Below are 144,179 nucleotides of genomic sequence, written 5' to 3'. Positions count from 1 at the left end.
TTTCAGCTCAGGTCATGACCTTACGGTTTGTGAGTTTGAGCCCTGCATTGGGCTCTGTGCTGACAGTATGGAGTCTGCTTGGGATTCTCTATCTCTCTCTCTCTCCCTCTCTCTCCCCCTCCCTTGCTCATTCTCTCTCTCTCTCTCTTTCTGCCTCTCAAAATAAACAAATCAACTTTAAAATAAAATAAAATATAACAAATTAAAATATAACATATATAATATATAAAATATAATATAGAGAGAGAGGTAGAGAAAGACGAAGGAAGGGAGAGAGTGAGAGATTTATTTTAAGGAATTGGCACATGCAAGAGCGGAGGCTTGCAAGTCAGAATTCTGCAGACGAGGCCCTCAGCTGAGAGACCCCAGTGAGAACTGATGTTGCAATTCAACTCTGAGGCAGAATTCCTTCTTCCTAGGGAGATTTCACTCTTTTTCTTAAGATATTCAACTGTCTTGATGTGGACCACTCACGTTATGAAGGTCACTTTGCTTTATTCAGTCTATAGATTTAAATGTCAATAAGATCTAAAAATATACCTTCATAGCAACATCTACACTGGTGTTTAACCAAATATCTGGGTACCGTAGCCTAGCCAAGTGGACACATAACGTTAACCACCACGTTAACCACACTCCTTTAATAATGAACCACACCTCCCTTTCCTAGCCTTCTCCAAATAGGAAGACAGAGGTGTCTGTGTCTGTCTGAGTTTCCAAGTACTTTTTGCTACTTCGATCAGACAAATTAAGATTTTCCTCAAAAGGAAATTCTTTGAATTTAAGAGTTTTTTTTTTTTAAGGAACTTGGAAATAATGAATTTAAAAGCACTGCTTAAAATATTTCAGACTGCGATTCTAATCATCTTGCATTTGTAGGTTGTATTGAAATAGCTGGCACCTATTTTTTTCTACTTGAAATTCCCAGAACTTCTGGCACAAAGAACAAGCTATGGGAGAAAATAAAAGTTTCATCTTTGCATGCATGTAGATTTCAATCTCCTTATCTGCAAATTAAAGGGATTGGACTAAATTATCTCTAAAATATTTTTAAAATGCTGTCCATAACCATGATGAGTCTATGACCATAATGACTGTAGTAGGAAAAGGAAAGTGCAGGTATATGAAATGGGGCAGCATACCACATATCACATATGGCAATGACACCAGAATCTGGGTTCTGTTCTTTTGCTTTCATCGTCATCACTCCCCAGCCCCACCCTGCCATTCCATCATGACTGCCAAGAACAAAGAGAATAGATTGCCCATAGCCAGGTTCGGTGGGGAATTTGCCAGGTGTTAGATGAAACTGATTTGAGCAAACCAGACCTGATTTGTGACCTTTGCCACGAGGAGATATTAAAAAGGCTGGGGGAAGTGAGACTGGCTCTTTTTGGAGAAGTGAGAGTTTGTGGAACCTTCCAGTGCTATGGAAGAAGACGGTCAGAGAATCCACCCAGTGACTCTTGAAAGAATCACTCTGAAAGATAGGGCTGATGTCTCATCTGGAGCCCTCTGGAGGGTCAGCAATGCACAGAGGTGCTCCACAACAGCCAGTACAGGTGAGAGACAAGGAGAAGGTGTCTGGGGATAGCCTAAGTCACCATTCTGTAGTGTGAGTTGTCCATGGGCTCAGCAGGAGTTCTGGAAGTTTGTGAGCACAGAAGTTGACTTGCCATCCAGATCTATGTAGCCTGAAGAAGGATCAGTGTCATGGGAGACTAGAGATGGGCCTCTGGGTGAAAGGAAGAAAGCACATCCTTGTGGGAATATCTACACTTAGAGCTACGCGGAAGGTCATATCGAATGCACCATACGTGAGGACTCTCAGTAGACAATGATACAAATGGCTGGAGCCAACTAAGGAGTCCCCACAAACCAAATGCAGAGCCTTCCATCACCAACACTCAGCCAGGTGCCCTGAGGCCTCTTCCTTCTCTTTGCGAGGCTGTGACTGCCAGGAATAGTCTGACAGGAAGAAGGGACGAGCAGAAGCTTGGAGAGAGTATTGAACTAGATGAAAACCGATCATGATAATAGAGATAATGATTGTATTTGATGGAATACATACTGAAGGGAGATTATGTTTCAGTTAAAAGAGGCTAAAAAACTTAGAGGATTGGTCTGACTTCTCTAAATTGTCCTCAATTTAGTTCTCCAGTTGCCAGGGAAATATGGGGGCTAGTCAAAGGAATATGGCTAGTCAAAGGTATAAAAATAGAATGAGATCCATATTTGCACATCACTGTTTTGTGATTTTCCAATTCGTACCTGACACATGGAAAGTTTTAGAACGAGTAGTCACTTAAATTCAGTGCTGTCTTTCAAGGCTCATATGTAAGTATGGCAAGTGTTTGCCATGTCTGTTTTTGCCACGTGGTTCTACATGCGTTGATTTAATCCTGCCTGAATTCAGCCTTGCTCTACTCATTTTGATAATCTTCCCAATGGAGAGACAAGTTGAGATGATTGGAGGGGATTTAGGAAGAAAAGAAGAAGATGCAGTGCTGATCAGTAACTTTGTCTTAACACTATTGGCTTCTACTTCCTGGAGGGACGGTTTGACCAAAGCTGTATCAAACATATTATTTTTTTCAGGAGAGGCAATATTTATAAATACAGTGTCCAACACCCAGGAAATGGTTATTAACTTTGTTATTTGCAGATGCATCATCTTTCATTACTTCATCCCGACTAAGATATTGTCTCTTCAAATGCCTCAGTGGACTTCATAACTGAGTTTCTGGAAGAAATTAGGTAGCAAGGAAGAAATTAGGTAGCACCCTTGCTAGGAGAATTGCCCTGGGCATCTGGGTAAACACCTCATGCTTCTGACTCATTGTCTGTGTTTGGGGGTGCCCAGTAGCACTGCCTACATGTTACCCCTAGGGAATTCTCTAGGGGTAACATACCATATACTATATGCAAGTGTATACTAGTAACAAAGCAGCTTACTTTTCAGCATTTTTATTCACGAGGGTTTTTTCTTCCTCACTGGTTTTTGTTTCCTCATTTCAGAACTCCTGAAACAAGTTAATGGCTGGTTTTATGTGCTTCTCATCACCGATAATCAACTTCCAGCCCATGACTTTCCTTAAGGCCAGCAAATACATCAAAAGCCCAGGTAAAAAGAGTTCAGGGAATTTTGAATTCAAATTTTGCTTACAGAGCTGTATACTCTGAGCCGGTTTAGCAGGGGAGATAGAGTATAAATGAAAGATAACTCACCCTTCAGATAAAAATATACCAACAACTACCATTTACTGAACACATGTATGTAGTCTCCCATGTCCCAAACAGTCCTCTGGGACAAGGTATTTTCCCAATTTTACCTTAAAGTTTGAGGAGATGAGGTAATTTATTCATGGTCACACAGCTAGTAATTGGATTTGAAATGCAGCCCCTACTGCCTTCAGAGCCCACATTCTTTCCTCTGTGCCAAACTGTCTGAGAGGTGTCCTTGGCCAAAGAAATAACGCACACTGGTTGAAAGAAGGATATCTGTTCACTCAAGCAGTCTACCTTCGTTAAGTTATCCAAAACAACAAAGGAGTAGAGTTGGTTGAGGATGATAGAGGAAGGATCCTTGAGAAAAGTAGGAGTCAACAAAGTGAAGAATAGCTAAGAACATCACCCCAGGCAGAGAAACTGCATGGGCAAAGGCCCTGGGGTAGTATGAGGAAACACAGTATACAAAGGATTAAAAGAAAGCCGCTATGATTGGAATGAAATGGCAAAAAGCATCTGGATAGCACCACTCACTTGTGACATTAAGGACTTTCAAATTACTACTAAAGTAAGAATCAAGTAATTCGGGTTACCCGAGGTGAAGTTTTTACCCAATGACTGACATGTATGACCTAGATGCCATTTCTGAAAACCATATAACAATAACTACTTAACAGTTATTCATGCATACTTTGTACTAGATACTGTATTAAGTACTTTCTGTTGATTATCCCATTTGTATCCCACAACATTGCAAGGCATTAGACCCCCTACGTAACAACACTATTCACTGAATTTTTAGAGGCGAGGAAACTAAGGCATAGGTAGGTTAAGTAACTTGTATGGAACCGTGCAACTGACAATGATAGAACTCAGATGGAACAGTGTTTTCTCTGTTCTTCAGCCTGAGCTTTGTCACTATGTTATATGTAAATATTCTCCCGAGACTGTGGTTTTCCATTCACCACTTAGGGGGGACACAAAGAAACTAAAATTTTCCTAGAGTAGATGTCCAAAGTGAGCAAGATGATTCATGAGGTGTGGGGAGAAAATATTTCAAATTCTATTTTTTAATGTATCACTGTTTAGTTTCTTTTTGTCTGTTTTATAATATATATGATGTGTTGGTACAGAAGTACATACACATGATATAAAATAAAGAAGTTAATAGGGGCGCCTGGGTGACTCGGTTGAGTGTCGGACTTTGGCTCAGGTCACCATGTCGCGGTCTGTGAGTTTGAGCCCCGCGTCGGGCTCTGTGCTGACAGCTCAGAGCCTGGAGCCTGCTTCCGATTCTGTGTCTCCCTCTCATTCTGCATCTCCCTCTCATTCTGCCCCTCCCCCGCTCATGCTCTGTCTCTCTCTCTCTGTCAAAAATAAATAAACATTAAAAAAAAAATAAAGAATTTAATATATATGGGAAATAAATGTCCATCTTTCTTTTTTTTTTTTTTTTTTCTGATAAGAATGAGTAATGAAAATGTTTAGAAAGCAGTGGTCTGGAGAAGAACATCAAAGCTGGCCAGGAATAGAAGACAGTTGAAAGGAAGAAGACAGAAGACAAATATGTCATGGCTGAGAGATGGGGGAGGGGGCTTGTGTTGCTCCAAAGGGTAGCAGTGGAATCACAAGGTAAAGCCACAGGGAGGCAGATTTCAGCTCAACAAAGACAAGACTTCCTAACCATTGGAAGTGGCTAAAAAAATGGCACAAGCTGCTTTGTGACCCAGTAAGATCTTGGATCGGAGAGATTTGTTTGGAGCATGGATAACCGTAGATCTGGTCCACTGTGCTGAACATTCCTGCATGGCTAGGAGGTCAGACTGCACAATTTTTCAGTCTCTCCCAACTCTGAAAGTCTATAGGTTCCATGATTTTTAGAGGACATGATGCAGATGGTTAACAGAGGACTTGAATTCCTCAAGCGTGGCAGGAGCATCTTAGAAACTATTCTGTGCCCACTCTTCCCTGCTGAAATGCTCTCTCCCAGACAATTGCCTCCGTGGCTAATTTCCTTGTCTTCTCCCAGTGTTTTCAATGAGGCCTCCCTAACCACACTATTTAAAATTGCTGTCACCTCTGCTAGCACTCCTAACTCTGCTTCCCTTGCTGTACTTTCTTTTTTTATTGCACTCATCACGCATAATGCACTATGTAATTCACTTTGTTAATTCATTAGTTGTTTATTATCTCTGTCCCTCTGCCAGCTCTATGGGGTCAAGGACTCTTGCCTCCTTTGCATCCAAGCACCCGGAACAGCTCCTGACATATTGTAGACAGTCAATAAATATTTGTTAACTAAATAAAGAATGGAACAGGGTGGGCAGTCTGAGCTCAGGTTCTCCTGGGACTGACTGAACAATTTTGGGCAAATCAGTTAATCAGTCTGGGTGCCTATTTCCTCCTTGGGTCCATACATCTCTAAGAATAATTGTGTGATTTTAAAATTCAGTTGGGTGGTTTATTGTTTGCCTCTTAAGAATATACTAAGTAATTCCAAATGGCTACCAATACAAATGTAAGAAAATATGCAAATTATCTCTTTTGAGCCACAGTTTGTTCTTTATTTAGCTCGGCTGCTAACCTGAGCCTTTCACACTCGGATTCTTTCTTGTTCAGAGAGCCATTTATTATTGGAAATACCATGAAAGATAAATCTAGTGACCAGCACATGTTTACCACACTTCCTCTAACCTTCGTGCTGGGGATTTTCCACTGCTAGGTTACTGCTTAGGGGAAAATTTTAGAGCAGCAGGAAAAAACATTGATGGTCTGCTCCTTTTACTGGTATAATTTATCTTGATTGGCCTCTCTAAGCACACCAGGGGATATATCAGCTAGTACTGATTGTTTGATGGCTTTTTTTTTTTTAAACTGACACACATTTTGTGAATTTTGCTATTGTTTTCCGATGTACCTTGGTGGCACCGCATGAACATGAAGGAAGCATGTTATATATGCTCTATGAAAGTAACAGCTACTAAATAGTCATATCTAACAAATATACTGTATTAGTGAACCAGAAACATATACGATAAACTGAAGTAGAATTTTCCCGTAGAATAAAAAGCCTCAAGAATCTAGAAAACTAAGGGCAAAATTATTTCAAGCAAGCAGAAGGAAGGCAATAGTAAAGTTAAGAGCAGAAATCACTAAAACTGAAATCAGAAAATCAATGAATCCAAAAGTTGGTGCTTTGAAAAGATCAATAAAACTGAACAATGCTGGCAAGACTGACAAAGAAAAAGCAAAGACAAATTACCAATATAAAAAATGCAGTAGGTTTTGTCACTACAGACCCTGCAGACATCAAAAGGGTAATCAGGGAATACTGTGAACAAATCTACACACAAATTTGACAACTTAGATGAAATACACCAATTTCTTGAAAAGCACAAATTACTATAGCTCATTCAACATGAAAGGTATAATTTGAATGGTCCTGTAACTATTAAGGAAATTGAATTCATAATTTCAAAAATCCAACAACAAAAAATCTCTAGGTCCAGATGGTTTCACTGGAGAATTCTACCAAATATATAATAAATAATTAACAACAATACAATCCTACATAATCTCTTCTAGAAAAATAGTAGAAGAAAAAGAAATGCCTCCCTAATGTTCAGAGTTAATTAAGGTCTGAAATTGGCTGCTATTTGGATATTTAGGTGTTCACATCCTGTCTTTCCTTAGAAACTGGCAATAAGATTTTTCTCCTTAGGTTGTCTGACATTCATAGGAGGTTCTTGATAAATATCTGTTGAGGAATTTTCCCAACACTTTGCCCAACTAGATGTGGAATCAAGTGGAATCAAGGCTGCACTACACTCTAGTTTACTTATTTGTAAGCATTCTAGGATTGTTTTAGTTGATGTCACCCTAAGATGCAGTTTTTGAAAATTGCTAATACAAAATAGGAAGTTTAATGGAACTTCTACCTAAGATTCTCTATCTGAAAATTCTTTGGCATAACTAAATGCCCCAATTGTATCTCACAATGGTGTCAATTAGTTATTTCTCTAAAACAAACCTTCCCAAAGTTAATGGTTTAAAATGATAATGATCTATTATTTTTCATGATTTGTGGGTTAAAGAACAGTTTTTCTTTTAGTCTTATGTTGGGTCAGTCCTATAACAACATTCAGATGGCAGCCAGGCTGGAGCTATGAACTGTCATGCCTTAATTCTCCTCCATGTGTTCCCTCCATAGGGGAGCTTGAGCTTCCTCACAGCATGGTAGTCTTAAGGCAGCATTCCAAGATGACTTTATGACATGTCTGGCACTTTGGTTGAGATGGCTGGACTAGCTGGGGGCTGGACATGTGGTCTCTTCAGCAAGGTAGCTGGACTTTTTGACATGATGTCTCAAGACACTAATAAAGCAAAGCCTCCCAATTTTTAAAGTGTAGCCTAGACTAGACTAGCATCACTTCTGCCACATTACATTGAATAAAGCAACACACAATGCCAACCCAGATTTGGCGGGACGGAAAATAAATTCCATCTCTTGATGGAAGGAAAGCAGAGAATCTGTGGCTATCCTTAATAATCTCTAAATTATTTATTTTCCTCCCATATGCAAAATATACTAATCCTTTCCAAAAACCTACAAAATTCTCATTCCATTATGGGATCAGGCCCAGACTTGAGATCCAGGATTTTGTCATCTAAATCAGGTACAGATATGAATGAGCCTCCTAAGTTACAGTCCCCTGAATATAGACAATCAGTATGGCTCCTAGCTATGCAAAGATCTGTTAATTAAACAGACAAGTTATCTGCCTCCCTAAACACCCAACACACAAAAGTGAGACAAGGAAAGAATAACAATATTGGACACTCCCATTCAAAAGGGGAGAAAACAGGAGTACATAGCTTCCCTGATTCATAGTAATTTTGAAATCCACCTGGGCAGTAGGGTCTCCTACTACAGTGCAGGGAATGTTCCTTGATTAGGGTCCAGTTCTGCCCTCTCAGAGTCTTCATCCAGCCTACTGTCCTTGGTGGCTCTTGTTTCTACCCTCTGCATCCTGGCTCTCTCACCTGAGATCTCCTTTCTTTTCTGTAAGATAAGTGTCCAGTTTACAACTGAGTTGTTTGGGGTTTTTTTCAACGTTTATTTAATTTTGAGAGTCAGAGACGGAGTGCGAGCAAAGGAGGGGCAGAGGGGAGACACAGAATCCGAAGCAGGCTCCAGGCTCTGAGCTGTCAGCACAGAGCCTGACACAGGGCTCCAACCCACGAACTGTGAGATCATGACCTGAGCTGAAATCGGACACTTAACCAACCACCCAGGTGCCCCCAATGAGTTTCTTTCTTTGCTTAGTTTCTGTCTATATAAATTTGGGAGCCCAGAATCTCATTTTATTTTGTATTACCCTATCTTTTTTAGTCCAATCTGGTGATACTTTTGCCAATGCAATTCTCTTTAAATTTTTTATGCTTTCTATGCATCACATTACAAATTCAGTTCATTAAATAAAATTCACACCCATAAAATTCTTCAAGGCAGGCCCCTCTTTCCTTTAGACTGCAAGTCAGGATGCTGCAGAGCAATACTCTTAAGACTCTTGCATCTTTCTGAGGTCAACAAAAGGTCTCACAAGCACAAATCAAGATCATACAACCTTGATTTGCCCTTAACTTGGGTCCAGGTTTTACCAGCAGCATTCTGGATTTGACCTTTACCGTGAGTCCATTTCTAACTCGGAAAGTCTTTTGACACGTGGAAAGGCTAGAAATTTCCCAACCTAGCAAGTCCAGAGCTTATCAAACATTATATCTTCCACAGAAGACTTACAGTTCTTTGAGAGTAAGGTCTGGAGAAGAATAATTTAAATATCTCTCTAAGCCTCTTACATAGAGTCTACCACATAATAGGCACTCAAGAAATGATTTCTGGTTAAATGTTGGTATATGGGCTACTCAGTCTGACTTTTGTAATGTGTGCATCCTTTTATTCTACTTTCACGTAAAATTGATTTCTATTGGTAAACTGGTTGACACTCACCAACTAAGATATCTGATTAATAACCAACAGCAGAGTATTCCCTAACTATTGCTTTGATAGCAGTTTTCCCATAAATACTATCTTCTGTGGTAGAATGGAGCCTCCCATTACCCCTTCAGGGTACCAGTTCTTAGCCCTCACTGCATAATAGAATCATCTGGAGTGCTTTAAAAAATACCATGCCAGAGGTCTTCCCCCTAGATTAATTACATCAGGATTTCTAAATGCATTAGGATTTGTCCATAGGTGATTCTAATAGGCAGCCAGTGTCATGAGCCACTTTTCTAGGGCTAATGCTTTCAACCTGTGTCTTGAATTCCAAGGAGGTAGCTCTGCCCTATGTCACTCAGCTTCAACCATAGTAGTCCAGCATTTTTATCTGATATATATAGTGAACAATTTAGTTCATGAAAAGGACTTGATGTTGAGTTAAAGTTTGAAAACACTAGTATGTTGTGATAACCTAGGACTCTTGGCTTTGTGAAGTAGAACAAATAATCATTGAAATATTTTTCTTGGCATTTTTATGGCTGATCTATATGAACAACTTTGAGGCTATGATTGTTAGTAAGAGGCAGGGTCTGCCTTCCAACACTTCTAGGGAATTTCTCTATGCAAAGTGTACTGACCACATGGTGGATATGAATCACATAAATCATCTCTGTTTACCCAAAGGCTACATAGACCTATGTCTGTGCATAGCACACCAGGAGACCCTTTCTTTGCCTCTATGGTGAGTGCTTTGCAGGGCTCAGTGTGACTAACCCCCACAGCTCACTTTTCAAAAGAAGGGATGCCAATGGATTTTTCTTGAACTCCACAGACTTAAATCTTATAGGCAATCTCTATACTATAGAGAAGGGCAAGAAAAATTGCTGGGGAGAAAATGTTCAAAAGCATTATTTCTCTAAGGGCTAAATAATGTTTACAATAATCAGAGAAGAATCAGGTTTAGAATGCTCTGTTATGTGGATTCTTCCTCCGATCAAAAGTTCAGATATGATTGTTTCCCATCCTTGTAGCCAGGCAGGTCAGTTCTGGAGATTAAACCTCAGCAATTTAGCAAGCCAGACTCTTCAGGAATAAAAGCTTATGAGCAATGTCTACGTGGGTCTTCATGTTAGGATCCTTCAAAATAATGGCTGGTCCCATCCACATTTCCTCTCCTCCCTGTCACTTCTCAGTCTCTTACAACCTGTGTTATGCTCACCCCATTCCACTCAGACTTCTCTGGCAAATCTTGCTAAATCAATGGACAGTTTACAATCCTTAGCTGGCTGTACTTCCAACTGTGTGTAAGCAGGCATCTCTTCTCTGAATTCTTTACTTCCTTGACTTCTCTGGCAACAATCTGCTGGTTCCCTTTGACCATTCATTTTCTATCCCTTTAATAGATTCCTTATCTCTTGTCCTGACCTTAAACTTTGGGGATACCCAAGTGTTCATTCTTGGCCCCCACTCTCCTCATGTTACATTGTCCAGTATTTTCATTCATGCTCTTTAACAATCAACAACTACTGATGATTCCTACATGTTTTTGGGCTCAAATGTTATGCACTTTTGTACTCAACAAATATTTTCCAAAACACAACCACAGTGCTAATGTGGACTGGTCTGAAAAGGCATCTAGCAACACCCACATGTTATGCTATAATTCTCCACCACAATTCCTTATGTTGATTTCCGACCATCACTCTAAGTTTTCTTTCCTCAGATAATTTTATTTCAGGAGCATGGAGGCCTTTGCATGCCCTTCCCTTCTTCTCCTACCCTTGAACTTCAATCAGATATGTTTACAACATCTTAGTGTGAGATCTAGAAGTTTGTGCCATGAGAGAAGAGAGATTTACAGTAAGATTTACTAGTGTACCCTTTCTGGGCAATTAGGCATGCTCTGCAGGGGTGTCAGCTGAGTGCCTCTTTCTTAGGATTATATCCAAATCTTTCTTTCCTTTTTTTTTCTTGCAAAAAGACACTTTAAGAAGACATTTTCCCTTTTTATTCTGTACTTCTGTTTCCACATTGCCACACATGCTCCACATCTTAGTTATTTAAGGCAATGACCTTTTATCATGGACTTTAACCAACATTTTGGTAGATCTTCCTTTTTCCATGTTAACCTGGGGTGCTTAGAGAAAGGCCAGTGAACTACATTACAGGTCTTGGCAGTTACTACCTAGCACTGTTTCCTATGGTGATTAATGTCTCCTGTAGGACCCGATTACAGAAACATTTTGTCTCTTTCCTCTTGCACAGCTAAATGACATTTAAGGGGTCTCTTGAGAAGCTAATTGATATAAAACACACTCCTACATTCGGTATCTTTCCTGATTTACACACGTAGCTAGAGTTTTACCTTTACTGCACATTGGAGACACTCCTGACTCTTTGGTGTCAGCTCATTTCTGGTTATTTAAGATTATCCTTGACTTTAATAAGGTTGGTGTTATAATAATTTGAAGTGGTACTCTGTAAGGCAGTATCCAGGTCTGCCTTAATTACTGTTCTATTCTCAGTGTGTAGCACATGGTAGATGCTCACTGAAGGTTTTAAAAAAAAATCTATGAATGACTACATCCTTACACCTCTCAGCTAGTAACCTAGGTCTTTCTTGCTAATGGTGGCTGAGTAAGACATGACACATTGCTTAGGCCACCAGGAGTGTGAGTTTGGGAATTCATCTTGGCACCAGACAAATTTTGGCAATTACAGAGAAAGATTAGCTGCTCACATCTTGCGCTGTTGTGTCAAAGGTCACTTAGTCCCTGCCCTTTCAAGGAAGAGCCTGGCCACTTGCTGAGCATGACTTCCTGGGCTGGTTCCATAATAAATTTACCTCAGCATTAGGTTGCTTTATAGTTCATTAAAGAGGAGTCAGTCAAGAAAAGATACTAAAGGCCTTTTAATGGAAATAGAAATTAGGGAGATAAGGCATCTGATCTCAAGTACGCTTATGAAAATTTACCATAAGAAGGTGGTTTCTAGGAACAGCCTCAGAGACTGAAACATCATGGTGGGCATTTTGTCCAGCCTTTTCAGATTACCTTGGAAAAATTCTCAGATGGCTAAACTCAGCTGGCTTCCGCAGCTATAAAAGTTGAAGGACCCTGGTGAACAAACCAGGGTGTTTTCTCAGAGAAGAATCAATACTACTGCATTTGGATCACAAGGAACCCAGACGGTCAATCTTTTCAAACTTTTGTGTGCATCAACAATACTCTTCAACACCTGTAAGACTCTTTTTATATTCAAACATTTAAGACCTACATACTCTATACCAGTATTTTCCAAATGAACTTTCTGTGATAATGGAAATGTTCTATAGCTGGGCTGTGCTATTCGAAACAACAGCCACTAGCTACATGTGACTACTAAGCTCTTGAAATATGGCTAGTGAGGAACTGAGTTTTTAATCAACTTTAATTTTGATTAATTTAAATTTGAATATTCACATGACATTAATGGCTACCATATTAGACAGCATAGCTCTATACAACTGAGATACTATATATATGAACCCAGAGTAGAGCACATGAAATACGTATTCTAAAATTATAGAAGTAACAAAATGCCAATAAATAAAAAGTGTTAGGGATGCCTAGGTGGCTCAGTCAGTTAAACGTCTGACTCTTGGTTTCAGCTCAGGTCAGGATCTCATGGTTCATGAGTTCAAGCCCCACATCAGGCTCCATGCTGTCAGTGCAGAGCCTGCTTGGGATTCTCTCTCTCTCCCTCTCTCTCTGGCCCTCCCCTACTTGTACTCTCTCTCTCTCTCTCTCTCTCTCAAAATAAATAAATAAACTTAAAAAAATTGTTAAATGGACAAACATGGGGAAAAACCCTAAAAATACTCATATTGCAATATCTAAATATAAGTATTGTTAACATTGTGGTGTATGATACTCTTTCTATGATTTCTCTTCAGTTTTATGTAAAGACAGAAAATAATGCAAGGTAGCCAATATGTAATTAGAATGATCAAAAGAATAGCATGAAAATCCCAGATGAACCTGGTTTTAACTGATTATGATAGCTATGTCAAGATCTGTCTGCATAGACAACGGGCCAGCTGGCTGCCTCTGTGGAGTGAAAGGCCCTCCTGTCCTCGCATAAATTTCCTCCCCGTAAGCTGTCTATGTCCTAAACTCCCATAATATTTAGAATGGAATGCATTTCTGTTAACAACTAAATATTATGCACAGCACATCATGACATTCCAGCTTTTAACTTCCTAGTGGAGTATTGTTTAGACTGTCAGACCTGAGTTTCAGGTATATAAGGCAGCCTGGGCAGCTAACAGGCTATATTTAGCCACTGGGACAAGCAAAGAGAGCACCGAAAGGGAAAAGAGCAGACAAAAGAGAGATGGAGAACATCATTTTTATATTTTGTTCTAGGACAGGGTCATATATATTAAAGACATTCATTCGTTCATTCAACAAGTAATTTGTAAGTACCTATTCTATGTCTTTCAGAGGAATATGGATATATTGGAACAGAGTCATATTCAGTCCCTTATGGATTTTGAAGTCTAATATAGAAACAGACAATAAGCAGTGGAATACATTTTTTAAAAATATTTAATTACCAGTTGAGAAAAGCGCTATGAGGAAAACATGACATGGAGATGAGTGTGCAGAAGAAGGTTCTCCATGGATAAGAACAGAGAAAGACCTTGAGAATAGTTGAAGAAAGAACCTTTCTACTGAGATAATATGAAGGTTGGGAAGGAGTTGTTTCTGGGATGTGTGTGTATGTGTGTGTGTGCGTGTGTGTGTGTGTGTTCACCATGCTGAAGAAAACATTTGCAAAGGCCTGGTAGGGCAGATCTTGGAGCATAGTGAATGAAGAAAAGGTGGCTTGACCTGAAATTAAGGAGGTAATCAGGGGGCGGATCAAGTAGGCCACATAAGGGCTTCCTTCAGTGTTTATTCTAACAGAAATAGAGAGATTGAAGAACTGTAATCAAGAGGATGACGTGATCATCAGCACTTATTTAGGTAAAGCACCATTCTAATTGCCGAGGATATAGCATGGAACAAACCCTACACCAACCCTTGTCTTTATGGAGCTTCTGTTCTGATGGGAATTGATATAAGAGTAAAGTTGAGTTTGGAGAAACTGTTGAGATTTCAGTGCTGTCCCTTAAGATGACTGCAGACTTCCCAGAGGCAGATGCAGCCAGACAGGTAAGACTACCTGTGAGCAGCAGTCTCTGCCTACCATCTCAGGAAAAGACTTTTCACCTGGATCTCCGGCTCCACCTTGTCTAAATGTTTCCTTTGCAAACCATTCACGTGTCTCCTGACCTGATAAGCACAGAGCTCCCTCCAGGCAAATCAACTATCTTTTGGTCTAATGGTATCTGAGGGCATAGTTCAGGTCTTGTCACTCGTTTATTACCTAAATCAGATTAGTATGGGCTGAAAATGTCAAGCTAGCCAAAGTCAAAAGCTTAACTATAAGCTAGGGGCATGTTAAATAATGTATACTCCTTCCTGGAGGAATTTCATCTGCTGCTTAGGCTGCAAAAGAGACACAGCCAAAATCTAACCAGTCTTTTGTTGTTGTTAATGTTCATTTATATTTGAGAGAGAGAGAGAGAGAGAGAGAGTGAGCCAGGGAGGGGCAGAGAGAGAGGGAGACACACAATCCAAAGCAGGCTCCAGGTTCTGAGCTGTCAGCACAGAGCCTGACGCTGGGCTTGAACCCACCAGCTGTGAGATCATGACCTGAGCCGAAGTCGGACATTTAACCAACTGAGCCACCCAGGTGCCCCCAAATTCTAACCAGTCTTAAAATGACTTTCAACTGATTTCTTGTACAGAAGACTCAGAAATTCACCGGCCTCTGTCCAGCTCTGCCACAGACCAGCAGCTCATCCCTATCCTCGTGACTGACTGTCACAACTCCTGGAAACACAGCGCAAAACCATAGCTGAGCATGACCTTGCAAGGAAAAAGGACAGGATTCCCAGTTCATGTTCCTTTATAGATGCAATTTCTCGACCCAGGGAAGTGATATGAGGTTTTCTTAAACGCTCCCCATCATTTGGCTATGGCCTCGAGTACAAAATTTAAGAGGGTGTTAAAAAAAAAAAAGCCACCCCTCAGTAATCAAGATACTATTTTAATACAATATTTTAAAACTTAAAATTATTGAAAACAATTCGTGATGGACAGAATATCATAATTTTAACTAAAGACAGTATCTATTGGGGTGATTGCCCTTGGCCAGGCTTCAGCAGACCTGGGGCCTTCTCTAGCTATGCAACACCCAGTGAATTACTCCACTTCCCTGCCTCTCAATTTGCAGAGGAACAAACCAAAACCAGAGAGGTGCTCATTCTTTCAAGGAGCAATTAATTAAGACAGAATCTCTTGGGGGAGGAAACTCATGCTTGACATCAATAAATTTTACAATGCTGCCCAGCAATTCTCGTGCGCCCTGGGGCTGAAGAGAACTGGCCTAGGGAGTGGCTTAGCTTGTCTGATAAACAAATTGCAACTAAAGTATAGGGTGCTAAGAGTGGATTCCTATATTCGTCCGTCCCGCCACATGTCCTCAGCTCTCTGTCAGTCGTACTCTCAGTTTAGGACAGTATGAGGGCAGGGTGGGGTCATGGAGGAGGGTGGAGCAATCTTTCTGGAGTTCCTACTTCCTCCTGTTATCATGCTAGGTGCTTGTCATTTGGTTTAATTCCCCCCACCATTACATGAGGTCAGGACAACTACCTCCATTGAAGAGATGAGGAAATGAACGTCTTTACACGGGGAAGGCTTTCATGAAAACCCTTATCTAGCCTCACAAAGCAGAATCGTCCAATGGACTATCAGAACCTACTCATTTCGCAGACTCACCAAAATGCAGCTTTCATTTAAATAATTGGAAAGCCCCCCCTCCACCCCCCCAGTCCCCAGCAGCTTGAAGGTGATTGGAGCAGAATTCTGCAGCATAGGGTTGACCTGGCTCTGGGGTCTGATGAGGATGGGCTGTGTCTGGACAGAGATCCTCTCTCCCCTTCCCAAATCTCATTTCCCCTATAGTTACCATGTGTTGAGCTCTAACTCAGTGCCAAGCACTCTCCAACCTTTGTATGTTATTTTTAATCTTCATGACAACCCTAAGTGGCAGGAATTATTGACTCAGTGATGTCAAGTAACTACGTGGATACTCACCAGCTGGTAAGGAGCAGTTGGGATTCAAAGTCGGGTGCTCTTACCCCAGAACCTGCATTCTGATGCATGGTTTATACTGCATACCCTAACACCTGTCTGGTTAGGAGCAGCTAAAAACGAAAAATGGTGGGCTGGTACAGCCATTCAGCTGGTCAGAGTGTGGAGCAGGGGTTATCACTGAAGACCCAATGGTTTCCCATTTGTAAATAACATAAAATTTCCACCATCTGGGTATTTTCCATTTAAGGAGATAGCATATCTTACCTGGGTGGTAGTTTACTCACAGCCCAAGGAAATGCTTGAAATTAAGGACTCTCTATATTTTGTCTGACCTCAGCCCATAATTATGGAAGCTTACTTCTGAGCATACCAGTAACTTTCCACTTCAAGCTGGATTGGAATATCCCCCACCTCCCAAAACCCAGTGTGCATTATTCTTGTAGCATCGGTCAGAGGATACAAAATGATAACAACATCAGTATTCAGAGCTTTCTCTTCCCTCATATTTAGCCCAAACATACTGTTCATCTTTGGCCCCATTTTTCTAAAAAAAAAAAAAAAAATTGGTAACCAGAGAAGATCCTTGAGATGTTGGAGTCCAAGGATTGTATCTTACTCGCTTCTGTACCTCCAGGACTGAATACAGTGCCTGACACAATGTAAGCTCCCAGGAAGAATGTGGCAAATGAATGAATGCTACTCTAAATGTGAAGAAGGTGCTATTGAACCACCATTGATAACACATAAGCAGATAAATTCTTTCTAGAAATGCAGATGGACTTTCAGTAATCTGCCTACTACGTCTGGAGTTAATCAAGTTGGGGACAGGAAGTATATCAGTGGCTTAGGTGTCCACCACTTACAGGGGCTTAAGAATAGGACAAGGTCCCAAAGTTGGATTCCAAACGCTCAGCTCTATCCACTGGGTTCACCTTAACCCTCAGAATCTCCTGAGGCGTCTCATCTCATCCTCCCAGCCACCCAGGAAGGCAGATACGTGTGCCTGTTAGGACTGGGTCTGTGTGCACAAAGCAGAGCCCAACAACAGCTGATGAGGCAAACAAGAGCTGATTTTTCTCACATGACAAGAGGCCGCAGTACCATTCAGGGATCTCTGGGGGCTCCCCATGCTGTCAGCTCTGAGGCTTCCTTCAGCTTCCAGTCCCACCCAGCTTCGCCTGTGGCTTTGTGCTTACTGGTCACCAGAGGGCTGTTTCTCTTCCAGAGTCCTGTCTGAGTTTCAGGCAGAAAAAGGGGAAAAGGGTGACGGGCAAATGCCATGTGCCAGCTGAAGTGACCCCTTGCACAGGCTCTCCCACAGCTCCTCCCAGCGATTTCTGCTGATATCTCACCAAAACACAACTGGGACCCTGGGATATTAGTATTTCTAGGTGATCGTGCTGTTTCTGAAACAAAACTTGGGGCCCCCTTCCTAATGATAAAATGAAAAATGATAAACGGAATAATGTCTGGCTGCAGTTAACAGTGTCTTGCTGCAGAGTGACAGCATATGGTGCTCCAGGGAAGAGCCCTGAGGGTTATGGCGTGTCACCTCCACCCTTGGGTGGCCCAGTCCACAGCACCAGGCTTCCATTATCACCCATCCTCCCTCCTCCCTCAGTCTCCTTCCGGCACTAGAGTCTTGACCTGAAGCCTCACCACTTCCCAACATCACTTTCCCGCTTCTCCATCAGCCTCTCTCACCGCTAGCAGAGTCCTTCTGTCTATTGACCAGTGCTGGTCACTGTGCTGCTCGGCCTCTGGCATCAGTCAATGGATGGCAACCTTGTGTGCAGTCCCCTCGCTACCAGGCTGGACCTCCTTGAACTTGAGACTGTCCAATTCATCTCTACCCTTGTCCAGATGAGCCAGAGCCCGTTCCTACAGTCAGGTTAATTTCAGTGCCCAGAAAGCTGGAAAGTGAGGATCTAGTTTCCTTGGTCACAAAGTTTGCAAACGCTTTGCGTTTGGCCCTTCTTGAGGTTGGATGTACTTGGAGCTGGAGGGAAGCAGCCTTTATTCCCCCTCTGACATCACCTGACTACCGAAAGACTGTGGAGGATGTGGTTCCCCCGCGTGCAGAGATAACAGCTCTAGGGCAGCATCACAGGAGGTAGGATTCAGGGGAGCTATGAGGCTTGTAGCTTTCATTTAGGCTGACTGTTGCGCTTTACCCATGAGAAACTCAAGTCCAGAAAGGTGGAAGTAAATTTTCCAAAAGGGGAGGAGCTGCATACACCCAAATAGGATCCCAGCCACACAGCCCCCGGGAAGGATGTCAGGGTGAGCTAGGGGTCTGAACCAGTGGGATGCTTCCCAGAACCCTCTCCCAGCCTCCTTCACCTGCAAGCAGACCATCCTACCAATTACCGAGAAGGCAGAGGGAGAGGACATCAGGTGGCTACAGGGAGAGCTTTCTGTCCTAAATGAGGAGAGCATTTGGGCAGAGAGCTGGGAAGACAGGAGCTTCAGGAAAGGCAAGTGCTGAGTGTTTGAATGGAAATAATTTTAGACATTAGTAGTTACAGGCACAAATAGGGAAACAGGTCTAGAGCAATGGTGGAAATTGTTCAAGGATGTTGAGGACTGCAGTAACAGAGGGAAGAGCAACGGAAGCTAACATTTGCTGAGCGCCTACTGTGGACCAGGCACTGTGCTTAGAACTTTACCTGAATCTGTTTACTTAATCATCACGGCAGCCCCATGAGTTTGGTACCAACCTTGAGGCCAAATGTGTTTCCAGTTCAGAATTTTCCATATTTTAGAAAACATAGCACAGTGGATGTACTGCATGCTATGTAATGATTCCCGCACCCAGTAAACAAGCACATTGAGTTTTCTGCAGCAAATAGGCTGGACAAAGACCATCAAAACCCTCAGGTCAATCTTGCCACCCAGTAAGGGCAGGTGCCTCGCTCATAAGAAATTTTAGGTTTCCGAGCTTCGGAGATTTCAGAGCTTTGGGCTGCATCATTATCCTCATTTTCCAGAGGAAAAAACTGGCTTTAAAGAAAGTCTGGCTCCAGAGTTGCTGCCGTTAGCTATTTTGTCCTGCTGTAGGGTGATAGTGCACACCTATCATACTTTATACTTCCTATATCACTATAACGTATATAACCAGATCCAGTCCTCACAGAAGTGCTAAGGAGAGGGAGCAAACTCTGTTGCGCCCCTTCAACAAATAGGGAAAATGAGGCTTGAAAAAGTGATGTCTTGCTCAAGGGTATAGAATGGATAGATAGAGGCTCAATTCAACCCAAAAGTTAGGTCTACAGACTGCTGGTTCTCCTGACTCCTGCTCCTGTGCCATTTGGACACATTCCTTAGAAATTATTTGAAGGAAGAGTAATATGACGACAATGTTCATATTTGTGATGCTTTGAAATATAGGTTTGAAGTGGCCGCAGAATTAGAGTAGAAACATGGAAGTCTTTGCTAACATTTTGGACAAGCTGTGGAAGACTCCTTATCTTCCCAAAATGCCACAGAGTGAGGTCCCAACTGGTCAAGCAAGGGGACATGACAGGGAGTGCATCTGTAGACAACCCACCCCTCCCAGAACTAGAGCATTTGCTTTCTGAGACTGCAATGATCCCTCCTGATATTAGGGTTATCTGAGGTCTCCTGCCTATCTCCAAGGGCATCAGAGGAAAAGAAAACAAAAAACAAACAAGCAAGCAAATAATGTCCTGAACACTGGAAGGTTTGAGCAGGAGGTCTCTGCTGTCATGCCCCAGGGGTTACAGGCCAAATATCAGAAAGCCACAGCCACAGCATGTTATGAGAAGGATGGTCTGCAATATTCAGAAAGGGAGCAGAGGAGGAGGGTGTAAAATCAGCTCCAAGAGCAAATCGCTGAGGGACGTAGAGGATGCTGTCTAGCTCCCTGTGTTCAGAATATGTATAGTCTCTAGCATGGACAGGAGAACAAATAGGGGTGGGGATCAGGGGGAGAGGCCGGTGGCCCTGGAGAATCCAGGAATGGTGGAGAGATGAACACATGGAAGACCTTCAATACTTTCCCACCTTTTTCCATCACCACATCATGGAGCATTACTTCCAGCAGAAATCTCTGGAGGTGTTTCCACTACTGGCTATAGCTATAGTTTTCCTAAGATGCTAAATTGGCAGTTAACTACATGGTATTATTTAAGGGCCCCCAAAGCCCCCCCTGCCCTGGCCTGCAAATATCTCACTCGAATATCTCAGAGAAACTCCTTGGTACTAATGAATTCTCCAGAAGACACCGCAGACACAGATTTTGCCAAAAGTATGCCTATGTACATACCATCCGTCTGGAATGTTCTCCACGGACTTTTTCTGTTAAATTTCCATGCATCTTTCTAGACATTCCTTGGGTCCATGCCTCTTTCCTGGATACCCAATAGCTTTCTTATATATACTTCTATTAGAACAATTGTTACTCTGTAAAATCATTACATGTTTACAGATTGGGTCCCCCCACTGGGTGGAGAGTACAATAATATAACTCACAATGACTAAATGGGGCAGTGTATGTGAAGTGTTTGGCATGGAGTAGGCACCAAGCAAATGTTAGCACTTTTTTTTCTCTTGCCTTCCATCAGTTCTTCAACCAAACTGTTTCTAGGATTCACTTTTCCCCTTCCTTATCACCATTGTAATTTATCCCTCAATTACCATAAGAGCTTCCTAACTGCCTTTCTATGTCACCAATGTCTTTCTCTTAATAGGTCCTACAGGCTGCTGACTAATGAACTTCCCTATGATATTTCTTCCTTGTGTTCCTCCACTGCTCAAGGACTGCTCTGGTCCCTAGTGACCTACTGCCCCAGCCCCAAACACCTACCAATATACCTAGAGGTAGCATTTGTTCCTCCTAGTCATAAAACTCTTATTAATCTGGGGCGCCTGGGTGGCTCAGTTGGTTAAACATCTGACTCTTGATTTTGGCTCAGGTCATAATTTCACGGTTTGTGAGTTCGAACCCCACATTGGGTTCTGTGCACTGACAATGTGGAGCCTGCTTGGGATTCTCTCTTCCTCTCTCTGTCTCTCTCTCCCCCTCCCCCACTCTCTCACTCTCAAAATAAATAAATAAACTTAAAAAAAAAAACTCTTACTAATCCTTTTTGGGGGAATCTAATCCTTAGGTACCAAAAATGCTATTCTAACGACTTATTCCAGGACCTCTGTTCTTATATCTCCTAACCCTCAATACTCTTTCTCCACACCATCTTTCAAATACTCCCTTCCAGGTTTAGATTAAGTTAGAAATCCTCCATAAATCAGTTAAATACTTTATTTTTTTATTTTTTTTTAAGTTTTTTTTTAACGTTTATTTATTTTTGAGACAGAGAGAGACAGAGCGTGAACAGGGGAGGGGCAGAGAGAGAGAGGGAGACACAGAATCTGAAACAGGCTCCAGGCTCTGAGCTGTCAGCACAGAGCCCGACACGGGGCTCGAACTCACAGACCGTGAGATCATGACCTGAGCCGAAGTCAGACGCTTAACCGACCGAGCCACCCAGGCGCCCCCAGTTAAATACTTTAATTAGTCAATTAATACATGTGTATTGAGTCATGCAGTTGAGGAATGGGAATATAAAGGAAAGTCTCTGGGCTCTCAAGAGTTGAAGTCCACATGGAGGCTTTATGCTCACTCATAGCCAATACCAACTTTCCAATAGAGATGCTAAATGTAACCCATGTTTGGTTACATGACCTGATAATTTAGGACTCCACTTTCCTGGAAAGCTTCCCCTAAATATTTTTGGAAGTTGGTAAAGGATGATTCACATGTGCTCACGAATAAGAACACGTCAGCTTTTCTAACGATTAGGGATGCTTCTGTCCAGAACACCTGACAGTGTCTTAGGCAACAAAAACAATGAATGTTTCACAACGCTGAGAAATCTAGAGGTAGGCAGTCAGATGTGAAGCTTAGTATGAGTTCAGAGAATGATAAATGGCAAAGTTTGCTACACTTGTGTTTTTGAGTTATGGTTCCTTAAATTCTCCATGAGTACTGAAAAGATATTTTCTAGTGACTGAGGTAGGGATGTACATGTAAGAGGATATGGGAGTAATGGTGGTAAGGGATTGAGTGGCCCCATGTGGATGAAAGAAGACTACATGTGAAGGGATCTCATAGGGAATAAGCTAGTCATATAATTTTTTTTAATTTTATTTTTTTTAAATTTACATCCGAATTAGTTAGCATATAGGTGCAACAATGATTTCAGGAGTAGATTCCCTAATGCCCCTTACCAATTTAACCCATCCTCCCTCCCACAACCCCTCCAGTAACCCTCTGTTTGTTCTCCATATTTAAGAGTCTCTAATGTTTTGTTCCCCCTCCTTGTTTTTATATTATTTTTGTTTCCCTTCCCTTATGTTCATCTGTTCTGTGTCTTAAAGTCCTCATATGAATGAAGTCATATGATATTTGTCTTTCTCTGACTGCCTAATTTTCCTTAGCATAATACCCTCCAATTCCATCCACATAGTTGCAAATGGCAAGAGTTCGTTCTTTTTGATTGCTGAATAATACTCCATTGTATATTTATACCACATCTTCTTTTTTTTTTTTTTCCAACGTTTATTTATTTTTGGGACAGAGAGAGACAGAGCATGAACGGGGGAGGGGCAGAGAGAGAGGGAGACACAGAATCGGAAACAGGCTCCAGGCTCCGAGCCATCAGCCCAGAGCCTGACGCGGGGCTCGAACCCACGGACCGCGAGATCGTGACCTGGCTGAAGTCGGACGCTTAACCGACTGCGCCACCCAGGCGCCCCCATACCACATCTTCTTTATGCATTCATCCATCAATGGACATTTGGGCTCTTTCCATACTTTGGCTATTGTTGATAGTGATGCTATAAACGTTGGGGTGCATGTGCCCCTTTGAAACAGCATACCTGTATCCCTTGGATAAATACCTAGTAGTGCAATTGCTGGGTCGTAGGGTAGTTCTATTTTTATTTTTTTGAGGAACCTCCAGACCGTTTTCCAGAGTGGCTATACCAGCTTGCGTTACCAAGTCATATAATTTTTTTAAACATGTCAACTATGCTTGACATTCAACCATGCAGGTAGTCTATTGAACACACACACACACACACACACACACACACACACACAGCAAAGGGAGATACCAGCACACTTACTGCAGTATACTTTCTATCTTCATTTTATTCCTAGACTTTTTAAAAGAATTTTTTTAATGTTTATTTATTTTTGAGAGAGACAGAGAGACAGGGCATGAGCAGGGGAAGGGCAGAGAGAGAGGGAGCTGCAGAACCTGAAACAGTTCCAGGTTCTGAGCTGTTAGCACAGAGCCAAAAGCAGGACTCAAACTCACGAACCATGAGACCTGAGCTGAAGTCAGACACTCAACCGACGCCCAGGTGCCCCCTAGACTTCTAATTTCTGTACCTATATTCAGAATCCTAGTATGCTGGGGACAGTAATGGAGGCCTAAAATAACAATGTCTATAGATGGACTACTAGCCATGCAGTTGCTGGAAACATTGTTAGTGACAGTGTTGGTGGCCTACCCAGCATCCATTTCCTCCTTCTTCCATCCTAACATAACTCGAATGTTATTCAAGTACTGAACCAACCCAGATTTGTCTCAGGGAAGGTTACCCCTCCCTGGATGGACCTCAACAGTGTCTTAAAAGACATATGCTCTTTGCAACCTTTTGCTTCACTCTTCATGGTACCTTGGCTTTTCATCCTTCTGCCTATAGCTCATGACCTCTAGATGGCTGTCACCACTCCAGGCCTCATGAGTCATTCAAAGACATGAAACAAGTGGAAGGGTTCAAAAGGCTTTCTCTTCTCAACGCTTTGTCTTTTTATTCAGAAAGGGAAGCCTGCCAACCGCCTAGTTATCATATCTGAACTCCCTTCTGTAGGCTCTATTGAACCCCAGTGGACGTTTTACCCTCTTTCAGGCACCATTGTCCCTCATAGTAGGGCTGCTACCTTTGCCAAGGAAAATATAGGACACCCCATTAAAATTGAATTTGATAAATGACAAATAATTTTTAGTACAAATATGTTCCAAATGTTATATGAGATATGCTAAAAAGTTATTTTCTATTTATCTGAAATTTACATTTACCTGGGCATCCAACCCTTCTTTATGGGCACTGCCACAGCTTTCACCAGGTACTAATATCTCCCTAAGGAATTCATAATTAATGGCCTCGAGTCCTCAAAGTGCCAAAACATCACCGGGATGTTAAATGAGATACTTTGCCTGAATGCCTGTCTTCACCTTTCATTTACACTCTATTAATGGAATCTCAAAGAAAGTGGCACTGTGGGTAGAAGAAGATAATGTGAATGACAGACACTATGATGCAACCAGCATTGCCCCTTCCCTCTGAAGCCAAAGTTTGGCCAACTTTGTCTGCCCACCTTGACTCTAGTTTGGATGTGTCTTTACCAGGAGGCTCCAGCCCTATTGTCACGGGCAACAGCTTTTCAGTTCATGCAAATAGATCTATTCACTTGTCTACACAGATGTGTCAGAATTCCAGAAGTAGACATGACTTAGTCCCATAAGTGCCACACAAGCCATGTGCTATTCAGAGGAGATATCAATAAAGGCTTCACCACTTAAGGAAGTCTTCATAGAAATTAGAATTTGGCTTGGTTCTTGTTTTTCTTTTTAATTTTTTTAATGTTTATTTATTTTTGAGACAGAGGGAGACAGAGTGCGAGTGGTGGGGGAGGGGCACAGAGAGAGGGAGACACAGAATCTGAAACAGGCTCTGGGATCTGAGCTGTCAGCACAGAGCCCGATGCGGGGGCTCGAACTCACGGACTGTGAGATCATGACCTGACCTAAGTCGGACGCCTAACTGACTAAGCCACCCAGGTGTCCCTGGCTTGGTTCTTGAAGGAAGGAAGTGAATAGGTCAGAAGGCAAGAGGAGATGGGAGAAAGTATGTTTTCTGGAGACTGTGAGGAGACCAAGCCCAAATAAAGCAGGGGTGGCTTGCTGTGGAGTCATGAGAATGAGGCTGAGTAAATTCAGGACCCTATTGCAGAAGACACTGCCAGCAAGGAAGGGCAGTAAATCTGATTTAGGTAGGAATGAGAGCATCTTTCAAGCTTCCTGCTCAGGATGAGTGACCAGATGAAAGCCACATTTTCATACTGCTGATTGCTTCAGCCATAGAGAGAGAAATCACAAAACCAGGCATATGCACAAAACTGAAGTTAAAACTGTTTTTAGAGCTATTAAACTTTGCAATCCAGAAACAAAACATGTCAGATCACTCAACCTAGGCTTGTTTTTTACATTTCCCTTTATCATTCCCTTGTGTAAAATTAAGTCACTTAAAGAGAAACCCAGCATATTTTGTTGAAGGCGTGTACCCCTCTGCCCGCTAGGAAGTCCAAGCCTTTAGAATAATTCACTCTTCCTAGTTAAATTCTTTAGTTCCTGGACTAAAGAATGAGACCATCTAGTATTTGAGAAAAACGTACGTTCTTAGATACTCAAGGCTATGTCAACTTCATCTCAGGCACAACTGTGATCCCGGTCAACTGTGATCATTACTAATTCTCCGACAGCCACTTCTTCCCTCCCCGGCCAGGGGCTTGTTAACAGCAGCAGTCTCTACCGGCCAGTAAGCACAGCACCCCCTGCACCCCGCTGCCCTCCCACTGCCCCCAACACACACAGGCTTTTCCTGTATTACTGGCCCAAAGAAGGGAGTGTACTTGTTCTCTAGTTACAGTGTTCTCAGAACAGCACAATTGATCTGCCCCAAGGTAACCCCCTCCCCCTTTCTTATTTTGTGTCTCCAGAGGGCCCCTTCCCCACCCAGGAGCCCGGTGGCCTCTGTTCTTTCCCTACTGCTTTAAACCCTATCCCGAAAAGGATCTAATAAACTATTTCATGTCAATGCTTGCAGCTGTTTACCTGGGAGGAGGGAGAAAGCCGGGAAACTGAATACAATGTAACCCCTTCCTAAGACCTTTTCTTTTCTTCTTCTCCCTAATTTTTTTTCAAAAGGATGGGGGGCAGGGGTGGGGGTGGGGGTGGAGGGATTTCTTGTTGTTACTTCTATTTTCCTTGGATTTTCTCACTATGACATTTACATGTTTGCTAGGCTGGGAATGGTCCCCAAAGCTGTGATCCTTCCTAGAAAAACAGGGAGAAAACCATTTCTAAAATAAGCGAAACTCAAATTCTGAGGGTTTTAGGCTTAGCCATTCAGAGGGGACACTGTTGCTCTAGGCCAAGAGGTCTTTGCAGTGTGAGGAGTAGGCTTTGGCAAGGTCCAGGTCACTCCTTGCTGGGCTTTCTGCTCTGAATCCTTCACGTGGGTCATCGGAAGGGTCATTCTAGTTTCGGGCTATTTGTTCATAAACAGATCATCTTTATACACAGCACAGAATTCAAAGTATTCACGTGTGAGGCAGTAAAGTAAGCCTCCTTCCTTTTCCTGCCCCTGGCCACTCTGTCCTCCCTGGAGGTGACTTTTGTGATCAGTTTCTTCAGTGTCCTCCTTCCAGAGACAGTCTATGCATTTTCAAAAATACACGGTTATTTGAAGTCCTTTTATCGATTTATTTGCTTATTTTTGTCAGAGATGTCACATTCACATGGGTCAAAAAATAACAATCATAAAAGATAATCGGTGAAAAGTCACACATCCAACCCTTTTCTCTGCCATCTCCATGGATTTTCCCCCTCTACATCACCCCTTCCCCAAACCCCATCAACTAACTGCCTTTTGTTATGTTCTTATGAATTATTCCAGACCTTTAAAGGAACATATAATACAATTCCTATTCTTCCCCCGCAAGGGATTCTTTAACTTGGGACTCTATGAAGACAACAAGAAGAACTATTTCAAAAAGCAAAATATGCATTAATGGAATTAACTACAAGCAGTTTAAGAGCAGTAAACTCAGCATAAATATGTATACAAAAGCCACAAATAATAAACAAATTTAATTACATGAGATTCCTTTGCTTCAAGATATTGTGACCCCTTAAAAGGGACCTCTCCTTTTTAAAAGTATTTAAAACTCAGTATCTCCAGGGCTGGACCAATCAAAATAGCGCCAGCAGTATAACTGAAGCAGGTGTACCTGGCCTATCGGACAGGTGTGTCGTGACAAGTAGCAGCCTGTTTGCCCCTGAGTTGGCCTGTGTGACGCTGGGGACCAAGGTGATTTACCACCTTGGCGGGCTCTGTGGCTTTGCCCACCACACACAGGGGTAGTATTCATAGATCACTGTGGCTCTTTTTTTTTTTTTAATGTTAATATTTTTATTTATTTTTGAGAGAGAGAGAGAGAGCAAGCGGGAGAGAGGGGCAGAGAGAGAGGGAGACAGAGACTCTGAAGCAGGCTCCAGGCTCTGAGCTGTCGTGGCAGAGCCCCACATGGGACTGGAACTCATGAATCTTGAGATAAAGACCTGAGCTGAAGTTGGATGCTTAGCCGACTGAGCCACCCAGGCTCCCCTACATCGCCGTGGCTCTTGATGGGAAGAGGGAACTGTGCTCTGAGCCCCACCCTTCTGAGGATACCTTTATGTGAGAATTTCATAGATCCTCCTGACTCCATCCGTCTGGCATTTTGCTGCATAATCATTGCATCTTCTCTCTCGTGGGGGGGCTATGCCAGTCCACCATATAGTTTTGTAGGTTCCTGCCTCGTTTACCTACTCAGGAGACCAACCCAGGCAAGGATAGCCCAGCTGTAGGTTCAGGGACCTAGCTGTGTCCCACCACGTTTGTCCCTGCTGTTTCTTGTCCTTGGAATATCCTCTCTATGCGATCCTAATTTTTTGTAAAGTTTATTTATTTATTTTGAGAGAGAGAGAAAGCACGCAAATTGGGGAGAGGCAGAGAGAGAGAGAGAGAGAGAGAGAGAGAGAGAATCCCAAGCAGGCTCTGCACTGTCAGTACAGAACCCAATGTGGGGCTTGAACTCATTGAACCGTGAGATCATGGCCTGAGCTGAACTTGGACGCTTAACCAACTGAACCACCAGGGTGCCCCATATGCAATCCTAATTTTTAAAGTCCCACCCATTCTTTAAAATCCAGTTCAAGAATCCCCTGAAAACAACACAGACTTTCCATTTAAATGTATTTCTTGCTCTCCTTGATCCCTTATTGGTGTTTCTATCATATAATCACATTCAGCTTAGAGCTGTCATTCCAGCTATAATTATAAATACATTTTCCTCATAAATTTTGTGACCTCGGTTATTTATCTCTGTCATCCCCATGGCATAGCTTAGCATGGTGCCCCCAAAATTGTAGGATCTCCATAAATATTTATTAAACAGAACTGAATTGTTTGTTTGGTTTAACCCTCATTCATAGCCCAATTGAATGGTATTATGGGGTGTAGGAGGAGAGGGGGTAGTGCTGAAAATCTCTTACTGATAGGTTAAAAAAAAAAAAAAAGCTTTCCAAGTAGGTAATATAACAGAATGGTTAAGAATTCAATCTCTGGGGGCGCCTGGGTGGCTCAGTCGGTTGAGCGTCCGACTTCAACTCAGGTCACGATCTCGCAGTCTGTGAGTTCGAGCCCCGCGTCGGGCTCTGGGCTGATGGCTCAGAGCCTGGAGCCTGCTTCGAATTCTGTGTCTTCCTCTCTCTCTGCCCCTCCCCTGTTCATGCTCTGTCTCTCTCTGTCTCAAAAATAAATAAACATTAAAAAAAATTATAAACAAAAAAGAATTCAATCTCTGGGGACTCCTGGGTGGCTCAGTCAGTTAGGCGTTTGACTCTTGGTTTCAGCTCAGATCATGATCTCACAGTTTGTGGGTTCACGCCCCGTGCTGGGCTCCATGCTGACAGTGCAGAGCCTGCTTGGGATTGTCATGCATACACTCTGTCTCTCTGCCCCTTCCCCACTTGCGCGTGCTCTCTCTCTCTCACACAAAAATATATAAACTTAAAAAAAAAAAGAAATTTTTTAAAAACAGAGTTCAGACTCTGGCGTTAGCATCACCTGAATGCAATCCAGATTCTGTGCTTGTTAGCCACGAGACCTCAAGCGAGCTACTTGACCTTTCTAAACTGGTTTCCTCAAATGTAGAACAAGGATGAGAATAATAGTATTTCCTTTATGAGGGACTTAGCACAGCACCTGGCAGACAGGAAGTATTCAGTCATTGCCATTTTTAATAGTTTGTATTGGGGCAACTGTCACTAGCATCTATTTCTTGTCATGAGGCTTTGACAGTATCAGCTGAAGTCAGAAGCTCTTTGAACCAAGGCTCAGACCACTTCTACTCCCAAGCTGCTATCTGCTTGGAAAGAGGGAAATAAAAAAAGCCATCAGCGAAACCTCAGGGAGCCTTCATTTCCCACTGGGGAAGCAGGCTGAATGATAATTGTGCATGTTTTATCCAAGTCTATTCATTGGTTCAAAAGTAAACATTCTCATTTCTAAACTGACAGCAATATGGGGAGCCACAGGGCACATGTTTTTATTTGCTATTTGGTACCGTCCATTAGTATTCTCAAAATGTTATTTTTGAGAAATCTGTCCAATTAGCTCATCATGGTCTCAAAAAGAAATGAACAATTGAACTTAAATATTGGGAAGTTTTCCATCATTTAACAAAGAGAAAGAACACTCAGCTGAGAAAGGGTCATGGAAAATTTACAATTTCTAAAGCAAAGGTCAGAGGTAGCCTACAAATACCATGAAGCCTTGCAAAAGTTCAGGAAGCAGAGAGTTAATGACTGGAACCTGCTTGTCTGTTGTGCTGGAAATTTCCACTGCCTGTTTTGTTGGCCGTGGAAAGGGCTATACATGGAGAAGAGCTGTCTCCACGTGTGTGTGTGTGTGTGTGTGTGTGTGTGTGTGTGTGTTGCTCTTCATAAATCCTTTGCAGTGCTATGTCATGTTCTGTTTTCCTTCCAGCTTTCTTTGTCTTCCAGCATTCTGGAGTCACCAGAGGGCCCTCTCCTGGTTTGTTCATTGTATAACCAGTGTCCTGCTGTACGTGGCCTTGCCCCCACTATCTGACCTATTAACATTCCCGTTGCAAAGACATTATCAGTGATCCTTGTTAATGAAATAGTTATTCAGAAGAGCACAATAAAAGTGGGGCGCCTGGGTGGCTCAGTCGGTTAAGCATCCAACTTCAGGTCAGGTTATGATCTCGCAGTTCATGACTTCGAGCCCTGCATCGGGCTCTGTGCTGACAGCTCAGAGCCTGGAGCCTGTCTGTGTCTCCCTCTCTCTCTGCCCCTCCCCTGCTCGTGCTTTGTCTCTCAAAAACTGAATAAACGTTAAAAATTTTTAATTAAAAAAAAAAGAAAGACACAATAAAATATATACTGATGCATGTAAACAAAGGAAATATTAACCCAGGACATTTGAGAGGTTATGAAGAATGACAGAAGCTCCCTTAGAGCAGAAAGGGATTTAAAACAACATCTAAGTCGGAGCGCCTGGGTGATTCAGTCGGCTGAGTGTCCGACTTTGGCTCAGGTCATGATCTCACGGTTGGGGAGTTTGAACCCCACAAATGGCTCACTGCTGTCAGCAGTGCAGAGCCCGCTTTGGATCCTCTGTCCCCCTCTCTCTCTGCCCCTCCCTCGGTTACACTTCCTCTCTCAAAAATTAAAAAAAACCTTTAAGTCAACCTCCCCCATTTTTGGGGTTAAAGATGACATAATTGAGGCACAGAGAAAAGAAGCAATGCTCCCAAAGCCTCAAAACTAATTACAAAGCCTGGCTTTAGGACTAACAATGTATGGTCAACCACATAAAGGATAGAAATAGAGTGGTCATGGCCTGCAATTAAGAAACAGCATGACCCCTCTCCTTGGAGAGTCATGTTTGGGAAGTAGGAATACCAATATGGCACATTTAAATTCTCTTCGTGAAGCAGCATCACTAAAACAAACATTGCAGAACTTAAATATCAAAGTAAGTGTGGGTGAGAAGAATTGGGACGCCTCGCTGAGTGTCCGCCCTTCTTCTACAGGCCAGGGGAGGCTGAACAGCTAAATTGCAGGTGTGTGGGCACGGCAGAGAGTGGACAGATGGCACATCCTGAAACTACAAGGGCTGGTCTGTCGAGGGCTAACCCAGGGATCAATCTGGGGTGGAGAGATTTGGCTAACGGGAGAAAGAGAGACAAGGGAGGGGCAGGAAGACGCCTGCTTGCCCTGCTGGTGTGACTGTCTTGATCTCTGCGGGAATTCCTTGTAGTGTCCAGAGACTTTCTGCTTTTCTCTCTGGGCAAGTGTTACCTGAAACATCTTCTGGACCCTTTCACTTTTTATTTACGACACCACACACGATTATGTCAGGCAGTCGCTGGGCTCCTTCCGCCTCTCAAAGCTTCACTGTGCTTGTGACAAGACTCCCTGCAGTTCAAGGGGAGGCCAGAAGCCTTCCTGGTGGAGGGGGCCTTCCCGAGGCCAACTTTGCAGGGTCACAACAAGGGCGCCTCCCTGGAAGCACATTCAGGATGTGAGCACGTCCCAGGGTGAGAGGCAGTAGCTAGAGAAGTTGACTGAACAAGAAGGGCCCTGGGGGAGTGCTCCAGATTCTGTCACCACTGGGCTTCACGCTTTCCTCAAAATCGAATCAGACATCTGCTGGATGACAGGAAATGCCTGTGTTCTGGAATTGTCAGTGGGCCAGCATATTAACCTTTCCGAGATGACCCCAGACCTCCCTTCACCACCAAAGGAAAAAACTACTCACCCACCACCACCACTGCCACCACCCAGGTAAACCTAAATCCTTCCCCTTCCAGACCCATTTCCAGGAGTTAACTTGATCTCAGTTTTTCACAGGGGGAAAAAAAAAAATGAATGTCAGAGAGGTTAAGTGACTCGGTAAAAAAAGCAGAACTCGAATGTGGATTTTCAACCTGGGTGTTAGCGTTTTGTTCCTGTTGTGTTTTGTTTCTTTTTTTCCTGCTCCCCAGGGCAGCTCTCATCACTCTCATCATACCCATCAGGTCAGCTGTTGTGTCTCGGGTGGATTGTGGATAAGCAGGGAGGAGACACTTTTTGGTCATGGGGCATTCGAAGCATTATGTCAGCCTAAGCTACCGTCACTAGGCTTCTGGGACACAGAGAAGGATAGGTAGAGAGAGGATCTGAAGAGATAACTAGAATATAGCCAGTAGAGTACTGTAACTGGAATCCCTGCCAGGATCACACAGAAGGGGAGCAGAGCAGTTTTGCAAAGGAAAAGCAGAAGGCTCTACCATGAGAAAGGAGAAGAGGGGTGCTTAGTAGTCCAACATAACCAACGTCTTTTACCAACTCCTAGGGAAGGAACATGTGCCCAGGGGCTGTGCAGAGATCATTTTACAACCTTACAGGGTGAGGACTGTAATGTCCCAAACCCGTCACATCCGGGTGGAAGTCTGTAGGGCTGGAAGGCCTGGCTCTGTCACCCACACTGCCACCACAGTCCACTGTGATGTCCCTTCCCCATCTCCACCCACGTGTTGCAGGGGCCCCTCTTGGGTTCTGCCATGTGCTCCGTTGCATTGCTTGGCCTCTCTTTTTACATATGTCCTAATTCCCTACCTAGATTTAAAACTGGCATCCAGCCTAGGGATTTACAGCAAATAGCTGTTCAATAAAAGTTTGTGATAAGACATTGTTGACTCTAGGTAGAAAAAGGGTGTGCCTCTTTTGCTAGTGTTTCACACTCCATGTCTCCCTTTTTATTCTCCCAATAAATAGATATGGAAGACAGAGGATAAGATGGATCTGGTTTTTGGGGTGGTGAAATGGTATAGTTACAATTAAAAATAAAAAAGCAATGAGCGGAGCATCAGAACTAGGCAACTGCCTTAGCCCAATTACAAACTTGTGTGGTGCCAACCTGTGCCTTAGATTCTCTTCACTGCTAAGTGCTTTGTGGATTATCAACCTCAGCACATTGATATTTTGGCTGCATAATACTTTCTTGCGCATTGTACGGTGTTTAGCAGCATCCCTGGCCTCTACTTATTAGATATCAGCAGCAACCTCCTCCCCACACCCACAAATGTGACAGCCAAAAAATGTGTGCAGACGTTGCCAACTGCTTCCCAGGTGGGGGAAGAATCCCAACGCTTCTTTGGAGAACCCCTGGGATAGACAGCCTCTGCCACTGTTGAGATACAGGCTTGGCTTCACGTTTCAGAGTGAAAATAACAAGGCTGATAGAAGATAGGCATGTCTTGTTCTCATATGAAAGTCAGAGCTGCTAAGGTATTTCTGCCAAGTTAGCAAACACCTGGCCTCCTCTTAACTTGCTGTCCATAGGATGTTCCCTATGTCAGAGACAAGCTGGTCTGCCATCGCACCTAACATTCCAGTCAGCAGGATGGAAGAAAGAGGATAGAAATGAGAAGTTGCATTTGTACTGCGCTCATCCTATTGGCCAGAATTTAGTCACAAGGCCATAACTAACTGCAAGGGAGACTGGCAAATATAGTTTTTCTTATGGGCTGTCATGGGCCCAAGTTGAAGTCATTTAAAATCAAGGTCTGACAGTTCTTTTCCTTTTTTTTTTTTTTTTCTTTTCTTTTTCTTTTTTAACTTTTGGTTGGTGGGGAGCAGAGTTTGGGAAATGTATCTTGAGCTGTCTTCGGGAGGTGGGAAGCAGAATTCAGTTCCCTCGATGGTCTTTATTTTCATCCTCTCCTCTGATCTTAGAGCCCCCAAGGCCGAGCTCTCTGGGTCAGAGAATTCCAGAAGCCTTGCAGATCTGGCCATAAAGTCAAGAGGTGGTTGAGGTCATATCAAGGGAGACACCAATCTGAGGATCAGCTCTCAGTTTCTTAGTTGTAGAGAGGAGTATGTCACTGTTGAAGGCTCTAGGAATGTGTCTGAAGCTGTGTTTAAAGAGGCTTGTGTGAAAAGATAGATACAAGAGGATCAAAGATCAAAGGGAGCCCTGAAGAGTCAGATATGCTGCCTGGAACTGGATGACTTCTGATAACAATGGTGGGAGCAGCTGGAGGCAAGTGAAGTATCTACTTTTGCACACTCTTATTGCGCATCACTGGCTTTGTCTCTGAAATTGTTACCTGCTGAGCTAATTTATTATCACTTGCTTTCCTCTTCTAGATTGGAGAGTTGTATCTGATACAGTATTTCCTCTCTTGGCTGATAACAGCATGGCAGAGATAAAGTTTAATATTCCTAGCATCCTGTACTTTTTAATAGTATTTATGGCAATGTAGTTTATTACTTATATAATTACTTAATTATATAATTACTGTTGTAATATATAATTACCTATTGTACAATTACTTAATTAATGTCATTTTCCCCTGATAGCTATAAAAAAATATGTCAAACACACACACACACACACACACACACGCACAAGAACACTCAAAAGAGAAAAAAAAAGTGCTAAATTGAACTGCCCTTGGTTCCTAGCCCAGGAAAGCCAGAATGAATGGGGAGAGTGTTTTTTCTTAGTTACACAACAAAGTGGGTCTTCTAAGTTTGTTAATTTTTAAGCTTTTAATGTCATATGTGTTTTGAATAGGCTATGGCTACAGCAATAGGATTTTTTAAACCGTTCTATCGTGAAGTGCCATATATAGAGAAAAATATACAAATCTTAAACAAATAATCATAAAGTGAATACTCATCTGTGTATCAAGGACAAGAGACTATGACCTCAAAGAAGCCCCACTTATGCCTCTACCTAACTGCCACTCCATTTTTCCCCCAAGAGATAAACACTGTCCTGACTTAACAATGTAGTTTGGTTTTGTCTATTTAGAACTTTATACAAATAAAATCACACATTCTCTTAAGATAACTATTTTTAGAAGCAGAATTTGGGTACTTTTGCATACCACTGAGTTAATGAGAGTAGATATTTGAAATAGGGACTACCTCAAAATCCATGACATATGGTCAATGTAACGTTGTCTCTTTATGGACAAAGTTTATCTTTGGATTCCATACTTTCTCCATCAGAAGAAAGAGCAAAGCCGTGATTGACCAGCCCAAGAGACCCAGAAGCTTTTCCTGGGAACTAGCAACTTGTCCTCAAATACAGTAGTTGTGTTTTCTTGGCAAGAATCTAGAAAGGTTCCGTAGCCAGCAGATACTGATAAATGAGATTTAGTTGAAGACAAAAAGAAGAAGGGGAAGAAGGAAGAAGAAGATGAAGAGGAGGAAGTGGAGGAGGAATAGATTAAAGATAGAACAGATAAGGTTTTGTCTCCTTTCTCAATTATTTTAGGAGTGGTCATTAAATAGAAGCATCCATGGTAAACTTATTTTAGTTTGCTTATAGATCAATAACTACTTAAGCCAGCAGGGAAAAAGAAAATTGAAAACTTAAAGACCTAGAATTTGGGTTGGTCAGCTTTCACTGAGTTTTGCTATGTGACAAGCAACCTCCAAATAGCAGTAGCTTGCAGCAATAAAGACTTTTTCCTTACTTCTGTTACTTCAGCCACAGTAGGCTGACACCCTTTTCCACATGTCTTTTTCTTCTGCAATACAAGCTTTAGGAAGAGTTCTGATCTAGGACATATCATTCTTGAGGCAAACGAAAGAGAAAAAGATGTGGAACCACTCAGTGGCTATTAAAATTTCTGTTTGGACCCGATATATACCATGTCTGCTAATATTTCATTAATACAAGTAAGTCACTTGGCCAAATTTGACAATAGTCCTTTCTAGGGAGGACAAACAATGGGGGAAAATAATGCAGACTATTACAGGGGGTTATTTTCTAATGGTGATCAATGAGAAATTATATGAAAATCAGAGGGGAAGAGAAGTAATTCCCCAAAATTCAATGAATACAAGTTGAATCGATCCATTAATGAAATATTCACATAAGAAAATCTACTAAATAATTACACACTTATGTGTTAGATGTGGAGAAGCCCATATAGTCCCTATGTGAACAATGACTTCTCTAGGAAACATCTTTTATTCAGTGCACTAGATTTCCAACAAATTCTTTGTTTTCTTGGAGACTTTGAAGAATTCTAAGGGTACAACTCAGATGAAAGGAAGAATTATAGTCTAATCCTTGCTTTGTACCCAGAAGACTCTGTTTATAGGCTGAATTTTCAGTATCTCTTCTGTTCTATAATCCTCCTCTTTATGGAATCCTCTGTGAGGATATAAATTATCCAACTTCAACCAAGCGTCTACTGTGATGTATTTTCAAAAATTTCAGTGTCTGATCCTTGCTGACAACATAAATCTTGTCTTCATACTGAAAAGACAGGAAAGCAATTCGCTTTCTTCATTTTTTTTTTTTTGCCATAAAATTTCTTAATTCAGACAGCACTTTGTTAGTCCTTGTAGAATTTGTTCCCTTGAAGCTCTTTGTTTCTTTTGAAATCAGCACTTTTGGTGGATTATCTGCCGTAAAAGTTGAGTCAGGAGACTGGTTTGGGGAGAGGATAGCAGCAACCAGATTTCAGTCTTCAGAAATGCAAGCCTGACACCTTCTGGACAGCATGTGACCATTACACCCACAGGTATTTCCCTTATCAGAGGTAGTAGGGTGGGTCCCAGGATAGGATCCCTGGATAGGATTCAGAGCTGCATTAAATTTGATGGGGGAAACCTTGCACCTCTACTTCCATTAATTGATATTTTCAATTTAGCACTTTCTTCGGATATGAATATATGTAATGAGCTCTATTAGTGTTACTAGTAAGTTGTCAACAGGAGAAATTACAGGTATTTTTTGAATCACATTCGAGTTATTACAGATGCCTCAAAGTATTGTTTACACTCATCATTACTTTGAAATCACAATAGACTTGCCACCAGATCTTGTTATTCAATGTGTTAGTAAATAAACACATGTGTTACTATCTCATACATTCGCTTTTTAAATTTTGATTTTTGAATATGATTGGTTTCCCATGAAATTCCATGTATTTTATTTTATACCTTTATAGACTATTTTGAGAAAATTGTTTATAGTTTGCACCAAACAGCTAACAGTTTATGGCATAAAAGATATTAAGAATGCCTCTTTTGGGGCATCTGGGTGGCTTAGTTGGTTGAGGGTCTCATTCTTGATTTCAGCTCAGGTCATGACCCCAGGTTCATGGGATCAAGTCCCACCTCAGGCTCTGCACTGAATGTGGAGCCTGCTTAAGATTCTCTCTCTCTCTCTCTCTCTCTCTCTCTCTCTCCCTCTGCCCCTCTCCCCTACTCATTCTCTCTCTCTAAAATAAAAAAAAAATGTTTTAAATTTTTTTAATGTTTATTCATTTTTAACATATGGAGAGAGACAGAGCATGAGTGAGGGAGTGGCAGAGAAAGAGGGAGACACAGATTCCGAAGCAGGCTCCAGGCTCTGAGCTGTCAGCACAGAGCCGACCCAAGTCTCGAACTCACAAACTGCAAGATAATGACCTGAGCCGAAGTCGGACGCTTAACCGACTGACCCACCCAGGTGCCCCCCCCAAATTTTTTTAATTAAAAAAAAGAATGCCTGTTCTAAGAACAACTGTTGGCAAGGATGTGGAGAAAAGGGAACCCTCATGCACCGTTGGTGGGAATGTAAAGTGGTGCAGCCATTATGAAAACAGTATGAAGATTCCTCAAAAAATTAAAAATAGAAATATCATAGGATCCAGTTATTTATGGATATTTACTCAAACAAAACAAAAACACTAATTAAAAAAGACATATGCACCCCTATGTTTATTGCAGCATTATTTATAACAACCAAGATATGGAAGTAACCTAAGTGCCCATCAATAAATTAATGGGTAAATAAGAGGTGGTGTATATACACAATGGAATGTTAGCCATAAAAGAAGAGTGAAATCTTGTCGTTTATGACAACATGGATGGACCTACAGGTTCATAACACCATACGAGGTGTTATGATAAGTGAAATAAGTCAAGACGGAAAGAGAAAATGCCATATGATGTCACTTATATGTAGAATCTAAAAAACAAAACAAACAAGAAACAAACTCATAAATACAGAGAACAAATTAGTTAGTGGCTGCCAGGTTTGGGGGGAGGGTGTTGGAGAAATAGGTAAAGAGGAACAAAATTCTAGTTATAAAATAAATAAATCATGGATATGAAAAGTACAGCAGAGGGAATATTGTCAATAACACTGTATAATGTTGGATGGTGACAGATGGTGATGACACTTATCGTGGTGAGCACTCTGTAATGTGTAGAATCATTGAATCACTATGTTGTACCCTTGAAACTAATATAACACTGTCAACTATATTAAAAAAGAGAATGTTCTAGATGCATTCTAGAAGGGATAGAGAAGGATTAAAACATGAGAACGACTCCTCTCTTTCACTAAAATAATGATTTTTGGTTTCTTATGCATAGAATTAAATGACAAGAGTTTCTTTTTTAACAAAAGACCATTTTGACATCGTATTAATCATCAGTGTAAAAAACTTGTGTTTTCTTTTTCTTCTCATGAGACTGGACTCTAAGACTGTGGTGAAAAAAACCCTGCTTCTCCCTTTATTTTCCTCCCTCAAACCACACACACACACACACACACACACACACAGTGGTGTGTGTGTTTAGTTCTCTAAAACTATAAAATTTGTTTTAATTTTTATATCAGGCCATGTGTTCTGAACACTGAATTGCAACTAAAAAGAGAGTAAGTAGAACATACTGTAGCAAATTTTCAATTGTTCATTGAAATGCTTCTATATCAAGAGCCTTAAGAACACCCCTGGATCAAGGAAAGGAGTCACGGTCCAGTACTGCAGGCTGTGTGGGGCCATTCACTGGAACAGAGTGGACTGGAGCCCTGGTTGTCAAGTCTGCATGGCTTCCAAGTGCATGGTATACACTTCAAAGGAACACGAAGTGATCCAGTGGAAAGCAGAAAGTTGAAAAGAGATGAACTTCACCAATATTTCCCAGGCACTGCCATTCTGTCTGTATGTCAGAAGGTCAGTTTCACATGAAGGACAGGAGGTGTCCTCAGAGAGGTGAGGAAGTTCCACAAAGCAGTGGGGCCCATCTCCCTCTGTTTAGGGCAGGGACATTTACAGTTTTTGGGTGCCCAGTTAAATGGCTTCATGAATGACATTATCTAGTTTTAACTAAACTTGCCCTCACAAAATGGACTTCCACATGAGCTGTGTGTTGAAGATAATATTTGCAATAATACAAACATAAAAATCTATACAAACACAATGGCAGTTATCCAATATGACCCTTCAAGAATAATACAAGGGGGAAAAATTACTGTCTCATCACATCTGATAATGAATTGGATCCCCCCAAATTGAAATTACCAAGATGACTTAATGTATGGGTTTGTAAACACTGTTATTAATGATAGCCTTGTCCATAAGGTAGATTGTGCCTTGAGAAATTAGTTAATAATAGTGGTAACTGTACATAATTTATATACATATAAGTTCAAAAATGATTTACTAATAAAAATATGTGATCAAAAGAGTTTGAATATCACTATTTTGAAGTTCTAAAAATTAAACTTTTGAATTGAAATTTGAAAAAAATTCTATTGTGAGTTCAGTCACTACAGAATGGAGGGCCATGTTGGCCACAGTAAGTTTTACTGGCCCAAAATAAACATAACTGTAATATATAAAAATGAGAAAAAAAGACATTGTTGGTTGAAATGGATATTGGGTATTGTGAAGTGTATTTATTCATCTCTGCCTGTCTCCACAGACTGTGAACCTCGTGTGGACAAGGACCACTCCTATTAGCTCTATATCCCCAGCTGACAGCCCCCTACCTAGAATTGGTAGGAGCTCAAAAAATGTTTTCTGGATTAATGGATCCAAAGAAATCAAAGCACTAAGGGGAATTTTGACCTTTGGTTCATAGCATAATTTCTCATTGCCCCTTAGCATTTCCCAGGAATGAGTACTTATTTCAAGATGGAAGACCACTCTCTGTGTCCAATAGAACTCAAAGGACAACATCCAGAACCTGAGATCATAGGAAGTATCAACTCCTGTAGAGAGATGGAAGTCTCTCTCCCATCTGGGCCTCCATTAGCCTTCACTTGTCACTATTACAGCGGGCATCATGTTTATGATTCTCGTTGTCTCCCACTATTAGTTAGGGAGCTCCTGCAGGGAAGACACAGGCTCTTGTCTGCTTTTCTGATATCTAGAACAACGGCAGACACAGAAGAAGGGGACAGGGAGAAAATACATGTGAACACCTACTCTGTGCCAGGCACTTGCTCTATCTTACTCATACATCACGTTAATCCTGTGAAAGTTAAATTATATTCCCAAGGTCACACAGCAAATGAGGGATTTGGCATTTCAATCTAGGCTTGATTCCAAATCCAGGACTCTTTCCAGTACTTTAAATTATGTTAAAAAATGTAGAACACATAAATTTGTTGATTAATTAACCTAGCCTCTTCATCATGACTCTCAAATGGTAGAGCTCTCACTGCCACGCAACAGAACCCACTTTATTTTCCAGATCCCTAATTATTAACTTCCTTTTATTGAACTAAACTCGGCCTCCTACACTTCCACGTACTACTCCTGGTTCTTTTCTGGAGCCATGTGGGAAAACTGTAATCTCCTTTCCACAAAATCAAATCCTTAACTTACGAAGACAATCACGGTGTCTCCCCCTTCAACAAATAGTTCTCTTCCCATGCTTTAATGACCCAATACTGCAAGAAGCAGAAAGCAAGCCCTATTTTAATCTTTCAGTTATGGATCCTTTCCTGAGAAGCGTTTGGCCTTATCTAGCCAGAAGACTTTTGGGCTCCTGACCATCTAGACCCGACACTCTTTTATGTATCAAGACATGGCAGTGAAATTCCCTGGCTCTTGCATATTCTCTGCAAATGCTCACTTAGGCTAGCAACCACAGGGTACAGGCCTAGGGGAGGCTGGTGACTCACTAGATGCCTCTGAATGGGCTCTGTGGAAAGTACATTTATCAGCTTCTCTCAAAGTGCAGTCAGGACCCATCTACAACAGAATCACTGGAAGTCCGTGTTAAAATGCAGACTCCTGGGCCTACTCCAGAGCCCCTAGATCAGAATTCCTAGGATAAGACCCAGAATCCCTACTTCTTAATGAGCCTTCCCTCCCTCAGGTGATTCTAATACATACCCAAGCCTGAAGCCTCGGACCAAAGTAACACCATGTCTAAGTGACATGGAAGTTGCCTTTTAGTGCAGTCCCTGTTGGTGGATGGCAGCCACATAGATAAGGAATATTTTTTAAGTGAGGCTGTCAATATTTATATAATATGAGAAAAGCAAAGGCATCTGCCAAGGGAGTTTAGCAGCGACCACATATAAAATCATGATAAAAAAAGGTAGGGCCCTCTAGTTAACAGGGCTGGCCTAGATAATATAGGTGGTCACCTGTACCAGCAGATGGAATCCAGGGAAGATAGGATTCTGTTTAAAATCACTTTTCTAATTGTTCTTTCCCTCATGCTTCTTAGCTGCCCAAAGTCTCTTTTTCCTCACCCTGATTCTCACTTCTCTCTCCAGAGAGCCTCTGTGTTTCTGGGGCTGAAAGGTCAAGTGCAGGAGAAGGGAGTCCGCAAGACAAAAGCCTTTGAAAAACTCATGTCCTGAATTCCTGGGAATTCTGCTCTGAGAGCTGTTGTGTGACCTCTCTGAGGTATTTCCAAGTTCTCTAGAATGGGTCTTATTCTTTGTGAGGTAATTTTCACCATTTTCTTCCTTTTCAGCATGTAGTGGCTTGCATGTATTTGAATAGATAGAAGTCGCGTGACTGGCCAAGGGGGCAGAAGTTCATAAATAGAACAGTTTGTGTATTTGATTTGGAAGGTGTGATGGTTAATTTTATATGTCAACTTGACTGGGCTAGGAGATGCCCAGACACCTGGTAAAACATTATTTCCAGGTATGTCTGTGGGAGTGTTTCTGGAAGAGATTAGTATTTGAATTGGCACCCTAAATAAAGATTTCCCTCAACAATGAAGGTAGTCATCACCCAATCTGTGGAGGACCTGAATAGAACAAAAGGTAGGGGAAAAGAAAATTTGCTGTCTTTGCTTGAGCTGGGACATCTATCTTCTCCTGCCCTTGGACGTCAGCACTCTGGCTTCTTGGGTCTTCTTGGGTCCAAAGACCATTGGCTTTGGTCTTATACCAGACTTATACCATTGGCTTTCCTCAACTTTGGACGCAGACTGAATTACACCACTGGCTTTCCTGGTTCTCCAGTTTGCAAATGGCAGATTTGAGACTTCTCAGCCTCCACAATTGTGTGAGCCAATTCTTGTAATAAATTTCCTCTACATATCTATTCTTTTTCTCAGGAGAACATGGACTAATACACATGATAAGCAAACATCTTAGTCTCTCACTTTCAACTGCTTCATTGAAACTCAGAGTACCCTTTTTGGGTGAACTACTGATCCTACCCCACAGGTGAAAAGACCACAGGAGATAGCAAACAGTCAATAGGTGTCAGCAAGTGGTCTCATTCCCAAATGAGATCAAACAGCCTGGACTCTGAGCTCAAACTAAAATATTTACATGATATCTTGCTGAGAACATCAGCATTTTTGAGAAGGACAGTAATGTATAGGAGACAAGAAAAATCATTCATTGAATTATGTTAGAAACAACCTGCGATAGGAAAGGATGAGCTGAAATGTTGGACTAACTTTGATTTCTTATGGAGGCATTGGTATCAGAGGCTGGGCGAACTTCCAGCAGGGCGGACCAGGTCCCAGGATCTCCGGCTACGAGGAAGAGGGTCTAACTCTGTTTCTTGCTTGCCATTCACAGCAACAATGTGCAAAAATACAGATTATGTCCCAGTGCTCTAGAATTTCTTCATTAGGATGACCCCGGGTAGATTCTACACTAAGAAATCCAGATATACAAAATGGCAAATTATTTGTGAAAAACTCCTTCACTTTAGAGAGTCGTCACAGGATTTTTAATGAGCGCCTTTGAAAAGCACGATTCCAGGTACAAAACTGTGATCTGCTCACAGCTCTTCAAGAAAACAGCTCCTGCATTACGAGAAACACTTCACAAGGCCCAGCCACTTACGGCAGCTGCGCGGCCCATCTGGGAAATAACTCCGGAACCCCTTCAGACAAACTCGCCGTGGTGACTGGGCAGTCACCGAGCCCCTGCCAGCTCATTTGTGGTCAGTATTTTTCACAGATGCTCCCTGGTGAGTAGCAATTTCCGGATATTTTTCAAATGATTTTCATCCTGCCAGCTGGGCACAGTTCAGGGAATAACAGCTTGAAGGACTCAGCCGGATGGACCAATCAAAGACAGCTTGCCAGCCTGATTTGGATCGGACTGGATTGTTTGAGCCTTGCCCTGAGGTTGGCATACCCCCTGTTTTCCCGTCCTGTTGATTTCCATCCTTCCCCTTCCCCAATCTTTTTTTGCCCCTGCTCTGATAGCTCACTATGCATTCATCTCTCCCGCTCCAATACCTTCTTCCAAGGTGACACCATTAATGGTCGGGCAAGGGGACGGAGTGAGAACAACATCCTAAGAATAGGAAAATGTAAATCTTGTCCCAATTCTGCCACTAACTAGCTACATGGCGTTGGTCAAGTTGCTTAATGTCTCTGGGCCTGTTTCTTTTCTAGTAAAATGAGAGAGCCCATCACTAATTTCATGTAAGCCCTTTACCGGATCATCCAAGTCCTTCTGTTGAGCTGCACATCTGATGACACATCTCCTCACCTCTACATGTGCTTTCTGAGCTATTTCAAGACATTCCAGATTTCAGAAGGAAAGTAGTGTTCATTGCATGAGCCTGCTTCAGTGACAGACTAGGGCTGAACATTAAATTTGGAAGAAGACATGAAATCCATTATTAATACTGCTTAGGGCAAGAAGAGGCTGAAAGAAACACAGCAGCTGTAAAAATCAATGGTGAAATGGAATTTATCACTTCTGTGCAAGTCTCACCTCCCAAGCCTTTTCCTCCATGTCCCCAGGATCCTGAATAATGAATAATGAATCAAAACATGCTCTCCGTGACCTTTAGGACACGCAAAGACGAAGGACGATTAAAGAAAAGAAGAGAAAATTCTGTACAGTTTAACTTTGTTATTATATTCTAAATTGAAAATAATGTTTCCTCAGATTTTAAAATAAATACAGAAATTTGGAGACTACTGAAAAATGTCAGAAAATAAAATCACTCATAATAGAGATAACCACTGTCAATGTTTTGACTATTTCCTTTCACACTTTCTGATCCTGACACTAAGGAAACAGTTTCCTCCATCATTTTGAAATGTCAGTCCTATCCTGAATCATCCTGGCTCATGAAAATCTCTGAATCATCCTAGCTCACGAAAACCTCTGCATCCTAGAGAACCTAAAGTACCAGCACTATCCTTCATTTTCTTTCCCATATTTCACCCTCACCCAAAATGAAAAATAATGCTAACAGGTGACTATTTGAATAGGTAGCCGAGTTGGGGGTAAATTTTGAGGGTTCCTGTTGCTTAGTGTTTATAAAAAGCCTTTGTCTGAACCTCTGTATTTCAGTAGGGGGTACGAGGCACATTTTTTTTTCATATGCACTCTTTGCTCCTCTGCTTTAAGTTCTTTATTGGTTTCCCATGCACTTTTCATAAAATCCAGACTCCTGAAGAGGACTTCCAGAAATCATCACAGTCAGACCCCTGCCTCTGCCTCTGGTCTCAGTATGTACCATTCTCCCCTCCAGTACCACCAGCCCTTGCCAGGCTGTCACTCCTCCTGAAACACTCTTCCTCTTCCCGGTGCCCGGCTAATTTCTAATTTATCAACTTGGTTAGGTTCTATTGCTATATGCTCCCGTGTATGCTTCTCCTGTGAGCATTCAATGCATTTCATTGCTATCGTTTACTCTTTGCCTTTCCTACAAGACTCTAAATACCCTAAGAGCAATGACTAGCTGTTTTGTTCACCACCGTATCCCTATCCCCAAGCATGGGCATTTTGCAAAGTGAGTGTTCAATAAACACTTGCTGAATATATTAATGGATGACAGCCGTATTCCACATTAACCAACAAAGCTCTTCAAGAGAAAATAGACATACACCACTGTCTTTCAGAGTGGGGGATTTAATAAGTGGTTGATACTCTGAAGAGAAAAAGAGAAATTCACTGTGCCCTTTTTTTTGAAACTCATAATACCTGGCTTTGGAAAGTTGACATTGAAATCTTATATGGCTTTTGTAATTGCTGCCGTGACTCTTACGCTTCTTGAGGGTAGGATAGGAACTAGGAAGATGATCCATACCCCTGTGACCTATGCCCCCAAAGAGCAACATTAATATTTGCAACCTACCACCTTTCTCCTCAGAGGGGTAGCGGAGGCAATCTCTAGCCTTAATACCACAAGGCTCTACAGTGCAGGCTCCCTCTAGCCATATGCACAGGAAATCTGTGATTAGGGAAATGGAGAACTGGGGCTCAAATGAAAGCAACAGGAAATCCAAAGCTATTCATGCTAGGCATACTAGACATTTTTTTCTATGGTTGCAGCAACCAATAGATCACTGCAAAAGATCACTGTCTTTATAGCGACAGTAAAGGGGTTTCATTCTCTGGGTGAATAGCCCCTTACTTTGGGGGAGAGGGGTCCAGGACAGAGAGTCAAATAATGGAAGCCAGCCATTATTAATGGGCTCTAAGATCAGCCCCCATCCTACCTACAATGTAACAGCCCATGGCTCCAGCCAGCCGGCTAGTTCCTACACTGCCTCCCAAAAATGTAGGGGTGGGGAAGGGAAGGGCATGCTGTATCCCAACATCGGTGGGAGTGGGGAGGTGGATTTTAATCATTCTATCATATTTCTGAAAGTTACAATTATGTGAGCAACATAAACTGTGAAACTGAATCACTGCTTTGTTTGCTCTGTGGAGTGTTAAAATCTTCCTCCTTTGTCATTATAGAAAATAACATTGTGAACAATCACACCTCAAGGAGATTAAGCCCCAACACCATTCTTTTCATGGTCTGCTTACACTATGCTTACTCATACCACGCTCATTACCAATTCCAAGCCATTGCTCAAGCTGACCAGATTCCTGGAAGAAATGCCTTGCCTGTTCCCTTTCACATTGCAAATCCAACCTACCCACTCAGGCCTAACCTGTTATTGCCTTCTCTGTAAAATCTTCCACAGCAACCAATCTGCAATAGTCTGCCATATCCCTGGCTCCTTTTATACTTATAGCCAACATCACTCATTTTGTTGAATAAGTACACTTGGCTTTGTATTGTATCTCGGCTGTTTCTAATATCTATTTTGACTCCCTAATGGATTCCTAAATCCCCGGAAGGAAGAAACTGTGACTTAAACTTCTTTGTGTTTTTGTTACAGTACTAGCCATCCAACAGATGTTGAAGATGTAATAAATGATTGAAACCATCATGAAGGGTGCCTGGGTGGCTCAGTCAGTTAAGTATCCAACTCTTGGTTTCAGCTCAGATCATGATCCCACAGTTCATGAGGTTGAGCCCTGCATCAGGCTCTGCACTGACAGCATGGAGCTTGCTTGGGAGTCCCTCTCTCTCTTTGCCCCTCCCCTGCTCTCGTGTGTGTGTGTGTGTGTGTGTGTGTGTGTGTGTCTCAAAATAAATAAATAAACCTAAAAAGAAAGAAAAAAGAAAGAAACCATCATGAAACTAACAGCAAAATGTAGACCATAGTGGTAGAATACATAATATTTAATTGTGGCCAATTAGGAAAGAATTCATTTACCAATACATAGCCTAAAGATAAATTGACACATTAGCTTTGATTTTCAGATAGATTTCTTTACAATACAAGAGACATGATTAGATATTAAATGACCAGCCAGTGGAACACAAGTTTTCTGGATTTTAATGTGAAACTAGTTATGAACAATTTTCTTTGGCTAACTGATTTAAAGCACAATTAACAATTTAAAGTATAAAAGGAATGTCTCATAAACCTGCTTTCATGGTTCAGTTGTTGCATGAGTATCCACCGTTTTCATTTTTTAGTAATATCTCAAAAGATTTAAGATACGTGCAAGAGATTTAAATGAACTGATGAATATCTACAAAAACCTACAGCTAACATCACACTTGATAGTGAGACTAGAAGCTTTCTCACTAAGATCAGGAACAAGGCAAGGATGTTGCTTTTTTTTTAAGTTTATTTATTTATTTTGAGAGAGAGAGAGAATAGAGGAGGGGCTGAGAGAGGGAAAGAAAGAGAGAGAATCCCGAGCAGGCTCTGCATTTTCAGTGCAGAACCTGATTCAGGGCTTGAACTCACAAACCGCGAGATCATGACCTGAGCCAAAATCAAGAGTCAGATGTTTAACCAACGGAGGCACCCAGGCATCCCAAAGTTGTCCTGGAAATCCTAGGTAATGTAATAAGATATGATAAGGTATACAGATTGGGAAGAAAGAAACAAAACTGTCTTTGTTCACAGATGACATGATTATCTATGCAGAAAATCTGGCAGAATTAACAAAAACACTTGGGAAATAATAAGAAATTATAGCTAGAATATAAGATACATGTTTAATATATAAAAATCAATCACTTTTCTATATACCAGCAATAAACAAATGGAAGTTGAAATTAAAAAAACAATACCATTTACATTAGCCCTCCAAGAAAATGAATACTTAGGTATAAAGGTAAGAAAATATGTACAAGATCTATATGAGGAAAACCACAAAACTCTGATGAAGGAAATCAAAGAACTAAATACATGGAGAGAGGTTCCATGTTCATTGATAGGAAGACTCAATATGCCAAGAGGTCTCTTCTTCCCAACTTAATCTATAAATTCAACACAATCCCAATCAAAATCCCAGCAAGTTATTTCATGGATATTAGCAAACTGATTCTAAAGTTTATTTGGAGGAGCAAAAGACTCAGAATATTGACAGAGAAGAACAAAATCAGAAGAGTGACACAACCCAACTTCAAGCCTTAACCATAAAGCTATCATAATCCAAACAGTGTGATATTGGTGAAAGAATAAATAGATCAATGAAACAGATAAGAGGGCCCAGAAATAGACCCACACATAGTCAACCCATCTTTGACAAAGAAGCAAAGAAAATGCAAAGGAGAAAAGATGGTCTTTCAACAAATGGTGCTGGAATAAGTAGATAACCACATACCAAAAAATAAAACTAAAATACAAGATAAACAAACAAAAAACAAATGGATCTATATACAAAACTTAACAACCTTTACAAAAATTAACTCAAGATGGGTCATAGATCTAAATATAAAATGCAAAATTATAAAACTCCTAGAAGGTAAAATAGGGGAAAATTTAGATGACCTTGGCACAATGACTTTTTAGATACAACACCAAAAGACTTGATCCATGAAAGAAAACATTAATAAACTAGGCTTCATTAAAATAAAAACTTCTACTCTGCAAGAGACACTGTCAAAAGAATGAAAAGACAAGACACAAACTGGAAGAAAATATTTGCAAAAGATATATGTGGAAAAGAACTGTTATTCAAAAACATACAACAAACTTGTAAAACCCAATGATAAGAAAATGAACAACCCAATTAAAAAATGGGCAAAAGACCTGAATGGACACCTCACCAAACATGATATAAAGATGGAAATAAGTGTATAAAAAATGCTCTACATCATATGTTATTAGGGAATGGAAAATTAAAACAACAATGAAACATCACCACACACCTATTAGAATGGCCAAACTCCAAAAGGATGACACCAACAAATGCTCATGAGAATGTGGACAAACAGGAAGACATTTTGACTGTTTCTTTTTTTGTTTTGTTTTGTTTTTAACGTTTATTTATTTTTGAGGGAGAGAGAGAAAAAAAATGCGAGCAGGGGAGGGGCAGAGAGAGGAAGACAGAAGATCCGAAGCTGGCTCTGTGCTGAGCCCGATGCAGGGCTGGAACTCATGAACCGTGAGATCATGACCTGAGCTGAAGTCAGACACTTAACCGACTGAGCTACCCAGACACCCCAGTTTGTCTGTTTCTTACAAAATGAAATCTGTTCTTATTATATGATCCAGAATCCCTCTCCTTGGTATTTATCCAAAGAAGTTGAAATCTTATGGCCATACAAAATCCTGCACATGGATGCTTAGAGCAGCTTGATTCATAACTGCCCAAATTTGGACGCAACCAAGATGTCCTTCAGTCAGTGAATGGATCAATCAACTGTGGTACATCCAGACAGTGGACTGTTATCCAGCACTAAAAAGCAATGAGCTGTCAAGCCATGAAAAGACATAGAGAAACCTCAAATTTATATTACCAAATGAAAGAAGCCAATATAAAAAGGCTACACATACTATATGATTCAACTATATGACATTCTGTAACACTACAGAAATAGTAAAGGATCAGTAATTGGTGGGGGTGAGAGGGGAGAGAAGGATGAGTAGACAGAGCACAGAGGGTTTTCAAGGTAGCGAGAATACTCTGTGTGACTGTAATGGTACCTACACATCATTATACACTTGGCCAAACCCACAGCATGTACAATACCAAGAGTTAAAACCTAATATGAACTATAGCTTTGGAGAGGTAATGATATAGATTCATCTATTATAACAAATGTGCCACTCTGGTGTGGGATGTGCAGATAGAAAGGCTGGGAATATATGGAAAAATATCTATACCTTTTGGTCATTTTTCCTGTGTATCTAAAACTTCTCTAAAAAAATAAATTCTCATTCTTAAAAGTCTGGACCAAAGTGAAAAAATATAAACTGTATGTTGCTCTCAAGACTTTTTTTTAAGTTCGAAGAAAACTGTTCCCTGTGGTTTCAAAAGAATGTTACAATTTCTGCCTGAAGGTGGCGTTTGTGTACTATGGTCAAAGAACGCTTCCCTCAATTAAGACCAGAAAAAAAAAAAAAAAAAAAAAAAAAAAAAAAAAAAAAAAAAAAAAAAGGAAAGAAAAAAGTTTACCAGACAGTAAAACAACTCATAAAACTGTCATGAGTAATTCAGCAGCTGGGCTGAAATAGAAGGGCTGCCGTAAGCACCTCTGGTTCTCCGTGGCAGGGGTGAGCTTTTATACATTAAGATTATAGACTTACCTGTGAACACTGAGACTCATAACTCAGTTTACAGGTGCCTTAGAGCTGAAAGAATATTTGCAGGGCTGACTCTGGGCTTTGTTACAAGCACCAGGAACTTCATGAGCTATGGAAGGCCATAAGATCTGGCGGAGAGAGTCCGGCAGGAATGAGGGTTCTCAGACCCGCACAGAACTTGTGACCAATTTACTCCCAGCCATACCAGTCGCATTGTGGGAACTGTTTGCACTTGAGGGGAACAGCTGCTAATCAAAAGTTTCCTAAACCCAGCTTCTGCAAAAGTACTCTGTCTGGCACATGTTAAACACATAGATTTCTGGACTTCGACTTCAGAGATCCAAATATGAAGATCAGTGGAGCCCAAGACTCTTCATTTAAAAAGCTTTTTTTAGAATGGACAATTACTCAGCTATATAAATAGAACAAACTACTGATATAAGCAACAACACGGATGAAATCTCAACAACAATATTCTGAAGCCAAATGCAAAAGAATACACATGTATGATTATGATTATGTGCGTGTGTGTATATATATACACACACACGTCATATGCATAAAGTTCTAAAATAAACACAACTAATCTCTGGTGATAGAAATCAGGCTGGTGGTTACGTAGGGCAGGGTGTTATGTACATTAACTGCAAAGGGGCATGAAGGAACTTTCCAGAACCAGAGTAATATTATATATTGTATTGGAGTGGTGCTTACAGTGTGTATAGAGAATACTTTAAATTATGTGCACTTAATTTCATATGAATCATACTTCAATAAAGTTGATCTAATCGAACACTTCATAGGTGATTCCAGGCTTGGGATTCCAGGCATAGGAGTTCCAGGCTTGGGAACCTCTGACTCTTTGCTAATGGAGAATGACCAGGTCTTAAGTGCACCTGAACTACACTGAGGCTTCTTTTTTTGGCATTAATACTTCCACTGAGAATATTTCTGAGCCCCAGGCCACCTTCCAGATTTTCCATGTGAGAAAACTAAAGTTCGGAACAATTGAGAGACTTTTCCAAGGCCACACGGTAAGATACCAGCAGATATCAAATAAGAATCCAGGTCCTGACAGCTTTTTCTTTTCTCCCAGTATTACACCATATTCAAAGGAGTAAGAAAAGGAAGTGGCTTGTAGATGTTCCTTGCTCTAATGTGGCTTCTTTATTTTTCATTCCCGTCTATAGGATAGAGCTATTTTGTTACCTAAGCCAAAGAAATTGAATAAATAGAATAAAATCTTATCAAGAGGCGTGGGTGGCTCAGTCCGTTAAGCATTTGACTTCAGTTCAGGTCATGATCTCTCAGTTTGTGAGTTCAAGCCCCACACTGGGCTGTGTGCTGACAGCTCAGAGCCTGGAGCCTGCTTCAGATTCTGTGTCTCTCTCTCTGCCCCTCCCCCCCCACACACACACTTTCTCTCTCTCTCTCTCTCTCTCTCTTTCAAAAATAAATAAACATTAAAAAAATTTTTTAAGGAATAAAATCTTATAGGGAATTATCGAAAGACTGGTTTCAGGTCTGTTCACTTACTCATTCAACTAATAAACAGCAAATATTTGCTGAGTACTTGCTAGTTACAGTTCTAGGCACGCTCAATTTGGTAATGAGTAAGACAGACAAGATCCCTGCCCTCAAAGTGTTTATATTATAGTCAGCCATAAAGAAATAAACAAATGCGGGAGCAAGATAATTTCAGACTGTGAAAAATGCTTGAAGAAGACAAACAAGGTGATTGACGGAGTGACTGGAAAGAAGGATCTGTTGTGGCTGAACCTGTCAGGGAGGCTGCTCTGAGGTCATGACATTGAGGAGCATGAGATGAGGCCAGAGAGGGTGGGATGGAAGGCAGCTATCTCCAAATGCTTCAAGGACTGTCATGCAGAGAAGGAAGTACACTAGTCTCATGTTGACCTAGAAGGTGAAGTGAGAACCAAATGAATGGAAGGGACAGAGGTTGTATTAAGATCAGTTTCGGGAAGAACTTTCCAACCTAGTAGTAAAAGAATATTTAGTCAAGGGAATACTATGTTCTGGTTTCCTTATTTGCAATACTTTAATTCTTCTAAAAAAGCTTTGGGTGGCAGATGGAACAATGTTCATTGGAAGGAGTGACTTCCCCCTCCCAAGAGATTGCGAGCTCAAGCAGAACAATCATATACTAGGGATCCCAGAGAAGGGATCCTTCTCTGAGTACTAGAAAATTCCTAAAGTCTCTTCCAGCTGTAAGCTTGTTTAAGTCTGAGCTAAATAATTTATGTTTGGCAGAAGGATATACCTGTAGATTTGAAAGGTTTAGCTGTGCTGAGTGGTATCCACAGACCCACAAGACTCTATGATCTTCTAAATAATCATACTCGTGCACAGGAGGTGCCCAATTTATTTTTGCTGAAATGAGATGAGCTTCTCCAGTGAGGTACAGACAGGTGAGTTGGGGCCACCTTAACCTTTGGCCCTCAACTCTTACAGGTGCTGCCCTAATTATGTCACAGAAACTTTTGTAAAAAGCAAGAAAAACATACTCCAGATTCCAGTCCAGGTTGTGGAACTTACTAAAACTTCTTGAACAGTAATAGGGTACTTCCAGTTTTACTAAACTTTAACCATAGGTTCTCAGAAAGGCCTTCCACCGAATACTTTCCCTGAGGAATGCAGCAGAATGGCATTCTAATGCCTCCTCCAATGAGAAACCAGAATATGGCCAAGAACAACTCTTGAGGATGGATATCAGCAGGAGTGGAAAGGGTAATGAGCTGCCCATGACCTAGAAATTCTGTCTGGCTCACTCAACTTCATTTAGAGAGAATTTGCTTGATTTACTGCCAGAAAACAAAGTTGTACATGAGGAAGAAGCAGTCTTGATTAGAAGGCTTTTAAACAGGTGTCTCTCCAGAGAGACTGATAAGTCTCTACCACTAAAGGTCCTATGTGGAAAAGGGAAGACCTGGATATCTTGGATTATTTGGGCATTGACCTTCTTGCAGACTGTTGCAAGGGATGAATGAGGTAAGCCAAGATTCTTTTCATTCTAGGAGTCACGGCTTTGTCAACATTACCCAATTATTGATCCCGTTTGTCTCCATATGGAAAACAAAGTTCTAGCTATGGTGCAGGCAGTGGCAAGATTGAAGTATGCTGTGCGAAACACAAAATTTCCGGAAGGACAGACTCCCATTGCCTTTGGGTAGCTTCTTATCACTCTGCGACTGTGTCCTCTCTCTTTCATCCAGTCCTAAATTATCATTCTATTAGAACATAAACCTCTCGAGAGCTCAGTCTTCCTGTCTTTGAGTGTGCTTCTGGCACAGTGCCTGGCAAAGAAAAAGAGACAGAGATAGACAAATAGAGAGGGAGACAGAGACAGAGAGACAGATAGGGCACTTGATAAGTACATGATGAATAAATGAAGTTTCATTGTCCTGCTTTCCAGAGCCTAATCATAGCCAAAACTAACTGAACACTTCTGTGTACCAGGGAATGTGCCAAACACTTCAAAGATATTACCTTATTGGATCTTTAAAACAGCCTTATGAGTAGGTACTATCATCATCATCAGTTTTAATCATCACTATTTTTATATGAAGAAACAGACCTAGACTTGAAACCAGTATAATATACCCCAGATTGGTTTTAACCCTGTCAATGTAATGGGAACAGGGGCCGGCAGTGTGTGGAAAATCTGTGGATTGCTTTGTCCCAAATCAGAGTCAAGGTCCCAATGTACACAACCGCCAATTTCTTAGCAATCTCAGCAACACTTCGGTAGAGTCGACATTTTTGAACAGAGAGAAAAAAAGCCAGCAGGAGGAATGACTTTTCTGTCCCTCATTTTCTCCTGCTTTCCAGTGCCGACAAGGGGCATTTAGACGAAAGCCAAATTTCATCGAATTCATACCTTGTAATGACCATTATTTTAGAGGGGTCCAGGATGGTTACCTAGGACTTGGATATCTTACTATGAAAGGTGTTTTGCTTCTAACTCGGTAAGGTATGAAGATATTTAGGACTTTACATATGAATTCTACATTACCATTTATTAAAAAAAAAAAAGCAATTGTTTACTGAGAATTCACTGGGTGCTGGACACTGTGCTAAGCCCTTGAGTGTATTATCTCAATTAATGCTCAGGACAACAAACATCCCTAATAACTGAAATTGTTTTCTTCAGCTTCAATATAATGTATTGGTTTGTGGGTGGGTGAATATTGATTACAGCCAAGAGCTGTATGTTCATCTACAGAAAGGAGGAATAACTATAAAAAGCTTTGACAAATGGTTTTTTTTTTAACCAAATAAGGCAAATAGAACTGTATCCTTGACAACCTGCCATATCTGTCTTGGCCAAGACAGTCACAGGACTTCAGAGTTCTGTGCAACCATGTGAATTCATTCCACTTGGCCTTCTCAGCTAGCAAATCCTTCACTTCAAACAGTTCATAAACCAAGAAGGCAAAAAAGTAATCAATTTCATGGCAGAAAAAACAGATCTGAGTTTAAGTTTCACCTTACAAAACTAAAGCCACTGATCTTTCTTTCTTCAGGTGGGGCCATCGCTAACCTGTAGACCACCTTGGCTTGAGTTAGAAAAAGGTGACCCATGGGCAACCTTGGTGACTTTGGCGCTGTGCTTAGTGAGCAAATGGTACCTTTGTGGCCTTCCTTCTAGGAACACACAGCTCTGTGCCAGGCCCCATGGCTCAGTGGGAAGGGAACGGGAAATGGATATCAGCCCCCACTCAACCCCTTGGCAGGTGCCTCAAAGCAATGTGCATAACTGTGTGTGGCAGGGCCACCATCAGGAACAACGTGGACATTCCAAAGTAACAGTCTGTGGACCCCAGCCTACTCACAGATGGGTTTTATTGCCCTAATCATGTTTGAAAGAATTTAAATTGCTTTTCAACCTTAAAAATTAGGAAATTTCACACAAAATTGAGATTTCAAACTTTTCTCGAAAAATCAGATGATCTGGGAACAGTGGGTTTGCATTCCCATATAGCGAAATGGATTGAATCTAAGAACTCCCTACTCTATGCATTTCCTTATTTAATTCATTTGACACCATATCTTGGGTTTCCTTCCACGTTAGCATGTAAAAAGCTACATTTTATTTTTTTTAATTGTTAACAATTAACTTGTACCTGCTTACAAAGTTCAAAAGACACACGCTGTCCCCTAACACCAAGTGCTGCTTCCCCAGAGACAACCACTGCTACAGGTTCTTGTGTGCTCTTCCAGAGATATTATATGCACACACAAGCAAATATATATGCTGTATTTCTAAGATGCCATCAACCGCAAGGTGCACCATTATTCTGTATTCACTAAGCAAGAAAAAATCCCAATAAAATCATGACACCGTGCCTTGATGATGATCTTGCCTGATCCATAAATCAGTCGGGTCAGCCCCTTATTGCTTTGAAATTTGTTTCATCTGCTCCAGGAGACTGGACAGTTGTCCCTGTCCTTCCGTTGCATTGCTTGAAGTATGGCAGGTGATCTTTTACATATTGCTGGGTAAAAAAAATGTAATACAGTTTTATCCTCTTGTGGGCATCTTCATTTTGTAGACCTTATAAAAGACTTAGTTATTTGTCTGAGTTGTTGAGATCTAATACATATATCTGGTTGGCATATGGTGAATCGACCGAGGTTACTCCTCCATTTATTTTGGTGTAAAAAGTCAGGGAAGACTCTGACTTTATTTTTCTTCCCACTACTGTACCTAGTTTACTACAGTTCCCACCACTTCCTAGTGGCTTACCTTGAACAGCTTCACTCCTGTTACTTGTTTGACCCCTATAGAACTTTGAGCGCTCAGCATAAGGACTAGTAGATAAATGGCTGGACAGTGCAATTAGAATCTCTTTGGAAGCCCATTTGCTATGAGGGCTGGGCGGTTTCAGCACAGGCAGGAAAGCCCTGTGATAAGTCCAGAATAGCTGGCACAAAGCCTCAGCTTAGAAGAGACCTTCAGAAGCCTGAGTGTAGAGTTGCTGGGGTGGTCTGACCTGGGGGCTTCTACCCTCTGCCTTGATTCACCTCCCTCCTCTGGCAAGTGATGTGTCTAGGTCACTGGTAGGGAATGTAAGGAAAGCAGGTGAGATTTATACCAATACCAGACAACCTAATGAAGAGCAAAGCTGAAATTGAAGCCTGGGATCAGACTTCTGTGTTTCCATAAAACATGTAATAACTTTAGTCCAAATTGACACGGTTATTCTAAAACAAACACATCTATGACCTTAAACTGCACCTTGCACTTGGAAGATGTTTTTCAGGCAAGTTTTTGAGGCATAAGTTCTAGTCCTTACTTTGCCAGGACACCCTATACCTCCTCCAATAAGCCACTTTCTGGGCCTCAATTTATTAGTCTCATATACCAAGTGATGGGTTTAGACAATAATCTGGATCTAGGTTCTTAAGCTTTTTGCACAATGCATGCCTTCGAGATACACCTAATTTTGCCTAAAATTGCAGAGCATTCACAGACCCCCTAATATCCACCCACTGATTTCTCTGCTTGCTTGTCCAATGCTTTATACACATGCTAAGTCTCACTGATTATTCTCTTGTGTCATCGTCACAAAGATAGTATTTGATGGTTCTCAGCAGCTGTATATTAAAGATATTTCCTGGCCTCCTATCCTTGAGAGAGTAATGACAAGACAGCCTTGTAAAGGATATCCATGGCCCCAGCATCTGAGACAGAGACAAGACCTTCTCTTCCCAGAGTACACACCAGATAATCACCATCCCAAAACCTGCGCATCTAGGGTCTGGACCTCAGTTTCGTTTCTGCCCAATCGGAAACTGATGACACAAAGGAACAGTACCACTAACCCATTCTGGTAAGGGAGGCCACAGTGACAGCAGGTCCACTCCACCTCTGGAGCCAACAGTGTCAACTATTTCAGTGGCAGTGCCCAGGTCTACCTTGGAGATGCTGGAGATGACCCAGTAACAGAGACACTGGTGTCTTCAGGAAACAGGTTCACTGTGGCATTTGAAGCATTATGCTGACTGATTACTTGACCTGACCCAAGATTCTGTGAGCCACCAATATCTTCTAATAGGTCCCTTTTCTAATTAAATTAGCTAAAATTGGTTTCTGTTGCTTGCAACTAAAATGCTGACTGACACAAACCCTACTCTTGAATGGGTCAAATGACTTAGAGGAGACTTCTTGGAGAGTTCTCTGTGCTGGGGGAGAGGGTAACAGAATGACGAAATCACACAACTTAATGCCCCTCATTTACTGGACTTCTCTTAGCACCCTAAGAAATGTACAAAGTAACAGCAATAAGAGTGAAATTAAATCACAAGAAACCTCTTGGGTTATCCCTACACTGTTCTATCAGTTACCTTCAAATAATGCACTTATTTAAGCCTCATTAGTTTGGAATTTGTTGATAAAACAGTATGGGTAAGTCACATATACATTTTTTGAGTGCCTACTATGTGTCAGGAACTCCGCTAGACGTCGGGGCAGATTCACAGAAGAGAGAGAGTGGTTTTCCCTTTGAGAAAAGCAAGAAATTGCTTGAGCGCTACAATGCTGAGTGCGACAAGAGCACCTATGGAAGGGAGAATAGCTGAGCCTATTCTGGGTTGTTCAAGAAAACTGTATAATGTCTGGATTGAGTTCTTTTCAATAGACCAAGGTGTGAGGTCAGGTTGTGTCTTAGAGAGTGTGCAAAGTTTCCAAGGTGATAAATAGTGGGAAACTGACTTCTACTTTGCGAGTCTGAAAATCCACCAAACTCTGTGCAAAGCTTTCTTAGTGTTTCCTGAAGTTTCCTATTTTGAAGAGACCAAAGAGTGGTGGTTAGTTAGGCTCTCACAAGTCTAAATTCAGTTGGATTGATTTTTGTCTCCCTCCCCTAAGACTTGGGATGAGTCCCACCAATTCAGAAGTTCTCAGCCTGCTTTTTGCTTTATGCATCATTGTCTGCAAAAAAGATCACAAGGTGAGAACTTCACTGGAAAACAAGTGTTCGTTCAGGTCTCATGAGACAGTAAGACAGACTCAATAGAGGCCACTGATGGGACAGAAGCTGTCCTGAAACAGAAGCCCGACTTAAGGCTTGTCATTTGCAGGGGGCCCCGGGGGATGCCGGAGATGGTGTGTAGGGAGGGAAGGCAGTTCACCAAGCAGTTCAGTCACAGGGGCCACATAAACTAGGAGACAGGCTTTTGCCATAACAAGGTGCAATATTTATAGACTTGTTTCTGAGCGTAACCACATTGAGAGCTTTTCCTCATGTGTTCAGCAGAAAACTTCTCTGGCCTTAGTCCTCACGGACATTTCCCACAGCAAATATTGCTGCAATTTTTAAAGAAACTTTTTACTCTAGTGTGAAAGAAATACCCTCAAGAAAATAAAAGAAACTCTTGTGAACAAAACCTGAAACAAAGGAGTTCACTGCTGAAAGAGCTTTAAAAAAAATACAACTCTTCTGAAAGTTCAATTTAAAATCAGTGTTTGGGAAGGAGAGCACATTTTTTCACAGCGGCCTCATTATAAATGGTGACTGGGTTCCCAGATGAGCCACAAAGGACTACTTCACTCACTACGTTCCTGTAAAGTTAATCATGTTGTCTTAGCCCTGTGTAATATTTTTATATCATTTTGTTTTTGTTTTTGTTCCTGTATACGTTCATTCTCTACCATACAAGCTCACTGCAGAAAACTTTAAAACTAGAGGAAAGTATAAGGGTAACAAAATATAAAAGTAAACAGAACTCTCAAAATCTATCACCCAGAGATAACCATTTGAATATCTTATTCCAGTCATCTAAAAAATTTTAACAGATTTTTTGAAGCATGATGGACATACGATAAAATGCAATATTTAAAATGTATAATTTGAGAAGTTTCACAGGTATGTGTGTCTATGTGTGTGTGTGAAACCATCACCACAATCAACATGAGTATATCCATTGCCTGCCATCACCCCAGAATCCCCATGCCCCTCTGTAATTCCTTTCTCTGTCCCCCACTCCTAAGCCAACACCAGTCTGATATCTGCCACAAGAGATTAGGTTACATTTATTAGTTCATATAAATGGGTTTGTATAACATATATTTCTTTTTGTTTTTTTCACTCAGCATAATTATTTTGAGATTCATCCACATTGTAGACTGTATTAATAGCTCATTTGCTTTTATTGCTGGGTAGTATTTTATTAAATGCTTATATAGCAATTTTTTCATCTGCCAATGGATATTTGGGTTTGTGATATCTTTTTTTTCCAACACCAACAACCAGTTCTCCAATTCTCCGATATCAGTTGGGTGTCTGACAATTCAATTCTGACACTAACTACCCAGAGGTAGCACAGACCCCACAGGTTAAGTCCTAAAAGATTATCCTCACTACAGACACCAGTCAGAAGTGGAGTCCCAGGGCAACCCGTGTTTCTGCCCAGCTGACTACTAATTCTGAGCTTCCCACAACCCTTCTTCAGTTTCCATGATTTACTTGAATGATTCATAGAATTCAGGAAAGCTGTTTATTTATGATTATAGTTTACTATAAAGGATACAACTCCATTTACTCTAAAGAATACAACTCAGGAAGTGAAACGGAAGAGATGCATAGGGCAAGGTATGGGTGGGAGAGGGGTGTAGATCTCCCATGCCCCCTCTAGCACGCCCATGTGTTTGCCAGTTGGGATGCTTTCCAAACCCCATTGTTTAAGGGGTTTTCTGATAGTTTGATTACACGGGCATGATTGATTAAATTACTGGCCATTGGTGAATGAACTCAATCTCCAGTCCCACTCCACTCCCAGGAGGGAGGTCAGGGAGGAGGGCTGAAAAGTGCTAATGCTTGGTCTTCCTGGTGGCCTGTCTGCATGTTGAAGCTATCTAGGGACCTCACTGCGATGTACCTCACTAGCATAAACTCAGATATGGTCTAAAGAGACTTGTTACAAATAACAAAAGAGACTCCTATCACTCAGGAAATTCCAAGGGTTTTAGGATCTCTGTGCCAGGAACCAGGGACAAAGTCATATATCTATCTATATAGATCTATATAGATATCTATATAGAGAGATGTATGTGTACATATATATATATACATACATATATATTATATATATATTTATATTTATATATATGTATATATATATATATATTTTTTTTAACTATACCACAAGGTTGTTTTCTGTTTGGGGCTGTTATAAATAAAACTTTGAATATTCATTACAAATTTTTGTAGAAACGTACGCCTTAACTTCTCTTGGGTAAATACCTAGGAGCGAAATAGCTGCATCACATGGTAACTGTATGCTTAAGGTAAGAAATTGCCAGATTTGTTTTTCAGAACGGTTGGACCCCTTTATATTCCCACTAGCAGTGTATGAGGGCTCCAGCTGCTCTAAATCCTCACCAAATCCTGCTATGCTCAGTGTTTTAAATTTGGATGTTCTAATACATAAATAGTGCTACCTCTGTGTGGTTTTAATTTGCACCTCTCTAATGATTAATGATAAAGAGCATCTACTCATGTGCTTATTCGGCATTTATACATCTTCTCTGGTGAAATGTCTATTGAAAGCTTTTGCCCAATTTTAAAATGGGTTGTTTGTTTTCTTATATTTGAGTTCTGAGGTTTTTTTTATATATTCTGGATGCAAATCCAATATCAGATATGTGATTTGTAAATATTTTCTCACAAGGCTGGGACTTGTCTTTTTGTCCTCTTATGTCAAAGAGCAGAAACTCTTAATTTGATAAAGTTTCATTTATTAATATCAATTATGCAATCTATATCTATGAAATCCATCTAACCCAAAGTCACAAAGATTTTTCTCCTATGCTTTCCTTTAGACATGTTCTAGTTTTCATTTTACATGTAGGTCCATGATCCATGTTGAGTTAATTTTTGTTAATTATATATCTATCTAAGTTTTTACTTTGTGTTTTGTTTTTGTTTTGCTTAAGGGGATCTATGTGTTTCAGCACCATTTGTTGACAAGGCTTTCCTTTTGCTCCTAGATTGCCTTTGCCCTTCATTAAAAATCAGTTCTCTCTCTCTATATAGAACTATATATGGTGATTTCTCTAGTTTATTCCACCAAACTATGTATCTATCTTTATCTCCTTGTCTTGATAACTGTAACTACATAATAAGTCTTGATATCAGGTAGTGATAGTTCTCCACATTTATTCTTTCTCAAAGTTGTTTTGGCTGTTCTGAGTTTCTTGCATTTCCATATGAATTTTAGGATCCTCTTGTCAATTCCTATAAAGAAATCAGCTGGGAGTTTGATAGACATTGTGTTAAATCTGTAGATGAGTTTGGAGAGTGTTGTCATTTTTGACAACATTAAGTCTCTCAGTCCATGAACATGAGATATATTTTATTCAGATTTTTAAAATTTCGTTTCCAAAACATCTTGTAATTTTTAGTATACAAATCTTTCACTTCTATTGTTACATTTAGTCCTAAATATTTTATTCTTTTTGATGCTATTGTATCAGAAAGTATATACAAATACAATTGATTTTGCTTATTAATCTTATATCCTATAATCTCACTGAAATTGTTAATTAGTTCTAATAAATTTTTAAGTAAGTTCCTTAGGATTTTCTACATGTAAGATCATGCCAACTGGAAATAAAGGTTATTTTCTTCTTTTTTTTCTTATCTAAATGCTTTTTATTTCATTTTCTTGCCTAATTGCCCAGTACAACGTTGAATAGAAGTAGCAAGAGCAAATATCCTTGTCTTGTTCCTGATCTAAGGGAAAAAGCCTTCAATCTTTCACCATTAAGTCTGATACTAGCTGAGGGTTTTTCACAGATGCCCTTTATCAGGTTGAAGAAGTTCTTTTCTGTTCCTATTCTGTTGAGGTTTGTTTGTTTGTTTTTTAATCAGAAAGAATGCTGTCATATTAATCAATTTTTTAAGATTAAACCACCAGAATATTTTATAAATATGGACAAGCTGATTCTAAAGTGTTTATATAAGGGTAAAGTACACAAACAAACAATGAGAAACGATGTATGAAAAACACCAGGCTAAGAGCTTTCCAGTATTTTCCTAATCCTCCTAGCTCTATGAAATAGCATTACTTTCATTTCATAGATCTAGGTCCTGGGGCTTACAAGAAGTAACATAATTGGACCAGAGTTACACAGATGGTAAGTGGAAAAAGTACTCAAAAGAGTCTGGCACATAGGAAGTCCTTAATAAGTGTTCATTAAGCCAGGAACACATCACTCCTCCCCCCATAAGCAGAGCTAGGGGCTCCTCAGAGATCCAAGAGGTGAGGACAACTTTTTTTTTTTTTTTTTCAGAGAGAAGAGATCTTTAGGACACTATTAACACGGTGACATTAATAAGGTATCAAAACTCTTAATTATCTGATTCTTTCCTTTGTTTTACCTAAAATTTAGAAAATGTCTCCTCATCAGTACACAGTAAATTTTCCTACACCAAACCATCCACCAGCGTCTTCTACTATGTGGCTTTTAAGCCTCTTGCACTGACTTTTCTCGAGTGTTATCTTTTTCATGTGGCTGCCCCCTCACTTATATCTTGTACATCCAATGCAAATGGGATGCAGGTGAAATTAAAGATTCCTTACTGTATTGAATTCCCATTGATGCATGTCTGCCTTGCACTCCCTTGAGCTGTTCACCACACTTATGGACAGAGAGAGAGAGAGAGAGAATTAGCTATTGTCTTTCGGGCTCAAACTTCCCTTCTACACTCTGTGTGCTGCTTTGTCATCTGGCTCAGGGCTGGATTCCACCACAGAGAGCACTGGAGGCCAACTGCAATGCTGGAGGAGGCAGAACGGATTCTGATTCACTCATTCCTATTTGCTTTTTGGTTTCAATGGGCCTCAAGGTCCTGTCTCAGCACCCTAGAGACACTTCCCTGCTTCATCATTTGCTGCAGAGCAACGCCCCCTCCTCTAGGTTTCTTTCTTTTTTTTTTTTTTAAGAGAGAAAGAGAGAGAGCAAGTGAGCTGGGGGGGGGGGGGAGCAGAGAGAGAGCATCTTAAGCAGGCTCTGCACTCAGCACAGAGCCCAACATAGGGCTTGATCCAACATAGGGCTCAAACCCGCGACCCTGAGATCATGATCTAAGCCAAAATCAAGAGTTGGAAGCTCATCTGATTCAGCCACCCAGGCGCCCCTTCCCTCCTCTAAGTTTCTAAGTTTTAGTAATTCCAACCTCTTCCTTTGATCCACAGTCAGAAGGACAGTAGCTGCCTCCTGCAGTTGCTGCTCTGTGATATCTTCATGTTCTCTTTTTGCCTTTTCAATTCTTCAAACCTAGATAACAATTATTTATATTAAATTATCTCTTCTAAAATAGTTGGTGTAACTCCTGCCTCCTAACTGGATCCTGAGTGATAAAGAGAAGGTGGGAGGAGATGGGACCAGGAGGGTTTTACAGGCCCTTCAATAACAAATCTCCATGTCCTATAGAGTGGGGCCACTGAGTGGGGTAAAGAGCTAGGGGTCCCCCAAGTTACAGAGGGGACTTGAAAGAATCTGAGCTTGAGGCCCAGGGGAAAGTGAGAAGTCTGCCCAGCTCTGGCTCTGGGCTAGCCTTTAGGCTGTCCAATGTCCAGTTCAGCTCATCCTGGTGACAGCACTGAAGTATGCATAATAATGGTGGCCTCTGGATCACATTTCCCAGACACCTTATCGGCACTGGCCTCACCACCTTCAAGGGTAGAGAGATGAGGCAGCCTCCAATCTTGGCTCTAACAAAACTATCATGGGCTTCCTCACCTTGGAGAAGAGACACTTAGATGTGCCCCTCCCAGGAGAACCGGGGGCCAGAACTGCCAGTCCATTCAACTCCTGGAAGCCGATGGAGTTATTGGTACCAGCCTCTAGTCCGGATTCAACCCCACCACTGCCTCTTACTAGCTGTGGGATCTTTGGCAATTTTCTCAGTCTTTCTATGCTTCAGTTTCTTTACCTGTATAATGGGAATAATAAGAGTGCTTGTCTTATAGGCTCTTGTAAGGTTTAACAAATTACTTTATTTTAAACATTCAGAACAGTGCCTGGCACATGAACAAAGCATATGAAATTACTTGCTATTGTTACTATGATGATCTGTGTATCACACACAAACAAAGCAGGGAAGAGATGGTATACATAGACAGGAACCATTTGGGGTCAGAAAAGCTAGGTTTTTAAAAATACTTTAAGCTGCCAGGAACAGCAAATACTAAAGACAAATGGCTTAAAAGGGAGGGGGTTTATTATCTCAAAAACAAGAAGTCCATAGTGAAGACAGCTTCAGCAGCACAAGAGTGTCAAGGACTCAACTGTTTTTCATATTTCTTTTCTGCTATTCTCAGCAGAATGGCTTCTCCCTGGGGCTTGTCCGCTCATGTTTTCAAGATTGCTGCAGCAGCCCTCAACGTCACATTTCCAGACAACTTACGGCATTCAGGACTCTCATTTCTCTGTGTTATCTTTTAAAGATAGAGGATGATCTTTCCCAGAAGCCCCCGCCCCAGCTTGCTTCTTCATTCTCATTGAATAGATTTGTTTCACATGCCCATGCCTACACCAATCACAGACAAGCGGAACTCTCAAGATCAGTTAGACCAATCGTGATTCGCAGCTGGGAAATGAGACTAGAGCCCAACCTCCACTGGAGCACATGGCTGAGCAGGAGGCACATGCCAAACAAAGTCCAGGTACTGTTATTAAGGAGAAAGGGAGAAATGGCCGGTGGGCAGGCAACCGGAAGTGGCTGCTGCAGTGGCCTTCCTGGCACCGTGCAAGTCACACGGCCCTTAACCTATGCGTAGGACTGAGCCTGTCTCCAGGCTGGCCACACTGGAGATTTAGTAGAATTTGTAGGGGAGGAAGAGATACTTCCCCCCACCTCTTCAGGGATATGGGGACAAAATAGATTTTATTTTCCTAGATCCCAGGCACGCGCGCGCGCGCACACACACACACACACACACACACTATTTGGGGAGTGTTTGTCAAGAGAAGTGCAAGGAATGGAAAACAGTGAGGAGAGGAAGGGGGAGGCTAGTGCTGAATAAATTGGCCTGTCAACAAAGGATGGAGAAGGGAACATTAGCAAGAAAGAAAAAGGATGGGAGCTGGAGAGCCCCCAAGCACAGAAGCTGGGGAAATGAAGGGACAAATTCAGGAAGGAATGTTATTTAAACTGTGTGCACATCTGAAGAGCAGAAAAACCAAAGGAGCCGCACAAAAGGCTACACAAGAGAGGGGAGCCTGGGAGCGGGAGTTGAGAGGAGGGCTTTTTCAGAGCAAGTGTAAACCGGTGTGGTAGTTTCAATAGCAATGACCCAGCACCAATTCTATTTTTTCTTAACATGAAATCTCTGCTGTGCCAAAATTACATGACTATAAAGCTGCTATTTCCATGAGGCAGGAAGAAGGCCTGGAAAGGAGTTGAATCAAGCTGCCGGAAGCTGGGACAGAGCAGCAGCCCCTGGCCAGCGACACCCCACGTGAACAGCTCCTGATGGGGAGGCTGGCGGGAGCTCTGTGTCTGTTTACTTTTTCATGCCCAGACCTCCAGAGGGCCCAGACCTCACTCTTGGTATCCCATGGTGCTAAAGCTGGGGGCAGGAGAGATCTGAACCCTCTTTGACCCTGAGCTAGTGGCTGCTTTCTCCAATGGACGCTTTTAATAATTGGATCCAGAGATGACAAACTCAACCGTTCTGAGTATGGATACTGTGAGAATAAGGAGGGCAAAGAGAATTCCTGGGATTATTCTTGGAGAAAGCATGGGATTTGTTTAGAAGAAACACGTTAATATATCACTTGAGGTGGAAAGTGTGACCCTAAATGAGACACCCCCAAGTCGCAAGTGATGTTCTATAAGCAGCTATGCAAGGACCAGGGGAAGAAATTCTTGCTGCTTCTAATGGGAGGTAGAGATGCTAAAATCCCCTGTATGCTGATTAGAAGTTATCCATGCAGGGACACCTGGGTGGCTCAGTCAGCTGAGCATCCAAATTCTGCTCAGGTCATGATCTCACTGCTTGTGAGTTCAAGCCCCACATCAAGGTCTGTGCTGACAGCTCAGAGCCTGGAGCCTGCTTCAGATTCTGTGTCTCCCTCTCTGTCTCTGCCCCTCCCTTGCCCTCGTTCTGTCTCTCTCTCTCAAAAATAAATAAAAATTAAAAAAAAAAAAGAAGTTATCCATGCTGTCTCAGAGCACCTGGGTGGCTCAGTTGCTTAAGTGTCCGACTCGACTCTTAGTTTCGGCTTAGGTCATGATCCCACGGTTCATGAGTTCAAACCCTGCATTGGGCTCCTTGCTGACAGTGTGGAGCCTGCTTGGCATTCTCTGTCTCCCTCTCTCTCTGCCCCTCCCCTTCTTACTCTCTCTCTTTCTCTCCCTCAAAAAATGAATCAATAAACTTAGACGTTATCCATGATGTCTCTTTTCATCTTCCCAGTAAATTTTAGTTTTTTTCTTGTCCTTCTAGACATCTTCCATAGTGGAGTCACCAGTAGACATTTTAGCTCTATAGCAGCTGTTGGTGCACAGACTCATGCACAAGGACTCTGTGGTCATTCTGTATCATGGACACAAGGAGATGGTGAAATGCAGAAGTCTGCCAAAATAGCCCTCCTACCATCCCCAAATGCTTAGTGAAAGTCTACCAAGACTCACAGGACATTTGGCATGAGTGGATTTTTTTTTTTTTTCTGGAAACTGGAGCAGAGGCTGAGTCTTGCTCCTGAGAAGAAGTGGGGGTGAGTCAGTCTGTGTGGATACGAAAGCCCAACAGAGACCTTTGCTGACATCTGGGGTCGACTGAGCAAAACACTTAACATCTGATTAGGAGGTGTCTGAGCCACAATCAATCAATCAATCAACCAACAAACCAATTAATAAAAAAGAAAAAAACAGTGGGAATTCAATAAGTTCTTGCTTCACACTGGACACATACCATAGCACATATGACAGATACAAACTGTGGGAAAGGCATGACCTTCAGGCAGCTGACCATCTAACCTTGGCACCAAATGGAAGCCCAAAAGGGATTAAAATGTGCAATCATTATGATTACAACAGAGATCAGAGAAGAGGGAGCCCAGTAGAGTCGGAAGAAGAGTTTTATGGAGGAGGGTAGCTTGAAAGCACAGAGGCACAATCTAGGCAGAGAGGAAGCTGGGAAGAGGACTCCAGGCAAGGACCAAGTGAGGAGGTGACAAGGAGGCAGGGGTAAGCATGGCAGATGTGGGGGAAGTTAGCCCTGCTCATCTGCAACTGGGCAGCCTCTCAACCTGGATGTCAAGGCCAGGGCCAATAGTCTTCATAACTCAGAGATGCAGGACTCCCCACACGTGCAAACACGATCATAAACCAGACAGGGAGAGTTTGCAGAGGAGGAAGGTTGGGAGGAGGTCGTTTCTGTGGTTTAGAACTTGGTGTGACCCTAGATAGCAGCCGATCCAGCCCCTAAAGTGCCACTTCAGAGAGCAGAGCTGTGTTTTGTTTTTGTTTTTGTTTTTCTTTCATAAAAATGTTTAATTACCTTAATGCAAAAGTCAGGAAAAGCAGGTCTGGACCAAAAGGAGAATTTCTCTGGGAGATTTGTGGTTCTCCCTCGCGGCCCCCAGGGGCGCCCATCCCCACAGTCTGCAGCCTGCTGCTCTTAGGACGAGGAAATTACCGATTCCAGTCTCACACAAGGAATTAAGCTTGGAACAATACAGTATTTTACAATCCAGTACAAGCTGCATTTATCCAGAGCTTTTCATGCATGGCATCTTAAAGCTCTTTATGACCCCTTTTAAAAAAAGGGGAAAAGAAAAAAAGAGAATTTAAAAGAGGAAACCTTCTAAAAACCCAAACCCCCACTGAACTAAATGAGCCATTGAGCGTGAATAGGACTTAACAGTGGCCTTCAGAATGGGAACAGAAGTCCCACTCGGATAGAACAAGAACAACAGAATCAAAGGAAATCACAGCTCAGAGAGGATTGCACAGGCCCTGAAACTTACCCCTTGGCCCTTGGGCACTGATGGGCAATGCCGTCTGTGCCTGGCACTATGAGCTTTGGACAGGGGTCGGGAGATGGGGTTCTGGCTCCCATGCGAGTGCAGACAGGATTAGAAGGCCATCCCTTGGCTCTGAAGACGGTCAGCACCAGCCTCAATATTCACTTTGCCCGTCCAAGCATCACCCCCCCACACACAACAGTTATCACAGCATAGCAGGTGGTTCTGCTACGTGCCTTTAGACACCATCCTACTTGAAACTCCTCTCCCCAAGCTCCCAGGGCCCTCACACTGGGTTGCTGCTCAGCCCTGGCCATGCCTGCCCTTCTTGGAAGTCTCTCATGCTTTGAGCATCCTCTCCACACCTCCTTTTGCTCTCTCTTCCCCGCCTCCCCCAACACCTTGGCTCTTCCCCTCGCTCCTATTTCTTGCACAGCCAGCTCTCTACTTGGCCCAAACTGATCAACTTATTTTTTTAGATGTGTCACAGGGTGATGACCATTTAACATGATACTGTCTCAAAAGCTATAATTGTCTCCTAAAGAGATCTCCAATGTTATAACCAGAAGAGATACCTGGAACATCCATGGGGATGGAAGACACTCCGATTAAATGCTTCCAACATGTAGATGCCCAGGGCTGCCCTGCTGTACCAGAGGCCAGTGAAGGAGTCTCCTCATGAACATGAGAATTGTAATTCATCTTGCACTGTTGACAAAGAAAAACTATTGGCCTCGTGAGTCAATCCCTAGGCAGCTCAGTTATTCTACATTGAAACTTTAGTTCGTGTCTGTGCATGTGTGTTTAATTTCCTGCTACTGAGTGGGAATGAAGTCCCAGGACCAAGATGAGATCAGTTATTTTTTTAAAAAAATCAAAGAAATTACTTTTGGGGGGTAAAGTTTGTAGTGTATAGAATTTGACTACACTATGACAACTACTTTTCAGAGATTTCGTGAAGAGTAACACCCTGGGGATGGTTAGTGTGAACAGGAGTGTGGCAAGGGGATAGGGACAGGGGCTAGGAGGCCGTCACCTTGTCCTGCCTATAATCAGCCATGTGACCTTAGACATATCATTTCACCTCTCTGCTCATTGGTCTCACTGTCAATAAAATAAGCTCATTTAAGTAATAGTTAAGGTTTCCCATGGGTCCAATATGTCAGGTTTGGGGAGAAATGATGTAATGCTATTAAATATGTTTAATCCCTCTGGATTATAACACTGCTGTTTTTTGAACTCCCCAACCCCTTAAATTTTAAACACAAGCATTGTTTCTTCAATCCTATGAGTACTAAGACACAGATATTGAGATTTGGAAATGAGCACAAGAGCATCACAAACCAAACGCACTGCAGGAAGATTAGCCTGTGCTTTGCTGAAACGTACGTGCATATTAGCCACCCCACTGATCGTAATGAGACCGTGGAGGTGACTTGTTCTGGTAGCTGTAGTCTCTGGAACTTACTATTGTCTTTAGGGCTGCAGGAGCCAGTGACCCTCAGGGTCCCCTGACAGCTACTTGTACAGAGGAAATAAAGGGAAAGGAAACTGGAATAGGGTGGAAGGGTATCGTAGACACTGCAAATGCCCCCTACCATCTGTGCACTGGCCAATCTGACTTACAAGTGTAGTGCACACCTTCACTAGAAGGTTTTCTGTGGCCCCCCACAGCCCTTTCCCCGGGCACATTGCAGGCTGGAATTAATTAACGATGCTCCTGAGAGCCGTGCTTCGTCAATACCTGATAAAGCTGATGGATAATACCTACAACACCTGGGCTCCTTCACTCTGGGTGAGGTCCCTCGGAGGCAGGTGTCCCTCCCTGGCTCCCTGCACTCCCCAGCAGGATTATACCCCGTTGCCCACAGAGGTAATTTGCTAAACGAGACACCCCCTGTCGGCTGCTTTCCTTCACCTGCCCCACTTCCTTATTCTCTTATTGGTGTTTCCGGAATCACTTCCCAGATGAACTATTCCCACTTACACCCATGTTTCAGAGTCTGCTTCTTGGGAGGTCAGGGGGCAGGGGTTAGTAATCCAAACTAAGACAAATGGTTCAGCTCCTAAAAATATAGCTTTGTTCCAGGGTTTCATTCAGTATCTCATTTGTTCGTTCAACAAATATTTGTTGTGTCCCTACGGGATCAGGCGCTGAGCCCAGTCCTGAAAAGCTATACATACACACTCTGTGGAAGATCAGTCAATGACTATTTGGCTGAGAATCTCCCACCACAGGCAGACTTAGCGGTGACTGGGCACGGGGACCACTGAGGTGCCAACCCCCACTGGACACAGCAAGGGCCAGATGCACTGGCCGGCTCAATGTCGAAAGATGAAAGACCTCACTCCAAGAAGCTTCTAATCCAACACGCACCGTCTTCCCCAGCCCCCAGCAACACAAAAGCCTCTTTATGTCGTGAGCCATGAGAAGGTAGTTCTAACAAGTTTTGCTGCGGGAAATGTGTAGCAGGGCTAAAGAGCCCCCCTGCATCCTTTGTGTTTGTCCAGGTGTCTGTGCACATCAGAGGCATTTCCAGGGGCTGACCTGCCACAGGGGCTCATCCGGGCCTTTGAAGCCTGCAGTCCTCTGGCCAGTCTGTCTGCCCAGCAGCCTGGGAAATAGATGTTGCTCCAAATGTGGGTCCCTGAGCCTGTCACAGAGGGCAGCATACCCTTGAGGGGCCATGAGAAACACGCAGACCTCCCTGTGCCATTTGGGGTCCTGAGGGAACCCAAGGGTTTCAAAAAGAAACATCAAGTAAAAGTCGCAGGGCTTCAGGTGGAGAAATAAAGACGTGCAGCAGCTTAATAACTGTCATGGGCTCAGGCGCCTTCCCGGAGGCCCCCAGGGCTTCCCGTTGCGCCTAAGGCAGAGTCTGGGGGCGGGGCTTCTCTCCTTTATTCAAGGCCCCAGGCGCTGACTGAGGGCTTATTCATGCTATCTGCGTGGGGATCTCAAGCTCAGGAATTTCTTCCTTAGATTTACACAAGCCCGAATTTTAATAGACATCAGTTACAGGGATCACGAGTTGGGCTAAAAGCTGATGAAGTTTAGCACTCAAAAACGAGAAATGGCCAGTTAAGCACATTTTTGTAATTCCCCGTGTAATAAAAGAGAGGGAGGGAGAATTGTATTTTTGTCTGCTTCTTTTCTTAAATGGCTCTTTTCTACTTCCTTTGATTTTGCCCTCAAGCCACAGTGTTTTACGATAGGAGGTGGCATCAAGGAGGCCCAGAGGAAGGAGAAGGTGAAGCAGCAGATTGCCATTACTGTACGATGTGGCCACACGAGGGAAGCGAAAGCAGGTGGAGACAGAGTCCCCTGCGCCTTCTGCCACCACATCCACGTCACGCTGATATTGACCACGTCATTACAGAGGGGGTGGGAACATGGGCTTTATTTCTCCTGAGAAGAAACTGTGAGGATTATGCTCAGAAAGTAAAGCTGACCCTTATTAAGGGATTTTACTAAGTGGTATTTATTAGATTCATTTTGCTTTTGAAATTTAAAGGCTAAATCTTTACCAAATTAATTTTTAGCAGTAAAGTTTGATATTAGTAAAGAAAAGGGAGAGAGGAGTGGGGGGAAGACAGAGAACATTGTCCAGGATTTCAGAGGTATTCTCCCCAGGTAAGAGCACTAATGACTGTGTGCCAGGCTTTGGGGGTAATGCAAAATGGTAAAAGACCCCATTCCCAATCAGGAAGCTTATACTCTGGTTAAGGAACCAAGGCAAATCCCAAAATAGTATAGAGCATAATTTAGACTGTAAGAACTAGCATAAGAGAATAGCCATCAAAGTAATATAGGAACTTAGAAGAGACTATCTTGACTGTGGGAAATTCATTCCCTCTTTTCTTTTTTCTTTTCTTTCTTTTCTTTTCTTTTCTTTTCTTTTCTTTTTTCTTTTCTTTTCCTTTTCTTTTCTTTTCTCCTTTCTGTCCTCCTTTCCTTTTCTTCCTTTCCTTTCCTTTCCTTCTCCTTTCCTTTCCTTTCCTTTCCTTTCCTTTCCTTCCTGCTTGCTTGCTTTAAACAAATGGCACCTCCACTGGCCAGGCACTGTTCTAGAGCATCGGTATAGCAGTGAACAGAATAGACCTGTCTCATGGAGCTTCCTGTCCCATGAGCTGTCTCATGGAGTCTAGTAAGGAGAGACAATAATAGACAATAAACATACCAAATAAGTAAATTAAATGTTTTGAAAGAGGCTTTACATGCTGAGGGTGAGGGTTGGGAAATAGAGCTGAGAAAGGAAATAGTGCATTTGGGTAGGTCTCTGCAAGGATCATGACTTTCACACTGAATGGAAGGGGCTATTGGAGGGCTCTGAGCAGCAGAATGACATGACCTGATCAGCATTTTAAATAGGATCACTCTGGCTGAGAATGGCTTGGAAGATGTTTAAAGGAAACATCAAAATCATCATAGTTAATGTGTGCTGAGTAGTTCCTACATGTCAGACATGTGATAATCCAGTGTCATAGATTCTCGAATACATTCTCCTATCAATGCTGTGGGGAAAATATTATCATTATCCTTAGTGTACTTACAAGGAAACTAAAGCTTCAAAGCTAGCCAATTTGTTCAACACCTCACAGACAACAGGACATAGAGTCTCATATCTGTCAAATGTTCTGACCACTAGCCTCCCTGCTCCAAGCAGTTCTGTTACACTGGGTATCACACTTTCCTACAACTTTCTTTCGTGATATGATTCCCGGTCAAAAATCTACAAGGGTTACCAATATTTGAAGCCCCTCTTTTGGGTAGTTTATGTACCATGATTTGAGCAGGAGCTCTCTATTTCACCCAAGCCAAGAAATACCTAATTGTTATGGCCAAGGCACTACTGAAAGGAATACAAAAGATAAAGCTTTCCATGTCAAAGATGTAGTGTAATATAGCAGGAGTTACAAGATATATATCTGTGTTAAAAAAAAAAAAAATCCAATTCATGCAGAAAAGAGCCAGGCCAACAAGAAGTCAGTTGATTTTAGAATTCAAATCATTGTCCTTCAAACATGCCATGCCCATGTGTCAGTTTATGTCGGTTCTTGCACACTGGCCTTCACACGTCTTTTTATCATCATAAGATAATTACATACTGATTGTTATCATCCCAAATTTGTAGATGAAGAGCCAAGCTTAGATATAAGTATTGCCAAGGTTTGCATAGCAAGGGTGGCACCTTGGAATCCTACACTGGGAATCCAATCTGGAGTTTTGTTAACTCCAAATTCCATAGACTTTTTTAGTATAGCTCACTGTCATTAAATGGAGGGAGAGAAGAGAGAATAGGAAGGGGAAAAGAGAGTAAACAATTGTCTAATACAAGGAACAAATGACTGCCAGCAAAGTAATGGCTGCCTAAAAGAGTACCCAACTGGGCAGTGATGCAGGGTGAGATGCCTATTAACCCAAAGATGTAGCAACTAAACCAAATTTTAAGTAGGGAAAGCGGAGTCTGGAAGGACACAGGTGTCAACATGGTGAGGTCCCAAACCAGGGAAGGATCTGGCCAAAGTCGAGGTATGAAACCCAAAGTGTGGTGTTACTGGGCAACACAGCAATAGAAGAAATGAGGAGACTCTTGGGGAGAGGGTTGGGAAGTCAGGGTGCTGGATAAAAGAGAAGGAGGCATACAAAAGAGAAGGGCACAATGCCAGTGAGGCATCTTGGTAGCAGTTCTTGAATAGCATTATGAAGGAGCCACAGAACCTCTGTGAAGTTCTCAGACCAAATGCCAGCTTCACGTAATGGAACAGAATGACATGAGTAACAACAGGTCATCAGTTGACAGAAAATCTATGTGCAGGTGAATCCTCCCCTGTGCTCACATTGGGATTCAGAATGCCTCTCCTGGGTTGTCTAGGGTCTGGCATCTGAGGATGGACATTATTCCCTAGGGTGCCCAACCACACTGGGCCATTTTATGTCATTTTTTAACTCATCCACTGCCAATGTTACAGGACTCTTCCAAAGAGGTCGGTTGATTGATTTAGTGAACTAAAGTGTCTTCTCCTTGTTCCAAAAAGGACTCTGTCATATATACTTTAAATAAAATCTTGTAATACTTTAATTCGAGTCCTTTTCTCAAACATTGGATTTTGTGAGGTTAGAGCATTAAAATAAAGTCATTTAACTTCTACAGTTTCCCATACATGGAGGCTTTGAGGCTGTATGAAGAACAGTGTGCATGTTCTTGTAAACTCATATTTCTTGTTTTTAAACCTCAGTATTATTTGGGTTAAATCTCCTTAGCCCCAAATGATCAAAAGTTTTGGCAGTTACCTGCTTTATTTCACCATAATCAAACCCATGCAAGATTCTGAGGTCTGAAGAACGCTGTTTAGAGTAAAAATTTATAGTAAGGGACAGATCATTATATTCATCATCAACGCGGCTTATGTCTCAGGCACTCTCTCTTCCTTTACCAACACCTCATTGGTGCTATTATTCCATGCGATCACATGGCAACCCTGTGAACTGGGCAGGGCAGATGAGCAAATGAGGCGAAGTGGGTCTGTCTAAAGTTACTCATTTTTTCCTTCGTCAAAATTGTGTAAGTGCCCATCTCCTATTCCAATGGTAAAATGATACAGGCTGAGGTTAGGGATTTTCCCCCTTCCTCTAGCTAGACAAACTTCTCCAAGGAGAAAATTAAGGAAAAAGTGAAGGCGCATTTAAATTTCAGTTTCTGGAAACAAGAGGACAAGGTATGCTTGATTGGTAGCAACTTTGTCTTTAGTGACTCTTATCCTAACTTCCTATCTTATTACATGCAGCTGCAGAAGAATCAACCATCCTGAATGTAGCTTAAAGGGCACAGGGAGAATTAAATAACGCATGAAGGATTTTCTGACAGATTTGTCAGACTTAAATTTTGGAACATGCAGGACATGGTTCAGAGTCCCTGGAGTGACAGGTCCAGTAAGTGATTACTCACACCCTGGATTTAATTTGTTTAAAGAAAAATCTAGTTCAGTCTTGAAAACTTTTACTTTCATTTTGCCATATTTTACAGTCTAGAGTTTCATTTCCAAAATGAAAGCCACTAAATAACTGCTGAGCATTTGAAATGTTGCTAGTAAAAATTAAGATATACTGTATTAAAAACACTCCAGATCTGAAAGACTTTGTAGTAAAGATAGAATGTAAATGTCTTATTAATAACTTTATATTGATGACATGTTGAGATGATATTTCAGATATATTGAGTTAAATAAAATATATTATTAAAATTAATTTTACCTGTTTCTAGTTTTTTTTTTTAAAATATAATTTGTTGTCAAATTGACTAACATACAGTGTGTACAGTGTGCTCTTGGTTTTGGGGGTAGATTCCCGTGGTTTGTCGCTTACATACAACACCCAGTGCTCATCCCAACAAGTGCCTCCTCAATGCCCATCACCCATTTCCCCCTCTCCCCCACACCCCCCCCATCAACCCTCAGTTTGTTCTCTGTTTTTAAGATTTTAACACATATCGGACAAAGGGCTAGTATCCAAAATCTATAAAGAGCTCACCAAACTCCACACCTGAAAAACAAATAACCCAATGAAGAAATGGGCAGAAAACATGAACAGACACTTCTCTAAAGAAGACATCCAGATGGCCAACAGGCACATGAAAAGATGTTCAGCGTCGCTCCTTATCAGGGAAATACAAATCAAAACCACACTCAGATATCACCTCACGCCAGTCAGAGTGGCCCAAAATGAACAAATCAGGAGACTATAGATGCTGGAGAGGATGTGGAGAAATGGGAACCCTCTTGCACTGTTGGTGGGAATGCAAATTGGTGCAGCCACTCTGGGAAAACAGTGTGGAGGTTCCTCAGAAAATTAAAATAGACCTACCCTATGACCCAGCAATAGCACTGCTAGGAATTTACCCAAGGGATACAGGAGTACTGATGCATAGGGGCACTTCTACCCCAATGTTTATAGCAGCACTCTCAACAATAGCCAAATTATGGAAAGAGCATAAATGTCCATCAACTGATGAATGGATAAAGAAATTGTGGTTTATATACACAATGGAGTACCACAGGGCAATGAGAAAGAACAAAATATGGCCCTTTGTAGCACGTGAATCGAACTGGAGAGTGTGATGCTAAGTGAAATAAGCCATACAGAGAAAGACAGATACCTATTGTTTCACTCTTATGTGGATCCTGAGAAAGTTAACAGAAACCCATGGAGGAGGGGAGGAAAAAAAAAAAAAAGAGGTTAGAGTGGGAGAGAGCCAAAGCATAAGAGACTCTTAAAAACTGAGAACAAACTGAGGGTTGATGGGGGATGGGAGGGAGGGTAGGGTGGGTGATGGGTATTGAGGAGGGCACCTTTTGGGATGAGCACTGGGTGTTGTATGGAAACCAATTTGACAATAAATTTCATATATTGAAAAAGATTTTAAGAGTCTCTTATGGTTTGCCTCCCTCCCTCTCTGTTTGTATCTATTTTTTTCTCCTTCCCTTCCCCCATGGTCTTCTGTTAAGTTTTTCAAGTTCTACATATGAGTGAAAACATATGATATCTGTCTTTCTCTGACTGACTTATTTCACTTAGCATAATACCCTCCAGTTCCACCCATGTTGCTGCAAATGGCAGGATTTCATTCTTTCTCATTGCCAAGTAGTATTCCATTGTATATTTAAACCACATCTTTATCCATTCATAAGTTGATGGACATTTAGGCTCTTTCCATAATTTGGCTACTGTTGAAAGTGCTGCTATAAACATTGAGATACATGTGCCCTTATGATAAATCAGCACTCCTGTATCCCTTGGATAAATTCCTAGGAGGACTATTGCTGGGTCGTAGGGTAGTTCTGTTTTTGGGGTTTTGTTTTGTTTTGTTTTGTTTTGTTTTGTTTTGTTTTGTTTTGTTTTTAAGGAACCTCCACACTGTTTTCCAGAGTGGCTGCACCAGTTTGCATTCCCACCAACACTGCAAGAGGGTTCCCATTTCTCCACATCCTCTCCAGCATCTGTTGCTTCCTGAGTTAATTTTAGCCATTCCGACCAGTGTGAGGTGATATCTCAGTGTAGTTTTGATTTGTATTTCTCTGATGATGAGTGACGTTGAGCATTTTTTCATGTCTTCTTTGGAAAAGTGTCTATTCATGTCTTCTGCAGATTTCTTCACTGGATTATTTGTTTTTCGGGTGTGGAGTTTAGTAAGTTCTTTACAGATTTTGGATACTAGCCCTTTATCCGATATGTCATTTGCAAATACCTTTTCCCATTCTGTCTGTTGCCTTTTAGTTTTGTTGATTGTTTCTTTTGCATTGCAGAAGCTTTTTATCTTGATGCAGTCCCAATTGTTCATTTTTGCTTTTAATTCCCTGTCTTTAGAGACGTGTCGAGCAAGAAATTACTTTGGCTGAGGTCAAAGAGGTTGTTGCCTGTTTCTCCTCAAGGGTTTTGATGGTTTCCTGTCTCACATTTAGGTCTTTCATCCATTTTGAGTTTATTTTTGTGTATGGTGTAAGAAAGCGGTCTAGTTTCATTCTTCTGCATGTTGCTGTCCAGTTCTCCCAGCACCACTTGCTAAAGAGGCTGTCTTTTTTCCATCGGATACTCTTTCCTGCTTTGTCAAAGATTAGTTGGCCATACATTTGTGGGTTCAATTCTGGGTTCTCTATTCTATTCCATTGGTCTATGTGTCTGTTTTTGTGGCAATACCATACTGTCTTGATGATTACAGCTTTATAGTAGAGGCTAAAGTCTGGGATTATGATGCCTCCCACTTTGGTTTTCTTTTTCAGGATTTCTTTGGCTCTTCAGGGCCTTTTGTGGTTCCATACAAATTTTAGGATTGTTTGTTCTAGCTTTGAGAAGAATGCCGGTGCAATTTTGATTGGGATTACTTCTAGCTTTTTAATGTGCTTTCTGTAAAATTTAAAATTATGTATGTAGCTCACATGAGTGACTTACATTGCATTTCTGTTGTATAGCAGTAATCTAGAGAACACTTCTTTTTCAAGAACTGCGAAGAGTTTGAGATATTACTCCACTTGCAAGCTAAGAAGTCATTTGGCCACAGTTTCATGGATGCTGGTAGATATGAAACTCCAGGTTCAAAGACAAATGATAGTTATTACTCACAGTGACAGCAGTAACCAAAGTATCAGCATACTGGCATGAGCTCACCAAGCCCCAGTTACCACGGATGATGTGAAGAGAGCTAGGTGATACTGTATTGCACTAACAGAGAGGAACTTGGAATTTGAAGAACTTCAATCTTTGATAAAGCACAGTTGGCAAACTTGCCTTTGCTCTGGAGGAAAACACTATCTCTGTCTTCCAAGGGTGTTAACTATGCAAACATCCTTGAAAAGATACTCCAGACAAAACGACAGTCGATGCATTGCTTCAAGGTGTGGAAAAGTGAGAGAGACCATGGGGAAACTGTCTACCAACATTTCTCATTCCTATTAGTTATTTTTCTCCCCTAGACTATACATTTCTCCTTGTGGATGTTATATTTTTCTCAATTAATTAATATACATTGTTAAAAAACATTATTAGCCCCTAACTCGTTTTAGTTTTCTAAAGGCTTTGCAATTTCCTTATTGAATTGTACACCACGATGTGTCTTAAGGTGTACTTCCCTTCTCTGAAAAGAACTCATTTTCCTGAAATCATCATATTCAAAATGTACTTAGTGGACTAGTGGCGGTATTGTAGGAATGTAATACAGGAATACAAAAACTCAACTGAAATAGTCTGATTCTCTGGGCACACACATTTAAGAAACATTTGGAAGCACTGGCACCTTAGAAACATTTGTTTAACTAAATAGTGATTGGAAGTCTCCTCAAAGACTTGACTCTGGATGGAGTCTCAGTTCCCATGACAGCACACAGGTCTGAACAGGCTCTGCCTTGCACCCTGGAATGTTGCACCTTCAAAGCGTTTCACCAACATCAAGTAAGTGGTTTTCACAATGCATAGGTAAGGTTGATCATTAAGTACTATTATCCAGATATGACTGGCTTAATTCACTTGCCTCCAGCACCAGCAGCCAAAGTCAAAAGCAAGAGATGAATCCAGAATATCTGGCATCTACGCTATATTAACATCCCTGGACCATGTCTATTTTTTGCACATAAAAACCACTCCTTCCTGTTCTTTTAAATATACTCAGTAAGCAACAGCTCATTCGGTAATAGTATATTTTCTATACCGTTGCTTATAGACTATTTTATTTCTTGTTAAAATTGTCACGACCTCACTTTTAATTTTTTTCATTCATTTAAATAGGTAACAGATGCACACATGAAACAAAAAAAGGTAGTAGGAGGTGGAATATAATAAAAAGTATTCTTCATTTCTCCTCTATCAGCCAGCCACCTAGTTCTCTCTGGAGGCAAACCTTCTTATGATTGTCTTGTGAATATCTCCAGACATAGAATCACACATTACAAATCTATCCCTTATTTATGTAGTTGATATGCCTGTCATCCATACTTTTCTGTATCTTGTTTTTCTCACTTAGTTATCAATTTTGGAGATTATTCCCTATCAATGAGCGTAGTGGTTTCCTTCTTTTAACTGTACCCTGTTTATTTAATCAGTTTCCTATTGGGGCAGGTAGGTTGTTTCCAGTCTTTGCTATTATTTACTTATTGAGCCAACACTTACCCAGTGATTGTCTCGTGCCATGCTCTGCAGTGACTCTCCTGGCACATGTATCACTTTCTGCACACGCAAATAAACCAGAAGCACCATGGTTTTGCTACTTTCTAGCTGTCTTTGGCCAAACGGCTGAGCCTCAGTTTCTTTATCTACAGTATGAGATAATAATAGTACCTAGTTCATAGGATTGTTGAGAAGAGAGTAAAAGAGTCAAATATATATAATATATAAATACATGTTTGTATAATAATCTGTGCAAAGCATGGTATCTAACACAACGTATGTGTATTCATTGTAGTTATAATTTGCATTTCTCAAACTGAGTGAATTTGAGAATCTTTGTTATAAGCCTATTTGTTACTAAGTTATTGATCTTTTACTTACTGATTTATCAAGTGCTTTAAAAGTATAAATTATAGGGGGCTCCTGGGTGGCTCAGTTGGCTGAGAGTCCAACTTCAGCTCAGTTCATGATCGCATGATTTGTGAGTTCAAGACCTGCATTAGGCTTGCTGCTGTCAGCGTGGAGCCCGCTTTGGATCCTCTGTCTCCTTCTCTCTTTGCCCCTCCCCTGTTTGTGCTCTTGCTCTCTCACTCTTTGAAAAATAAACATTTTTTAAAGTATAAATTATGTATACAACACACACACACACACAACCACATATATATAATATATCCTTTGTCTATGATATAAGTTGAAGGTATTTTCCTAGTTTGTAATTTGTCGTTCATTTATTTTTCTCACCCTGTAGACATTTTTATTATTATAGAATCAAATTTCCCCCATCTTTTTTTATATGACTTCTGGATTTTGCACTCCATTCAAGATCTTCCTTCTTATTGTGAGATAATAAGAAAAATTATTTTCTTTTTTTTTCTGGATTTTATTTTCTTTACAGTTAAATCATTGATCTATTCTGGGAATTATTTGGTCTTAGGTGAGCCAAGAATTCCATCTCTTTTTTTCCAGATGTCTGCTAGTTATTCTAATACCATAAAGGTAACTTAAGGGAAAAAAATGGTTTAATGTTGGAGAGTTTTACAATTACTAATAGTACAAAATTTATTTTGCCTAGTGTGTGTTCTATGGGAAGAGGAAGGTGTGTGTGGCCTTTCTCATCCAGCTCGTTATTAGTAATATAAGTACTTGTCATTGAGGACCAGGGTATAACTGGCCCATTTATTTACTGATCAAGGTATACTACCACTGAAAGGAGGATACTAGAAGATTTATAGCCAGAGGACCCAGCAAAGCTGTGCCCGGTTTCTGACCCACTATGAAATCACAAATGTCACTGTTTTAGCCAGTAAGTTTCAGAGTGATTTGTACCTAGCATGGATAATACAATAAGCACAGATGAGCATTGCAGAAGTGAGAGCCAATGGCGGGTCCTTTCTGATTGCTTCTATTTTTCTCAGTGAAGAAGGTTATCTGCTGAGAGCGAGGAGGCAGCAAGAGATAATAGAGGCTTGAGGAGAGAAGAGAAGGTATGAAACAGAAGCATGGGAGAGTAATAGGCCAGGGAAGTACAGTATGACTGACAGGCTGAGATGAGTGGTATGAACGTAAAGCAAGAACAGCCAGCTCAGCTGTGTTGTCTGCAACCATATTCGCGTGCAGGGGTACACGTACAGAGGTCTGGCTGTGGTCAGAGCCAGGGTTTTGCCAGATGAGCATGACAAAGAAAGCGGAGGCCAAAGGAACTAAGGTACACATAAAGGAATGAATATTATGACAGACCAAGACTATGGCCTGGATAAGTGGAGACTGAAGGAAGTAAGAAGATAGTATGCTCAATTGTTTACAGGTCCTAGCAATGGCAAAAGTTTTTAAAATCAGGACCTAGAGGAATAATAGGAAGTGATATACAATTACGTTAGAAAAAAACATAGCATCATGTAAAGTGAACCCATCGATTCTGCTCCTACAAAAACTCTTGCAAATATGTGCCAGAAGATATGTACAAGCTATTATAGCAGCAGAAATAATGACATCAAAAAGCTGGGAAGAATGAATGAACACATTTTGGTATATTCACACCACAGAATATTATACAGTAGTAAGACTACACCATAGCCATTGCACACAATATGGAGATATTTTATGCATAGAAGAGTAGATATATTGCAAACTCCAAATCACTACATGCAGCATGATATCATTTATATAAATTCAGAAAAATAAGTAAGCAACAGGCTGTTTAGGAATACATGCGTATATGATAAGCCCTTTTAAATATCAGGGGAAGTATAAATAAATAAATAAATAAAATAAATAAATAAATAACTATCAGGGGAATTAAAATGCAAAATTAGGGATTATGGATACTCATGGAAAGGAGGCAAGGAAATGGGATAGAGAAGGAAGACATAGTTAGATGAAAATAAAATAAATAAAAAGTGGTGCTCAAATATTGGATGCTTTAAAATTAAGATTGCAGAGGGGATAAGATTCTTGGTAAGGACAGGGTCATGTGCCATGACCATGCAAATGAACGGCTGAGGTAGGATGGAGTATGAGATACTTGGAGGGGAGGAGGTAAAGGAGCTGAAAGGCCAGTATACTGGAAGATTCACCTATGTGGATATTGAAATCACCAAGAACAGAGTAGACATCATGTCGGAGAAAGTGACAGTGAGCCAAGAATGAAGGGAAGTGACACTAGAGTCATTAGTGGTTGTCAAAAGGAAGGTGGCAAATGATATAGAGTCCAATATTAAGAATTCCAGTGCTGCTTATTTTTTTGGAAAAGGATGGGACAATGGCTTGGGAGCAGCAATAAGCAAAGAGGACATCGATCCTATGCCAGGCCCAGCGGTGCCAGAGATGTAGGAGAGAAACCAGCTACCTCTATGAGCGACTGCCGTGGGAGCAGTGTCCTTAGGGAAGAGCCAGTTAGAAATGAAAGGCAAAAGGACATGAGGAAGAAGAGTTTCCTGTCTGTATACATGGAGTTCCAGGGGCACAGAGGAAGAGTTTTGATTTCTGGAAAAAGGATGAGAGACGGAGTCACTTAAGACATTCAGATTTTTCAGAAATGAGAATCTGGGAGACGAGGAATGACCAGGCAGTCTTGGGTGTCTAGTGGTAACTGAATTACATGGAGGAAAGTCAATCCAGAGGGTCTCGAGGAAGATAATGCCACTGAGATGGGTGTTGGTGGATAGGGAAGAAGGGATGTCCTGCCAGAAACACACAAGAATGTCTGAAGCCTGAGAATTTCTTCAGTACCGTGCTAGAGGCAGGAGCCTGGGGAAGAAGTACTGCATTGGCCTCCATGTCATCCTGCTTTAACCTCCTGCTGGAAAATTGATGTCCAAAGGAAAGTTAGGATGGCTCCATTCAAATCTCACCTTTTCGTGTCATCCCTTCCTCATTCTTTCCAGAATCACAGCAAAAACCATTCGGAGTCTGCCAGCTGTTACATAATATTCATCATTCCTTTTATTTGTTATATCCATTAAATCCATTGAAATTATACCCAATGGCCTAAGACACTGGGCCTATTTTCAAAACCAAAACCTCAAGCATAAAACAAGCAAAAGACCACTCATATGAAAGCTGGTCCTACGCATCGGGAGCCCATCTTATGGGACAAGGAAAGGGGCCAGGAAAGAGATTCCTCCACTCAGGCATGGATGCAATCTGGGGGTCCAAGATGCAGGAGACCACTGTAGGGTTTGGCAGATCCCCTTGGTTGTGCCCAGCATTCTTCATGAGGTATTTTGTACAAGGGCTTTGGTCTTGGCAGGTCACTCAACCCTGAAGGGCCCAGAGTAATTGCATCATTCAGTAGTGTGTGTCCACAATGGACCACAACCCTCCTGGATGGTTGATGTTTGAGAAAGCAAGCATACATGGACAATGGTTAGAAAATCCAGCCATGTAATTGGAGGCTTATGATGTAAATAAGGCACCAACCTCGCTAGTCCAAATGAGGGTGTTGGCAGACACCCAGCTTATGAAACAGCAGCAAGAGATGGTCTAGCACTCCCTAATGTCAGAGATGGAAATTCTGTTCCTTGTGTCCTGTGGTGGCAGGGAGGCTACCCTGGACCAACCCTGTTGAGTAGGCTTCAAGTCAGGTGTGCTGGTCCTTCCAAAGTTTCTGTGAAGTGCCTAATAGTATTTATAAATTACTTGTCTGCTGAAATAAACTAGTGTGGTTTCTTATGTTTGCAGTAAAAGCCTTGATACCATTTTTTAAAAAGATTTGTACAGGCAGAGAATTGGGGGCAAGGAATTCCAAGGTCAGGGAATGGCACAAGGACAGGCAGGCATGCAAGTGTGAAAACTCAGAGTGTGTCGTTAGAAATATTTGCTGATTTAAACCTTGGGGTACAAGGGCCCCTATGCATCAGTACTCCTGTATCCCTTGAGTAAATTCCTAGCAGTGCTACTGCTGGGTCATAGGGTAGGTCTATTTTTAATTTTTTGAGGAACCTCCACACTGTTTTCCAGAGCGGCTGCACCAGTTTGCATTCCCACCAACAGAGTTTATAGCAGCATTCTCAACAATAGCCAAATTATGGAAAGAGCCGAAATGTCCATCAACTGATTATTGGATAAAGAAATTGTGGTTTATATACACAATGGAGTACTACAGGACAATGAGAAAGAATGAAATATGGCCTTTTGTAGCAACATGGATGGAACTGGAGAGTGTTATGCTAAGTGAAATAAGTCCTACAGAGAAAGACAGATACCATATGTTTTCACTCTTATGTGGATCCTGAGAAACTTAACAGGAACCCATGGAGGAGGGGAAGGAAAAAAAAAAAAAAAGAGGTTAGAGTGGGAGAGAGCCAAAGCATAAGAGACTCTTAAAAACTGAGAATAAACTGAGGGCTGATGGGGGGTGGGAGGGAGAGAAGGGTGGGCGATGGGCATTGAGGAGGGCACCTGTTGGGATGAGCACTGGGTGTTGTATGGAAACCAATTTGACAATAAATTTCATATATTAAAAAAAAAAGAAATATTTGCTGATAGGTGTGGCGGAGAAAGTAAGGAACTTGAAACTAAGTATTGGATGGTCATTCAGTTTCCTGGCAAAAAGGAACACCATACAGCTGAAGCCATACTTTGAGGAACAGAGGTGTGTATCAGAATCGGATACTAGCTATGATGGGGAAGAGAAAAGTGGCATAAGTGGGTTATGTGGCTTCACAGCGGGTGGGGGCGTTAAGCAAACATAGAGGGCAGCGTGGTATGGTGGGAAACGACTGGACTTCATCACACTTCATTCAGATCTTGGTCTGAATTCTGTAATTCTGTGACCACTTATCCATGACCCCGTATATATTTTATTTAATCTCCCTGACCTTCAGCTCCCTCACCTGGAAAAACAGGAATAATAAAACCTACTGTCCTAGCGTGATTAGCTTGTGCATTCCAAGGGCAAACAGGTAGGCCAACTAAAGCAGATTTATTGGTCCACTCAAAAGAGGGAAACCACACACCAGAGAATCATGGGATATCTCACCAAACAAAGGAAAAGATAGGTTTATTCTAGGGTTTGGGGAAAAGGTAGAAGTAAGTAAAATTTAACCGAAGTAGTATGGCAGTAGACTCAAAGAAGTCAACATCAAGTGTGGGCTGCAAAGTGAAAGCGGGGGTCTTGTTTCCTTGGCAACTACAAAGTTAAGACGGATGTGAAATGCTGGATCTAAACCCTCTTATCTCAAGCTCTGCTCCTGGGTTGGAAACCAAGACTACTCCTCTATGTCAAAGTGACTTAAATCCTCTGGTCAAGAGTAATAAAACTATTCTTAACCAGTTTTAGTTCACACAGTAAAGTTAGTAAGTAAGAAAGCAGTGGTCACTCAAAGAAAGGAGTTATTGTGATGCTTTGAAGCATGTGCTTGGAGGAAATATTGTTTTCTATTAACTCTGCAACTAGCTTTATCTGTGTTTTTTATTCTAGTCAGTTGAAAGACAGAATCTTACCATCCAAGCTAATTTTTATTTTCTCACCCTCCTTCATTGCCTAAACAATGAGAAGATCAGCCTGAATATTTTCACATTATTCTGTGAAATCCAGATCTTCACCGTTGTCTAAGTCCCACTGATTGAGTGGCTGTTTGGAGGGGAGGACTTAAGACAATCCTTTATATTTTTTTTCATTGTAAGATGAGCTGTTGAGTCATTTGATGCGACAATGGCTTTGTAGTAGCACTTAGGACTGTAGATCACATATTTGAGCAGTACAACACAGACAAATATGAAGAGAGCTACTTCAAGTTTGTAGTACACTCAGTCGCCAGATCACATGGTTAACATTGCGTAAAATTAGTGTAACACTATCACTCATACAAACAAATTTGTCACAGGGAATTTGTTAGTATCTGAATATTCACTCTCATTTATACTTAAGTATTCTAGATGTGACTTACAGTCACACTGTCTTTGTGTGCTTTGCATATTGAGCCCCAGCCAGTTGAGGTTTAAATGTTTATTTGTTTTTCCAAGAACAAAACGTAACAATAATTAATGCGATCACACGGGTGTATACAACAACTCACCAAGCTGTGCAATGGAGATTGATACCCTTTATGTTTGCTACCTCTCAATTCAAAAGTTGTTTTGTTTTGTTTTGTTTTTAAGAAAAAATGTCATTGAGGAGACGTTCCTTGCCCAAGGTTGTGCAGCATTTTATTACAAGAATAAAATGCAGCAAAAAGTTGCTTGAGACCAATTGTATAAATTCACTAACGTTTGAAAGTTCTTAACTTTCAAAGGACTTGTCTATAAGTCCTGCTTGTAGACAGGAAGGTAATAACACAAACAGAACTGCCAAAGATAAATAAATAAGGAAGTGGGCTGACAGCACATTCGAATTTTAAGAGGGTATAACAGCTGGCTAAGTAGTTGAGTTTACAGTTTGGACTTACGTTGTCTGATTCCACAGCTTGCACGGTCAACTTCTAAGTTATTTTAAATGAATACAAAATATGTAAGTAACTCCTAGTCGACTGAGAATATCTTACACCCAGAGTGCCCTTTAGAAAAGTTGGCTTGCCAGTGTAATGGACATTAGATGATAGCCCAAATGCATTAGAAGGGCTAAAAAATAGTTGAGATCTTGCATTCAATAAAGAAAATATGAAAAGAAAGCTTGACATTTCTCAAGGTTTTGTGATCCCCAAAGGAAGAAATAACTGAGAGGAGAGACGAGTGCCCTTAAATATGTGAAGGTTCCCCAAATGCCAAGTCAAGAGATATTATACTTCAGCCTGCTGCTGGTAGATCACAAAACACCACGGCTCTTGTGGGGACACATTCTTGCGGTCAGGAAGAGACAACATCTTGATCTATTGAGTGCCTTTTTTGCTGAATCTGAAAATGAAGGAAGTACATTTTTTTCCCAGTGTTGTTCTTTATAATCTACTAAAAAGTCTTGAGTCAGGGTAAATTATATAGCCTCAGACTCCCCTCCTCTCCCGTATTAGAAGAGGCCGACCAATGTCCACTGCAGGCCAGCCTTTTCCAATGCCATGCTTCCAGGATTTGGGGATCCTAAAGCTGAATTCTTCACTGACTGGAAGCTTCTACTCAAGGTCTCACCAGTGATGGGAAAATGGAGCATGCTACCATTTGCTGCATCCCACAAGTCTTCTCATGACAGTTGGGGGAATGGAGGCTCAACTGCTCGCTGACTGTTCACAGCATCACTCACCACTCCATTAGGTGGCCCATGGAGCCATGCACTGCATTCCCCACAGAAAGCTACCTAAACACAAGTCCTGTCTTCTAGACCAGGGGCCGGCAGCCTCTCGGCATGGCGTGTTGGCCACCCCGAAGACAGCAGTTCCTGGTTGATGTGTACCTAAACTTCCAGTGATACTTGTGACCTTGCACAAAAATTTAATTTTAATATTCTTTCGATTGTCACATTACCTAACTACATATCTCTACTTCACGTCTCAAAAATATGACCGAAAACTGGTTTTACTTGTTTACATCACAATGATAAGAATTCGATTTTTTTTTTTTTCCAAATACTTCTCAGGCTGTTTCAAAGCCTGGTTTGCATAAAATATTCTGGTAGATAAATTGTAAGTTACTAACTGACAAATATTATGTCTAAGTTTATGCACAGCCTCTCAGAGTGGCATAGTGACTCCTCTTTCACCCCTTGTGTAGAGGGGACAGTGAGAGCATAGGTTGAATCCAGACGTCTCCACCTCCACCAGGGGGTGCTGCAGAGTGAGGTGGTGGCTGTCCTTCACCAAGAAGGGTCTCAGACCCCAGAGCAACACACCTCCTCTAAGAGTCAACTTTGGAAGGAAAGGAAAGGGTATAAGGAGTACGGCCTCACCGCTACCATTTGTGGGCCCTGGGCAACAAAACAAGTGGAGGCCTGCACATATTCTCTTATCATTTCAACCAGTAGGATGAAACTGCAAGATTTCATCTGACCTATTTGAGTTGTGTTGTTGATGAGAATCATTTTTTGCTCAATTTAACTGTTTTGATCAGTAATTAGAGAATGTTCCTCCTATTAAAATGGCTAGGTAGGAAGAAAGAAAGAAAGAGGAAAGAAAAAGAGAGAGATGGAGGGAGAGAGAGAGAAAGAAAAAGAAAGAATGAGGGAGGGTGGGAGGGAGGGAGAAAGAAAAGAAAAGAAAAGAAAAGAAAAGAAGGAAAAAGAGAGAGAGAAAGAAAAAGAGAGAGAGAACATCTTATCCTACAAAGTGCCCGCAAGGATGCACAGTGAGGGTAACTCTCATACACTGCTGGCAGAGGGCAAAATGGACACCCACTCTAGAAAATACTTTGGCAGTTTCTCACACAGTTAAACATTCATTTTCCATATGACCCAGCAAACCACTCCTAGGTATTTACCCAAAAGAAATGAAAACTTAGTATCCACGCAAAGACCTGTGTAGAAGGCTTATAGCTGTTTTGTTCATAATCTCCCCAACTGGAAAGAACCCAGATGTCCATCAACTGGTGAATGGCTAAACAAATTGTAGTTCTTCCATGTAATGGAATAATACTCAGCAATAAAAGAAAATGATCTATCAATACTTGCAACAACATGAATGACTCTCAAAAGGATTATGCTAAGAAGCCAGACACAAAAGATTATATACTGTATGAATTCCATTTACATGACATTCTGCAAAAGACAAAATTATAGGGACAGAAATCAGATCAAAGGTTTCTGGGAGCAGGGAGCTGGGAGAAGAGAGCAAAGGGATTGACCAGAAAGGGGCACAAGGGATCTTTCTGGGTTGATGGAAAACACTATATCTTGATTGGGGTCATGGTTATGTGATAGGATACATTTTGTCAAAACACATAAAACTGAACACTTAAAAAGGGTGACTGCTCCTACACGTAAATTATACCTCAAAAACCTGACTTAAAAAGAATTTGTAATGTCCTATTTGCCAATCTTTTGTGGGTCAGAGTAACAGAAGCCTGCTCACTTTTTAACAGTTTTTAAAAATTTAAGCAGATGGCCTCTTTGTAGATTTACTTATTTTTCCTTTATAGCCTTTTCTCTTCTCTGAACTCCGCTTTTGTGGAGTTTTGTATTTTTCTTAATGCTTATTTATTTTTGAAGGAGAGAGAGAGAGAGCCAGGGATGGGCAGAGAGAGAGGGAGACAGAGAATCCAAAGCAGTCTCCAAGCTGTCAGTGCAAAGCCCCACGTGGGGCTCAAACACACGAACAAGGGAACCGTAAGTTCATGACCTAAGCCAAAGTTGGACACTCAACAAACTGAGCCACCCAGGTGCCCCTGGAGTTTTGTATTTTTAATTTTTATCACATTGGAATTTGCACTCATTCTCAATAATCTAGAAGATTAAAATATTTTAAGTTAAAATTCAAAGTTTATAAAATTTAAACAGGCTTTCATCAAATTCTATAAATTGTAGTAAATGCAAAATATTTAGAAAAGTAAAACCTCATTTTTTAATGTTTATTTATTTTGAGAGAGAGAGAGCACGTGCATGCGAGCAATGGACAGGCAGAGAGAGAGAGGGAGACAGAGAATCCCAAGCAGGCTCCACACTGTAATCATGGAGCCTGACGCAGAGCTTGATCTCATGAACCTCAAGATTATGAGCTAAGCCGAAGTCAGATGCTCAACTGACTGAGCCACCCAGGAACCTCTTGAATTCATGCTTACTGAGAGCAAAGATTTGGAAAGTTGATTAATTTGTTTTGCCATACTTCAGTTCTTCCATTGTTCAAATCCTTCCTACATATGAAAGCAGTGTCTATCTCTGACTTCAGCAGTGAAATAACCCACAAGCATTAGGTCTAGCTGTTGATGTTTCAGGAACACAGGGTGAGAAATGCAGAGAAGTATCTCCCTGGGGACTGAATGGTGTCAGTAATGATAGTGGACTTTTAGGATTATGGATCATACTGTGCCAACACTGAGCACAGAATCCCAAGGCATTGACACCTGTGTATGACTTAATAAATTTATTTTGTGTGTCGTTCTAATATGGGAACCCTCTAAAAGCACCCAGAGCAGGAGTCCCCCTTGCCCCACCCACTTACCCTATGGCTTTTGTCTCTATGCCTTAGGTGCCAAGACTGCCCTAAAGAATTGTCTTCAAAATTCCAAATGCTTTTGGTCAAGATCACACTTCAATGTACTTCATTTAACATGATCATTACCTATTAACACTTTAACCGGATTTCTACATGAACTATGCTCAAGAATGGGTAGAATGGAGATCTGAGGAAGGTTTGGGGACTTGGAAGAAGGAAAGGTCATGGTACAGGTAGATCCCCAAAACAAGCTCCAGGACTGTAGAAGGTAGACTTTGACCTCAAAAATCCTCACATATGCTCCAGGCTATCAGTGTTCTTTAAAGCAGAGAGGCATAGAAAGCCTAGCTGTGGAGACTCATGTACAAAACACAGAGTAGAGCAATCCCTATCAAAATAATACCAGCATTCTTCACAGAGTTAGAACAAACAATCCTAAAATTTGTATGGAACCACAAAAGACCCCGCATAGCCAAAGAAATTCTGAAAAAGAAAACCAAAGCTGGAGGTATCACAATCCCAGACTTCAAGATGTATTGCAAAGCTGTAATAGTCAAGACAGTATGGTACTGGCACAAAAAACAGACACTCAGATCAATGGAACAGAACAGAGAACCCAGAAATGGACCCACAAATCTATAGCCAACTCATCTTTGGCAAAGCAGGAAAGAATATCCAGTGAAATAAAGACAGTCTCTTCAGCAAATGGTGCTGGGAAAAACAGACAGCAACATGCAGAAAAATGAACCTAGACCACCTTCTTACACCATACACAAAAATAAACTCAAAATAGATGAAAGACCTAAACGTAAGACCGGAAGCCATCAAAATCCTCGAGGAGAAAGCAAGCAAAAACCTCTTTGACCTCAGCCGCAACAGCTCCTTACTCAACATGTCTCCAGAGGCAAGGGAAACAAGCAAAAATCAACTATTGGGACCTCATCAAAATAAAACCCTCTGCATAGTGAAGGAAATAATCAGCAAAACTAAAAAGCAACCAACAGAATGGGAGAAGATATTTGTAAATGTTATATCAGATAAAGAGTTAGTATCCAAAATCTATAAAGAACTTACCAAACTCAACACCCAAAAATCAAATAATACGGTAAAGAAATGGGCAAAAGCATGAATAGACACTTTTCCAAAGAAGACATCCAGATGGCTAACAGACACATGAAAAAATGCTCAACATCATTCATCGTCAAGGAAATACAAATCAAAACCACAATGAGATACCACCTCACACCTGTCAGAATGGCTAACATTAACAACTCAGGCAACAACAGATGTTGGATGTGGAGAAAGAGGATCTCTTTTGCACTGCTGGTGGGAATGCAAACCAGTGCAGCCACTCTGAAAAACAGTATGGAAGTTTCTCAAAAAAATCAAAAATAGAACTACCGTACAACCCAGCAATTGCACTACTAGATATTTATCCAAAGGATACAGGTGCACTGTTTCGAAGGGGTACATGCACCCCAATGTTTATAGAAGCACTATCGACAATAGGCAAAGTATGGAAAGAGCCCAAATGTCCATCGACAGAGGAATGGATAAGGAAGATGTTGTATATAGATGCAAAGGAATATTATTCAGCAATCAAAAAGAATGAAATCTTGCCATTTGCAACTATGTGGATGGAACTAGAAGGTATTATGCTAAGCGAAATTAGTTAGGAAAATACCAATATCATACAACTTCACTCATATGAGGAATTTGAGATACAAAACAGATGAACATAAGGGAAGGGAAGCAAAAATAATATAAAAACAAGGAGGGTGACAAAACGTAAGAGACTCTTAAATTTAAAAAAAAAAAATTTTAACATTTTACTTATTTTTGACAGAGAGAGAGAGAGAGACAGAGCATGAGCGGGGGGAGGGTCAGAGAGAGAGGGAGACACAGAATCCGAAGCAGGCTCCAGGCTCTGAGCCATCAGCACAGAGCCCGATGCGGGGCTCGAACTCACAGACTGAGAGATCATGACCTGAGCCGAAGTCAGACACTCAACTGACTGAGCCACCCAGGTGCCCCAGGAGACTCTTAAATACAGAGAACAAACTGAGGGTTGCTGGAGGGAATGTGGGTGAGGGGATGGGCTAAATGGGTAAGAGGCATTAGGGAGGACACTTGTTGGGATGAGCACTGGGTATTATACATAGGGGATGAGTCACTGGAATATACTCCTGAAATCATTATAGCACTATATGTTAACTAACTTAGATGTAAATTTAAAAATAAATAATTTTTTAAAAATAATTTTAAAAAAATTTTTAAATAAACACAGAGTAGAATAATAACATTTCACCAAGACCCAATGGTTCACATAGGGTTGGAGGATATTGTGTGTTTGGAATAAAGAGAAAGAGAAATATATAATCTGCATTTTTTAGATTGTTAAAAGCATTCTAAAATGTCCATTGTTCACTTAGCAAAAATGTTAGTTTATTGGGGTATATTCTCCTTTGAGGAAGGTTCCTTAAAATACAAATTTGAGCATATTGCTCTCTCAAAGTCCAATCCATGGCCTTCAAAAGCCCTGGGTGATTTGCCCCTACACATTGTCTGCCAACTTCCCCTCATCACGCGGCTCTCATGAACACTAGGGGGCAACCATGTGACCTTCTTTCAATTGTTAGCAAGTTGCTTCCTGTGGCTAAGCCATTAGTCCTGCCACTCTCTCTGCCTAAAACAAATGTTCTTCTTCCCCAGCTTGTCATGTCCAGCTCCTTATCATCATTACACCTCAATTTAAATGTCCTTACCTCAGAGCATCCTTGTCTCCTGGTCACCTCACCACAGATAGGAAATACCCTCACACACCTTATTCTACTTCCTCTCTTCTTTTAAAACCCTTATCTTAACATTTGATTATTTGGTAAGTTTATTTGTCTTTGCCTAGCAATACCAGAGTGAAAGCTCCATGATCTAGTCCTGTTTTGTTCCCCTGGTGTCTTCACTGTGCCTAATAGAATTCTTGGCATAAAGTAAGGAGCAGAGCTTCATACATTCTTCATTGATAAGAAATCAAAAAAGAACTGCCGGTTGTTGATGGGAATGCAAGCTGGGGCAGCCACTCTGGAAAACAGTATGGAGGTTCCTCAAAAAACTAAAAATATAACTACCCTACAACCCAGCAATTGCACTACTAGGCATTTATCCAAGGGATACAGGTGTGCTGTTTCGAAGGGACACATGCACCCCCATGTTTATAGCAGCACTACCTACAATAGCCAAAGTATGGAAAGAGCCCAAATGTCCATCGATAGATGAATGGATAAAGAAGATGTGGTATACATATACAATGGAGTATTACTCGGCAATCAAAAAGAATGAAATCTTGCCATTTGCAACTACATGGATGGAACTAGAAGGTATTATGCTAAGTGAAATTGGTCAGTCAGAGAAAGACAGAAATCATATGACTTCACTCATGTGAGGACTTTAAGAGGCAAAACAGAGGAACATAAGGGAAGGGAAACAAAAATAATATAAAAACAGGGAGGGGGACAAGACAGAAGAGACTCATAAATATGGAGAACAAACTGAGGGTTACAGGAGGGCTTGTGGGAGGGTGGATGGGCTAAATGGGTAAGGGGCACTAAGGAATCTACTCCCGAAATCATTGTTGCACTATATGCTAACTAACTTGGATGTAAATTTAAAAAAATAAAAAATAAAACAAGTTAATTAAAAAAAAAAAAAAAGACCCGCCGGGCCACAGACAATATATCATTAACATAATAGGTACTCCATACATGGAGTTCGTTCCTTAGGTAAGCTTGCAGAGTACTGAACAGGACTCAGTGGCAAAATAAAATGTATATGAGATGCCATGAGATCTGTGGGAAATGAAAGTTTGAAAGGTTTTGATCATGGCCACAAAATAGGTAAGGTCTTTTAATATCACTCTGTTATTTCAAATAAATGAATATACTGGAGCAGAATTCAATATTGCCTAGGTTTTAAAAATAATCTGGCGTGATGTCATGGATCTGGTGTACACATGTTATTTTAGTGCCTCATCTTTTAACAAAATATTAAGTAAAACTCAGTAAATGTTAGTACTCCTTTATATTCTCTAGGAGTGGGGTAGAGTGTTAACAGGTATACAGTGAAAAAACTTTTCCCTAGTCCAATAAATGAGTAAGTATTAAGCAGGCCACCCATCCTTTATTTATATTAAGCTATGTGACTCCTCAGAGCCTTTAACACGCAAATATGTACTATGAATCAGAACTGTGGAGCCCTTATTCTTTTTTGAACTCGGATAAGCATTTCCTTGAACTTATTGGGAATGCATTGGGGAATGCTATGAGCTCATCATTCTGCCTTCTAAGAAGCTGCAAGACCAAATTACAGGCTGAAGAAAATGCTACAAACCCGGATGGGGAAATAATAACATAGAATAGATCAGTGCCTCGGGTCAAATTTGCCTCATAGGGTCCAGGTTCTATTTCTCCAAAGAATATCTCTGTGGCATTTACTGCCTCTCCACAGGTCTTTGGAATAGAAACAGCATTCCTTGATTTTGAAGCATGCAGAGATTATACAAATACCTTCCAGGTGGTCAAGATTTGGGGGAAGGTACGGAAGGCACACAGACTTTCCAATAGGGCTCGCTCATACTAGTTATGTCTGGGAAACTATCCAGAAATCTAAGTTCCATCCTTGTCCAATTGTGAGCCTGAAACTGTCTTCATTCATTCATTTGACAAATATTTATTGAAAGCCTACTGTGTGTCAAGCTGTGTTCTAGGTGCTGAGGATGCATCAGTTTATAAAACAGACAAAAATTCTTGCTCTCATGGAGCTTATGTCTTGTAGGGAAAGACAAATGATAATCAAAATAAATAAGTGTATTATTTATACATAGAATATTAGAAGCTTATTAGCAATGTAAAAACATAAAGCAGGAAGGAGGGTTAGGGAGGGCTGGGGTTGCAACTATAACACAATGGCCAAAACAGACCTCAATGAAAAGCAAAGACTTGAAGGAAGTCTGGGAAAAAAGCATTCCCAGGAATGTAAATTGCAAAGGCTCAGAGGCAGGACCAAAATTGGAGGCTTGAAGATTCACAGGAAATCCAGCGTGTTGGGAGATCATGAGCAGGGGGACAATAATAGGAACTGAAGTCAGAGAGGCAATTAGGAGCAGAGAGGGCATAGAGAGAAATGGGGCCACTGAGGCTGAAGAGAGACCTGATGGATTCATAGGATCCCTCTGGCTGCTGGGTGGAAATTGAACTGTGGGCAACAGGGGGTGGAACCCAGGAAACCAGATAATAATATAACAGACCAGAAAAAAATAACAAAAACATATACACCTTAATTATAAATTTTTTACATTTCTGTAGTTAATGAAGCGTTTTTTTATATCCATTGTCTTATTTGATCTTCATGACAATACATCCGTGGCAATCCATATTACACCTGTCTCAGAGGTGAGAGAATGGAGCCATAACAAGGTCAAGGGTCCTGCCCAACAATGGGCAGCTCCTATGTGAAAGAACCAAGCAGTTCTGGAGTTAGGGATGCTGACTCAGAACTGAAGGCTCTTTTCACTAAACTACAGTTTGTCAATTCTGGAAATCGAAGTAAAGACTTCTTAAGTGCTGGGTGTTTGAGGAAATGGTAAAGATAAAGAATGATGGGTACGTTAGGTTTATCCTAGAGAAAGTAAGACTTAAGCAGGGTTGTTGTTTTTCTTTCTTCGTAAAAATTTTTATTGAAGTATAACACACATACAAAGAAGTGTCCAAGCCCCAGGGAGAGTTGTTTGTTTGTTTGTTTTTCAATATAACTTACTGTCAATTTAGCTAACATACAGTGTATACAGTGTGCTCATGGCTTCGGGAGTAGATTCCAATGATTCATCACTTACATACAACGCCCAGTGCTCAACTCAACAAGTGCCCTCCTCAATGCTCATAACCCATTTCCCCCTCTTTCACCCCCCTCCCAAACAACCCTCAGTTCGTTCTCTGTATTTAAGACTCTCCCATGGTTTGCCTTCCTCTCTGTTTGAAACTATTTTTCCCCTTCTGTTCCCCCATGGTCTTCCTGTTAAGTTTCTCAAATTCCACATAGCAGTGAAAACATATGATATCTACCTTTCTCTGACTGACTTATTTCACTTAGCATAATACCCTCCAGTTCCATCCATGTTGTTGCAAATGGCAAGATTTCATTCTTTCTCATTGCCCAGGCAGAGTTTTTAAAGGAAATTCTGAAGTTTTCCATCTCACCACCAATTTGAAGGGTCTCAAGAGAACATACAAAAATGAGAGTAATACATTCTTGGTAAGACTTTCTTTTAGGCGCCTATGAAACCTCTCATTAATTCTATGCTTGGGCTTCCAGAGATAGAGGTCACACACTGCTCCACATACCACAAAAATGACGGCCTTGAGACACTCCTTGCAGTTGAAAAGTTTAACCCAAACCTTGCTCTTACAGCTGGGACTGGACAGCCAAAAGACTGGAATGTTCCAGGCGCGTGCATGTTAGGGAAATCTCAAGGATTAACTTTCCAAAAGGCACCTTTTTAGAGATAAGAAGCTCAGGACTTAACTGGTTTTTTTGAACAGTAACTTTACTCAGAGATGTTCATATTGTGTACAGGAAGGCATATCACCCATTCAAGGAAAAAATAAAAGCACCTTACAGCCAAGAAACTGAAGAGAAACTAAATTTCTCTTCCTCCTCCTCCTCCTCCTCCTTTTTCCTCCTCCTACTCCTTCCTCTCCACCTTCTCTCCCTCTTTCTTCCTGTCTCTCTCCTTCCCTCCTTTCCTTCCAGAACTAAAGATCTTGAGAAATCTTAATTCTAATTTTGGTGCATTACAAGACCACAGAATGGAAGAAAGCCAGGGGCTTGTGGATCCTTGAATGACAGATGGCAGGGTGGGGGGGAAGGGGGGGTTCCCAGTTTTCAGAGCAGAAGATTTTCCTCTCCTCTGGCCAATACGAAACAAGTCATCCAGTAGAATACACAGACCAGAGAGCAGGGAGAGAATTAAGTTCCTTTTTCCAGCTCCTTCTTTATTTAGATAACATCAGGAGAGTTTCAGGACTCCTCCAGGATTACCCCAGTGGTTAGAAGTAAATCAGGGACTAGAATCCAGATCTCAGGGCTCCAAGCCCAGTGCTCTTTCCATTAAATCACACTGTCCCACCTTAAAAGCTTCTGTTCACCTTCACACTTCCCAGGGGCTTGTAGCAAGCAGAAGAAGAGAATACGTGAAGGTTATGATAGTCATAATCATAATTGACAAATAGGGGCGCCTGGGTGGCTCAGTCGGTTAAGTATCCGCGCTATCAGCACGGAGCCTGCTCCGTGGTATGCTCTCTCTCCTCTCTCTGACCCTTCCCTTTGTTCTCTCTCTCTCAAAATAAACATTTAAAAAATAATTGGCAAATATCACATTATCCTAACTGCTATTATTATTATAGCTAAGACTTATCGAATACTTAATATACATTAGGCACTATTCTGAGAGCTTCACATATATTAACTCATTAAATCTCCACAACAACCCTATTATCTCCATTTTATAGATGAGAAATCTTTAAGCACAGAGAGGTTAAGTGACATTACTTAATGTCACCCACTAGAAAAGAAAAAGCAAGTGATTTCAATCATACTGACTCCTGAGGTGGAGGGATGAGATGTCAAGGTTGGCCCACAAAAAGTGAGCCAACTCTGGTCCATCCACACAATGAAGTACTACACAGCCATATAAAACAATGAAGATGATCTCTATGTAGTGATGTAGAGTGGTGTCCAGGATATATTGTCTATTAATCAGAGTCCTGGCAAGAAACACAAATTTGAGCATTAAAAAGAAAAATGACTATAATTGGTTGTAAAATCTTGAATAAAAAATACCCATAAGCTTATACTGACATTCAAATTATGAAGTAAAATAAAAGGAGAGGAAAAAGCTCATTTTTCATCTTTGGAGGTACCTATTACATAACCCATTACTCCAAAATCTGGTTGTTAAAGGTAAATAATTAAGTATCTTACTCTACCTTTTCATGAAGTAGTAGACATGAATTTATCCACTGTCAATAAAGAAAAGCTCTGTTTTATAGAACAATTACAGCAAATAAGTGTAGAAAGGATCATAGCAGTAGAATATCACAATTCTACAACTGCCAATAAGATCATTTATCCGAACAAGAATCACTGATGGATCATTATTAAGGGAGAGGTTATTGGAGACTAGGATGTCCAAGTGCACCAAAGTACCATCCCTACACATTTTTTATGAAATTGCAAAGGGTAAACTGTACTTTTGCAATGCAAAGATCTCACAGTGATCACTTTAACCAAGTGATCAAATTTAACATTACAGTCAGACAATGGACTATTTTGAAATTATGAGCCTCCTGATAGGATTCAATGTTAAGTACCCAAAATCACATATGAAGTATGCTTGTCAGAAACTTAGCCTGAAGCTAATCAAGTCTTTAGATCCAACTTCCAGTTTACAAGAATGACAAAACATAAGGGAAAAAAATTAAACACCTTGAGGAAACAATCAGGCAAATCCAGAATGGAGGACATTCTACGAGACAAATGAACATATCTCTTCAAAAAGTCAATGTTATTTTTAAAAGAAGGAGGCCATTCTAGAGTAGATGAAAAAATATTTAATCAGACACCATGTGTAAACCTTGATCAAATTCTGATTAAAAAAAAAAAAATGTAAGAGGGATGCCCTGGTGGCTCAGTTAGCTGAGTGACAACTTCATTTTGGCTCAGATCATGATTGCATGGTCATGGGATCGAGCCCCATGTTGTTCTCTGCACTGACACTGTGGAGCCTGCTTTCTCTCTCCCTCTCTCTCTGCCCCTTCCCCATTCTCGTGTGCTTGCACACACACTCTCTTGCTCTTTCTCTCTCAAAATAAACAAATAAACAAACAAACAAATAAACAAATAAAAAAACTAAAAAATAAACTATAAGGACATTTTTAGTAATTAGGGCAATTTGAATATGGACTGGATATTAGATTATATAATCACTATTAACATGCGTAGATGTGCAGATATTTTCTTTCCGGAGGAGAATGGCCTTTCAAAGAAGGATACCAAAGCATTTAGGGGTGACTTATGATATCTACAACTTACTTTCAAATGCTCATATGGAGTTAAGCAAGCAAAACATTAGGAAATGTTTGATTCTAGGCGGCTGGTATAGGAGGGTACGTGTACATTCAACTTTCCACTGTGTTTGAATATGGTTATAATTAAAAGATGGAAAGAATACCTGCAGACCAAGCAATATACACTTTGTAAGAACAAATGCCTGGAGAGAAAGGGGAATGAGTATACGGAATGAGATATAAGGGGAAACAAACACCGAACCGGTGAAAGGGGCTCTATACTGACAATGGTAAAAGGGGCGCAACGAGCTGAACATTATAATCGATTCAACTCTCCATGCCTGAGAAAGGAAAGACATTCATCAAGTCAGCCAAGTGAGTCCCTTCCCTCACAGCTGCATGACAGGAGAGCCGCATGAGGGCGAGGAGTGTGGAGCCAGAAGGCCCACAAACGTGTAGCGCCAGGCTGACTATCTGAGCTCCTCTTATTGCCCGTTGAGCTGGGATGTTTTCAAACCCATATGGTAACGCAGAGTTATCTCCCTTGTGTCATGAAGGCCTTATGTTATTTGATTTACAGCCACTCCCACAAAGGGAGATTTGTTCAATAATCCCCAGGATTGCAGCTAAACACCAAAGGACATATTTATCTACTTGGCTGTAGTCAGATGTCTCCATCTCCCCCAGGGATATAACTATGATTGCTTTTGTTTATTTAAGGTGCTTCATCAGCTTCCAAGCATTCCAGAACTCTTCTGTGGCGTCCCTGTGAGACAGGGGAGAAAAAACTGTGAGGATCCATCAAGCCTCATTCCTGGTGGAGAAAGGAAAGGGCTGAGGTGCATTGCCTCTGGTCCTTGGAAAAAGAGCCAGAATAAAAAAAGTACAGGCCAAGAAATGCCCCCAGCAGGCCTTGATGACACATAAGAGAATGTCATCGCCCAGGAAGTCTGTATAGAGGTCCTGAGAGAAACATGTTGGGAATTCCAGGAGAGTGAGAGCTTCTGGAAGGTAGGAAACACATCTGCCTCTATCCTAGACCTAGCCCGGTTCTGAGAACATAATAGGTGCTCCATTCGTATCTGTCAACTGAGTAAATGAATCCATGATCTAACAAGGCATAAGTGGTTCAGACTGAGAAGGACAAATAGGTAAGAAAACAATGATTTTTCTTTTCTTAAAGTGAGTAGGGAAAGAAGTGAATAGCAAACAAGAAAAATAAAGCATTGTAGCAGATATCTAGATCTACCCATTCGCTTTGGTGGGTGAAAACAATTCTTAAGTACACACAATAAATGGAAAGAATGTTACATATGCAAGTGAGATACAAAAAAATAAAAATAAAAAGATTAGAAACAAGTTGTGTGTTTGGGTTAGAAACCCAAGTATTACCTTCCCAGGGTTCAAGGCTGAAGACTCTCAGAACCTTGTAGACCACTCTCAGATATTTCTAGACTAAGAGTAGCGACTCTCGTTCCTGGTTCTATCAGCCACAAGGCTTTCCATTTCACCCCCAGAAGTGTCACAAAATTCTTCCCTGGTTTCCCAAAACAACCTATTTTAATTCACTAAATTATTATAAAACCAAGGTGGTAAAAGAGAAGGGAGTGTTGTGAAATCAAAGAAGCAAAGATAATTCTCCAAAAACATTCAAAACTCCTCTGTAGTCCAGACAGATGGTTGTTTCTGAGAATACCACCCTCCCCAAAGCTACAACTATGCAGGAAAAAGTTTTTTTATCCCATTCTTGTAGGGCTCCTCCTGGGATTAATTTTTCCCTTCTCAATAGCACAAAGAGGTGAGTCTTCTGTGCTGGAAGAAGGGAGCCAAACATGTTGTGTCTGGCAGAAAGCAAACATTTGTGCATTGTCTGAATTACTTTAAATAATGAAAACATCACTCTGATGGCCAATGCCACAAGGCACCATGTAGTAAACTTAGGAAAAACCAAGGGTTGATCAGAGAATTTGAACATGCTAACTCAGAGACAGTTGCTGGATTTTAAAAGTAGAAAATTGGAGAAAGCTCCTGTTTGCCTCACTCCATTTCTCCAGACGCTTTAGGTAAGCCCCATTCTGTGCTATCAAAGGGATCCATCTGCCCAGCTCTGTTTTTCATGGGGCCTTTCTTTCAGGCTCCCTCACAGAATCAGCTGGCCTTGAATCTGACACTGCTAAATACAGACCCCAAAGCTCCCGGTTCCTTCCTATGCTTCCCTGGAACAGAGCACCCATTCTTGGCCTCTGCTTATGATTGTGTTGGTCTAGTCCAAACTCTGATCCAACCCCAGGACTGGGATGGCATCCAACTCTGCGTTAGGTACAGTGCTGGAGACCATCTGCTCTTTTCTCAGTGCTGCACATTTGTCCAATGTCATGGTCCTAAGAATCAGATTAGAAGACAGCTTGCTTTGTGATTTTCCTGTTCGTTTTTTTTTTTCTCTTTTGAACATGCATTTTATCTTGCTCCGAACATTATTCTTTTCTTCCTGCTCTTTCAGGTTTAAAGCCAAGAAGTCCCCAGTATCTGCTATCATCCAAGAATAAAACAGGCTGAAATTTTTTCGGATCCATGTGTCCATTTGCTCGTGTTTAAAATCCAAACTCTCAACATCAAGTTTCCATCGTAAGCAAAGAAACTTACCATTATTTGCTGGACACAAAGAGCTAACGTAAGGAGGTAAATCTTACTCTGAAGAGTTAATCATGTGGAATCCCAGGTCGCACCCCCAGGGATACCAATACAATGGGTCTGTTGTGAGACCAAAAACCATACACTTTTAACAAGGGCTCCAGGTGATTCGACACAGGTGGACCACATTTTTGGAGAAAGAGAAGGTCAGCGTAGTAAGAGCTGAAAACAGCTACAGTGGGGAAGGGGGTCCCAGGGAACTTGGTGACATGTAGCCACCTGGGCTGGAGGCCTTTGGTGGAGGGGAGGGCTTCAGAGCGCGGAGAATCCTGAGGTCTGCAGGTTCCCCTTTGGGCTACTGTTCACCACTTGAACCCAGGCAGCAAGGAAGGAGGAAGGCCAAGCAGCCAGCAGTAACCTGACTTCCCAGACTCTACTCCCTTGCACCCCTCATGTTGAGGACCATCTGCTGCCTGCCCTGTGAGCTCAGGCTCACTCTCAGTTGCTAGAACTAGCAATCAGAATTGGGCTGGGGACAAACTCTGCTCCTCCCGTTGTGGCTTGGTAACATCGTCACAGTTACCTGTCAGACTTGAACCTTGAATCCTCAACATTTTTGGCTTGGCAGCCCTCAAAATAAACTTTAAAGCAACCTCACTCATTTCTAAGTAGACATCTAACATTTTTCATCGTGAGTTTAAATTGTTGCAAAGTATGTACTTCCTGGCATGTTGTGTATTTTGACATTTTTTAAATGTTTATTTATTTTGAGAGAGAGAGAGAAATCACACGAGTAGGGGAGGGGCAGAAAGACACAGAGAGAGAGAGAGAGAGAGAGAGAGAGAGAGAATCCTAAGCAGGCTCTGTGCTCAGCACAGAGCCAGACATGGGGCTCAATATCATGAACCGTGAGGTCATGACCTGAGCTGAAATCAGGATCCAGACACTCAACCAACTGAGCCACCCAGGCACCCCTGTCATTTTTTAATTGAACCATTACATGACTCTTTAAGTGTATTAAATGGAATCTAGAAGCTATTACGATTGGTACTTACCATCATTCATTCATTTATTTAAACTATACATGAACAAGTCCTTCTTTAATAGTAAGAAATTTTATAGCAATTCATTTTCCTTTTGGACTTACATTTCCACCTGACTTCCTCCATGTAATTTTAACCTATTATATTTTTATTCTTATAGTCTTTTATGACCATGCCATCATGCTTTCTCTACTATAGCAGATACACCTATAGATAGAGACATGTTTAGATGTAGATATATAGATACATGTAAAGCCTGGCATTTAATAATTTCTCTTTATAATTTCCTATGGCCAAAAGGATCTAAGAGTCAAAAGATGTCTTCTGAATTTCATTATCACTGTAATTTTGGTAAAACTAACATAAATATATTACAAATCATTAAATATAAAAAGTGAATTTTATTAGAAGTGCATCTCTAAATAAATAGGAGTGATTCTAATCATTTCTACAGATAGACAATACTTAACATCAGAATGAGTCAGTGCTCAGCCTACTTATATTACTGTATTCCATTTTTATATATGAAAGTCCTGATATATCTTATTCATATAAATAATTACATAGAAATGAAAGGAGTTTTGTTATGGCAATGTCACTCAATTCTTTGAATCCTTCCTGAGCTCGTTTTAATGGTTTATCGGCTGACATCTTGTTACATTCTTGCATGTTTTGAAGCAAAGAATCAGAAATTTTATGAGTGGTAAAAGATTCACTATGCAATCAGAGTCATTTAATCTCTCACACCAATATCAGTATTTCAAATAGTCCTTTGGTGCCCTACAGATTTTTGTATTCTAAGGTATGCTTTCTTGATGGGGGCAAAAATTGGTTCCTAAGGGATAAAAATCTTACTTTTTTAGTGTATGAAGTACACATATGCATATAGAACATGAACAGATATATGGCATACATATGTGGAATTAAAATTTTGTGATGGGAATGATTGGGAAAAAATGTCTAAAAGTCTCCTTAAGATACTAAAGCAGAGACAGAATCCCAAGCAGGCTCCATGCCATCAGCACACAGTCCGATGCGGGGCTCGAACTCATAACTGTGAGATCATGACCTGAGCTGACATCAAGAGTCCTACATTTACCCAACTGAGCCACCCAGGCACCCTCAGAACTTGATTCTTTTAAATTTTTTTTTTCAACGTTTATTTATTTTTGGGACAGAGAGAGACAGAGCATGAACGGGGGAGGGGCAGAGAGAGAGGGAGACACAGAATCGGAGGTAGGCTCCAGGCTCTGAGCCATCAGCCCAGAGCCCGACGCGGGGCTCGAACTCACGGACCGCGAGATCGTGACCTGGCTGAAGTCGGACGCTTAACCGACTGCGCCACCCAGGCGCCCCAGAACTTGATTCTTTTAAAACTATGAGTCTCTATGTCTTGTGGAGGATATTTATCCCCCAGGGAAACTTATACCTCACTTTTAAGACCACGGAGTTAGGACAGAATCAAATGCTTATGATGGAGACCCAAAGTAATAATGGTTACACTACAGAAAAACTCATCTCTCTGTCACAGAGAGGTTGGACCTGGTGTGGTGGCTCCTGTCCAGGGGTCAGGACTCCAACTTCCTTGTATCTCGTTGCTCTGCCAGGTCCCAGGGTTTGCCCTTATATGGACAGTTACTCTTACCCTGCCCTCCTCTAGCCCCTGGCCACCACAATTCTGCCCTCTTCTTTTATGGATTCAATTAGTTTTTTAGATTCCACATAAACGGGACATGGCGGTACTTGTTTTACTACGTCCAGCTCATGTCACTTAGCATAATGTCCTCCATGTTCATTCATGTGGTCGCGAATGGCATAATTTCCTTCTTTTTTTTTTAAGGCTGAATGATATCCCATTGTGTATGAAGTAACCCATACCTCCGCTCATACTCGATAATTAAGAATTAACTGAACAAATACATTTGAATGTACTGATCAACTGCTCTCCTAGTGACTTAAGACCAGGAGGGAAAAGGAAGAGAAATCAGGGAATGGCATTCCCATGAATCTTAAGAATATATTATATGGAGGGTGCAAAAAAAAAAAAAAAAAATGCAAATAAGCACAAAAGCTATAACTGCCTTCAAATTATAAAAGACTGTGGTGAGCCCTAAGTTGAGCTAACAGTGTGACATAATGTTAGTTGATAAGAAATCTGTGTAGACACAGATTTCTGTGTGCTCTTGCCGATTAGGAGAGGCTGATCCTTGTGGTGCTATTTTTATCGAAGCAGAGGTACATAATGATCAGGCAAAGGCATAGTTTAGATTTGGTTGATAGTAAAAACAAATCAAAAAAATTAATTTAAAAATTTATTAAAAATATTTACGCAAAACTTACAAATATAGTGTGTTTACATATAAACACACACACACACACACACACACACACACACACACGTCTGGATAGGTTAGATTATGCTACAAAAACAACCCTAAAATCTTCATGATAACAACAACAAAACTGAGGGAATATATTTGAAAAGCTCTAATGACCACCACATGAAGGTATAGGAGACTTGACTGATTCTTGCATTTGAAACTATAGAACACCAACATCTAAACAAAAATTTCTGTGCTAACTGTGTCAGGGAGGACAGGGAGTGGAGGAGGGAAGCCCCACCCTCAGCACAATAGGCTTTCCCAGTGGAGATGGTATAAGGGCTCTGGTCCAAAGTCCTCATCTTCTCTGGGCTAAGCCCAGACAGCATCCCCATGTCTGCTGAGGGCAGGGCCTGGTGAAGAGGGGCAGCATCATCATGGGGAGGTGGAGGTGCCTTTTGTTTAGACACTGAGAGATACACAAGACCAGCCTCATCACTAAATCATTAATGGAGTTATTTATTTAGTCAGTCATTCAAAAATATTTTTTGATTGCCTCCCATGTGGTAGGCACTGTAGTGATATAGCTGGAAGATAAGTAGGAATTACAACAGATGGTGCTATTCCGATCCTGGAAGAGGACCACAGAAGACTTATCAGTTATGGGATGGTCCAGTGCCTAGAAGGTGCCGGATACAAGATACATGCTTGATAAGTATTTCTCATTGATGGTTGATGTTATTGATCGTTGCTTTATCTGACTTGCCTGCTTTCTTCTCTTTCATTTTCACTTTGATGGACAAAGGCAAAGCTACAATATGACTCTGCTGTGACACTTGGGACGCTTTTCCCTGCTGAGAGTGTTGTCTTTATCATGGGTGCCTCAGGCAGTCACGAGTCCTCTATTTTCTGCTGTCTTCTAGCAACGTCAGTTAGCCCACATGCCTTTGGGATGCTCAGCCAGAGACTGGACACATACTCTTTTCCCCCAGGGCTTGGCAGATGATCACAGGTGAAAAATGACAACATTATGTGTTTTCCTACCCTTGGTTCAGCTGAGCTCATCCAAAGTGCCAACGGGGGTCCCCCTGTGCTTGCCAGCACAAGAGCATGCCTTGCACACTGCACCCTGAGCACCGTTGCTCATGTGCTCTCCCTTCCCAGAAGCACGCTCTGTGCCCCTCAATATCTGATTGCAATTTAAAAGTTTTTCAAAGAAGGTTTTTTTTTTAAGTTTATTTACTTATTTTGATAGAGAGAGAGAGAGAGAGAGCAGGGGAGGGGCAGAGAAAGAGGGAGACAGAGAATCCCAAGCACGCTCTGCACTGTCAGCACAGAGCCCCATGTGGGGCTCCATCTCACAAACTGTGAGATCAAGAACTGAGCCAAAATCGAGAGTCTGACACTTAACCCACTGAGCCACCCAAGCACCCCTCAAAGCTTTTTACTGAAACATAACACATATACAGATAGATAGATAGAGATAGAGATAGATATAGATATAGATATAGATAAATGATATATAGATATAGATATAGATAGATACAGATACAAATACAGATATATAGATATAGGTATAGGTATAGGTATAGATAGATATACACACACAGATATGACTATATTAAAATCATATTCTGTCGCTCTAGGGGCACCTGGGTGGCTCAGTCGGTTAAGCATCCAGCTTCAGCTCAGGTCATAATATTCCAGTTCACGAGTTTGAGCCCTGTGTCGGACTCTGTGCTGACAGCTCAGAGCCTGGAACCTGCTTTGGATTCTGTGTCTCCCTCTCTCTCTGCCCCTCCCCTGCTCATATGCTCTCTCTCTCTCTCTCTCTCTCAAAACTAAATACACATTTAAAAAAAATCATATTCTGCCCCTCTTAATAATGTTTGGTATATTTTTCCAAATTTCCTTCCATGTGTATATAATTTTTTATATAAGTTTATTCAAGGAATCGTTGCATTTTGTGTTATATTTTCATTTAACATTTTATCATAATTATTTATCATAAATAATTAGACCATAAAAATACTCTAATGAGAGTTGTAGTGGCTATTTCATATTCCACTGTATTTGTGCCACAAAATCTATCAAAGCATTTTCTCAAAGCCTTGTCTCAAGAAATAAGAGAACAGCCTTAGTTGAATTGTTCAAATTTCTTGATCTCAATACCTAATTTCTTTCTTACATGAAGAAAAAGCCATGACCACTATTATATTTCATACCTTGAAATGTCAGTTATTGGAAGATACACCCATTTTATGTTTCTCAGAAAGAACACAGGTCTTTAACAATGATTGTGACTGGGGTGCCTGGGTGGCTCAGTTCAGTTAAGCGTCCAACTCTTCTTGGTTTTGGCTCAGGTCATGATCTCATTTTCATGAGTTTGAACCCCACATCTGGCTTTGCTCTGGCAGCATGGAGCCTGCCTGGGATCCTCCTTCTTTCTCTGCCCCTTCCCCATTCACACTGTATCAGTCTCTCTCAAAATAAGTAAATAAACTTAAAACAAAATTAAAGGGGCTCCTGGGTGGCTCAGTCAGTTAAGCGTTCAACTTCGGCTCACATCATGATCTCACTCTTCCTGAGTTTGAGCCCCACATAGGCTCTGTGCTGACAGCTCAGAGCCTGGAGCCTGCTTTGGATTCTGTGTCTCCCTTTCTGTTTACCCCTCCCCGTTCCTGCTGCCTTTCTCTGTCCCTCAAAAATAAATAAACATTTTTTTTTAATTAAGAAAATTAAAATAAATTATTGTGACCTGTGCAAATGTCTCTAGAGTGAGATATGTTTTCAGATGTTATAGAATCCTCTGCATGCAGAACTTGGGGAACTTTTCCATGCCCCACAGAGTCCCTCTGTGCATGACACTTTTGTGTTCCTACTGCCATACCCTGATTTACAAATGCGCCTAGACACCCCCCAGCTCTTCTCACCTAGGACTCATCCGTTTCTGGAATTTGATTCTGGAATTTGATTTATTCATGTCCACAGCTCTCTAATACACACACACACACACACACACACACACACACACACACACATATACACATATATATATATATATATTTTTTTTTTTTTAGTTTAACTACTTTTGCTTGCTTCCATGTTATCTTGGGGGCAATGGTCTGTCCTAACAGGAAGGATCACTTTGTGAAAGTAGATTTTATCCTCCTTGGTTGCACTAGTGACATTTCAAGTACTAACAGCCATACAGGGCTATTGGCTACCCATTGGGCATAGAGACTATAGAATATTTTGCGTAAATTAAGCAGCCAGCCACCTGGATTCCCAGTATCCAGTCTTCTTTCCCAGCTCCTTTTAACTGGGATTCCCACACTCTGCCTTTCCTCCTGTAAGGATTCCCAGTCTGTGAGAACCTGCCATTGAAATGGCATCAGTGGAGTCCTGATAAGTGGCCCATGACTTGCTGCAACTGTTCGCAGTTTTTGAAATGGCTGCTTCCCACCTAAGCTTCATCCCAGACTCACTTCTTTGGAACTGCTAGGGACTCCAGGGCACATATATGTCCTGGCAGCTTAGGTCCCTCTCTGTGGCTTCCCACTGCTCAGAGGAGCCTGAACACATTTCTCAACCATGTCCTGCTGAGCAATACAAATCAATTTCTGTCTTTAAAAAAAAAAAAAAAAATCTGACTCACTGGAGTTACTCCAAATCACTTTCTTTCTTGGAATTCATGACTTCTTTTGATGTTTATCAATACATCACTACCTGGTGAGCTTGCCAAGATCGTGTCTAGGTTTTGGTGATACATCATCTCCCCATGGCTTATTGCAAGGAACTTCCCACCTCTTTTAGGGATCCAAAAGATCCGTGAGCAGCATAAAATGGCAAGATGCCAGGAAACAAGGACTCAGCTCTCAGCTAGATATCTTATTCACCAGCACAGGGCTGCCTTTGAGTCAGTGTGTATTGGGGAAGGATTCCAGGAAGATGTGTGACTTTAGAATAATTACAGAGGTCAGCTAAGTAAGTTAAATAAGCCTGGAAATCATAATTATGCCAACCCTAGACAGGGCGATGAAGTCAAGAAGTTTATCTTTGGCTTCTCTCCAAACCTCCCTGAGAACCCTTCTCTTTGATTCTTCTCCTTTGTCCGCTTCCCTCGAACTTGCTCAGGACTCTATCTGGGCTACTCACTGCTTCAGGGAAGCCCTTTTGGGGCTCTTTTCTCCCATGGAAACTTAGTTCCATGCCCATTAGGCTCTGCTTGTGAAGACCAGCCAGCTATTAGGACAAGCTAATTTACTTAAAAACAAGAGTTTTTTTACCTGGTTCTAAAGGTGGGCTTCAGAGGTCAGTGAAGACCCTAAGACGTTATAATTTTGCTTGTGTATTTTCTGCGGAAAAGAGCCATAGATTTCCTCAGATTCTAAAATATGTCTATGACCCCAGAAAAGGTTGAAACCCCTGATGGCGAATGTCAACAGCTGATAATTGTAGGAGGTTTTCTTCCCAGTTAATGTTTGCATTTTAACCAAAGTGTGAATGAGAAACCACCATCTGTTAAATATCTTTGCTTTGGGATATAATAATAGGATAGTTTTCAGGCCAGAGGCAAGAGAAGTAGGAAAGACTCTGGGGCAGGAAATATCCTGTTATCACCTTTGAGATCATAGCCAATCGCCTCTGTGTAGGATCAAGGGCAGCTTCTCTGGGTTGCACTGTTTCTCTTTGAACACAAAACCTTTCCACTCATATAAGGTGTAGGCTCTTTAAAGAAATGTCAAAGAAACTAATCAGGCTTGGGATGCAACCCTCTCTGTTCGTTACAGATAAATTCTGCTGAAGCACCAGTAGGGTTTGGTGAAAGGTCTGGAAACATTTGCAGTTCCTGCTCTACCACTCATTTGCTGAGCAACTTTCTGAGAATGGCTTGGCCCCTCTGGACGTCAGTTTCTTCATTTCTAAAAACTCTGGCCAGTTCTCTCCAGCTTTGTGATTCTAAGAAAGCTGCCAGAAGTTCGGCGTACATGAGATTTCTGTACTGCCTCTTTATTGATATGGAGAGGCGTTTTTCATATTTGGGGGGAAGACACCCAACCAAACACTAAGTTGTTTGCTTCCTTTTTAATATGTTAGCATCTTGTCCCAAGTAGCAAAACCTGCGCTTGAAAGCTTCAAAACAGTCTGCGGTGGATTGCGATTCTTGTCTCAGAAAGATTAATTGGAAACAAACTCTAAGGAAGAAAATTCAAAGCCCATTTCTATGCTTCCTGCCTTTTAGATCTTCTAACATGTAAATCGACCGTTACAAAGAGGATCAGTGATTAGAATGGCCAGCGCGAAGACCAGCATTCAGCTCCCCCATTATTCCTCGCCAGAGTCCCTGGTGACCTGCATCTCAATGGCCTTCTTTTCAGCCTGCATGATGATGAACCGCGCTAGCTCCAGATCCTGCATTCCCCAACACAACCACAGTCTTGACAAACCGGAGACCCTTCCCCACCCCCAGACCGTGCTTCAAATCAGAACAAACCCTGGTAGCGAGGATCACTCCAGACATCCACGTTCAGGAACTGTCATTATATTTCAAAGTTTAAGAAAGCTGCTTTTGATCTCTGGATATTTGTTTACCTCCCCCATAGTTATGCCTGCTATATTCCTCATCTGCCCCGTCTTTCTATTCTTACTTTTTTTTTTTTTTTTTTTTTTTTTTTTTTCCTGGCAAAATTCCCTGGATGAGAGCTGTTTTCTGATTGCTTCTTTCTCCCCCATCACTGGTCTCCTCGCATTTCCTCTCTTCTTCTAACACAGAGACTCCTTGCTTACTTAGCAATCTCAGCTGTTCTAGTAACTGAGAGCCAGGAAGCAAGCAAGCAGCACTCCCAAATAGCCAGCATGGACTTAGGACAAGAGTGGGCATATCTTAGCCTTCACTCAAACCGGTTTCCTTCTGCACTGCATACAGTTCTGTTTAGAAAAAAAAACAAGTGCAAATGTCAAACATATAAGTGTGTAAAGAAAGGGAAGGACGAAACAGGCTTGGGTGAGGGGAGCCTCCAATGGCTGCCCTGCCTGCCAAGGAAAACGCCAACAGATAGCTTGGCAAGGAGAGAGAAAATTAAAAAGGCAGTAAAAACATGATAAAAGGGGAATCCAAGAAACCTTGAAGTCTAGGATATTTAATGATGAAATAAACAGACCCACTTATTCTACCTTAGAGTGGGAGTGGAACCAATGATCAAGTTAGCTTCAAAACAGGACAAAGATAATAAATCAGTTGAAAGAACTATTGTATCTAGAGGTACCTGGGTGGCTCAGTCAGTTGGTTGAGCGTCCAACCCTTCATTTCTGCTCAGGTCATGATCTCAGGGTCACGGGATCAAGCCCTGCGACTTCAGGCTGCACACTAGGTGTGGAACCTATTCAGATTCTCTCTCTCTCTCTCTCTCTCTCTCTCTCTCTCTCTCTCTCTCTCTCCCTCTGCCTCTCTCCCCGACTCGCACTCTCTCTCCCTAAAAATAAAAAAATAAATAAAAATGAAGAAAGAAAGAACTATTTTACCTAAGCTCCCAATAGCCATCCTTCCTATTTTATTTTAGTATAATAGCTGAGCGCATGACTGCTCAAAACAAAGACTATGCTATTCTCCCCCCAGTTGGGTATGGCCAATAGGGTGTGTATGGAAGTGATATACTACTTCCAGGTCACACCTGTGTTTGAAAGGAAGTCTAATGCTCTCTGTTCTCATCATCTGCTGGCTTGGGTGTGGACATGGTGTCCAGAGCTGGGACAAACAACCACATATTTAGGATGACAGAACAACAAGAAAGGGTCTGGTCACTGATGCAATGGAGCTGCCACATCACCTTATACTGTTTATCCTTGGTCTGATTCTTGATAAGAATATAAATTTGTCTTGTTTAAGCCACTGATATTCTGGTTTTTAGCAGCAAGACCTACATCCTAGCCAATTAGTGAAATTTGTAACTAGGGATATAATTTTGGGGATCCCATTGATACCCCCACATTCCACTTCCCCTCTCTCCTTTTGGCAGTGGCCCTGTGCTGAAATGGGGGGGGGGGAAGTGGGAGTTGGAATCTAATTTTGACTCTACCAGTTACTCATTTTTCTTTATAAAATGAGAGTCATAAGAGTTAGTATTTATTAAATGCCTCTGAGCCATCCTTGCTTGTTTCATGATGTCATTTAATCCTCGTAAGAACCCTGTGTGGTAGGTGCTGTTATTCTTCAAAATCCTACAGATGCAGTTAAGCATCTTTCCTAAGATATTACGGCTAGTGAGAGGCAAAGCTGGGATTGGGACCGAGAGAGTTTCTTGAGAGCTCGCAGCTTTTAACCACTTCCCTCTGGGCTTGCCTTTTTGCATTGGTGGGAGATTCAAGGCAAATTTCATTCCCAGAGCACAGCTATCCCTTTTCAAACTGGGATACTTCTGTAGGGTGCTGACCGTGTTCTGACAATCTGTCTCTTTGAGCTAAGTTCCTGCATTACCTACGGACCACCCGCTCTTGGGTGAAAGTCTTCCTTTGGTGAAGGGAGCTAAAAGTCTCTGATTAAACTACAGTAACTCCCACTTAGTTAAGCAGGGAAATTTTCTTCCTCCTCCTGTTATAAATTGATTTTTTTAGTCAAAATCTCAAAGTCCCAGGTCTCTGCAAAGCCACCGTCCATAATGATAATTCGGAGTCACCAAAAAAAGACTTGCATTCTGTCCAAAATGTTTTGGAAGGCAGGATGTGTACCCCAGTGACAAACCCACACACGGAGAAGAGGGCTCCCCCAGATGAGGGAGCCAGAAAAACTTCAGCCCTCTAGCCTTTCCTTTCTCACACAGGCAGGGAAAAGAAGAAATAAACACTGCTTGGTGCTAAAAAAAAAAAAAAAAAAGGAGACTCTGGAACTTGAGGCCTGTCACTGCTCACTAAAGGCAAAAAAATTAAAAAGAAACACAAGTGTGAGAAGAAGACAGAAAAAGACAGAAAGAGAAGCAAGCATATGAAGATTCTCTCCAGAAATGGATGAAAGAGAGAAGCAGGGGTACCTTAAAAGGTAGGTTCTGTTCCTCTAGGAAACCACCCTGTAAGAATCAGTCTGCATCCAGCTTATACCGCATCAATGTGGCGCATTGGCTAAAGGCAGGTGAGGTCCCACGCGTGTGGAAGTCCCCCCAAAACTGCCAGGGGCACTGGGACTGATTCTTCTCTCAGTGGCCGAGTCAAGAACGGTCTCATAGTGCTGGGAAAATGCATTATCCCCATTTCACAGATAAGGAACTAGAATCTCGAAAATGACAAACAGTTTGTCCCAGATCAGATGAATATTAAGTGGCGGACCTAAGATTTTACATCAAGACTGTCAGATGCCAAAAGCGACTGAAAAACACTATTTATTTGATACGTAGCTTCAATATTCCCTTTATAGCATTTCTTCTATCACCTCTTGTGCAAGTGACTCTCTTTCCTTCTTTTTTTCATTCAACATTTATTAAGCACCAACAATATCCAGTTGCTAAGGTATAAAAACACAGTTCCTCCTGTCATTAGATTTGCAGACTGATAAAGAAGGCAAAATGAAACCACATAAGGATAAGAAAGTGTTAAAAGTGTTACCAGAACAAAGGCGAAAGTAGCTGCAGAATACAGTGATAACAAAAGTTATTAACCCTTACTGAGTGCTATATCTTTGCCAGACACAGTGCTGAGAGCTTTGCCTGCACAGTCAGAGAAGGGAGACGAGACAAGATGCAATCCCATTGGTGTCGCCCAGGGAAAACCTTGCTCCACTTGTCAGATTTAGCAAGTAAAAATACCAGATCCCGGGCACCTGGGTGGCTCGGTCGGTTAAGCGTCTGACTCTTGGTTTCAGCTCAGGTCATGATCTCAGGGTTCGTGAGTTTGAGCCCCGTGTCGGGCTCTGCGCTGTGAGAGTTCTCTCCCTCTCTCTCTGCCCCTCCCTCACTTGTGCTCTCTCTCTCCAAAAATAAATAAGTAAACTTCCAAAAAATTCAGGATCCCCAGTTAATTTTGAATTCCACATAAACTGCAAACACTTTTTTAGTATAAGTCTCATGCAACGTTTGAGATACACTTCTACTAAAACATTATTCATCATTTATCTGAAATTCAAATTTAACTGGGAGTCTTTGTATTTAATCTGGCAATTCTAGATGAGGAGAGCAAGGAAGTAGCAGAATGTGTTTCACAGAGAAATTGAGTCTTTACGATGAGTACTTTTATTCCATATTCGGAGTAATGGGGAGAGATGAGAGGGAAGTAATGACTGTTGAACCTCTAACCTCAGATGAACCATGACCACAAGAAACTATCAACTTTCAAAAGACCAACATAATTACTTTCTTAGGATGAGTACACGATGAGTACTTTTATGAGTAAAAGTACTCATTCCTCCTCTGTGAAGTCCCTGACATACATCTAAGGCTCCCTCCAGCCTTCACAGTGATCCAGTTTTAAGTAGTAAATCTAAGTCATGTTGGCTCTCAGGCAACCACATGAGGAGGCAGCTTGGTTCTCCAGTCTTCCTGACAATTCCATAAGCTTCCAGGACTTCTCCAGAAAATTACTTTTGTTCTTCTTAGCTAGAGTTGGTATCTCCTTTCAACCAAAGAATGAAAGAACTCCAGATCACTGCAGGCAGTGGGAAGGTGGGTACCAAGGTCAATTACATTTGTGAAACTCTGTTAAACATAGCTATGCTGTATTCTTTACTGCGGGACTTCTAAGACCCTTTAACATGGTCGCATCTTTGTGACTCTTCAGGAGAGAATGAAGTATTTGGAGCTTCACAAACCTTCTTTATCGCAGATCCTTATTGTTACTGTTTTTTCTGGAGAACTTTGGAGGACCTATATAGCCTAGAGTTCCTGTTTCTGGAGATTTTTTCACTTATATATTTTTTTAATTTTAATTTTTAAATTAAATAAAAATTTAATAAAATAAATTAAATTATTTTTAAATAAAAATCTTAATTTTTAATTTTTTTAATGTTTAAAATATTTTCTTATTTAGGAAAGAGAGCACATGCGAGCGGGGGAGAGGAGCAGAAGGAGAGCAAGAAAGTACCCTAAGCAGATTCCACACGCAGCACAGAGCCTGGCATGGGGGTCCATCCCAGGACTCTGGGACCATGACCAAAATCAAGAGCTGGACTCTCAACCTGCTGAGCCACCAGGGGCCCCATCACTTGTATCTTTAACTGCTGTATATATGTCAAGTCTGACCTACTAACCAATTTTAGGGCCTTAGGTGAAGGAATGAACTCTTCCATTGCTTTTTCACCCCCACAAAGTACTAGGCATAATGAAGCAAAATGCACTGTGAACACTTTGCAACCAGCCATCCCGTAACCACAGAGTGATTGAATGTGATTAAAGTCACACGGATCTCAGAGCACTCTTCTTGAGGCCGGGAGAGCTGACCCATGTCACCTTGCCAAAACACAACTTTCCTGATTACTTCTGCCTGCCCGGGATTCCTGTGGTTTCCACTTGTAAGGTGATCTTTCACTTCCTGACACTGTTGCTCTCTTACTGCTATGACGGCAGCTGTATCCCAGGACCCCTGGAAGGGTTGGCTGCCTCAGAGACAGAGGATACATTCTCTAGGCATGGCCAAGGGCTGATTACCCACAGGTGGCTCCGCTGCAGATCCATTGGCAAATTGTGGTTATTAATGACTTGATTGCTGGCTCTAAAGGCACACTCCTCAACCCAAAGTTTTACTTAAAGTGTTTATCCGTTATATAGCAAACCCACGCCATGTGCCAGACTTTTTCGTATCATCTCATACTTTCTGTTTAATTCTTACCCTATATGATTGCTTAACTCTTTCTGGATCGCTGTACATAAGTGTCTAGAAAGCAGGGAGCCTGGCCTGAAAGAACTGAAGATTGCTACTTATCATGGTGTTCTCTGTACATCACTGGCCGGAACTCCTTGACATTGAGTGTTTGAACAATAAAAATAGATTCACAAAAAAAATGCAGACCACAAAGGCTTAAATTTGGAAGACAAAGTGAAGAAAAAAAAAACCTTTATAATAAAAACAATAGTTTTTAAACTATTTCGTTTTTATTTTTTTTTTAATTTTTTTTTCAACATTTATTTATTTTTGGGACAGAGAGAGACAGAGCATGAGCGGGGGAGGGGCAGAGAGAGAGGGAGACACAGAATCGGAAACAGGCTCCAGGCTCTGAGCCATCAGCCCAGAGCCTGACGCGGGGCTCGAACTCACGGACCGCGAGATCGTGACCTGGCTGAAGTCGGACGCTCAACCGACTGCGCCACCCAGGCGCCCCAAAACTATTTCGTTTTTAAACTAAAGTTCAAAGGGCTAGAAGTTATTAGTTCCTAGAGACTTTCTTCAATAAATAAAATTCATTTAATGCAAAACTACTGTTGACTTAGAAGAAGAATGCATTCTACTTAGGATTAATAACTGAGCACCTTGCTAAGGGCATTACATGGATATATAATACACATTTTTATATGAAAATAGACATTATCAAATGGGTACTTCTATTATTATTCTCGTTCTACAGAGGAGGAAATTAAGAGAGAGCACATTAAAAAGTTTGCCAAGGTCATATCATTAGCAAGAAGCAAAGCCAGGATTTAAATATGGGATTGATTTCCAAGTTCACTATGCCTATCACTATTTTGCTATATTCCTGATAGCTTTGCTGAGACATTAACCCCGTCAGATCTCCTGGGGCATTTGGAGTCCTGAAGCCCAGTTGTCTCTGGACATGAGTTGTCTCTGGACATGTTCAACCTTCTTCTGTTCACTTCCCCCCACCCCACCCCAAATCCCACAGTCCTGAGCTGTACAAACTACTATCATTTTCCAAATGTGCCATGTCATAGAAAATGTTAAGAAGCATTAATTTAACCACCTAGGAAATCACTTTCTGATCAAAAAGCAAAAGTCATTGATTGGACGGATAGAAATCCAATCAACGAGTGATCCAATGAGCGGTCCTTCTCTTTCCTCTAGGAAACTAGTCTAAAAAATCAGAAGCTGGTGGGGTAGAGGACAAAGAGAGTGCAGGACAAAGGATGGTTGCACAAACTTGGTAGGGTAATTAGGCTAAATGCCCCTAAGCGCTGAGTGAGATTTGCTGAAGTCAAGTCTTCATGGACTTGGTCAGAAGGCTATGTCAGTCACAGCAGGCTTCCATACTACAGCCAGTCCCGTGGGCCAAACCCAGCCTATGGCTTGTTTTTGTACAGTCTACAATGTAAGAATGTTTCTTATATTTTTGAAGGGCTGTAAACAAAACCAGAATACGTGACAGAGAACATTTGTGGCCCTCAAAACCGAAAATATATGCTATCTGGCCATTTACAGAGTAAGTTTGCTAACAACCCCTGGTGTAGAATCCACTCTGTGATCACCACAAGAAAGCCATGGGCCAATGAATGGGAAACCAGTGAATGTGAAACTTTAAATGAAAATCATTTTAAGATTGCAATGACTTCACTAACAATTGTATAGCCTGTATATAACTCTTTAAGACAGATTTGCTTAGCCTTTAGGAATGAAGTTTCAGGAGTTGAAAAAAAGAGAAACAGGAAAATAACCTTCTGTTTCCCAATTTTACACCTTCAGTTTGATAAATCTGCTTTTTCCAGGCAGATTCTGTGAAAACGAACAGCTGCAAAGAGATATTTCTTAGAGGGTATGGGGGTATCTTAACCATAAGGAAGAAAGAATTCTTTAATGCTTACTACATCCCAAAACCTTTCACACTTGCTGAATCACAAATCCCATGTACTCTGCCTCTATTCTATCTAAAAGATAACATACTGGGTCTCAAAGGGCTAAGTGGCTTGTCCAAGATCCTACAGCTGTCAGGTGGCAAACCTGGGCTGCAAATCTCCGTTTTCTGAGTCTAAGTCCAGAGCCCCTTTTTCTACACTCAGCTCCAGCTAGCGAATTTGAATGTGTTCCAGACATAGAATCCAAAATCCAGAGTTCCAGTTAGGCCCTGCTTCCTCATCTGATAATGAGCATACAGAGGAGAGGTCCCTCCCAGCTCCATCCTTCTTTGATTGTTTCTGAGAAATAATGCAAATGAAATGGAAAAGGAAACTCAAGTAGGCCACTCTATGTTCCTGGTTCATCCAACTTCTTTGGGGTGTGAGATCAGATCAGGGGAATTTGTCCAGATTAATTTAAGTGAGAAATGCATAACCAACACATGAGTATGGAAGGCCTTCAGTGCTGGCAAAATGGCAGCCTGACAACAAAGACTCCTCCCCACTACAAATACATGGAATGCTGGATAAATATTTTAAAACTCTAAAATGCACAGCTTCAAAAAGGCCAAGACAGTTCCCGGGTGCCAGAAACAAAAGGAAATTCAAAACCAGAGATGTGGGGCTCCAGCTGACATGTAAGGGACCAAGAAAGAATCAGAACTGGATACAGGTCCCACAGTAAATTTGGCCTGGAGGCTGTTCAGGCTGAAACTGAGATCTTTGATTAAAACTGAGACTCCAAAAATCCTCCCAGGACTTGAATGGAGTACTTCAAGAACTCTGTCTACTGTCCAGAGCAACAACAAGGAAGCAAGTTATCTTTTCTGGGCTCAAGTGGGAAAAAATATTCATCTTGTGAAAAGTACCAAACCCAAATCCCAAACCTGAGTATGGGGTATGAATTTAAGCTAGTGTAAACCATGGGAACCTGGAGTGAAATAAATACAAAACTGCTGTGTAAAGAATTATCCACAATCCACGGTGAATGGAACTCTTAACAAAGGGAAAAGTAAAAGCTTACAGTAACAATGTACTAACCACATGATGAAAATGTATCAGGGAGGAGTATCAGCTGATACAACACATGGAAGAATAATGAGCCGAAGAACTAAAATAACAGAATAACCTGAAAGACACAGCAAAATAAGTATGTTTAAACTGAGGTGATAAAAGAAAGCACAACAAAAATCAAAATGATAGGGCTCAAAAATTTAAGTGAGCAATTTGAGTAATAATCAAGTAGAACTTCTAGAACTGAAAAGTAAAATCATTAAAAATTTTAAATCAAATTAAATAGCAGAGGAGATGCACTTAAAAAGAACTAGTGAACTGGTAGATTGATGAGAAAATCATCCAGAATAAAACACAGAAAAATAAGAACAGAAAATGTCAAAGAGAGTTTAAGAAACCATGAGAGTTGACTGATATATTTGGATTTTTAAATCTAAATCAAATATAAATTACAGAAGAGAATGGAGGGAAGGGGGTTCGAGGAAACTCAAAGAAATAATAGCAGGGAATTTTCCGGAATTTAAGAAGGCCATTGAGTCCCAAGTAGCATAAAAGAAAATAAACAAAAAAGCCATACAGATACACACATTGGAGCCAAAACTTTAAAATTTTTTTTAAACATTTATTTATTTTTGAGACAAAGAGAGACAGAGCATGAACGGGGGAGGGTCAGAGAGGGAGACACAGAATCCGAAACAGGCTCCAGGCTCTGAGCTGTCAGCACAGAGCCTGATGCAGGGCTCAAACTCACAGACCGTGAGATCATGACCTGAGCCGAAGTCAGATGCTTAACTGACTGAGCCACCCAGGCACCCTGGAGCAAACTTTTAAACAAACAAACAAATAAAACACTTAACAGCTCCTGAAAAGACAGAAAACCTAAAAGAAATGACAAGTAGGTTGACCACAAAATTATCACTAGCAAAAATAGAAGAGTTTCTCTTCTATACCCAACTAAGCTGTTGTTCCTGAATGAGGATGAAATAAAGGTATTTTAAAAAATAATCCTAAAGAAATTTATCCCTGACATCCATTGCTGGAAAAGCTACTAATTGAATGTATTTTAGAAAGAAACACAAGTTGAATCTTAAAATAAATATGAACAAATGAGCAGAGAAATGAGCATTGAGTTGAAACAACAGTAACAAAAATAAGAGCTAATTTGGAAGAGCCAAAAGCAAGTTAAAGGAAATACTAAAGAACAATGGCATGGGAAATGTGAGGAGGTATCTTAAATCCTTGTATTTGGGGAAGGAAAACAAATAAAGATTGAATAACTAGTGAAGTATGCACGATAAAACTTTTACTGTAACCAGTAAAATATTTGAAATATAAGGAGGAATAGTGTAATAAAAACAATACATTAAGATAAAGAAAGGATAAAAAGAAGAAGAAAAGAAAAAGAAGTCCATGAGCAAGGAGATCTAAAGATCCCCTTTCTTGAATGGTCCCCATTGAGGTTGGGCACCACCTGGTGGTGATCATCTACTGGAGCTTGCTACTGACAAGACTTCTGGGGGGAGTAACTGGCTGAGAACCCACCTCCTGTCTCCATTGCCTGCCATTTCACCTTTGCCCAGCCCTCTCCCACCTATAAAGAGGATGAGAACTTCAATCTGCCTCCTCATTAAGAATAGGGGCTGGACAGAAAATGGGAGCCCATCACTAATTGCGTTAGACCAACATTCATGTTTTGGCCAGGATTTATTACCTTCAAAAAATAAATACATAAAAGCTAAAAATTAATGCTGAGCATTCAACTCAAAGAGTTGGAAAATGAACACAGTATCCCAAAAATAAGTAGAAGGAAAGAAATGACAAAGGTAAGGAAAGACTTTATGAATTAGAAAATAAACAGTAAAGAAGGTCTACAGAATCTAAGTTTTTGTTTTTGTTTTGTTTAAGATGAGTAAAACCAAGATCTGGCAAAGAAAAAATATGTACTATATTAAAAATGTTTAAATAAGGTATAACTAAAATAACAAAAATTTAAATATATAAGTTATATGCCAGTAAAGTTTAAAAATAGATTAAATTGACATTATTACTTTTTTAATATGTAATCATTTTATTGGCTTTTACATCTATCAAAACATATATAGACCTATGCATGTAAATGATTACATGTGATCATATGTATGATTTTTTTAAGTGGGTCTTACTTATATTTGCTTTTCTAAGCCTTGACTTACCCCTTCACCACATGAATTCACATAACCAAAAGTATCCTATGTGATAGAATACATATTTACTGTGAATAAAACATAGGTGTCCAGTTTGTTCTCATAATGAGTTCTAAAGATACTCTACTGCTGGCAATTCTTTTGGCCTTTCTTTCATTGCCTCAAAATGGCTGCTCCAGCTTCATGCATTGAGCACATATCCTGGTGAGGAAGCCAGTGTTGGGGGTGGGGGGGAGGGGGGAAGGGAGTGGAGACATGACAACCAGTACAATTGTGCTTATGTCTCTCAAGCCAGAACTGTGTCACATGGCCATCCCTGACTGGAAAGTGGCTATGGAAAAGGGGATCGAGAATGGCTTCCATCAACAAATCAATATTATCTTCCATGCCATGTTCACAAGTTAATTTGTATCCTCCCATATTTTTCTTCCTGGTCTTATAATCCTATGCAGATAATATGCACACATATTCATATATTCACAGTTGTAATGAGGCAAGGAAGTTCCAGGAGGTTATACATGGCATTCCTCATTTCCTCCTTGTATAAAAGCAGTCCTACCATTTCCTGTGAACCAGGATCAGTATGGCAGCCATGAGAATGCACTCAGCAGAACTCCAACTATAGGGAGTGTAACTGACCAAGGGCCCCAGGTGCTGGCTCTGAAATCTGAGGCTGCACTTCCCACAGGCTGCTCCTGGCCAATGAATGGGCACTGCGGGGATACTATGGTGGCCCTTCCTGGGAGACATGGGACTCCTCTGGTGGCTGACTTTGGGTTAAGGGCTCCCAGTGGCCTTGTTGAGACTTCTGAAGACTGCACAGCGGTCTAGGACCCTCCTACCCAACCTTTGTTCCTCTCCACTTCCTTCGGATCAGACTTGCATCACAGTCTGACCACTCTCCCAACCTCACATGATTCATTTTCTTCCTTTGGCGTTTGCTCCAATAAAATCCCTACATGTCTAATCCTGCCATGATGTCTGCTTTTCAGAGGACCTAGACTAACAGTAAATTACCACTGTCAGTATGATGACTTCCTTCTTACCTACTGGAACCTGGACACAACTGTAACTTGTAGTTCAATGGGAACCCTGCTGTGTACCCTGCAAAAATGTTCCTACTCTGGGGATCAAGACCTTCAATTCTACAGAAATAGACTTAAAGGGACAAGAAACATAAAAATCACCAGTGAGACCACTCTTGTTTCCACTGCTTGTTTCCTAGACCCATTTGTTCTTGTTGGTGACACAGCATCATATAGAGGCTTATGCTTAATACACATGCCACATGCTGAATGATGAGACCATCATCCCAAAGTATTAGCTCTGAGCTGGAGTGTCTGCTGCAATTTTAGAAGACTGTGGTGCCACCTAAGACACCAGCTGCTTCTGGATGGTGCAGTATGCGATACAAAAATGGACCCCATTATCCTGGCCCTGCTCCCAATCTCCCTCACTAGGAAATGGGTCCCCTGGTCTGACACTAAGTTGTGTGGGTTTCTATGCTCCTGAATAGGTATTCTGTAAGCTCCTTGGTAATGAAGCCTAGATAAAGGCTCTACAGGTGGAAAAGGCAACCCTATACCTAAAATAGCCTGTGATAGTCAGCCTCCAAAATGGCCCCCAACAATTCTCTCCTCATATTCACACCCTTGTAGAGTCTCTTCTACATTAAAAAGGGCTGATCTGTATAACCAATAGGATATTGCAGAAATGACATGTGACTTCTGAGGCTATGGCATAAAAGACATGTGGTTTCTGTCTTACCCTCTTTTGGGTCACTTGCTCTGGGGGAAGCCAGTCAGCATGTCTCAGGACACTCAAGGAGCCTTATGGAGAAGTCTGCATGGTGAAGGACTGGGGCCTCCTGCTGAAAGCCAGCGTCTGACTGAAACCTTATACAGCCCCCTAGCCAGAACTGCCCAGCTGCGCAATTCCCAAATTCCTCACCTACAGAAAGCACAAGAAATGAGAAATGCTTTCTTTGTACTAAGCCACTTAGATCTGAGGTGATTTGTTATGCCTAGAGTTTTGGGCATAGCACTTACCTAGCTACTGAACAAATCATCTTACTTCTTTTTCTACATGGAAGTCAAAAGCATTCTAACTATGTGCCAAGATATCCTCTATAATAAATCCGATTATTCTTCATTGAATCCTTCATCTCTGGACTGTATAGAAATGACAGAAGTATGTACTCCAACATCCCGGGTTACTGAATAAAAAATGGACAATCTTCCCATAAGGTTTTTCAAAATGTAAACATACCAAATATAACAAAATTAATTACTGGAAAAAACAACAATCAGAGAGAGATTAAAAAAACAAAAACAAAAAACCCTAGGGGTGCCTGGATGGCACAGTTGGTTAAGTTTCTGATTCTTGATCTCAGCCCAGGTCATGATCTCACAGTCAGTGAGTTCAAGCCCTGCATCAGGCCCTGCACTGGTGCAGTCTGCTTGGGATTCCGTCTCTCCTCTCTGCCCCTCCCACTTGTACTCACTCTCTCTCTCAAAATAAATAAATAAACTTAAAAAGAATACAATGTCATTAATTGCCATCTTCATCTTGTTTTACCCTTTGGATAAACCTAAGATCTGTAGGCCACAAGAGGAATGCAAACACTACTGTCCTAGAAGATTGCCAATACTTAAAAACTTCTGATGATATTGGAGGTGAGATTATCAACTATGCTTTTTTGATATTGCATAATAAAATATAACATTTGGAAAATCAGCATAACTTAATGAGCCAATATTTCCCAAGTGACTAATTCATGATATTACGAAATTACTCATGGGTAAAAGATGCATTAAAAGTACATGCTAAGACAATAGATTTTAGTGTGAAAAATATGGAAAGTTTATTGATGGTTTCAGATGCCACATTGCAATTAATCTTTAAAAACCATTCGATTTTCAAGTTTTACGTAGCAAAGGAAAAACCCCACAATTATCTGAAAACACTATAAAAATACTTCTCTCTTTTCTAATTAAAAACCCGAGTGAGGCCAAATTTTCACCATATACTTTGACCAAAACAACACAGTGTAAACATAACATAACCATTCCACAGAAGGAACACAGAAGCAGAGAGATAAGAACCTAGCTGTTTTCTCTTAAGCCAGACATGAAAGAGATCTGCAAAAATGTAAAACAATGTCACACTTTTCACTACTTTTGTTTCGGAAAATAACACAAAAATAAGTTATGCTAATATGTAATGGTTTTACATTTAAATAAATTAATATGTTTTAATGTTCTTATTTCTATTTCTAATACTATGTAGAGATTTAACTCAAAAAATGTCCTTGGGTGGGGGGGGGGTCGTCATCAGTTTTTCAGAGTGGAAAAGGGTCAGAAGACTAAAGAATATAAGAACTGCTAAACTTTTGCAACTTCATGAAGTTGGAACTATTGTTATCATTCCCATTCTACAGATGACGAAACTGAAGTTTAAGGAGTAATTTGCTCAAGGTTATGCAGATGTCAAGTGGCAGAGGTAAGATTCAACCCAGGCTTCCAGCTTTGGGGCCCAGACCCTTCCCTACTATACCACACTGCTGGGGTTTGGTCAAACAATTCAGCTATAGTAGCCCAAAGGGTTGGCTTCATTATCACCCTCAATTTTCCCCATTCTCAGTAGCACAAAGTCCCATCCTTGCTCTCCTAGGATTACTGAAAAAGGCAACATAACCCTGCCGGGATAGGACCTCCATGAGTGGAAGGAGGTTGGTGATCATCAAGGTCATACCATCCTGTGTACTGGGAGGGGTGGGAGAAATGGTCAATTCGCATATATCATCCAAGTTATTCTAAGTATGTCCAGATTCTCCCAGCTGTTAGACTTGGTACTTTCCAATGGGTTGATTTTGGAAACAGTGATCTGATCCAAAGCCAGGAGCTGATCAGGTTCTTCCTCCCTGCCTCTAATTCTGCCCTATGTAACATGGTAGACACTGGACTCATGTAGCTATTTACATTTAAACTAAAATTAGTTAAAAAGCAATAACATGAAATTTCCAGTTCCTCAGTCTCACTACCGTATTTCAGGTGCACATGCATACATGTATATTGCAGCTGCTGGGGTCCCTGGAATTTTATGTGGTCTAGCAAGGAATGTGCTAGCTTTGCAGTGAGTCGAACCTGGGCCACCAGATGATAAATATTTCCTAGATGGTGGTAGTGATGGCAGTGAGGGTGATGGAAGGAGCTGAGGACCAACGTCTGCCCTTGGGATTTACAAATGTTGGGTTTCTCACAGCACAGTCTATAGACTTTCTGCATCAGATTCCCAGGTGGGCCTCAGCCCTACTGAGCCAGAATCTTTAGGAGCAGAATTCTAGCCAATCTGACTCAGCTTTCTCCCAGCAGCACTGGGATTTTTCATTTCCCAGAACCAACAACCCTGGTCTCTCCATGTCCTCTGTAGAGGCACCAATATGGCCCTCTCCTGGGTTAGAAGAATTTCAGTGGTGAGTCTGAAAGGATCCAATTGCCTGAGCCTCTCCTTTCATTTACCTTTTGTTAGGTTTCCTTAGGAATTCTCTGCAGTATAAACTCCAAGCAGGTGAATGTTCCCTCTCCCTTAAGGAGATGGAGAGCAGGCTGGCATGAGGTTCTGAGTGGATTAGGGATCTCATTAATCGATGTGGGTGGGGCTGATGAAAAAAAAAAGTTTCAGCAGATGGCAAGCTTGACTCAGAATTTTCTGAAATTCTTTTCAAAGAGTAGTTGGGTATTCTTGTTTCACGAGATCTTTGCTATAACATGACTTTCCTTGGCTCAGAAACAGGGTTACAGAGGCCCTCACTGGGCCCCAGCCAAAGAAGTCAGATTAGCCGAAGTACCAGAAGTACTGTGTGAGAACACCGTGTCACTGAGAACATGGTCCTGGAAAGGATATCTCAAGGCCAGTCATATAGCAGGGTTCCAAGCTACAGCCATGCTAGGTTGGGAGGTTCACCATGAGAAAAGATGCTGAACCTTGTGCGACCAAGTGACTGTAAAGTAGGCTGAACATTCCAGAATACAGAGTAAGAATCACCCTGGCGGAACTGCTACTGGGCCCTGGCCAAGCCCAGCTACTGGTTGACACCGCCCAGGAAAGCCATGAATCTCTCCTTCCTGTGAAGATGTCACCAATTAGGCATTTATGAAGCACGTGACACATGCTGAGGAGCATGCAGGTTCTCCGGGGCGTGGAGTAGGAAATAAATGAAACGATACTTTGCCTGCCCATGAAAAGTATTTACGTCCAATTAGAGGTCAGAAGTGTGGCTGTGAGGTTAAGAAAAACAAGTAAACATGAAATTATCTATTAATGTGATACAAATACATTAATGTGGTTTAAGGGAAAGGACTCATAAAGGCAAAAAAAATGTTCCTAATGTTAATTATACTTTAAAAGATGGTGAAGCACCTGGATGGCTCAGTCGGTTAAGCATCTGACCCTTGATTTTGGCTCAAGTCATGATCTCACACTTTGTGTGTTCGAGTCTCTCGTCAGGCACTGTGCTGACCCTGCAGACCCTTCTTGGGATTCTCTCTCTCTCTCTCTCCCTCCCTCCCTCTCTCTCTCTCTGCCCCTCCCCTGCTCACGCTGTCTCTGTCTCTCTCAAAATAAATAAATAAACTTAAAAAAACTCAAAATAAAATAAAAGGGGATGGTTAAGATGAGTAATCTAAAAATTCATTCTTGGCTAACTTGCAGGCTTGGAGCTGGCAAAGAGGTAGGTGTGTGTGTATTGTGTGTGTGTGTTCACGTGCACACACATACCACTCAAGACATGCCCAGAAGCCAAGCCACGTCCTCTCTCCTCAGGGTCAGTTTCCTTACTACAGATTTTTTCTTCTTCTGCTCTCACTCTCTTTTTCTGCCTCTACCCTCATTCTTCCCTTTGTCATGCCGGCTCAGGGGCCTGTGACTTCACTGATGAAAGAGATAGGAAAACAAATATCGTCTCTTCCAGACTCTGAATTCCTTCACTGCCCTGCACCCTTCTGCTCCTTCTATCCCCTTACCTAGCCAAACCTCACCCTTACATTTTGCTCCAACTATTTGGGATCATTTCCTAGTGTGTGGTAAGGAGGATTCCAGTGCCAACAATCCCATGCCATTTTTGGATCCGAATAAGTTGGCAGCCAATGAAATACAGGCCAATACAATCGAACCTTCCAGGGAGCCAGCTACTCTTGGATCACTCTGCAGCCTGCTCCTATTCACACTTCACCCCTTCCTCTTGTTTTCTTCTTCATTACAACAGCAGGCAAATTATGCTCAGATAACAAGCAGGGTGTTGAGGCCCCTGCCCCTCTTTATTCTCTGAACCTTTTGCTTCCCCCCAGGACCTCGAGGGCTGGGATTGATGTGATTGTTCTCCTGTGAATAAGACTACAAGGTGGGGCCCAATGGAATCCAGTCTCAGTCATGTGAACAAGAGGGTCTTCTTATCCCTTGGTCTTAACCCTTGTGAGTTAGGCCCTAGCACAGGATCTTGCTAGAGTCCCTGTTCCAGTTAATAAATACTTATCTAGCAGTTGTTTGGTGGGGGTTCCAATGATGAGCCACAGGAAAAAGAAGTCCACCTCTCACAAAGCTTGCTGACTTCTGGAGCATTTGACAAGTTGTGAAATGTCAGCGGTTGTTATGTCACTGTCGTTATGGTCAGGGCGGGTAGGTCCACTTGGTCACATTCACTGGAGCTAATGACATCAAGGACTAGTCCTCAAAGGGCCAGCAGCCTTTGTATAAAGAAAAATAAGCTGTGTAGCCCTGACTCCCCATGTCCTTGGTCAAGGTTTGCAGTGTGGCCTTCGGTCCGGTCACAGCAGAGTGTAGGCCGGTTTAGGTCATGTTGACTCTGGGAGACAGAGAAGTGGGAGACCTCAATGGCAACATCCCACCGAAGGCTACCAGTGGCACCAGGAACAAATAAAAGTGAGCACACTAGCATCATAACTGTTTCCTCCTCTTCTCTGGCCAAGCCCCACAGAGCCTTTCACCCACAGAGGAGACCCACACCAATGCTACCCCAATCCCTTGGGCAAATACTCCTTTGTTAATTTTCTTGCCTCATCTAGTTATTTAAATGGGACTAGAGACAAATTGCTGCTCCCACACCTACTCCCACACAAACTGTGGGACTTTGGGCAGGTTATAGAACCTCTCTGAGCTTCATGCTCTTCATCCATAAGGTAACAGAATAAAAATATCTACGTCATAACCGTACAATGTGGCAATCAAATTCGATAAAGCATGCAAAAGTGCTATGTCAATTGTAAATTGGCATCATCATGTCCATCGTTTCCATTTCCAATTGTAAACTTCCATCATCATTTCTTGAGTGAACTCCTGTTCCAGAAGAAAAAAGACGGTCTTTTCAAATGCTTCCTTCTGGAAGCATTCATGGAATTCATGGAAACCGGACCAGCTTGACGGAGAGCATAGGTGGTACTTCTAGCCCAGGTGTCTGCATAATTATAATTATATGGATAAGAACCTACTGAGTCGGTCATCAGGAATGGGCTAAATGTACCCGTTTCCCCCACTGTCCAAAAGTAGAATGTTCCCATGAAATCTTTGGTAAGCCAAAATGGTGTAAGGTGAAGAAGCAAGTATCGTTAATTTATATGGAAAATTTTTAGTGCCAAGATCCAAAGAATAACCTCCCTTAGGCTTTTTTTGATACCTTAGAACACAGTTTGCTGACAGATACACAAAATAAATAGAGCTCAAGTACAGATGCTCGCACAGTCCAAAGCTCTGGCAGCCTGATGCTGAGGTACTAAGTATAGTTACCAGAGAAGGAGCTTGGCGGAGCCACCCTCATTGCTGGGGGTGCACTGCCTCTATAACGACTTGCTGTGAAATAAATGCTCAACGCTATTTTTGCTTTTGTTGTTTATCATAAAAGTGCAAATTATCTCTGGATTTCTTCCAGGTAGCAAAAACAGGTACGGTACTAATGTAGGTCTTTCATAAACACCAAGGGGGTGCAATTGTGAACTTTCGAAAAGTAAGGGACACCTGTATGTACCTTTTTTAAATGCCTCAGGTAATTCTGAGGATTAGCCAGGCAGAGAAGACTTGGGCCTGTCTCTCATTACTCCTACATCCCTTAGCCTTTCTCCAACTTTTCTGGTAAGAATCACATGGGATACCTGCTGGAAATATGAAGTCCCACACTCCATTCCAGATGCTCTGGATCAAATCTTGGGGGAAGAAGCCTAAAACATAGGAGATTTTTATCAAGTTGGAAAACAGCCTAAAGTTTCCCAAATGTTTAGCGTATAGAAGAATTAACTGAGAACTCTGTTTCTAAGAAATGAATATGGCTAGGCGTGTCCCCTCTAACTCAAGAAATTATCTATTTGGAAAACCTGGGGTGAGTCCTGGTATATTCACTTTTAACTAGCACCCTCCGTTGTTCCTCCAGTCTTGCTACTCCATGGGAAATGCTGTCCCAAATCTCTGGAATGATCTCAGAGAATGGAGGATAAGTCCTGGGTAGTGTTACTCCAGCTCCTATGAACACTCTTGCTTAAACTTCCTGGTGGCTGTTGAGAAGGACTGACTAATTGAGAAGGGACAATCCTAAGCTGTTCCAAGTCTTGGCAGTGAAAGCTCTAAAGCGGGGCACATGGCATGAGGGGCTAAGACAAGCCAAGGAATGCTAGTGTCCAGAGAAGCTGTATTCTAAGTGCTGCTTCCTAGGGTTCCACTCCTTTATGCTGTGAGTCAAATCACATATGCCACTGCCCCAAGGAAAAGCTTCCCTGCCCTGGTACTATGGACACCTAATAGGTCCTGCCAGTTGTCAACACACCTGGGAAGCTAGGCAAGTTTCCTTTGGCATCTATACTCTCCGCACCCTCCCCCACCACCGTCTTGGATCCTATGCCTGTGGGACCTGCAGACTGACCACCAAGAGTCCACTATGGACTAGGACCCTTCAGGGCACATGATGTAGTCCTCGCTCAAGTATATTTGTGTCCCCAAACAAGGAGCCATCGGTAATGGAAAATGTGAGAGTAGAGGCATTTTCTTCCTTTCCCTAAGTTCCTGTCAGCACACAGATGAGAATTTCTGCTCTCTCCAATATATTGAAGCAAAAACTTCCCCTTTCTTGTCACCACTCATTGGCTTTGCCTAAGTGATAACAGAGAGTCAGTTTATCAATGTGGGAAGGGAGGTTCTTTTTTTTGTTTAAGTTTATTTACCTATTTTAAGAGAGAGAGAGAGAGAGAACAGGGGAGGGGCAGAAAGAGGGAGAGAGAGAATCCCAAGCAGGCTCTGTGCTGTCAGCACAGAGCCTGCTACAGGGCTCCATCCCACAAACTGTGAGATCATGACCTAAACCGAAATCCAGAGTTGGACGCCCAACCAACTGAGCCACTCAGGTGCCCTGGGGAAGGGAGATTCCTGTTGGGTCTCCAGCTGGAGGCATCTATCCAATGGATAGCTTTATCCCCACTACTCTACATCCTGGAGATTCCATGGCTTGTCTCTTTGATGATATGAATCTCCAGGTATGGATCTAGATAATCAGTGAGGAAGGCTTGCTTCAAAATACAAGAGAGCCTAGGCATTTACCATCTGCTCCTAAAAGATGATGAGGTGATCTTATTTCTGCACTCCCACCTCCCATCTGATTTAATATCTCTTTTGAAACCAAGATCAGCCAAAAGCATTGTGATAACACAGACGATGGATCCCTGGGCATGGGATAAGACACTGATGGACAGACTGACTGACTGACTGACTGACTAACCAACTAGAGAGACCCCCACGCATAGTGACTCATACAGTTGATTTTTCATAGTCACCAAATAAAGATTTAAAAAATCGAAGTAAGTTACTTCTGACAAAATATGCAGATGGAACACAACTGCCTACTTTCCTCCCAAAATACACTTAAAAATGCCAATAAATGGTTATTTTTTTCTTAAGACATAAATCTAAAAAGCCAGGGGCTCCTGGGTGACTCAGTCAGTTGAGCTTTGGCTTCAGCTCAGGTCATGATCTCTCACAGTTAGTGACTTTGAGCCCCGCATCAGGCTGTCTACTGTCAGCACAGAGCCTGCTTCGGATCCTCTTTCTCCCTCTCTCTCTGCCTTTCCCCTGCTCGTGCCATCTCTCCCTCTCTCAGAAATACATTAAAAAAATACATTAAAAAATTAATAAATCTAAAAGGCCAGTAGTCCATGATAGAAGGAACTAAGAGCAAAAATTTGGAAGACAGAAAATATATGAATGTATTCCCTAAACCAGAAAGCTGAGAAAAAATTTGGTTTGCACCAAGAAATCCTCAAAATTTTGGAAATTAGCAGCAGGTACCTCTAGAAGGAGGGGAGCTGGACAGGGGAGCTGAAATAAACAGGACTGGTTAAAGACTATATTTTAGAGCCAGACCCCCAACGTCCCTCCCAGGACAGTCATGTTATACAATTTGTTGCTTTTCTCCTAACTAATCTTTTTTTTTTTAATAATTTTTTTTTTCAACGTTTATTTATTTTTGGGACAGAGAGAGACAGAGCATGAACGGGGGAGGGGCAGAGAGAGAGGGAGACACAGAATCGGAAACAGGCTCCAGGCTCTGAGCCATCAGCCCAGAGCCCGACGCGGGGCTCGAACTCGCGGACCGCGAGATCGTGACCTGGCTGAAGTCGGACGCTTAACCGACTGCGCCACCCAGGCGCCCCTCTCCTAACTAATCTTTAATGTTTATTTATTTTTGAGAGAAAGTGCAAGCAGGGGAGGGGCACAGAGAGGGAGACACAGAATCCGAAACAGGCTCCAGGCTCCTAGCCGTCAGCACAGAGCCGTCAGCACAGAGCCCGACGCGGGGCTCAAACTCACAAACTGTGAGATCATGACCTGAGTCGAAGTTGGATGCTTAATCAACTGAGCCATCCAGGTGCCCCTCTCCTAACTAATCTTATAGACCTCTGTGACCTTTGAAACTATGTGCATTTTACTACTTTTTTTTTTTTTTTCTTAATTAAGGTAGGGAAGGAAGGAGGGTAGAAGGCATTCTCTATTAACAAGCATGTCCAGGGCCAATTTTCCCCTCTTCCTCTCCTCTCTGAATCTAGCCCTTCAAAGTCTAGCACATGCAGTCAGCTCAAGATCCCAAATGAACTCTGCCACAGCATGAGGAAATTTCACGCTGAGAACAGTTGAACACTGTGGCATGTTACTCAGTAGCTTGGCTAGAGTTTAAACAGGTCCATCCAGGCTCTCTCTGTCTTCCTTCTTCCTGCCAGGCACAAGGCCCCTACCCTCCAGGTTACTGTCTTGCTGTCCAGCACACCTGAGTTCTATACCTATAGCAAAGGCTGAGGTCATTCCTCTAGCTCCTCCTGGTCCTGAAGGAGAAGGCCCTTTCCCACTCTGGCCCAGGTCTCCTCATTGAAACCAAAGTCAGCCAAGTCAGAGTATTCACCACCTAGGTATTAGAAGCCCATTTTTTCTTAGTCATTTCTGTTTGCTCTTATCGAGGCTCCTCTTGCCTGGGGTCCACCCAATCTCCCCATCATCACAAAGCTTATTCTGGATTATGTATATGTTCATTCTTTCTAGGCATTTTTCCTTCTGCAAAATGGCTTCTTTCTGGCTCTGCCTCAGGCCAGCCCTAGCACACTAGGTCCTGTTTGGGACTCTTCTGCTCCAAAACTCTTAAGGGTCTCTGTTTTCAAGATAATGATCGTGATCAAGATAATGACAATGATATGGCTCTGGGAAGACTTATGGACTGTTCTCTATAAAGAACAGTATAAAGCTGTTCTTTATACTCTCAGGATCCTGTCGTGTTTGCATTTTAATGCATAAACCTCTGGCAGCCTGCCTGAACCCTAGTCACCATCTTTGGGAGAAGAGGGATTTCTTTCTTTCCTTTTTTTTTTAAGAGAGAGAGAGAGAGAGAGAGAGAGAGAGAATCCCAAACAGGCTCCATGCCCAGTGCAGAACCTGATGTGGGGCTTGATCTTATGACCCTGAGATCATGACTCAAGCTGAAATCAAGAGCTGGACGCTCAACTGACAAAGTCACCCAGGCGCCCTGGGAGAAGAGGGATTTCTAAACAGGTTCTAGAAGCAGTTTCCTGAAATAGGAACTTTGTGGTCATTTTGCTGATAGGGACTCTAATGCTCTGGGAAATCCTAGATCCTAGTCTCACATCTGGGACTCTAGTTTATAGTCCACCAGAACACCTGTAAAATGTGTTAAAGATCACAAACTTTGGGGTGCCTGGGTGACTCAGCTGGTTAGGTGTCCAACTCTTGATTTCAACTCAGGTCATGATCTCACGGTTTATGACATCAAGCCCTGCATCAGGCTCTGTGCTGGCAGTGTGGATGGAGCCTGCTTGGGATTCTCTCTCTCCCTCTCTCTCTCTCTCTGCCCCTCCCCTGCCTGCATGCACTCTCTCTTTCTCTAAAAATAAATAAATAAACTTTAAAAAGAAAAAGATCACTAATATACATCAATTTTTCCTATGCTGAGCCCTGGAAATGGTTTTTTTGCAGCACCATGTAGTCGTTAAGACTGTAAAGTCTGGGGGCGCCTGGGTGGCACAGTCGGTTAAGCGGCCAACTTCAGCCAGGTCACGATCTCGCGGTCCGGGATCCGGGAGTTCAAGCCCCGCGTCGGGCTCTGGGCTGATGGCTCAGAGCCTGGAGCCTGTTTCCGATTCTGTGTCTCCCTCTCTCTCTGCCCCTCCCCTGTTCATGCTCTGTCTCTCTCTGTCCCAAAAACGTTGAAAAAAAAAAATTAAAAAAAAAAAAAAAAAAGACTGTAAAGTCTGGGGCACTGAATTCTGGGGCACTGAATTCTGGCTTAGCTGTGTGACCTTAAGCATGTTACTTAACTTCTCAGTTCACTTACCTGGGGATAAAAGTACTTGTGCAGTTAATACATGTATATACTTAGAATGGTGCCTGGCACATAGTAAATACTCAGTAAAAGCTATGGTCTCTGGCCCACCCTGCCCTCCAAGGAGGATGCAACCCACCGCCAAGTTACCCACTCTCTCCTCTGCTGACCACTGTGAATGGTGCTGCTGTGATCATGTTCATCACCCTATAGTGTCCCCTGCTGGTCAGGGGCCTCCTGAGGACAGGAGCTGTATCTTAATCATCTTTATATTCCCCACTATCTGTTGCAGAGTTCAGCATTTTGCAATTGTGTGATAAATGTTTGTGCAACTAATATCTTTCAAAGAAGAGAGAATAGCAGGCAGTTATGAGCTCCTCAGCAGAGATTTGATTATTAATTACCAGAAACCCAGAGGTCTTTCTCGCCACACCCTCCATGGCACCTGGGAAATTTCTTCATAAGATTTTAACTTCTTTCCCATCATTATGGAAGCATCTGCTGAGAAGAACCAAGAAGAGGAAAGAAAGGGAGTGAACTGAGTCGATGTGACTGATCCCAATCTTGGAGGCAGCCAGTTCCATTGCTTTGTGTCCTATGACCTTTTCAAGATGTCATTTTTCAAGACTCTTTCCCAGCAAGAGCACCCTGCCTTCCCCAAACTTCCCTTAGCATTGTTGTACCACCCCAGAGTCTGTTGACCACAGAGTTTTGTTTACAAATACTATGGCAACCCCAGAAGCTCTGGCAAATCTAAAATATCTTGCAAGCAAATAAAGCACAAGGCTGGAGCCATCAAAGCCCTCTGGACTCCCAACCTCACTGATAGGGTTTTAAAGACATCTGTTTTATGTTCCTGAGCAGGCATTGCACCACGGTTTTCAGGACATTTTTCTCCTTCAAAGGGGACATGTCCTAAGGGACATTTAAAAAACCCATTCCTCTTGCCAATAACTGCATTACAGTTTAGCTGCAGAGCCTCACTGAGGGGATTATCAACTTTCTAATGTACAAATTTTAGTGGGATGATTCGTCAAATGTGATTATTTCAGTGTGTCCATATCCCCTTCCCTTTACCTGCTTAGTTTGGTTACAGATCCTGATAAAAAGATTCAAGTACAAGGATTTCGGGGGAGGGGGCAGGGAGAGGTGATTCCAGTAAAGAGATGGGAAATGAGACAGGAAAAAGAAGGCAGCAAATAAACAGTGCATGATAGAGTCCATTTCTGCTGGAAATAACCGGAGCATAAATTTGGGAACACAAAGAATCAGTTAGAACGTGTGCTTTGAAGCTACCAAACCCAAGATGCAAAGGAGCTGAAGATTTATGAACCAGTTTTTCATCAGTCATGGTTGAAGACAGCTGGGTGTAGGAGATTAAATAAAGCCTCAGGCACTTCTCACCTAAGGAAAGAAAGCCTTAGGATGTAAGAAGTCTGACACTGCAGTTGTAAGGCCAGAGGGGATAGGACAGCACAACAGGAGTAACCCCTTGAAGCCCCACCTTGGCCCTTTGCCCAAGGTTGGGGATTCTTTCCTTTGAACTTGTACATTTTTATCTTTCTTATCCTAAACAGAATGCCTATTGGTGATATGCACATGATTTGTCTTTGGCAATAGTTCCTTTCCCACTAACTGTGGATTACATCTCTTATAGGGGCAGCACCCACCTAAGATTAGAAAGAGGATTAGGTCTCACTAATAAGTAAACATACTTCTACTCTTTATTTCAAAATTCTTCACATAGTTGATTATGGCTACCTTGCTCTGCCTAGTCTTCCCTTCTCCAAGCTGAATATCCTCAGATTCCTTAATAAGTATAATACAGTAACACCACCTGGTGTTTTACTTTACTTCTTTACGATGCTTTACTTTTTTTTTTTTTTCAACGTTTATTTATTTTTGGGACAGAGAGAGACAGAGCATGAACGGGGGAGTGGCAGAGAGAGAGGGAGACACAGAATCGGAAACAGGCTCCAGGCTCTGAGCCATCAGCCCAGAGCCCGACGCGGGGCTCGAACTCCCGGAACGCGAGATCGTGACCTGGCTGAAGTCGGACGCTTAACCGACTGCGCCACCCAGGCGCCCCTATGATGCTTTACTTCTTATAAGCCACAGAACATGGTCATACCATAGCTGCCACTCATCTTGATTCCTCCCATATAGTCCTCGTCCCTCCATCTCCGCCACTTTCTGTAAGTTTGGTTCTATTTGGTATAAGGAAACATAGTCAAATTGCCAGCAGCCTAGGTAAATATGCTCTTTATCACTGTCAACTCTGTAAAGAATCTGGTATGTTACCCTCTTTGCAAGCAAACAAACTAACCTTACACAGATCCATGGATGCTGGCAGAAGATATGAGATTCCTGGGTCAGAGACAAAAGACTTTATTACTCACAGCACAGCAAAGGGCATAAGCATCAAAATATTTGTACCAGTTTTTCAGGCCCAAATTCCCACAGGCAATGAAAAGAGGACCAAGTGACACCCACACTTGCATTGGGTTGCTTTACAGGAGAGTTACAGAACCTGAATCCTTTATAATGGCCAAAAAGCAAACAAAGCAAAAAGTCTGACCTTGGCTCCAGTGGGAGAAATCTTTTTTATACCAGGTTTATAGGCAATCTTGTCTTCTGCTCTACAAGATTCTATCTCTAACTTCCAAGCTATTTGCTATATAAACATCTTTGAGAAGATAGTCCAAAACAAAGAAATGCAGAAACATGAGAATCAGATAATTATCTCTCAATATTTATATAATAGGTAGATAAATGTAGATGACTACATTAATTCTTATAAACAGTACTCTAATTTCTAAATGACTTCCATTTTTATTTCAGAGGCACTTCACTTGTATTTTGGGAAATGATATCTTTTATTTTACCTCTCAGGTTCTAGCTACCTGATTCTCTGAAAGGCCCTTAATCAAAGAAATACACACTTAAAATCTAATTGTAGAGTCCCTACTTGAATAAACACAATAGTTTAAAAAAAAAAAATTAAGTGAAGGGTTGCAGAACTTCTGTGATTTGAGATGAAATGTCATGGACTAAATTATTCTCTCACCTGAAACAACTAAAAAGCCCAGACAAAATGCATGACACAATGGTTTTCAAGACATTAAATATCAGGTATTGAAAGACAATGAACACTAAAAGAGGAGAAACAAATGAAATGAATCTACATGTGTCCCATCTTACTGCCTAGAGCAGTTTCCAGGATGTGGAAGAGAAAGGAAAAACCTAACTAGAGCCAGCATCATCCCTGAGTGAGGAGACAGAGGTGAGAGTCTGAGAAGATTGGTCTCCCCATAGCTAGAGTCTGTATGGGAGAGTGCTGGAGAGAACAGGACTCAGAGAGCTCTTGAGATCTGCAGATGACTCACAAGTCTTCAGTAGAGTGCTGAGCAACATTTGTATGTCAGGAAATGACCCTGAGGCAGGCTGAAGTTGGGGGAGGGGATATCCAATGAGAGTAGAAGGAATAACCAAAGGTCACACAATGCCAAAAAAAAGTTCCTGGTTCCACACACCAGAGAAGAAAACCTCATAATTCAGAGTTGTCAGCTAGCATATATCCAAAAGTTTTACCTTAGTAATGGCGGAAAATTAGCCCTAAACTAAAAACTGCTCTGATCCTGCCTAACAAAATCTAAAAGTAAGACCCAAAAGGATCATACTGTTAGATTAGTAAACTTAATGATATTATAATAGAAAGTATTCAAATGAAAAATAGAGAAAAGACTGAAGAAAAAGATGAACAGAGCATCAGTGAGATCTGGAACAACTTCAAGCAGCCTGATATATAGGGAATTGGAGCTCCTGAAGTAGGAAGAAGAAATAATAATAATAATAATGGAAATAATGGTCAGAAATTTAGTGAAAACTATAAACTCACAGATCTAAGAAATTCAACAAAATCCAAGTATAAGAAACAAGAAGAAATGATTAAATGATTAAGTCAGTTGGTTAAGCATCAGACTCTGGATTTTGGCTCAGGTCATAATCTCATGGTTCTGGTTGTGAGATCGAGCCCCAGGTCGGGGTTGAAGCCTGCTTGGGATTCTCTCCCTCCCTCTCTCTCTCTGCCTCCCTCCTATTTGTGTGCACTTGCCACTCTCTCTCTCTCTCAAAATAAATAAATAAAGTCTTAAAAAAAAAGCATGTAGGGATATCATCATATGGCCTATTGCAAAAAAACAAAGATAATCAGATAATTATATCAGACTCCTAGTGAAAAGAATGCAAGTCAGAAGGGACTAGGGCACATATTCAAAGTAACGAAATGGAATTCTATACCCAGCAAAAATATCTTTTTAAAAAGTGTAAAATAATTTTTTTTTTCAGAGATATAAAAGCTGAAAGAAGACATTACCAGCAGACCATAACTATAAGAAATATCAAATAAAGTAATTCAGGCAGATAGAAAATTGTACTAGATAGAAATCTGGATATACACATGAAAACAAGAGTACTAGAAAGTGTAACTATGTAAATATAAATCAAATATTTTTTCCTTATTATTTAAACCTCTTTGATAATTCACTTTAAAGGGGGGAAAAACCTGTTGTGAGGTTTATAATGTATTTAAAGTAGAATGTAAATAATAATTGTGCAAAGATCAGGAGGAAGAAATGAAAGTACACCAGAATCAGGTTCTAATACTGTATTTGAAATGGTGTGATATCACATGAAGATATATTGTGGTAAGTTAAAGATGTTTACTATAAACCACAAAGCAACCACTAAAAAAATACAACAGATTTATAGCCATTATCCAAATTCAGAGTTAAAATGCAATCATCAAAGATACTTAATCCCAAGAAGGGCATACTATGGTCTGAATGTATCCCTCCAAAATTCATGTGTTGAAATCCTAATGACCAAGTTGATGGTATTGGCAGGTAAGACCTTTGAGACATGATTAGATCATGAGGGCAGAGCCTTCATGAATGGGATTGGTGCCCTTAGAAAAGAGACTTTAGAGATATCTCTATCTACTTCTACCAGGTAAGGACACAAGAAGTCTTCAACTGGAAAGAAGGCTTTCACTCAATCATGCAGGCACCCTATTTCAGAATTCCAATCTCCAGAATCATTGAAAGTCAATTTGTATTGTTTATAAGCTACCCAGTCTGTGACATTTTGTTATAGCAGACTAAAGGCACAAAAGAAGAGAAAGAGAACAAGGAACAGATGAGACAAATAGAAAACATGGCAAAGGGAAGATTTGAACTCAACTTTATCAATAGTTACATTAAACATAAATTGCCTAAACACTATAATTAAAAGAATTTTTTAAAAAAGAACCTGCTGCCTACCATAAACCTACTTTAAATACGAGAAACAAATAGGTTAAAAGGAAAAGAATGGCATGGTTGGCTGAATAATGGTTCCCCAAACATAACCACATCCTAATCCCTGGAAACTGTGTTCACATTACCTTACATGGAAACAGGGATCTCACTGATGTGATTAAGGATCTTGAGATGAGGAAATTATCCAAGTGGTCCCTATTGTAATCATGGGAGTCTTTATGTGAGAGAGGCAAGAGGGTCAGAGCCAGAGAAGCCATGTGACAATGGAAGCAGAGATAATTAAGGGGAATATAATGATGCTATGCTGTTGGCTGTAAGGATGGAGGAAGGGGCCCTAAGTTAAAGCATCCTGAAAGTAGAAAAGGCGGGGAAATGGATTCTTCCCCAGAGCTTCCAGAAGGAACCAAACCTGATGATACCTTGACTTTAGCCCAACAAACCTGATTTTGGACTTCTGACCTCCAGAACTATAACATAACAAATTTGTGTTGTTTAAAGCCACTAAGTTTGTAGTAACTTGTTATAGCAGCAATAGGAAACTAATATAGATGGGAAAAGATGTACGATGTTAACACTAATCAAAACAAAGATAGTGTGACTATTTTAATATCAGACAGTTTTTAGAGTAAAGAATATTGCCAGGGTTAGAGAAGCTCATTTCATAATGATAAAGGAGTCTGTCAATTCTTCTAGAAGACATAACAATTCCAAAAATGAATGTATCCAATAACAGAGCTTCAAAATGCATGAAACAAAAAATTGATGGAACTTTAGAACAAATTTTCCAAATCTATAATTATAATTGCAGATTTCAATATCTATCTCTCAATAATTGATAGGAAAAATAGACAGAAAATCAGGTAAGATACAGACATCTTGAATAACACTATCATCTTGACCTAATTGACATTTCTAGAACATTCCACACAACAACAGACTACACATTCTTTTCAATTGCATGCAGAACACAGACCATATTCTGAACAAAACAAATCTGTGTCAATTTAAGAGAATTCATGTCATACAAAGTATTTTTCTGACCACAGTGGAATTATTATTTTTTTCAATATATGAAGTTTATTGTCAAATTGGTTTCCATACAACACCCAGTGCTCATCCCAAAAGGTGCCCTCCTCAATACCCATCACTCACCCTCCCCTCCCTCCCACCCCTATCAACCCTCAGTTTGTTCTCAGTTTTTAAAAGTCTCTTATGCTTTGGCTCTCTCCCACTCTAACCTTTTTTTTTTTTTTTTTTCCCTTCCCCTCCCCTATGGGTTTCTGTTAAATTTCTCAGGATCCACATAAGACTGAAAACATATGGTATCTGTCTTTCTCTGTATGGCTTATTTCACTTAGCATCACACTCTCCAGTTCCATCCACATTGCTACAAAGGGCCATATTTCATTCTTTCTCATTGCCACGTAGTACTCCATTGTGTATATAAACCACAATTTCTTTATCCATTCATCAGTTGATGGACATTTCGGCTCTTTCCATAATTTGGCTATTGTTGAGAGTGCTGCTATAAACATTGGGGTACAAGTGCCCCTATGCATCAGTACTCCTGTATTCCTTGGGTAAATTCCTAGCAGTGCTACTGCTGGGTCATAGGGTAGGTCTATTTTTAATTTTTTGAGGAACCTCCACACTGTTTTCCAGAGTGGCTGCACCAATTTGCATTCCCACCAACAGTGCAAGAGGGTTCCCGTTTCTCCACATCCTCTCCAGCATCTATAGTCTCCTGATTTGTTCATTTTGGCCACTCTGACTGGCGTGAGGTGATATCTGAGCGTGGTTTTGATTTGTATTTCCCTGATGAGGAGCAACGTTGAGCATCTTTTCATGTGACCCCAGTGGAATTAAATTAGAAATGAATAATAGCAAGATCTGGAAAACTTCAAAATACTTGGAAACTAAGTAATACACATTTTTGACAGTTTTATTTAATTGACACAAAATTGTATATGTTTAAAGTGTAGAAGTAATAAACTTCTAAACTTATGAGCCAAAAAAGAAATCAAAGAGAAATTAGGAAGTATTCAAAAATTAAAAAGAATAGGGAGCCTGGGTGGCTCAGTCAGTTAAGTGTCTGACTTTGGCTCAGGTCATGATCTCCTAGTCTGTGGGTTCGAGCCCCACATCAGGCTCTGTGCTGACAGCTCAGAGCCTGGAGCCTGCTTTGGATTCTGTGTCTCCCTCTCTCTCTACCCCTCCCCCACTCATGCTCTGTCTCTCATTCTCTCAAAAATAAATAAACATTTAAAAAATTTTAATTAAAAAGAAGAAAAATAACATCAAAACATATGGGATGCAGCTAAAGCAGTACTTAGAGATAAATGTATAGTAGTTACTATCTATATTAGAAAGAAAAAAGTTCTCAAATCAATGACTTCAGCTTCCACCTAAAGAAATTTAAAAAAAGAAAAGCAAATTAAACCAAGGAATTAAAGTAAAGTAGAAGAAAGGAAGGAATAAATATCAGAGCAAAAATCAATGAACAGAAGACAGAATAACAGTCGGGAAATCAATGAAACCAAAAGCTGCTTGAGAATATCAATAACACTGAAGAACCTCCAAATAGAATTATCAAGAAAAAAAAAACAGAGAAAACAAAAACTAATAATATTAGAAATGACAGAGGTGAATGTACCTTAAATTCTACAAACATTATGCCAGGTCCACATGACTCAGTCAGTTAAGTGTCTGACTTCGACGCAGGTCATGATCTCAAGGTTCGTGAGTATAAGCCCTGCATCAGGTTCTGCACTTTCAGTGCAAAGCCTGCTTGGGATTCGCTCTCTCTCCCTCTCTCTCTTCTCCTCCCTACCTGTGCTTTCTTTCAAAATAAATAAATAAACTTAAAAAAATAAATGAGCAAGAAATTTTATACCAATAAATTTAACAACTTTAAAATGGACCAATTCTTTGAAAGTTACAGACTAATAAAGTTCACTCAACATGGCTCTTTTTTTTTTAATTTTTTAATATTTATTTATTTATTTATTTATTTATTTATTTATTTATTTATTGAGAGATAGCACAGGAAGGGGAGGAACACAGAGAGAGGGAGCCACGGAACCTGCAGCAGGCTCCAGGTTCTGAGCTGTCAGCGCAGAGCCTGATGCGGGGCTCGAACCCATGAACTGTGAGATCACAACCAAAGTCATGAGGCCCTCCCGACTGAGCCACCCAGGCGCCCCAACACAGCTCTTTTTCAGGGCACCTTAGAGGTGGTCGGCTGCTTCAGGGTGAAGCTGAACCTCTCTTTCCCAGCTACTGGCTGCCAGAAACTCATCAAAGTGGACAATAAATGCAAATTTTGTACCTTTTATGAGAAGCATATGACCACAGAAGTTGCTGCTGATGCTCTGATTGAGGAATGGAAGGGTTGTATGGTCCCAATCAGTGGTGAGAACTATAGACAAGGATTCTCCCTGAGGCATGGTGTCTTGACCCATGGCTGTGTCTGCCTGCTACTGTGTAAGGGGCACTCCCGTTACAGACCAAGGAGGACTGAAGAAAGAAAGTGCAAATCTTTTCCAGGTTGGACTGTGGATGTCAATCTTAGTGTTCTCAACTTGATTATTGTAAAACAAACAAACAAACAAACAAACAAACAAACAAAACAGGGAGGCGATATTCCTAGACTCACTGATATTACTGTGCCTTGTCTCCTGGGACCCAAAAGAGCTAGCAGAAATCTTTTCAATCTCTCTAAAGAAGATTATGTCTACCAGTACATTGTGAGAAAGAGCCTAAACAAAGACAGTAAGAAACCTAGAAACAAAGTGCCCAAGATTCAACATCTTGTTCCTCCACATGTCATGTGACACAAACATCTTCTCTCTGAAGAAATAGCATACTAGGAAAAAAAAAGGAAGAGGCTGCAAAATATACTAAACTTTTGGCCAAGAGAATGAAGAAAGCCAAAGAGAAACACCGGGAACAGATTGCCAAGACACAGAGGCTGTTCTTTCTGGAAGCTTCTACCTCTAAGTTGAGTCTAGTCAAAAATGACATTTTCTAAGAGTAACAAATAAATAAGATCAGACATAAAACAAAACAAAAGTTCACTCAACATAGATAAATCTCAAAATAATTATGCTGAGTAAAAGGAGCCAGAGCAAAAAAGAGTACACATGTGTGATTCTATTTATATAAGTTTCTAGTAAATGAAAACAAATCTATTATGAAAGAAAGCAGATCTGTGGTTGCTTGAAGTGTAGGAGCGGTGTGGGCAGGGGCCAGGAAGAGGGGAGAGGGATGGGTTCCAAAGGGGCAAGAAGGTACTCTTGGAGGGGATGAATATGTCCAT

At 41.3% G+C, this 144,179-nt stretch overlaps 1 protein-coding gene across 1 annotated transcript; it reads left to right on the top strand.

The window, feature by feature from the left end:
- Positions 1–68,466: 68,466 nt before the first annotated feature.
- Positions 68,467–143,891, top strand: LOC115523255 (40S ribosomal protein S6-like). Its single transcript, XM_032594132.1, is given in 4 exon segments — positions 68,467–68,577; positions 71,634–71,821; positions 143,112–143,710; positions 143,713–143,891. Coding segments are annotated over 4 exon segments (1,077 nt in total).
- Positions 143,892–144,179: the final 288 nt, after the last annotated feature.

This window comes from Lynx canadensis, chromosome A1 (genome assembly GCF_007474595.2).
Source record: "Lynx canadensis isolate LIC74 chromosome A1, mLynCan4.pri.v2, whole genome shotgun sequence".
NCBI classification, from domain to species: Eukaryota; Metazoa; Chordata; class Mammalia; order Carnivora; family Felidae; genus Lynx; species Lynx canadensis.
This window is presented reverse-complemented; position numbering and strand designations above follow the sequence as displayed.